We start from the raw sequence: 129,816 nt of genomic DNA on the forward strand, positions 1-129,816 counted from the left end.
GTTATATATTGTGATTATTAAAAGAAAAAGAATGAAAGTTGGCGGTTGAATAAAGAAATGAAAGAATTGGTTATGGTTATGGAAAGGGAGGAAAGTTAGGTGAAAAAAAGAACTTAAACGTATAAGAGTGGGCATCGGGAAGAGACATAATTGGACAAGGATGGTTTTAATGGGACAAAACACACGGCATAAAACCAAGTACTTTGTGTTGAGCTTCTCTATTTGTGCATAAAAGCAAACATGCATACAATAAATTACTGTATTGTTGTTGCGAAGAAATCTTGGGGATGGTGGAGAAAAAGTAAAGTTGGTGGCCATGGATAACTGTTTTTAACTGAAAAAGTGCAAACACTGCCCCTCGATTCACGAGGGTTAAGTCGATAAATACAATACAGCAATATTTCCCTTTTATAAATAATTAATACTTTTGTCCATATTATCTGCACAAATATGCTAGCAATTGAAGTACAGATATTTTGGCTTCTGTCTGTGATTCTCATCTCATATATCATTTCTACTGCCAGAGGTTGTTATCTTTGTGCACTCCAAAACAAACCTCACCCTGCCGTGCTGTGCACCTCTGCCCTCTCTCTCCATATGTCTATGCCATTTATATTACATTTTGGGACCATGTCATAGGGATCAACATGGGTTTTATCCGGCGGATAATAGTAAATTCGTCGTCGTTCCGTTGAAATTTAATATATTAATTATTTATATCTAATTTTTTAATTAATTTTTTATATTTAAAGAAAAAGTGTGTTATTTTCTTTTACTTATAATAAATAAAAAAAATAGTGTAACTACAATTATAAATAAATTTATTATCATATATTGGTTTATTTTAATATTTATCATATATTAGACAATTTTTAATTTCTGTTTTGAGAATTCAACCTATGGTGACTAGGAGTCATTATCACGACATTTGATGGTTAGAAAAATAGAATCCAAAATAAGAAGAAGGCTCTGGTAATTTGAATAATGGCCAATTATCACAACTTTTACAGGATAAAGTCAAAAACAATCTCCACATGTGACGGAAAGAAGTAGTGAATATGTTTTCTTAGTATCTTCTGATTTCAATTCTAAAATGAACGCGTCAAAATTTGTTGAATGTAATTTAAAATGTGTCTGTGGAGAAAAAAATAAAAAAATAAAAAGAAGATATTTGGTGGGGGTGTGGAAGGTTAATATTGTAAAGGTGCATTGCATAGTAAAGAAACAAACAACTGAAACAAGTTATGAGCAAACTGCGCAGCTGGGCTGGGCAGGCCTGAGTTGATGCAACCAACGGCTTTATGCCGCAAAAGGACAAACTCCACTTTAAAATTAAATGATTGAATAAATTCATTATTTTTGTACATAAAACTCACCATATAATATATTGCATTGCATCATAACTTTTGCATTTCCAATGTTCAAAACCCCCGCACCCCAAAACAAACGCGCGTATAATTCATGCTCGCCAATTATTCAAATAACTTGCATTTATGCTTTGATTGGACGAGGATGGGGAAGGAATTGAATGAAAAAGGAAGAGATATGCAAGAAATAGAATCTTAGTAACGATTGATTCATAAATTAGAATTAGATGAAAAAATTTAGTAGATTAAAATTGTATTTTATAAAATTAAATATTTAAGTAGTTATTATACAAAATTGTTATATATAATATAGAATATATGTATGTATAAATCTATTCGATATATAACTATAACTTTAGTGTTGATTTTGTGTAAGATTCAACAATATATATTGTATCTCATCATTACTAGTGCAAAATATATATTTCCTAACGCACTTTCTATGTTGAATGTCATCAACTACATAAAAAGTGATACAATGACATATTGCTAAATATGTCTAAATATTTTATGACGGGTGTTGACTTACCTGTCATAGAATGTTCTTTCTATGATGGGTAAGTCAATATTCGTCATAAAATGTATTGATTAATCTTTGACTTCAACCACTTTATGACAGACGTTGACTTACCTGTCATAGAAAATTCACATTTTATGACGAGTAAATTATCACTCACCATAAAATGTCTTGTTATTAGGTCATTGAGAGAATGTGAACTCATTCTCCCTCTTTATTGTTCTTCTTTTTCTTCTTTTTTTTTTATCTCAAGTAACAAAACTGCTACTGTTTCTAGCGACTCTCCATGCACACTATCCACGGTTTCCAACGACAATCGTGCTTAGAACATTTTGACGAGCAATTCTCCTTCAATTCCTCGTCACATGTGGTACTAAGTGCAAAGGTTTTTCCTCCTTCTTCCATGGTTTTTAGGATTTGTGGTGTTTTAGAATAATGGATTTGAGCTTAACCTAACCCTACAAAATCGGCTTATAAGGTGAGGGTTGTTTTTTACTTATATACTATTTAATCGCCTAATCTTTAGTCGATATGAGACTTGGTTTTTTCCAATATGGTGGATAATGTGGGTTTGCTAAGCACTCTATTTTTCTAGGTTCTTTAGTTCGACGAGGTTTTTTAGTTCATTCTCCCTTCCCCGTCGTGTCCGCTCTAGCAAGGTTTGTTCTCTTCTCTCGACCTTCCAATTTTGTGCACTAGTGTTGTTTAATTGAAAACTATATGTTGCAAAGTGTTGTTAAGATGTTGTTTGATTGTGAACTCTGTTTGATTGAGAACTCTATGCATATTGTGGTACTTGGGTGTGGGTTTGAGGTTTCGGAGTTTATTTAGTTTAGTTTGTAGTTTGGCTAGCTAGTTTGTTTGGGTATGATATGTGTGCTAATTTAGCTTTATTATGTGTGTTAATTTGACTCTATTGTGGAGATTTGTTTGGGATTATTGCGTGGTAGTGGTGGAATTTTTTTAGTGCTTATAATAAAGTTGTTTTGGTGATTAATGTGGATGTTTTGTTGCAAGGTAATAAGTTGTTTTGGAACTCATTTGAGAGGTTCTTTAGTAGCTATATATAATGGACTTTTATATTGCTCTTTTAAAGTATGTTTAAGTAATTTAACAAAATTTAGAAATGTTGTGTACGCTCATAATGTACATAGTTAAATAAAAACATAACATAATTTGGGTTTACTTAGCATAGAAATTTTATTTTAGTTATTGATAAATTTGAGTGAACATTAGCTTCTTGTTTAAGATTGAGTACAATGATGTATGATCATTATACTGAATCTTGAATTGTCCACTTGGACAATTTGGATAAATATATATATATATATATATATATATATATATATATATATATATATAGGGGAGGGATCCTTTTACTCTAGGAGTAAGTCTACTTAGGCTTACTCCATTCAATAACTCATGTTCTACATCAAATTTCAACAATTCAACCATTCAATTTAAAATTCTTACTACATAGATCAAATCTGCAGATTTGTAGAAAATCTAAAAATTATTTGATACTTCGTTTTATTAATTTGAATCAATGTATAAAATGATTTTATGATTATCCGTCAATTTGAATTAACGAAATGAAGTATCAAATGATTTTCAAATTTTCTAAAAATTTGCAGATTTGATCTATGCATTAAGAACTTTAAATTGAACGGTTGGATCGTTGAAATTTGATGTAGAACATGAGTTATTGAATGATGTAAGTCTAGGTTTAGGGTTTAGGGTTTAAGTCTGAATTTAAATTTGATAAGATTTTGGTTGAATGCATTTCTTGTTTTTCTTTGGGTGCATACTTCATTGTGGTGAATATGATGTCACCACTTTTATTTTGTGTACTTAGAGACTAATATGAAATGTTGATAAAACTTTGTCATGTGTTGACCCTTCATAGAATGTGCAGACATTCTATGTCATCGGAATCTATATTGCTCCCCAAGTCGACATATAATGTCCAAAACAATCATCATTGAATGTCCTTGGCACACTAGTACGTAGTTTATACCTACACTTTATAATACTATATCAATATATATTATATTTATAGTGTGAGTAAAAATAATTTTTGGTGACAAACATTATGTCACTATAGAATGTATAACTACATGACAATTTTTTCATAGTGAGTAATTATCATTTCACTCTTGTCTCTTTTTTTACTTATAGTAGCACAATCAGTTATGTTAGTTGACCTAACCGATTATGTTACATTGTATTGCAACCATATTTTACAATGACTACATAATCGACAATGATAATTGCATAATTAAATATGTATGTGGCTTTGCTACACACATCACAAGCTTTAGTAAAGACATTTTTGTCATAAAAAAACTTAAGCATATGAATCCGGTTGAATTCCTACTCTTTTGGAATTTGAATCCTCCCCAATTTCTTTTGTCTCTATTTAATTTCTTTTATTTTCTAAAATTTTGAGAAAATAAATAAAATAAAGACAATACATATTTTAGGAAAAGTGACATTCATGCTCCCAAAATTTTAATAATGAAAGAAATTAAGAGAAAGAAAAATAGAGAGATCTTTACTTGCTATTTTGGAGGTATAAAATTGGATGTGAGACCCATACGTGAATTTCCATAATTTCCCTTAAATCCAAACTCTTAATCTCATATTTTTTTTAAATCAATTAACTTCCTCTTCATACTAATTTCCACTTTCCAAACACGATGATAAGGTTCATTATTAAATAATTCATTATAAATCTTAAATAAAAATTATAAATTCAAGGTATTTATTTATTATAAATTTTATACATTAAAAAAGAAGTATTATGAATTTACTTGTACAAAATAATTATTTTTCTCTACTTGAACAATTTAAAATATATTTCCTCTATTTTTCTTTAAGTGTCACATTTTTAATTTTTTTTATCTATCATTTTCAAATTTCAAGGTAATATTATTATTTTTCTTTCAATTATACCCTTGGATTATTTAATTATTTTATAAAAACTTGTACCATTCTAACTAATAGTCAACAACCCACTCTAATATCCTTTAATTTTGATGTACATTTTAGTGGAAGGTGAATAACTAATAGTATTTGGAGAGAGAAAGAAATTGATGGTACTCATGGTAGTACATAAGGAGAATTTTCAAGAAACAAATCATTTAAAAAGGTTCAAATATAAAAATGCATTAACAAAGTCCCTTAAAATTAGGAAAACTAATAACTTCTTGATAATCCTAATTTAAGCTAAAATGACATTTAATTAAAAATAGACGGAATCGTAAATTTTTTAATTATTAACTTTAACATCCAAATTTTCATTTCATTTTTTTTTAAAAAGAGATGAAAAAAAGTTATGCACTACACTCTCATCCAATCACAAATTATTATTATTTATAATAATTTGTAAAATCTTACAATAATTTCCATAAAAATTATACTAATAATAATTTTAGATAAATATAGAAAAATTTATACTAATATTACCTTTAAATCCTTTTAAAATATTAAAGATGATAATACTCCATCAAACTTAAATTAATTGTTGATGATGTGGAAAAGTGTAGAAAAAAAAATGAAATACTCTTTTAACATATCTTAATTTCTTTTAAATGTAGTAGACTAATTTAAAGCTACATGAAAAAGTATAGAAAGAAAAATAAAGTACTCTTCAACATATCTTAATTTCCTTTAAATATAGTAGACTAATTTAAAGGCATCAACGTACACACATAAATAAATGAAATATTGATGATTATATTAGATTTTTAATAATGTATAATTTTTTTATAAATTATATTAAAATAAAAGTTGTTCATTGTTAGCTTATACTTAAATATATACATGTCACTTTAATTATTTTAAAAGGTAGTTATAGGTTGTTTGGAAAAACTAATTGAAACCTAACTAGAAAAACTAGTATCAAAAGCTAGGGGAAAAAAGTACTCTTTTTTTCTTTTTTTTTTTTACTTTAAAGTTATTGACTAAAAGCCAATGGTGCTATAAATACTTATTCAAATTAATTATTAACTATTGAACTAGTTCATAAGTGTAAACTTAAAAAAATTGCTTACAAGGTATTTTAAATGTTTTTTTTTTCTCAACAATACATTTTTAGGTAATTAACTTTAGTTTTTTTGTTGTTAATTTTTATCTTTTGTTGTTTTTTTGTAAAGATAAAATATTTAATAATAACTAAAACAGTATAAATGGTGTAATAATTAAAATAAATAATATAATATTAATAAGATGGGATAAAATAGATAAAATTAAAGAAGCGAATTATAAATGTGAAGATGAGAATTTATTTTAAATTAATAAACTATAAAATAAAATTAAAAAATATTAAAGAAAATGACACAAGTAAAAAAATATTAAATTATAAAATTATAAATGTAATGATCCACCATAACCGTTATACTTCATGACATTTTCAACTATAGCGAAACTATTAACATACTCAAGATTTTATATTTGTAATACCTAGATATGCACACTATATATAATATGTATATAAATATAAGTATAACTAACAACAACTCTTCAAATATATATCATATATGTATATTCATTCAGTAAAACATAGTATAAACCTTAAGTATCAGTCAAGCACAATTATATACAACTACCAAATGAGGGTAGCTCAAAACATCCAAAAGTATTACCATCCACCTGATGGCCTCCATTACTCACCGTTGTCGACCTATCCTTACTCTGGTCCTATACCAAGTATGATCATCATAGTCCATCCACGTGGAAAAGATGTAAGGGCAAGCTAGATTTCAAAAAGAAAGCAAGTATAGGAATAAAACATCTATACTCAACACCAAACCAAGCAAACACATCATAGGATTCACATCCAACAAAAATTACCATGTTTGAAAGCTAAAACACCCAAACAATCAAACATTCACCACAACCATGTTACACAACAACATGCTCATCCAATGAATATGAACAACAACAACTTGCACCATGTCACATGCATACTCAACAACTAATGCATTCTTACACATTTACCTACAGAAATATCCTAATACACTTGAGTAGTCTAAGTATTTTGATCCAACAACATCAATTTGATCACTGACCAACAACTAAAATGGGATACCAACCCTCTCTCTAATTTCACGGGTGTTTCCATTTACACTGAGAGAGTCTAGTTCCACCATTAATTAAGATTAGTATAGTCAGGTATAGCGTACCTCAACCTTGACATGTATTATCAAGTAACTTATGGAGTTAGCCCACTAATTATCTTCAAGGGAACACATAACCTTTCCGGTAATCAATTAAAGATTGTAGTCTTCGACTTCATACTTTACTCCATATTGATTAAGGACCTAGAGGAGACTCAACAAAATGCACTCCAAGAGTTTCATATCTACTTAAGGAGGGTTTTCAACAATTAGCCTCCCAAAGCGTCATAACAAGATTTCCTATATAGGATCTTCTCTACTTTCTAAACAATATCCTCTTTTTTAGTCCTAAGTCAATCAATATGCTTTAATATATATGCAACATTCTCAACATCAACACCTCAACATACATCATCTATATAAACTACCCTAGGTCAATGCATATAAAGATCAAGTCACACCATCATACATAGCATACCAATGCCAATCAACTCTTTCAAAATAGCATACCAATGCTCAACAACTTATTAAAAAATAGCATGACAATGCCTATTCAACACTCCAACCATGCAATTTATAGTATATTGGTCATACATAGCATATTAATGCTCAATAATTCATCCTACGTCATACATATGCAATAGATTGGAGCATTTTTATTCATGTTCACCATCCAACATTTAATTATTAATAAGTAATTCATTATCATATATTATCCTAGATCAATGTATCATCAACATGCAAGTTATTAAATTAAAACTTTTTTCTTCAATATTCAACATCTAGCTTATACAACAAAGAAGGAACTCACGCTTTGAGCATCCAAGATCTTGCTCTGAGTGACACAATTTCGTTATAAGCACCAAGAAACTCACTTGGAGCAAGCCCAAATAGAGAGCACCCTTAGAGCCTCAATTTGGTCACTTCAAGTGACATTATCCTGGCCTTGAGTGATCAAATTCGCTCAAAGCGCTCTATAATTCACTATAAGAGAGTGAACCCGGGTACCACCCCTGATTCTCCATACTTCCTCGATTTGAGCAAGTAAGTCCTAGCTTTGAGCCTCAAGAATTATCTCTAAGCAATCATAATTCGCTTATCGTGGGCCAAGTCAAAGACTTTCCCTAAAATGGCCGCACCTGCTTACTTTGAGCGACCCCTATGGACGCTTTGAGTGAGCAAACCCATAAACCTACATATTAAAAGCTCAAGAACAACAACCTAACAACCATCTTAACCATTGCAAATCTGATCAACCCACACCACAATACATGCATGCAACTCCATAATTCATACATATACATTCTCATAAATTAATTATGCACCATAATCCTAACATGCAACAACAAATACAATTCAGATCATCAAATCATTTCAACCACCCCAAGAACAACCAAAACCCATCGCTCTATCATGCAATTACAAAAATTACCAACCATACACTCATACATAATCAAAGCCAACAACATGCAATTCAATCATTTTATTCACAATCAATCATAACTTTCCTTATCTCAACTCTGAGCTGATTAAGAAAAGAGAAAAGGAAGAAGAAAAGAAGTGACTCTAGGTTCTCTACACCCTCACCATTGATCTAGAGTTCCTCAACACTTGAAGCAGTGATCAACACCCAACAACACCACTCTAAGACTCTTGATGAGAACCTAAGAGAAAGAAGGAAAATTTCAATCAATTGGAGGTCTTCAACTCCCCCTTGCCTTCAAGCCAACTGCTTAGCTTAAACTAATTACGAGAACAGAATTCAAGATATAATATTACATTAAACTCATGATATTTTTTTTATAGAAATCACGAATATTCTTTACTAAAAAAAAATCTTACTCGAGTCATATAAAATTATTATGGGTAATAATACATTCTTTCTAAATTTTAATGCAATTACATTATAGGAACTCATGTTATGTTTGAAGTGATATCTAAAAGAATTATAAATTATTAAAATAAATTTTAATTAAATAAATACACAAGTTATATAGTCAAATAAATTATGAATTTGTTAAAATGAAGTATATTCATAATCATGTTTCTTTTTCAAAAACTACTTATGTATTTTTTAAATTCTAATTATTTCCGATCATCTAAAATATTTAAATAAAATCTTTTTAAAATATTATTTTCATAAAATAAATTTTAAAAAAACAAAAGTCCTCTTATTTTTATAATGAACACTTCTCTCATTGTATGTGTCATGTATGAGTTTTACACAGGAAAACTTTTATATGTACTGAAAAATATTTTCGACTCATCCCTGAACCAATCAATGATTTACATTTGTCAATAATTTTAAAATTTTGAAAATTTAATCGTTCAAAGGATATTTCAGTTGATAATTTTCGGAGGATGCATCATTTTTCTTTCACAATTATGGGTGTCAAAGTGTGATCTAGATCATGTGCAAGTTGAACTTGTGTTTGGTCTTCTTCTTTTTTTTTTTTTTTTTTGTCAAATAATGTTCTGATTAGACCTTCTTTTCTGACCTTTGTACATTGAAAGAAATATCTCTTGATGACAACTTACAGAGTATATTATTGCTAAAAATACATTGCATTGGTTACATCTGATTTGAGAGATGTGGACTTCTTTATATCTATTACCAATTGCTAAGGCATGCGCAACCGCATGCTATTATTCCATCGTGAAAATCGAACTTCAATAACTTTTTCCAAATTGACCCTTCAAATAAGTGCGCATTTTCTAGATCGATCAACAACATATCTAAACAAGAAATATTGCCATCCTGTTATCATCATTTCATAACAAAGTTGATGAAAATCTTTCTAAAGCCCAACAACTGTTTTTCCTTGAGAATTTGCCACTACCTATTGAATTTGAATCCTTATATTTTATAAAGGTCAAAAAAGGTTGTCCCATATGAAAGTTGTTGAAGCCAAATATAGAATGACAAGTGGCTGCATATCCATAGCATGGCCACTAATAAACGTAAAAAATATCATTAAGTTGACGGAAGTAATTTTTATTCAATGACCATGATCACAAATAGGAGATATGAAATATCACGGGCAGAGATTTTGCTACCAAATCATATGTGTATATCCCTTCATTCGCTCTTAATTATAGTCTCTTTAACTCTTTTTTTTTTCTTCTTTTTTTTTCTCTTTTACAAATATATCTTATCATTTTATTACAAACTAATCTCTCTCACAATATCACGAATTTTCTTTCAAAACACAACAAAAATTTTGTACACAAAATTTCTAATTAAATAAATGGTTTTTACTGTGTGTGAATGCAAGATATCTGACCTGTGTTAAGCCATTGGCCTCATTAATTAGTGTGGTACCAACTAAATCCTTTTCATAACTTTTGAAGTTTCTCCTATTTGCGTAATGCGGAAATAGCTAGGAGAAAAATACATAACTCGTGTATCGATGCCAATTATTGTCAATTATTTTCATGGCTTTTGGTTATAGCTAGTCTATCATTGAATTCAATTATTTGTTTTGTCTAATAGTTCCAAAACTTGTTGTCAGTGTTCTCTCTTTTTGTATTTTTAATCTAAAGATTGATGCATGCTTTGTAGTGGTCTATTAACAATCATTTTGGTTGTATATTCGTCATTGTCCTTGCATATTTTGTTAGATGCTCTCAGTTACCCCATGCCATATCCTCAGTTTAGTTCTGGAACTTCTGGACACATGCAGTTATACCATTGGTGTTTGAGAGTAACACGGATATTATTTTTTTTGGGGGGGTTGGGGGATGAAGAAGGGATTGTCACCATTAATTCATTTGAAGGTTAGTTTTTATCTCCTCAGTTTTCTAATAAAGAAAGATATAGCATCAAATTCAATATCCTCCGTTCTGAAATATATGAATTCATTTATTTTGACAAGTAATATTGTCATTTCGCTTTTTAAGTGATGTCTGACAATTGCCTGCCTATGAAATGTACATGTGCATGTTTATATGCATGCGTTGTCACTTGGGTTAATAGCTCATAGATATTCAAAATTTTCTCTCTTCAACATCGTATGTACAAATTTAGCCACATGTAATGTAAGTCCAATAAGGTCACTCTCCGGAATAATTAATTTCCCTCCGGAGATACAGATCTCTTCATTCAGTTTACCGTGTATTTAAAACAAAACAAAATGATTAATCCATGCTATGGGATTAATTTCAATGCATATATTTTTATTTTTGGTGTTTGATTAGAGGAAAATGTGAAGGAATAGAGAAAAGGAATGATTTTATTTTATTTTATCGCATTTAGTATAGAATTTTATATGTGATTTTTTTAATTTATTTATAAAGCTAGGGAATGTTTAGTTGGAGAAATTATATTTTTAAATTTTATATAACTTTAAAAATAGTCGATAAACTTGCTAGGTTGGTAGCTATGATTTGGAGATCTGTTGTCAAAGAGGAAGTCAACTTAATAGTCCCCTCGTTAATCTTCTCCGCAGCAAGTGCAGAGGATGGACCCAGCCCCCGCGAGATAGATCAATCTTACTTTTTGGAGCATTTTCAATGGTATTCATTTAAGTTTCTACCTTAGGGTTTTAAGTGGGTTTAATTTAAATCAAATTTAAATATAAAAATAGAATTAAAAAATGATTTTGTAAAAACCACCGTGACAATAATACATAGAGAAAATAAAGTATAATAAAAATGAAAATTTATCTTTATAAATATTGCAAATAATTGATCATAAATGAAGTGAAAATAGTCCAATTTAATAAAAGAGATTGAATAAAAATGAAGAGTTTTTTTGTAATACATAAAATAAATATCACTAATATAGTTAATATTAACTCCAATAACTTGAAAGGAAACTCTATTAAGAGTAAGTCTACCTAGACTTACTCTGTTCAATAACTCATGTTCTACATCAAATTTCAACGACTCAACCGTTCAATTTAGAGTTCTTAATACATAGATCAAATCTACAAATTTTTAGAAAATATGAAAAATCATTTGATACTTCGTTTCATTAATTCGAATCAATCTATAAAATGATTTTATGATTATCCGTCAATCAGAATTAATGAAATGAAGTATCAAATGCTTTACAAATTTTTTAAAAATTTACAGATTTGATCTATGCATTAAGAACTCTAAATTGAACGGTTGGATCGTTGAAATTTGATGTAGAATATAAGTTATTGAACGAAGTAAGTCTATGTAGACTTACCCTTAAAGTAAAAGGATCCCTCCTCTTACTTTAAGAGTAAGTTTTGATAAACTTACTCATTTAAATAATTCATGTTATATATCAAATTTCAACGATCCAATTGTTAAATTAAAAAAAATTAATGTATAGATCAAATCTACAAATTTTTAAAACATTTGAAAACCTTATGATATTCAATCCATCAATTTAAATTAATGAAAAAATATTAAAAAGTTCATACTTAATACGTTCAATCCTCAATGTGAGGGAATGTATCAGAGATTTCACATCGACTACTAGTGATAAGATATGATTAAAACAAAGTTATATAAGTAATGATAAACTTCAGTTTACTAGTATTAATTTCGTAAGATTGAATATTAGATTTCAAATCACTTAATAGCTTCATCACCGTATTTTCCTTCTTCTCATACTTCTTATATAAGAAGGTAGGAAGGAGGTGTATGTGAGAAAGGGATGAGTGTTTAAAAAATAAAATTGAACTTTAGAGATAAGAGAGTAAGAAGAGGGTGCATGTGAAAGGGAAGCGAGTGTTTGAAAAAAAATATTGAACTTTGAAGGTAAGAGGATTCATAAAGTTGAGAAATTAAAAATTAAAAACAAATATTTTTGAGAAAAAATATAATGAAAATGTGTTGTTAATGTAGAGGTGTATATAAAAGTTATCGAGGAAAAAAATTATAAGCTGGTGAGACAAACGTTGTTACGAAGCATATATATATATATATATAAGTTATTCTCCGTACCAGTAATTTGGATTTGTCAAATAAAGCCTCCACATATAAATTCACTCTTATGTCATAAATTAAAGGCTAAAATCCTATTTTAGTCTTTTATAATTTTTTTTTGTTTCAATTTAGTCCCTCATTAATTTTTTGTCTCAATTTGGTCCTAAACTAATTAATTGATTTCAATTTAGTCCTAAATTTTCAATGTGGGACTTTTCGTCCAAATTGCTTTAACGATGTTAACTTTTGGCCACGCCACGTAGATGCATACGTGGCATCCACTGGATGAGAATTTTTTTTAAAACACCTGGACCCAGAATGGCCCGTTCTGAAACCGGAACGGGCCGTTATGGGTGCAAAAATATTTTTTTTTATATTTTATTTTATTATGTTTATCTTATTAATTTTTATCATTTTATTCCTTTAATCTTAAATAAGTTGCAAAAAATTATAAAGTGATATTCCTTTTATCTTATTAATTATTATATTTTTTAATAAAATTAATTAAGAATATTGGTTTAATTGCATTTTTTATCCCTCAAATATTACAATTGTGCAGTTTTGTGATCTCCAAGATTTTAATTGCATAATTTTAGTCCTTAAAGAATTGCAATTACGCGATTTTGGTCCTTCAATTTTTAATTGAACAATTTTAGTCCCTCAAATATCATAAATGATTTTTGTTTCTCCCATTAAAAATTAATAATTTTAATATATATATATATATATATATATAATGTTTTAAAATTAAATAATTATTTATCTATTCAAATTAACATATATTATAATTTTCGATATTATATCAATAATATTATTAATATATTTATAGATAAACTAATAATTTGATAAATATAACTTGTTATATATTAATATACTTTTACAAAAATATAAGTATATTAATTAGAAATATATATCTGATCTTATATATTTATATTTTTGTAAAAGTATATTAATATATATTAAGTTATATTTATCAAATTATTAGTTTATTTATAAAAAAGGTAAAAATATTATTGATATTAATTTATCAGTAATATTAAAATACTAATAATATATAAATTTTATTTATTTAGTAATAGTAAATATATATCATTTGATACATTAAAAAAAATAATATACGTTAATTTAAATAAACAAACAATTATATAGTTTTAAAACATTATATATATATATATATATATATTAAAATTTTAAAATTATTAAATTTTTAATGAGAAAGACTAAAATTCCACAATTATGATATTTGAGAGATTAAAATTATTCAATTAAAAATTGTAAGACTAAAATTACACAATTATAATCTTTTAAGGACTGAAATTACTCAATTAAAACCTTAGAGATCAAAATTTCATAATTATAATATCAAAAACACAATTAAGTAAAGAATATTTTATTCACAGTTCTGGAACGGGCCGTTCTGATTTCAGAACGGCCCGTTCTGCTTCACTGGTGGTGTTTTAATTTTACAACCAGAACGACCCGTTCCGGTTTCAGAACGGGCCGTTCCGGGTCCAGGTGTATTAAAAAGAATTTTCTCATCCACGTGGATGCCACGTATGCATTTACGTGGCATCCGCGTGGCCAAAAGTTAACTTCGTTTAAATAATTTGGACGGAAGTCCCACATTGAAACTAATTAATTAATTTGGGACTAAATTGAAACCAATTAATTAATTTGGGACCAATTTGAGACCAAAAATTAATGAAGGACTAAATTGAAACAAAAAAATATTATAAGGAACCAAAATAGGGTTTTAGCCTAAATTAAAATACACAATTTGGAGGGCGAGACTCATATGTACCCCACTCTCTAAATTAGATATTTCGAATATTCTTTCGTTTATTTTCTTTGAATGAACATTTCGTATACTACCTCACTACTGTAGCAAAAAAATGATTTCTCTCAACCATCTTAAATCGCATTCCTTTATTTTTATTTGTATACTTGGTCTTCTTCGTAATTGTCAATATATCATTTTCATTAAATTTTAATATTTTAAAATTTTCAATAATTAAAATAACTTTATATTAAAATTTAAATTATTTATTATAATTCTAAAATGTAATTCATATAAAAACATATTGTGTATTATGAATTTTAATTATTATAACTTAATTTATATATATTAAAAACTTAGAAGATAAATTTTTAAATTTTGTCAACAGAAGAAGTGATAAATATAAGAGGGATCATTAAATGTCGACAAAAGTTTTGAGTTTAATAAATTTCTGTAAGTCAACTTTGATTAATAAGTTATTTGTAAAAAATTGTTAAAACTGATGACATATGTTGACCTCAAAATAGATTTTCTAAAGCTTTACATTTTAATTATCCTTTATCATGGTACTTATGTCTAACTGGCAATGTTAATAATTGTTGGATAATTAATAATGATTGAGAGAGAATTTGCAATAATTAACTTGTAGTGATGAAATGAAATCAATTGACAGAATGAGGAAAATCACAGAGAGGGGTTTCCTATTTTGTCCAATCTGGCTTAGAAACATAAATTGATGATGGAATGAGGCAGCGTAAAGTATCCTCTAAGCCGTTGAGTTCTGTTATAAATTTGTAGGACCCATGAGGGGCACATGGCCCCAAGATGTCTTGGGTCTATTAGGACAAAATTAGGGAAGGGTGCCTTTGCGTGGGTACCCCATTGTTGGGTCAACTAGAGCATATTTCCCCACCTAATGCACAGAAGGATACCCTAAGCTAGACAGCGTTGTTCCCATGTGCACAAATTTAAGAGCAACATTCCAAAACGACAACCTCCTTTGTGCTCATATCATCATCTTTTGGACAAGGTATCAACAATACCACATTCTATCCTTACCATTTTCATGGAACCTCAACCAAAATACATATTACTTCTCATCACATTTTTTCTTCTTTCTACCTTAATTAAAATTTGTTTTTGAACTCAAGAGACATATACATCTGCTTATAGTGTTATTTGTTATATGAATTGAAATTTATTTCTTTTCATGAATACAGTCCACACAATATTTTAAAATTGATAATAAAAAATTAATATGCTCATAAGATGTAATTAACGTTGACCATATAAATATTATTTTAAGAATGACTAAAATGATTTGAGAATTGAAACTTATATATACTTAATTACTCTAGAATCTCATACATACATACTACATAGCAAATAACCTCTTAACATGTTTTTTGATTATTAGACTGCTTTGTGCAATTTTAGTTGAAGAATCTTGTTTGTTGTTTCTATCTTGGAAACCCTCCGCGTACTTGACGATATTATATGGATTTTTATTGATTTGAGTCAATAATAGATTATTTTTCATTCATTCGTGATTCATGTGCATACATTCCCGTGATGATTTGTTGTGCATCTAGCTCATGTGTACATAATTTGAAATTAGCCTTTCTTGGGAAGTCATTGGAATAGACATAATACATGTGGAAAATAGGAACATAGAAGGACCTTTTGACTTTTATTTGAACCCAAGACAAATCATAGCGCACAAGGGTAAACTTGTATATACAATTATTATTACTTTTTAATGAAAATTATTAACTCACGCGCATTGTATTCTAATTATGGCTATAGGGTTCGACACACCCACATTTGTCACTTTCTCTTCCCCTACTAACTACTTCCCTATTTTATGGAGTCCAAAAAGAAAATTTTACATTCACGCAGATTTTATAAACAATTTGTAGATTGTGTTGTACACAAGGTGACATATCTGTAACTAAATTCCCTTTTTCTCTGTGACAGTTTACGTAAACGATGCAGCTGCTACTTATGTTGCTTGATTGGGGGAAAAAACCATCCAGTCATACCTGATTGTTCAAAAAATGGGACCCTTCTATTTTTAAGTGCAACCATTGCCAATGATTCAGAGTATGTTGTTTGAAATAACACAAACGGTATTTTTTTATTTTTCAAAGAAAATAAAAGTAAAAAACAAAGAAAGACTTGTTTTGGATTAAACGAGCAGTGATCAATTTCAGTTACTTGCATAAGTGATTATCGAAAAACTTCTAGTCATACTCGGTTTAATTAATGATATAATGATCTTCATTTAAAAACAAAATCCCTTAATTATCTAAAATGCTAATTCTCTTGCACTATTTTGACATTACGCTGTGGTTCCAAGGAAAGTAGTTCTGAAAAGTAAAGAAAAGAATGAGAATGAGCTTAATGTTTTGTATGGAAACTGGATGGATTCATTCAACCTTGACGGCAAATAATGCGTGGTCATGGTCGTCGAAAATAGGGGACAAAGTGATGGTTGTTTCCATAAAAAAATAAAAAAATAAAATAAAATAAGTCAAGAGCTTTAATAAGACATATGATTAGATGGTGACTTGGAGGAGTTTGAAAGGGATGGGTTTTGGAGGAATTATTTTTCCAATTTTGAGTAAATCCTTGTCACCGATGGAAATAAAATAAAATTATGATATAGTACGTAGTGCCATTTAAAAAAATCTTTTTTTATAAAAAATATAATTTATAAATTAGAGAATATAAATTTAATTTCCGTTTATTTTTTTTTTTAAATTCGTTTGAAATATTCCATTAGACTATGTTTGGATTTCTCTTTTAAAAACGGCTATATTTAGATTGTCGATGGAAAATGAAATAAAATAAATCTAAATATAATAAATGAAATAATTGACATGAATGGAATAAAAATGTCATTTCATTATTTAAATATTTCATAATGAAATTGAATAAATATTTTATTTCATTGAATGGGGAAAAATGGAAAGAGATGTTGTGAATTATGACTTTTTAATTCTCGTATCATTTAATTTTTTTATTTAAAAAAGTGCATTCCAAATTAAGGAAAGAACGGAGAAATTGGAGTTAAGTAATGAAATGAAATAAATCATGGTCGATCTTCTTTCATTATGATCTATTTATAACTTTAATAACCAACACAATGAAACAATTTTCCATCCACGCTATCTCTTTCCATTTCATCTTTTACCGCTGAAATAAATATATATAGACTTAATATTTGTTAATGAGAAATATACAAGTGTAAGTAGAAATTGAGAGTGCATAATCTATAGTTCATTAATTAAAAATAAAGTAAAAAATGTATTTTTAATAAACTCTTAAATTAAAAATAAATGTCATAATTTAATCTATTTCAATGTAAAAAAAATGATGATTTTTTCTCCTTTTTGTGATTTATTTAGGCAGACAATTTATGTTTACACCCTTTTTAGTACGTGATGAATTTAGAATGAAGAAAAAAATCTGAAAAAAATTCACAGTTGACTGTAACAATATTTTAAAATTTAATTAATGTTGTAATATTTTAAGATGTAGCACAATTCATATCCTAGGAAAAAAGGTGTAATTTTCAAAAAGGGAATCCTAACAAATACTCAAGTGATCAACAAGTCAAAAGTATATTCTTATAATGATTTTTTTTCTCCTTTTTGTGATTTATTTAGGCAGACAATTTATGTTTACACCCTTTAGTACGTGATGAATTTAGAATGAAGAAAAAAATCTAAAAAAAATTCACAGTTGACTGTAACAATATTTTAAAATTTAATTAATGTTGAAATATTTTAAGATGTAGCACAATTCATATCCTAGGAAAAAAAGTGTAATTTTCAAAAAGGGAATGCTAACAAATACTGTCAAAAGTATATTCTTTTAATGGAAAATGTAATATCTAACATTACTAATTAGTCCTTACTACGTTTCTAATGAAATATATATATTTATCAATCATTTAATCAATACAGAAAAGAGATCCTTTTTAATTAGTGAAAAAAAAAGTTTAAAATTCGCAAGTATGATCTGATCATTACTTTTTAACATTTATTTTATAATAATATATATTATATTAATAAAATTTATTAAAGAATTAGATTCTCGTCCAATAATAATGTCAGTGGAGAGATCTATTTTTTTAACGAATATCTTAAAACTACTCGACAACTTATATAGAAATTAAATGACTGTAATATAATTTACATATTTCCTGAAGAGGAAGGGAGGGGATAATTTAACTTTAAAATAATCATCATAAATTTACTTGGTAAATTAAGTTTCACGTGGGTAAACTACATGTTGTGGAATGGCACAGAAGTGTATTACAATTATGTTACTCTCAAGTTGCCATGTTTATTATACTAACACTGAAAATAACAATAATGGTTTGATTGTATTTGCATGGATGAGCTTAAATGGAACAAAATTATTAATTTATTAATTAATGTATAGGCCAAGTGATTTCTAATTTTCTATTATTAAGGGTGTTTCTAGATTGTGATCCACTTGTGAACTCAATCAATTACGTTTTAACATATTAAGTTGGATCATGAGTTCATTTTAGATAACCTGTAAATGGATTGAGTGTCGGGTTAATGAGTTCCAAACCTAATTAATTCAATTCAATCTAACCGCATGTATTTATGCTAGTTGGGACATGTATTTTCTTGTCATAATATTGGATTTGGATAGTTAGTTGGATTTTAATTTAGACATGCATTGGAGCATTTGTTAGTATAACTAATTTCTGGTTGTGCTTGGGTTGAAGTGGTATATGTGTGAGTCATTCTAAACCTTTTGCATAGTATAGAATGTTATTTTGATTGTGACCAATATCTTTTATTTGAATATCTTAATTTTGATTGAGCCAATACTTCATTTTAGGAATATATATTATTATTTTAATCGATTGTCTAACTATCTAATTTAAATTGATCTGAATAAGTTGAATTATATTATTTAACAATAGAGAACGAGGTGGGATGAGTAAGTGTTTTTTCATATCCGTCTTTGCCTCATTCTCATATCTTATACTCATCCTTATCTCCATATTTCAGAGGTATAAAATTTGTGTTCCCATTCTCATACTTGTTGGATATCAAATATATTAATATTTATTTTTGTACCCATCTAAAAATTAATTAAATCTATTTTGGCAAAAAAAAATAAAAAATTAGAATTTGAACAAAAAAATAGTAATTATAAAATTGCATTAAATTTAAAAATTAAGTAAATTCTAAAAAAATTAAATATTTATAAATTTAAAGCAGATATAAATATGAGACGATATGTGTATATATACTCATTCCTATCCTCATACCTAATCTAATAAATCCGATAATACTCGTACTCGTATTCGTACTAGGTCAAATTAAGTATTTTCTGTCAAAATCAGGGCAAACATTACTCACAAATAAGAATTTACTTGTCATTCTTACTTAATAATGTACAACAAGTTCAACCTAATTATGTTTGATTAAGTTAGATGCTAAATTAGGTTAAATTTGATCCAACTCCAGTCATTTACATTCTTATCTATTGTATTTAGAGCTAACTAGGATAATATTTACATGACAAATGTTAATGTTTACATAACTAAAAAATTTATAATAAATAAATATTTTGAATATATAAATTATATTATTATTAAAATTTATAATATATAATTATTTAATTATTTATATTATATTTTATATTTATAATAAATAATTTAAATCATGTTATAAAGTTATATAAAAATTTAATTTTAAAGATAAAAATAAAAGAGAGTAAATTAAAACAAATATATTAAAAAGATCAAACATATAGATAAAAATAAAAGAAAAATAATTTGAGACGCTTGAAATGAAAAAAAAAATGCCAAATATGTTAGTATTATGTGTAAGATAAAAATCCGGGAAGAAAGAAAATATGAATTAATGTATATTTTAAGTTATTTTATAGGAGTAGATTTTTAATTGATTTTAATTTCTCATTGAATGAAATTTTGAAATTTTGAAATTTATGCTGCACACTGAAAAAGATTAACTCAAAAGCAAATATATTATAAAAAGTAAATTGTACTCTCATTCTCTCATAAATATATAAGTAATTATATTTTCTTTCTTTTTTATATTAAAAATTATGCCCAGATAAAAAATAACAAAAAATACATTTACCTATTCTTATTGATTCTAATGTATGACACTTGAATTATTAGGGTTGGATAGTAATAAAAAGATTGAAGTAGTATATATATGATTTTATATTCAAATTTTATTGTCGTCATTAGTTTACGTGATTTCTAACTTTCCTGTTTAAGTTTTGTTAGCATTCATTAAAAAATATTTTTACCAAAACATTATTTGCACTAAGTCACTAACACCCTTCAAAATTATATATATGTTACAAAATCTTCCCTTGATGAATCTCAGTACACATCTCTCCCTTTAACAAATGCAAATAGAAGATGTTCCAAATGGAAAACTTCTCAAAATTAATGAGAAACAAAATTTATTAATAATAATCATTAGATTATAGATTAAAAAATTTAGATATATTTTTAATTTCTAAAATTTAGGATAAATTTATTTTTAGTGACTTAAAAATAAAAATTAATTTTTTTAATCTCTAAAATTTTAAAAATTATTATTTTAAAACATTAGGGCCACTAGTAGAATAACTCACAATTAGGGGTGGATATACAGGTCATGGTCTACGGACAAATTCATTAAGTCTGTAACCTATTTAAATACGAACTTTTTTTTTTAAATCCGTCAAACCATATTGAATTTTTGGTTTGGCTCATAAATTTGCAAACTTTGCGGGCATAATTTGCGAAGTGCAAGGGCTAGTTCACTTAACAATAATATTTTTTGTTTGACTTAAATATTTTTTTTTTAAATTTAAGACAATTTTTTTTATATATATCTCGAATTTAAAATTATTTTACCTTAAATTTGAGGGATTAAAAATATATTTAAATTTTTTTGTTTTATTTTTTTAAGACAGTAAGATTTTGATATTTAGTTGGTATATTTAGACTTTTAAATATTCAAGAGATGAAGGTTTTCATGTTTGGTTGTTGTATTTGAATTTTTAAATTTTTATGTTTTTGTTACAATGTTTAAATATCGACATGTTAAGTCTTTTATTTTTTTATTTAAATGTTTGATTTTATTTCAAAGTATTTATATTTGTTCACACACACTTTTATATATATATATATATATATATATATATATATATTATGTTTTTATATCGAGAAACAATAAGCAAAAAAAAACTCCATCAATTTGAGATATATATACTACTTCCATCAATTTGACATATACTACTTTAAAATTTTTCATATTCATTGGGTTCATGGGATGACTTGGTTATCTACGAGAATTGTGGGTCAAACATCAACCTAAACATTTTACATTTTATTTCACAAATTGAACTTATTTGACACATTAAAAATGTGGATTTTGTGGGTTGGGTTGGGATCGGTTTATATACTCACCTTTACTAACAGTGATAATTTAAGACAATTATATATTATCAATTGAATTTAATGTGATATTTTTACTAAGTGAATTTTATGTGATGAATTCAATAATAAGTGAGTTTTATTTACATTTTCACTAATGACATTTGAGTAAAGAGACTAAGATAAGTTTTTTTCTTCAAATTCTAAGAACTAAATATTAATTTAAAATTTGAAAGACTAAAAATAAATTTACCTCATATATATTTAAGGGACTAAAAATATATTTAAGCTTATAAAATATTATTGGTTGAAATTAAAACTCAAATATACACACTTGTTATGAAATTATTACTATTGTTGCTTCAATGACTATCATCATCATCCCCATCATCAGTGTCACATTCACCATCATCTCTGTTGTTACCATTGTCACTATCGTTACTACTATCATTGTTGTCATTGTCACGTGATGATGATAACAGTGATAATAAAAGTGGTGGTAGTAGTAGTAATAATAATAATAAAGGTGATGTTACCATCCTTATTGTTACTACTATAACTAACGTCGTTGTCTCAATTATCATCATCACCACCTACCATAACCTTCACCATTTATATCATCTTTGTCATTACCATGAGATAATAATAATAATGATGATGATGATGATAGTAGTGGTCATGATGACAATGATAATGATACCACCAAAATTATTACTCACAATTACTATTATAACAACCATTATTTTCATTATTGTTGTTATCGTTGATATTGTCATTATCATCTTTATTATTATCATGTGTGGAACCTATGCCATATGCTAAATTTTTCAATTTATTATATAAGTATTTTTTAAATTATATTAATGGTACATGATATCTATTGAGTTTACCAATAATTAATCTTTGTCGAACATTTTGATTTATTATTTTTAATAAAATATCTTATATATGTTTTTCTTATGACGAGAATTAAACACAATACGTAAAAGAATAAGCGTGTGTTTGCTTTCGATTTTAGACGTGAAAATTCACGTTTACAGGAAGCAAAAAATTCAACCTTCCACGTAAATTTAATTTTAAACGTGGAGAGAAAAAGAAAAATCATGTTCATAAGTCAAAACCAAACAAGCACTAAATAGAAGTAGATAAAAGGATGGATATGTGAAAACTAAAATCGAAAAGACAAGGGTAACATCGTCTTGTTAATTTTAAAATAAGGTTCACATTGGTTGACCCTTAGAATTGGAGTGGCGGCCCCTACGCCGTTGGCCTTGGTTAACAATTCTCTCTCTCTTTCTCTCTCTCTGTCCATGTCCTTGTAGTATTAAAAAGCCAAGGCACTAACAACCAACATAACAAAGCAGATAAGAACCCAAACCCTCCTCTGCACCACTCTCTCTGTCTTCTGTTGCCAACTAAGACAACATGGACGACATCTTCTCCTCCCTCAAGCTCCTTTCCCTCTCCTTCATGCTCCTTCTCTTCCTCCTCAAGCTCACTGTCTTGCTCTGGTGGCGTCCCAGAAAAATTCAAGGCCATTTCTCCAAGCAAGGCATCCGAGGCCCCCCCCTATCGTTTCTTCATTGGAAACGTCAAGGAACTAGTCTCCATGATGCTCAAAGCCTCTTCCCAACCCATGCCTTTCTCTCACAACATTCTCCCCAGAGTCCTCTCCTTCTACCATCACTGGAAGAAAATTTATGGTAGGTCCAAAATACATTCTATTCTGCTCTCCTCTCCTCCACCCTCCACCAAATGCATTTCTTATTAATTATAACCCCTTAATTTCCCTTATACTATTATTATTTATTATCATCACAATTCGTCCTTCTCCTCATCATTAAAGTTGGCGCTCTTCACTGCCATCATCATGATGTTTCTTTTGCAACTTCCATCACAATTTCAGACTTTTCAAGCCTCCTTCCGGAGTTAGTCTGTTTCTTTTTCCAACTTTTCAGGCTTTTCTCTTTTTCTCACTTACTCCTTAGCACCTTGCTCTTTGATGCATGATGTTGAAGTTCCAAGTTTGGACGCTAGCTAGCTAGCTAGCTCCACCTGGCCTTAGATATTATATGCTTTCTCTATTTCCTTCTTTTCCCTTATTTCTTCAATCCTTCCTTGCCTCAAAATCCAACAAGCCTTTACTTTGATGTGTGATACAAACATTGTCCATATTCTTAACCTCATTTTACTATTAAAAAATACTACTACATACTGATTAAGTACCCTGGATGAAAGCATAATTTTTGTGATGTGTAAGTGCACTTTGTTGGCATTGTGGAGTTGTCATCTCTTTTCCACTGTCCTCTTTGTTTTGTTTTTGTATGGGAGGAATTGAAGTGTGACAATGTTGTTGTATGTGTTTGGTAACCGTTTTAAAATTGACTTGTCTTCTTCCCACCTCCTGTTATCTCTCTCAATGTCTCTGTGCTGTAGGGTCTACTCTACACTATCCATGCTCCCTCTGAAACTAATGGCTGTCATGTTTCCTGCTCCTTCCTCTTTTTGCAAACTTCACATTTACTACTTGCGGGAGTCTGCTACTTCCATCTTTGTGCTAAAAAGGCCTCATTTATATTTTTTTATAACTGTAGCAATACAATTAATCTTAATATTAGTGAAAAATGAATGAATTAATTAATGTGTTCATTGGATGGATGGCCATGGCAGGTGCAACATTCCTAGTTTGGTTTGGACCCACAGTTCGTCTGACCGTCTCTGATCCAGACCTCATCCGGGAAATCTTCACATCCAAGTCAGAATTTTACGAGAAAAACGAAGCTCCACCCCTGGTGAAGCAGCTAGAAGGTGATGGGCTCCTTAGCCTGAAAGGAGAAAAATGGGCTCACCACCGAAAAATCATCTCTCCCACTTTTCACATGGAAAATCTCAAAGTAATTAACTCCAACCCAGGCCCATTCTGATTGATTAAAAAGATAATATTTTTAGTGTTTGAGAAAAGCAATGTGATAAACAAGATTTGGTGTGTATGTTTTTAATTAGTTACTGATACCGGTAATGGCAAGAAGCGTGGTTGAGATGTTGGAAAAGTGGTCGGCAATGGGTGAGAAGGGTGAGGTGGAAATCGAAGTTTCGGAGTGGTTTCAAACCCTAACCGAAGACGTGATTACGAGGACAGCGTTTGGAAGCAGCTACGAAGATGGGAAAGCCATTTTCCGTCTGCAAGGCGAACAAATGGACTTAGCCGCGGATGCTTTTCAAAAAGTATTCATTCCAGGTTACAGGTAATTAATTAATTAATTAATACTATTTCAAGTGTTAGTAGTAAGTGGTAGTCGTAGCGGTGACATGAATGAATTGGTTAAATTTGTGAATAGATTCTTTCCGACATGGAGGAATATAAAATCTTGGAAATTGGACAAGGAAATAAAGAAATCGCTGGTGAAGCTGATCGAACGACGGAGAGAGAATTGGAGGAATGGAGAGGAAAAGGGTAGAAAGGATTTGTTGGGGCTAATGATTGAAGCCTCGAACATGAATTCGTCGAATGTCACAGTGGATGACATGGTGGAAGAGTGCAAGAGCTTTTTCTTTGCAGGCAAACAGACCACATCCAACCTGCTGACGTGGACCAGCATTCTCCTTGCTATGCACCCACAGTGGCAGGTAGAGGCACGTGAGGAGGTTCTGAATATGTGTGGAGCACGTGACCTCCCCACCAAAGACCATGTTGCAAAGCTAAGGACGGTAAGCGCAAAAATTAAAATTAAATCTTCCCTTAATTTGTCTCTTCTTAGTTCTTAATCGCTTACTAAATACTAAATACTAAATACTAAATAGTAATGGGTGCAGCTGAACATGATTGTAAACGAGTCCCTGAGGCTGTACCCGCCGACGATCGCCACAATCAGACGGGCCAAAACGGACGTGGAGTTGGGGGGGTACAAGATACCACGTGGGACGGAGCTGCTGATTCCAATCGTGGCCGTCCATCACGATCAAGCGATATGGGGGAACGATGCGAACGAATTCAATCCTGGGCGTTTCTCCTCGGGGGTGGCCCGCGCGGCGAAGCATCCATTGGCCTTCATACCGTTCGGTCTGGGTGTGCGCACATGCATCGGACAAAACCTCGCAGTGCTCCAAACCAAACTGGCCCTCGCAATCATACTGCAGCGTTTTAGTTTCAGGTTGGCCCCTAGTTATCAGCACGCACCAACGGTCCTGATGCTACTCTATCCTCAGTACGGCGCACCAATCATTTTCCAACACTTGTCACCACCGGATCCTCATCATCACTATATATCTTCCTTTTCCTATAATTTATAATTTATTTTTACTTACTCACTCTACCATTACCATTACCATTACCATTACCATGTGACCCTTCCTCACAATGTAATTGTAATCTACCTACTTCTACTTGGAGTTATAGGACTTAGATGCCTAACACAATTCGCTACATACCTGCTCCTTCACTTCTCTATCTTTCTGTATATTATTTTCCTTCATTTTTTTACACACATTTTTTATTTTCTAATGCATTTTTGGCCCTTTCGATTGTCTTTTGCCACTCTAACCATTTCTTTCTTCTCATTATTTCATCCTCTTCATTCTCCATACTTTTTCCTCTCTCTCCAAACAGTTCCAAATAAAATCTCTAGACCTATGCTAAATATTCAAAACTATCATGTCATAGATAAAATTCAAATTAATCATTTCTATTTCAATTTATCAACCTTTACATTATAGAATTCTTCGTCAAAAGTACAGAGTTGTGTACCCCGTGAAGGACCCCTTGGGAGAGGTCACGGGTAACCAAAACAAGAAGGAAAAATTAAAATAAAAAAAAAACTTGTTAATTGACGTGCACACTTAGTTTTTCATTGCGAGGGTTTTATTTCAATTTTATTTTCCCTTCTTATCTCTAATTTTTCACCTCATATTCAAGTTATATATTTAAATAACCAACTTTACTCCAAAATAGATAACTAAAATGCACTAGGCTCATCCAAGAAGAATGAAAAAAATCATTAGCTGTTTCCAAAAGCAGCGCAATCATGAGACACACTACAAACTTTTTTTTCTTCTTTTTATAGAAAATGTAAATATTTTTCATGGAAACAATTTTGCTCAAATCAAATATTATTGGTGTATATATATTGAGAACTCAAATTTGATATTATTATTTAAGTTAAAATAATTTAATATCAATTTATTTGGTGGTAATCATGTTTTTTCTAACAAGACAAATGAACTCATCATTAAATAATTTCTGCCTTTTAATAAATTTTTTTGAGACTAATAAATAAGCATAGTTCGATTATTTAATTTAAATATAAAAAAATGGACACTAGATAACATCGAACAATATTTTTTTATCTTTCCACATACTTTTAGTTGTTTATACACATGTATAAAAAATATATACAACAAATCTAAAAGATACAACTTTCTGTCTTCCCAATTTTATGTTCAACAAATGTTTTCCAATCAATTATGAAGCAATATAATGTGTAAAAGTTATCAAGAAAATACCATGGATATATATAACTAATCTTTTAGCAACTCCCATTTGAGATTGCGGGTAATTTATATATCATTACATTTAATTTTAAGAAATTAGAAAAGTTTTGGAGAGTTAAAGATCCCCTGTCGCCTTAACTCCACCATGAACATGATATATATAACTGCAATCTATATTGGCCTAATTCAGTGAAAGAAACAATTTGATGAAAGGTAGTAGTAGTATATATAATTGGTGATTATTGCTTTCAAATAATACAGTACTTGTGTCCGATAATACACAACAAAGATGATTAATTGATTTAGCACATGATTTGAAAAGATAATTTATTTTAGATTACACATTTTATGAAAATCATTTTGTTTTTATTTTTGGCATAGATTAAGGTAAAGAAACTCATAACAGGCAACAAGAAGGTATGGTGATATATAGAAGCTAAAAAAAGGAACATTGGAAACCGAATTTGTTAAAGTACTAGCTGCCACTGACATCAAGACCCATAAATCTTTATCACTAGTTGACCCCAAAGAAGAAGTATCGATCGGTTAAGATTTTATTCATAATTTCAGCCTCCATGATGAAGAATCATGAATGTCCTCTGCATGCACTTTTGCAATCTCCATAGATGTAGTTTTCCGAGTTCTAGAACAAACTCATGAGTACTTAGTTAGGCACTGAACTCTACTGTTCATCACTTTCCAAGAAAGACATGTCATAATATCCCTTTCTTATTGCATGGTAGTAGTAGCAAATTTAACCTTTCTTGATTCTAGAGTAAATGGTATACAGGTAAGATTCCGAAATCCCATGGATGTTGGGTTTCTAAAGTTCCTTCTCATCCCATTAATTGTTTATTCAGTTTACACTATAGTGATTTGTGCAACCCCCGTTTTCCAGCATCACGTAATTTAATTTGGTACATGTTGTTTGCAATGTGTTGGCAAACCACATTTTGAAAAGAAATGATCCAAATTATTAGATAGATTTAAATGATGGACAAGTATAATAATAATAAAATATAAAAATAAAAATAAAAGTTATATAGCATGACACATAATGAACGATTAGGATAAGGACGTATTTGGACATTCTGACTTATTTTTTGTTTGCTTTTAAAATGATATTTAAGGCCTTGCTCCTTGTATTTATTATATAGGGCCATGCAGATGAGTAAGATTTGTGTTACCTGAAGGATTTAAAGTAAGAAGTAGTACTTTTGAGACCTGAAATGTTGTTTTGAAGCAAAGGGGAGCATAATCCAGCATGCAGCACATTGTTTAATGGTTTTCTTTTATGGGATTTGTGGCATTTGAGTTGTAATTTAGTAAGAAGTAAGATTTAGAGGAACACCTTGTGTAGTGCTTTTTGGGATCTTCTCATCCCCTTCCGTGGAGTGGGGGAGAGAATTCTAATTTATGAGTATTTGCTGGTCCCCAAGATGCATGTGGTTAGAGGAGATCTTCTTGTCCTCTAATTCGAGTTTTCTTTTTAGCTTTTATTAAAGGAAACAAAGCATGCCATGCAGCATGTGGCCCCATCGCATAATTACCTTGTATGTCCTTAATTTTCAATTGCAAATATTTACACCTACACTCCTTGCGACCCATTCATTCCTCTTATGTTAATCTTGAAAATCGTGTGAATATAATTAGCACAGTACAATTAATGTAATGGCATATATTATTCTATTATCACTACTACCGTAGTGGCTCTTGTTATATTGTTTTAATATATCTATATCATGATCATGATTCTAGTAGTATATATATATGTATATGTTACTGTGTTGCTGTTGATGATAATCAATCCATGTACTACGCTTTTGCTGTGAATCATGGGAATCGCAGATTACGCCTTGAGCATACCAAACACATAAAACAAGAACCTAATGTTTCACGTACTAACATTATTTTATCCAGAATTTGTTCTAATATCACTCTCATTAATAGTCCTAGTAATCCGCGAAGTAATTTTATTGGTTTTATATTGCTGGAGGCTTCTGTTCGTTTGTGCTTTGTCTGAGCATTCTTCCGCGTTAACATCTAAGCAGTGTCCCCCTATGGTTAGCTAAATGACAAAATCTACATTCCAATTAAATTTTATCTCTGCATGGCTTCTAATTTATGTTTCTACTTTTACTTTCTAGTAGGAGTACTTTATATGTATCGAAATTTGCACTTAAATCAATGCTAGCTTGTCTTCAGCTTCAGCACCCTTAAAAAATAAAATTAAAAACTCCATAATTATTCATGAGTGTTTATTTGTTCTTAATAATATATGGTACCAGGTGGCCCTCAATAATAGAATTATTTATTTTAGTAAATGGACAGCTCATATTATTTTAGCAAACCTAACCTCCTGTTTCATAACTATTTTGCTTCTCTGCCAAAAATTAGAGAATATTTTTAAAATCCCAAGTAAATGCTCAAGATCTATGGGCAGTGGTAAGCACAGTATTTTTGCAATTATAAGAAAATTTGTACTAAATTAATCCTGAATGTCCCCTAATTAGGCACTAATGCCAAAGCAATTGAGCTGGCTAATGTCTGCCCTTGTTTAATTACACCTTGTCGGTCTGTCATGTCAATTAGCAATGGTCTTCTTTAACATGATTGCCAAATTTTTATGGCTCATGACCATGCCACCTCTTAGGATCAATATCTCACTGCATCAGTTTTGCAGAGAGATTCCCATCTCATAAATTACCAACTTTACATGCTACTACCAAAGAAATGGGTTTCAAAAATCAAATTACATCACACAGTGACCTACGAGAGTGAGGTTCAACTGTTGAAGTAAACATCAAAAGGAACAAATAAATAACGATCGCCATCGATAATAGCATTTTACTCTTATAAGGTTAAGAAGAAATAACACTTTTTTTTATTAAACCAATAAAATAAAAAAAGCTGTGTTCAATTTCATTAAATTTATTGGGTATGGATCGAATTTATTCTTTTTTTAATCTATATTTTTTTCTTTATTTATTTCACTTCTTTAAGATGTGAATTTGAACTTAACTCTATAAAACTTAAAATAAAAACTTATGACTTTTTTTTTTAAATGAACCTAATATAAATTTGATACCATGCAAAATATGCCATTAAGTTTAACTTAAATTTATAAAATCAACTATTAAATTGAAAATTGTTTCTTATATTATTATTATTTGGATAGATGCCTTTTTGAAGAAATAGAATGATCAGAAACTAAAAATGTAACAGGTTGGCAACTACACAAAGATATAAATATATAAGGGTAAAATAGTATATATATATAGTGAGAAGGTGATGTTTGAAATGAGGGTGTATATTAGGAGATAGGAGGAAATATTGAAAAGACCTGTCCCATATTATTTATCGCAATTAACTTGGGTGTTCACTAAATACATATTCATGTGATGTACAGATGTTGAAGGTGAGAGTGACCCCAAAACTTGTAGGCTTCATTCTGTTTCTGTGATAAGGAGAGAGAGAGGCAGCATCACATGGGAATACCAATGATGAAGGAAGCAAATGAGACAATGGTAGAGGATTTGGTGGAGCCGCATTAATGCACAACTCATTTGTAGGTTTCCTATCCGTCAACTCTTTCTATAAGCCTCTTAGAACAAATGTGGAACTCATTCTCTTTTTCTTTTTCTTTTACCCTCAAAATATCCACAACTCAATTATATCGCACATTTAATAGACAATATTAAATACCCTTTTACTGCCTGTAAAATGAAATTCTTAAAATGGCCCTGCCTATGCACTGCCACTTTCACAATTCACATTAAACTTTGTTGGCCATACTGCTGACAACCCCACTTGTCATGTCCTCTAGTCGTCTTTTAAAACAATTTTTCACATTTCAAATATAATACTAATAATCAAGTAAAATGTGCACAATTGACAATACTATATAGTGTAAATCAATTAATTCAAAATTGTTTTTAGCATAATTAATGATACTCCCTATAAGAAAATAATAATAATTTAACATGGATTAAAAATATAGTTAAATATGTTTAATTTTCACAATTCATATAAAATATATGATATTTATAATAATATTTTTATAATAACTATTATAGATAGTATCATCATTTATTGTCTTAGTATTTTTGGTTTAAAAACAATAAATTAAGTTGATAAAGTTAAACTAATTATATTTGAGTTAAAAATTTAAGATTTTTTTTATTTATATAACATTTCAGAGAGAGTATCAAATTTTAACATTTAAATAAAATGTAAAGCAATTAAATTAAATAGTTATTACCTAACTTCAACAATATTGTTTTTAAAGAGGAAACTTGTGATTTTAATAATAATAAATTATAATGATATTTTTATCAGCATATTTTTAAAGACTCATATAAAGATCATAATTTTTTTTAGAAAAAGAAAAGAAAGAAATACTACTTTACTAAAGATATTACGCTCTTTTATATATATATATATATATATATATATATATATATATATATATATATATATATATATATATATATAATTTTAGGCTATTTTGAACTTAAAATTAATAACTAATCTTTCATATAACTAAAATTTATTTAAAAAACTGATTTCTCCCTATAGATTCTTTTATATATATACATACACGAGATTCAAATTCAAATCCCTCACAAATTAATCATGTGTGTACTTATTTTTTCATAATGTTATTAGTGATATTTTTTAATTTATATAAATTATAATGATGGTATATATCATGATTTAAATTTAAAATTATATTATATTATCTTAACTATTATAGTTAGTCTTAATTCAGGAAGAAGAACTGGTAAGAGACATAAAACCATCCATTCTGGTTTTATATTTGTTCGGATAAAATGCTTAGCTAATTCTATGCGTTGAACCAAAAAACTCTTTCTTCTTCCAACTTTTCGATTTTCCCATTCGTTTTCATTGTCCGTGGATCCCTCTTCCCCTAATTCTTTCCATTCTATCAATGAAGAATCAATAAGAATTCTCAAATCTAGATCGGCTAATTGTTCTCGGATAGCACCAGCTCAATCATAATGATTTTATTGGTGACGTAAAATATTAGTTATTTAATCAATAAAATTTAATAATAATAATTTATTATTCGTCATCTTAATTAAAGCAAGATTAATATAAATAATTACATTATGAAAAATGAATGGAAAATATTGCATGAAATAATTCACAATTCTTATTTCAAAGGTTTTGTTAATAATGTAGTTATCCGTTTTTCACAATTAGATTATGAATATCAAAAATAAAAATATGATTATATTAATAAAATTTATTTTTAAGTACTTAAAATCACAAATTTTCATTTTTTTTCAAAAACATGATTAGAAATTATTATCTTACCGTGGAATTACATCAATCCATATAGAGATGATAACAATAATGATAACAGAGATGACAATGATAATAGTGACATAGATAATTAATATTAAAATTTTCAAATTCTCATATGTGATAATGGTGGTGAGTGTAGGAAGAAATTAATGAAATGTGATCATGCTTTGTAAATTGAGAAACATGTTAAAAAGTGATAGAATTTTGGAGATATATATAAATATTTAAAGAATAATTAAAATCTAAATCATTTAATTTGATATTTTCGAAATAAGTCTCTCTCACTAAATATATCCCCTATTTATGTGTGTGAGACCGAGAAAATCAATAGTCAATAATTCAATACATGCATAATTTATTTTTCATGTACGTGTAATATTAATTGATATTTTTTTCATGAATAACTAAAATTATGTAAAAAGAAACATATATTTATTTGTCACCACAATACCATAATTCTAATCAAACACTTAGTTGATGAAAAAATCAATAGTTAATAATTCTATACATTCATAATTTATTCTGATTTTACATATAATATTTAGTTGTTATTTTTTATGAACAACTAAAATTATTTATTTTATTTTCTAAAATGATTTTTTCAAATTTAAGATAAAAATTACTATGAAACACGCAATACATTATGATTCAGTAGTTTTTTTAGGATTCATTATACTTTTAAGGTTTAATTATATTTTTATTTTCTATGATGTATTTTTATTTGAATTTACTCTCTCAACTTTTTAATTATTAAAATAAAATCATTTAATTTTTTTTCCATTACTAGCATCAAGTCTCTTTATTAAATTTTCTTTTCTTAATTAAAATTCTGAATCTCTTTTTTGTTTTTAAAATCTTGGGAACTAAATCCATTAAACCATGTTAATCCCTCTTCCTTTCAAAACTTAAGAATCAAAGTATTATGTTTTATACAATTTTCAACATCTTTGCCATTTTAATTTTACATAAAAAAATTCAAATTTAATCCAACTTAAAAAAATTTGCATTTTTTAAAGCATTTTTAACTTAAATTTATTATAAACATTTAATGATATTGATTAAAAATAAAAAGTATATATATAATTTTATGTAAAATAAAAATATAAAGAAAAAATGGCATGATTATATTAATTAAACAAATTAAGAATCTAAATGCAAGTAGTATAAGATTATTTAAAACTTATTTCATAAAAGAAAAGGTGTACATCAAGTTACTCCAAGAATAACTCTTGATTGAGTTATTACACTCAATAACTTACAGTAACATTGAATTTTAATGATAGAATCATTAAATTAAATGTTCTTATTAGACTCCATTCTTATATAGGGAATAGACCAAAATGTGTAAATCTATTGTGCCTTACTTAATCTTTATTATGAAAATCCACTTCAACAAATAGAGAGAGAACCTAAGAGAGAAAATTGGTGTGCAATTTGCATACTCACCAAACAGTAATTTTTTAATTGCATCCAAATTAAGATTAATTCATCATTGAATTGAACTAATTTTTAAACAAAAAGTTTACTAGAAGTGATTATTTGTCTTCAACATTTGGATCATCTAGAAGGTCTAGAGTGAGAAAAAAATGACCAGTATCACCAACTTTGTTTTAGAGGTGTTTCATCTCATTTCATTATTGTTTTATTTGTTTGGCTAATTATGTGCACTATTTATACACTTGTGAGAACTTTTTTTGTACTATTTATTGATCACAATGAAACTATTTTTTAAGTTTAGACGACTTACAAATTTTACCATTTATTATAGAGTTTTTCACATTAAAAATTTATATTTGCATTTATGATTTTTATTTTTCTCTTTTTCTGTTTGTGTTTGTGTTTCTCACTGATTCTTTCAAGTTGGGAGAGATTATTTTTGTTTCTTATTACTATATTATTAAGTTGTTACTACGTTGTGTTGGATTTTCTCTCATCACTTGACAGACCTATATAAATGAGTGATTCATAAATTTTCAATGTCGAACTTTAAAATTTGAATTAAAGTTATTTAAATAATTAAATTTAATCTGAAAGTTGGAAACTGTTTATGCAATTAAACAAGTAATAGATAATAGACGAATCATAGTCTATTAATAATTCCGTGCAGCTTACTTGAATTAGACCATGCCGGTAATGGTTGAAGGAGCTTCTCAATTTGGGGACAATCATTTTCTAATAATTCTGGTAATCTGGTTATGTTCCGAGTTATTATTGTTGTACCATGAAATTTGATAAGTGGGTCACTTTCTAGCAAGACTTTCCGAGCCAAAAGCCCAATTATCAAATCAAGTCTCAAGTCCCGTTAGCACCCACCAAAGCTAACCAACAAATACAATCACATCCTGATTTTATGCAAAGGTTCGGTTTTAGTCATTTAACCAAACATTTATACCATTCTCATCGAAGCTTCTTTTTTAATCCCCGTATTCTAGGCCAAACATTGTCGTGTCTATTATGATTGATAATCGGCTAAAGTTCATGTCAAATGTTAAATCACTTGTGTAAGTACAATTGAAATTATGAAACATTGACATCACTGACAATCAAAAAGTTACAGAAACCACATTGACATCACTGACAATCAAGAATCAAAAATGTTACTGAAGAACTTTGCTTTTCCCTTTTCTTTATTTATGATAAAACAGTAATAAAGTTTAAATTTGAAGTCTCGTGCAAATTATTTAAACTTCTCACAATAGACTGAATTTAATTAGTATTTTAGTTATTTAAATAGTTTTTCTCATATGTGAGTGTCAATGTGATTTCATTTTTCTGGAGGAACAATTGAACTTTCATTATATCTGCATCACTTCAAATTTTATATCAATGTTCAAAAAGTTCTGAATAAAAATTGCTGATTTGAATAGGAAACTTAATTTTCTATAAACAAGGTACTCGATTCAAAATTTTGTCAATGAAAAATTGATATTAGGAAAAAGAAAAGCTTTATTTTTCATAAATAAATCTATCCCACTCAACTTAAAATTAATAGTTTCCAAATACTGAGGGATTTAGACTTGAATTAATCAAAACCCAATGCTGCAAATTACTTGAAATAATTAATATAGAACCATTTATGAGTATAGAAAATCTAAAATGAATATTTTTTAATAATCGTAAAATATTTTTCATAAAATTCAATTAAATTAAGTTCATTCTGCCGGCAATAAATTATTTTTCATGTTCATTTAGAGATGGCTACTTGGTTACATTTAATACCCAAAACGATTATGGGGTTTAAATCAAACATTTAAGGTTTTGAAAATAATTTTGGAGATTTGAAATTAATTTTAACATGCGACTGTAATATTGGTGGAAATTAGCCCGGCAAAAATCAGTAAATACTTTTTTTACGGAAAAATCAGCGAATATTTCACATTAAAAACATGCTAACCTAAAAAAAATACTAAATGAATTGTATAGGTACACAAAAAAAATGAACTCTATAATACATTATTCATTTTGGTAGTGTCTCTTTAAAATCGATTAGAATATAGATTGAATAAAAAATTTAGGGTAGAAGCACGTGGAACGAGAAACAGGTCAAGCAACTATTCAAATGGACGAGTAAATATTAAAAAAAAAAAATCAAATAAAAGTATCACTATCTAAGTATGGCCTTGAAATATGAAGTTATTTGTTTGATCAATATTTAAAAGTTAAAAGAAAAGGACAATTTTGTCGTCTTGGAACAGATTTATTTTTGGGTCCAAGTGACAACCTAATTAATGTGAGGTCCAAGAGTTTGGGTCTGAAGGTCCACCAGGGGTCCAGGGCCACTTGGCATGGCTGAAACCCACTATTGCTTCTTCGTTGGATATTTAATATAATTTGCTGGAACACGGTTACGGTTGGCTCGCTTCTCTCCAGAAACTTAGAAGGAAGACCATCAAAACAGTAATAATTGAAAATACACATACAATAGAACAAGGTTTTGATGAGATGATTATTATAGATGTATTGAAATAGCATTCCATGCCCTCGATTCGGTGATGGTCTACAGATTTTATTTTAAAAAATGTTGGACTTTGCCAAATACAAATTGTCCAAGTATTGGGAAGAATCTAAAATATTGTTTAATGGACGTTTCTTCTTAGGCGAGCAGGATTAGTAAAAATATAAAAACAGGAGAATGTGTAAAGAAAAAATATGAATGATAGAAAACTGGAAATAGAAAGAATAAATTTCTGTATTATCATCTAATTACAAATATATATGATAAATTTATTGACTTTTATAATAATTATTTAAAATTATATATAAAATATTTTTTAATTAATTAACCTATGAACTTTTACATTGATAATACATGTTCATTACACTCTAATAAAAAATCAAAATAACTTAAACAGATGTTTTGATTTTTTATTTTAAAAACTAAAGACAGATTTTAGTCTTGAAAAAACAATTGTCAAAAAATGCCCTTTTAAAAAAAGAGTTTTCGCAACAGGAAAAAAATATGCAAATTTTGTTTTTCTTCCATGCAGCATATAACTATGCCGGAACAGGTTACAAAATTTTTTTATCCCTAAGAATTACTAGCAGTTAACAGTATTTTGAGTTTAGAAAACTGACAGTTTACCTCAGTCAAAGGCCTATGAACTACGAAGAATCTCCATCAAAAGGTATACCAAGATATCACCCCCCCCCCCCCCCCTCCCCAAAATTATTTTACCTGTGTTTGCATTATGAAATGCTATTAGTTAAAGATAGACGACACACGCACACTAATGCTAGAAAAGCTACTGTAGTCGAGCATAAAAGTCGACAAAGACCTTGATAGTCCAACTTTTGGTTCAGCCAGACTAAACTGCCATTTATACACACAATCTTTCACACATTGAACCAGATAACCAAGATTTTGACAAAATAAGACGAGTGAAATCAAACAGATTAATCAGAGGTTTGAAGGTTGTAATGTCAAACTAAACAAGTACTAACAAGAGGGGGAAAAAAGGAAAAAAGAAAAAAAAAGTCAAGCAAGCTATTCAGCTTTTCAAAACCAGGGTTTTGACAAGCGAGGAACAGGCTTCAAACGAGCACCGGATTCCACATTGGTAAAACATCAGATTGAAGCCAAAAAATGTTTCACAGTGAACACGCGGATATCTTTTCCCAACTGAAAGATATCAGGCCAGCCAAAACTGAAATCCAAGGTCTCGTAGGAAATCTGGGATATAGAGCTCTAGAGACTGTGATGTAGAGGACACCGATAACAGTTGAAATAAGGATAAATTAGATTCTCAATTAGAAAAGAAGTATAACATGCCGATAAAGAGCATAAAATATATTTACTTATATATGGATCATAGCTCGGAATTGGGGAATATATGCATAAAACATTCCTTGAATAATCATACCTTGTGTCATTCCGGCTTTAATGTGGCCATGTTCATCCAAGAGCCATTTGGACCTTGTGCTAATTGATCATTGCTGAGCATTGATGCACTAGCCACAAAGCAATGATAACTTTCACGTGTAAGCTTACAACCATAAAAGGAAAAACATGTTCACTTAACTTGTAAAGTTGTACATGCATAAGTACTGGAACATCATTGTTCAAAGCAGCCATAGCAGGTACTAGATGAACTGAAAGAATAATCTAACTGATAAATAAATATCAAATTGCAAACTAGCATGAAGTTTTGCTATTAGTTTGGATTTAAGCGAAAACTTTCCATAGGTAGGTAATCCACATCAGAAATTAAAGCCTTTTCTGGCTGCAATGTCTACTGCGGTTGTGCTGATTGGTCCTGGGGTTTTCTGTTAAAATTTTATGTCTGAGAAACTGATGCTTCTTTAAACATTGTAACAGCTTAATTATGTTACTATTAGTTAATATGTGTGATCATCAACTGTTCTACCCTCTAGTTATAATTACATTAACATCCAAAGTTGTACAGTCAACATTTTAACCATTATCTGGGCTTTGACATGTAAACATCCTCTGTATTTGTGCATGCACATGAAGAAAATAGCAGTGATCATTTCATTTATAACAAATTGATAGTGATCCATGCATCAGCATGCAAAAGATATCACAATTGAATAAGCTAAGGTGAAAGTTATCCATTACACATTCACATATCAGGTCACCCCATGGTAGCCACAAGACTCTTAGCAGGAATCCCTCCGTAAAACAGATATCTGAGGCTCAAAGGTGGCCTGAAATGGAAGAATGCGAGAACTCCACAAGCCTACGGAAGTGTTGGCTTATCAAGAGCCACACTAGAAAAGCCATCCCTTGTCTAGAGCAAGAGAAAATCTGTAGACATCTGGAAGCAACACCCTATGTGCCTCCTTCTCAGCCCTGGAAAATGCAGGGGAAGCATTACTAGTATCTGCAAATGACTTTGTTTATACTTCCAAATTATGGACAACAGAGACAAGTATTACAAAAGGTATGTCTCCTATATGACATTGGTTGTATGGTTATATGTACCAAATTTAGAAAGCAAACAAAAGCTTCTTTGTTGGTTCTAATTAAAGAGCTGTTGTTGAATGAATGCAAAACAATCTTTTAAACTCAGCACAAAATATCAAGAAATTATGCAAACATAAGTCCCATAAAGCATGTTAGTCATTGAGCCTTGATATAAACCAGCATTTTAGTATGCCACTTAATTTCAAATCTCAGAAGTCAGATCATGTCTTCCAAGTGTCTTCAAAAATCTAGAATGTAACTAAAGTTCCAGAAAGATCCTAGTGTATTATATCTACCAGAACAAGTCCAACGGGAATTAAGAGGATATATCATAGATGAACAGATTAACAATAGATCAGAAATGATCACTTATTCATGAAGTTTTAGCATATACATTCACATCAAACTATATCACTAAGTCATAAAACATAAATGAAGGACTGAAACATTTCATCTTTCTTCTTACAGTTGAATGAGCCTGAGATCAAACTTGCTATGAAACTATCCTAGGGAAAAAGTATTAAATTGAAGAGAGAAAAAATTCCTGTCATCTGAAAGGAATGCTGTTTTCAGAAGAAATCAAGTTTCTTAACTCCATTAAGTGTTCGTCGTTTGATATGTGGAGTGAAAGACGGAGGTTTGTCATTAATGCTTCCTGTTCCCAACTTAAGGGTCCTGATGCATGCAATGCCTCAATTGTACTACGATAGGCATGCAACTCTAACCTATGAATCTCTGCTGCCAATTCCTCTTGTGTAGGAGGGGAACAATTCCCTTCCTCGCAACCCCTTTGGCAGACAGACTCGGCATCACTAAATGAACTGTCTACATCTTCAAAAGGACCTGCAGATACAGGAAATTGCAATTTATAGGAATTCCTGCTAGTGATACTACAACTACCAACAGAGCATGTAATACTATCAGCATGATTTGATTCTAAGTTTTCTCCAAATGGACAACCCACAGTGCCAGTTTGTTTCCTCCTCTCTATGTCCATCATATTAGAAATCCCAGTTTTTCTGTTGCTTACAGAACCAGGTACACATTCTTCAGCGAGCACATCTCTTGGAAAACCGACACCCTGTACCTGTTTGAGTGGTGTGAGAGTATTTCTAACTCTTGCTCTGTGACATCTGCCATCATTCTCAAGTGCTCTAAACTTTGGGGGAGGTTCAGCATATGCTTCAACTTGAGAATAGGTTCCACGTTTCATTGTTTTAAAAGAAACAATTTGGGATTCCAGAATGCTCGGATTTTTCTTTTCAGGATGATAGTAAGTGGAACCTGACAGTTTGGCCTTTGTAGCTGTCTTCTGAAGTTGGGCACTAGAACGTTTTCTATTCTCACAGCTGGCAGAACCCTGGAGATGGAGAAGAATAAATAACTATTCAACCATAAAACAGCATAGGATCCGGAAGAAAAAAAATAGTACAAAGAAAAACTCATGGAAGCTAATTAATAAAAAATATAAAAGAAGGAAAATTGAACAAAATATGAGAGTAAGAAAATGGCAATATTGAAAGTAAGAAAAACAACCTAAGCAGACCCCCAATTTTTTTAATTTTGATTAGTTAGTTTTAGCAAACAGGATATGCTGCATAAATGGTATTTCAAAAGCTCAATCAAAAGTTAAAACCAACTCAACAGATGATGTGTAACAATATTGACATCAGTACAGCCAATGGCACTTGGCAATTGCTAAGGAAGATGAAGAAGAAAAGATTCAAAGGCAAAATAAAGTTACCTTTCCAACTATAATCCACTTGTCATCTTGCCAAGACTGTCTCACCCGAACGTCAAATTTGCTCACTTGAAATTCCAAAGAAGATCCAAGCAGCCTGACCAAAATGTAGTTTTTCCCCAAAACCTTCAAAATGGTAGCCATCTTCCATGAGAAGTTCTGGAAGACCTCTAAAACATCACCTGGGCTCCAATTCTCTGTGAGCTCAAGTGCAGGCGGACATGGCCTTATGTCTTTCCTGGACACCCGCTCCACAATTGCCTCACCAGCATCAGCTTCATATCCATCATATTTCACAGTATAGTGGTGGCCATTACCACAAATGATCTCTGCACATAGCCATGAGCCACAAGGCACCTCAACTTTGCTCAACACTTCCACCTTATTCCCTTTCTTAAACCTCATAATTGCTCTAAAATTTCAACCCCGAACACCTGTTCAATAACAAAAATCAAAATAAGAAACAGGACAAAAATCAAAATAACATAGCTGTCAGCTGCTCAGAATCGGAAAATAATAGGAAAAAGATTGAACGCAACCCATTATCAACATGTAGAAGCCACGGAATGGATGGTGATAGCAATCAATAAACAGACATATAGCATATAAACAAAAGAGAAGCCGGATAACAGGTTATAGAAATAACAAAAAAATAATTATTCCGAAACTCTTGCATTGAATTAATTTAGATCTTGACTTTAAAACCCAGAAAAACGACTAGTTTTGAGGCAATCATAAAGTGGAAAATTTTGATAAGACAAAAAAAAAAAAAAGCAGAGGCCAAACAAAACTAAACACAGAGCTCGTTGCAAGTTTATGTTCAAATAGACAACGATACATAACAGTAAAATTTAAAACAAAAACGCAACGACACACACGCGGAGAGAGAAACAGAGCAATCAGTCATGAGAAAGTCCAATGATCAGAAGTAGAACAAATGCCGTTACACCGATTTGAATGCTAAAGCCGATCGAGTGTGCTTTACGCCAGTGATTTGCTGAGTTTCAAGGTTCTTTCTTTTTGTTATTCTGGTTCCTCTTTTTTCCGCTAATTTTTATTTATTTTGGTGAAGAAAATTATAAGAAAAATAAAAAAATAAAAACCTCATTAATACTAAATCAGGTAATAGCAGAAGCGGAGAGGAGAATTCTGATTCTGTTTCCTTTCCTCCTGCGTTTCCTCAGCAACAAAAACAAGAGCAAAAGAAACAACAACAACAACAAATCGTACAGAAATTGGAAATTGAAAGCTCATTGAGAAAATTAAAAAAAAAATCCATTAATGATGAATGATGAAGAGAGAAAGTGAATTAGTAGATGAAACGGGAGGAGGAAATTGTGAAAAGGGAAGAGAAGAAAATTCACTGACCTTGTTCCGATTCAGAAGACGATCTTTTCGTCTCTGTGATTTTCACTCTCTCCTTGTTATTGTGATTGCGGTTGTTGTAGAATTTTTCCCTTTTGTTTTTATTTGTAAAATTATCATATTCATTGTGTGTTGCCTATAAATTAAATGGATTTAATTTAATTTATTTTTAAATAAGGAAGCTTAATGTACGAAGCTCAATTTTCATTGCCAAGCTGCCAAACTGCCCAAGAATAGCTTGTTGGGTTGGGAATTAACTGTTACATCTTATTCTAACACATTCCTTCTCTCATGCCTCATACCTCATACCTCATACCTCATGCATCCTTTCTCTCTTCCTCAATTTCTTTTTTTATTTCCATCAATTTTTATCCCCTTTTTCAATTTTCAATTTATCAATGCACATTTTTCAGCCATAAAACACTATATACACTTCACCATACCCATCTTATTTCACTCTTACTTCTCTATCTTTTTTATCTTCCAAATAATTATCTTTAACTATATTTCTTAAAGATAATTTTTCTATACTCTTTTACTTTTATTTTTTAAACCATTTTTTTATCTCTTTCAATAAATTATTTTATTTTTAAATTACAATGTAATTAATATATTTAAAATACTTATTTGTTATAAATTATAGTTATATAAAATAAAATAAAAATATCCTATGTGTTATATAGACAGAAATACTAACTATAGTTTGATCAAAGTGTAAACAGATTATAATCATTGTTATTTTTTCCATTTAGAAAAGAATTCAACATTTGTCGTAAAAGAAATGCTTAGACGAGAAATTAGACGGCACTAACTTCTATGCCAAAATCTTCATTCACGTTTAATAAAAATAAATATAACATTTTTTGTTAGCCAGAAAAAAAAAAAAAAATCCTATCATGAAAGTTTCACTCCTTCAAGACAAATTTATTGTTCACGCATAATCCTTTGTTTATAATTTTACTATTATGGGAACCGTGCTTTTGCACGGGTTATCACTTTTTTAATAGTATTAATCATAATTTTGTAGAGATATTACTTTTTTTTTATAATGACTGATAAGTTTTTTTTTAATCGAGTGGAACTAGTTAGTATGTGAAGAAATTGTGTTATCTTTTTATTAACTCAAAAAGTAAAAATAAAATGTAAAAACATATGCAATAAATCGAAGTTTGTATAAGTACTAAAATATAAATATTTAATATATTTTTTCTCAAAATAAATCAAATGGACTAATGAATAAATCATAAAAAAAATTATGTTAACAATGTAACAGTTGAATTAGTTTCTACTTAAATAAAAAAAAAAAGTTAGAAAAACTATGACTCGTCTTTATTATAAGTTATGAAAAATGACTCCGTGAAGGCCACATTTAAATTTTTTTCCTTTTTTATTGTGTATCAAGATTTTTTACCTTTGTTTGCTTTGACCAAACAGTTTTGAGAATATATAATGCAACACCGAATAGTAATTGACTTTGAGAATTATTAATAGTCGTAATACATGATATAATTTTAGGAAATAACATTCTTATAGGTTTTAAAGGTACATGATCAAGATGAAGACATAAACAATAAAAAAATATAAGTCGATTTTTCCATTTTTTTCAGAGAAATATTTATTTTATGGTGTGTTTGGATGAAGAATTTTACAAATTCAAGAAATTTTAAATTCTTAGTATTTAAATTACTTTGATTTCAATTTGTATCATTCTTAAAATATTTTGTTTGGATAAGTCAATTCAAATTTCTCAAATTTTAAATTGTTGAATTGGATATGATAATTTGATTCTACATGGTAAAATTGATTTTAAAAATATTTATATGTTGAGATTTTTAAATTAAATTTTATAAAAATGAATATTAGCTAATTTTTAAATATTTAATAATTTTAAAAATTAATATTAGATAATATTTAATAATTTTAAAATTTTTTGAATATTCAATAATTAAAAACATGAAGAGATAAGAGATAAGATAAAATATATAAGTGAAATAAGAAGAAAAAAAAATATGAGAAATTTCAAATTCTTACTTTTTTTAGGAGAATTTGAAATTCTACTATTTCAAGGAATTTCACAAATGCTTGAATTTCAATTTCCTTATAAATTTTTCATCCAAACAAGATATTTCACTTCAAAGAATTTAAAATTTTTTAAATAAATGAATTACTCCATTTAAATTCTCCATCCAAACACACTTTTAAGAAAAATGCTTAATCCTTTGAAAGAAGGATTTGACTCTTTCGAAGTGAAGGATACATTTTCAAAAATGAAGTACAATAATAATTGTTAATTAAAAATAAATCTTTATTCAATATTATTTTAGTTAATTATTATTAAATTTTTATCCAAATTCTTTTAATTGTTTTTCTTGGCAATCATTCAAATTTAGTGAGTTGTATATTTGCATACTTAAGTAGATTGTGACAATTTATTAGGAGCAATATGTTGTGCGTTGGATATTGGAATTGAAAATAATAAGTATTACGCTATTGGAGTAGGTGGGGTTAAGATTGGTGAGAATTTTACTATAAAAAAATTATATATATATATATATATATATATATATATGAAATAAAGATATTCTAAAACTAACCATTTAATAGTTATTTCACTTATAACTTATCATATACATTAATGTATTTAATAAGATTTTAATTAAATGGTTAGATTATTAAAATTTAATGTATATAATAAGTTATTGAGAAAAATAACTATACATAAAATTATTTTTAGAATAAATTGATCATTGTCCATATATATATATAAAGAGAGATATTCACTTACTTCAATAGTAAATTTTGGTTGACTTATTATATTCAATAATTTATGTTTTACATCAAAATTTAACATTTCATCGGTTAAATTAAAAAAATAATAATGTATAGATGAAATTTATAAAAAAAATTGAAAAATTATTAGATAATTTATTTCATTAATTCAAATTTATGAATAATCATAAAAAATATTTAATATGGTGATTTGAATATATATAACGAAATATTATAATTTTCAAATTTTTTAAGAATTTGTGAGCTTAATATATACATTAAGAACTTTTAATTTAATGATTTAATTATTGAAAATAAATATAGAAATGAGTTATTGAGTAAAGTAAATTTACTAAGACTTATTTTTTATGTAAGTGAATCCCTCATCATATATATATATATATATGTGTGTGTGTTTCGAAATTATTTTACATGAAAATTTTAAGATAAATTAATAATCCTTTTATTTTTCACATTGATTGTATTCTTGTGATGACTTATCCAATTGGTATTGATTTGATTTTTTTCAACAAATTTGTATTAGGATGCCTTTATGCGTATTTTCTTATTAATAAAAATTATAATAACAATAAAATTTAAATCTAATATATATATATATATATATATATATATATATATATATAATTAGTGTTGTGCTAAAAGCACACTATAATTAACAACTAACTTTTTTTATTAAATTTGTGTTAAGATGATTTTGTGTGTCAAAGTAAATTTTTATTTCTACTAAAGAATAACAGAAAACAAATCATCTTTCTTATCAATCAATGGATATGGGTACTTATAGAAGTATTTTTTATGTTTATTTTAAAATTAATTTTGTATCATTTTATGTCAGTACATCATTTATTATGAATTACAATATTACACAACAATAATAATAATGTATAAATGTTAAAAAAATTATTACGAGTTGTTAATTCAAGTAGTTTGACATTTGTACTCTTTAATTAAGGATTAGAGTTTAATTTTTGTCTTAGACATAGAGTTACAACTTGATGTATCACTTTATTTTTATTAGGAAAGACCTAATGTGAAGAAATTATACCTCCTTATCAAACAAAAATAAAATACAAAAATTTAATGTGATAATTATAAAATGCCCAAAACTAAGATAGTAAAAAATTAAAATTATTGCTTTGTCAAAAAAAAATTGTAATTATATCGGTAGATTTATATCGAATCAAAAGTAAAAAATTTAAAGTTATTCTAATTATATTGATTGATTTCTATTTAATTAAAATTAATAAATATTTATTTATAAACATTCGACACAAACGATTATTTTACATAAAAATATTTTAAAGAATTTTTCTTTAAAGGTAGTCATTTTAGACATTTTTCTTCGATGAGAGGATTTTATTTTTTAGGGTTTTTTATTTCTTATCTAATTTAACTATTATTTATGTATATTTATTTATAAATTAAAATTTAATAATTTTAGTATAAATTATCAATCGTTAAAAATAATTTTGTGTTATAATAAAAATTTATTTATCATAATTTTAAAGTATAGTTTATATATTTAAAAATATAAATATTTACAAATTTAAAATTAAATTTATATATAATATTTATTAGTTGGCACAAGTGTCAACAGCTTGTGAGTTGTGTCCCTTAACTAAAGTGTCCCAAAATCAAATCTTGACCTTAAAGAATATTTATCTTGTATGTACTCACAATCTCCGGTAAAAATTAGTCACTATTTTTTATGATGAATACTTTGTACCAATACCATAGTTACTGAAAAAGAATATAATATTTATTTATATATATTATTATAAATTTTAGTTGTATATAATAAATAGGATAAATTATACTTTTGATTTTTTATCTTACTTTATAGATTTAGTTGGGTCATTTATCTACTAAGATGTTTATTTTGATCATTTATCTTTTATATATTTGGATCGATTTAATATTTTTAATACAATAATTATTTTTTATTTTTCGTCATGATTTTGAATCAATTTTTGAATGATTCAAGAAGTGAAACTTGTAATATTATATTCACATATATAAAAATTATGCAATTTAATTGACATTTGATTTCAAAATAGTTTATAAATATAGTAAAAATCGTGTAAAAATTATATCTTATGAGAATCTAGAAATTAATATGATTTTTTAAAAAAATTGGTTACTTTTTTTTTTTTACTTAATTTTATGCAATTTTTGTTATATTTGCCACATTTTCTAGTTTGAGTTTTAGTTGCATTTAACACTTTTCAAATAAATGAATCAAATGAAACACATTTTAAATCTTAAATCAATCAAAAAATTATTCAAAATTATTTCTCAAAGTTGAAAATAATTAATGTTTCAAAAGGACCAAATCAATCCAAATTTAAGAGATAAAAAATAAAAAATAAATCTAAAAAAATCAAAGATCAAAAGTATAATTTAACCTAATAAATATTTAATATGTGTATTGCACAAGTTAAAATACTAATTTATTATAAAATGTAGATAAGTTATACATAACTTGTTTATTATTTTTTTTATAATTAATTACTTTATTTCCATAAAGTTTACATTCCGTAGAAGGTTTTAAACATAATTTAATTTAATATTAACTTTATGTATATGATCATTCATAACTTAATTTAATATTAATGTTATGTGTGTGATTTAGCCAAAATTTCATTTAATATTAATGGCATTTCTTTTATGCATTATTCAAACCAATTTTTATTTGAATTTAAAATTTGAAATTGAGTAAAATTGATAAATATCAATTTAAAAATTTAGATTATTTACTTATAATTTAATAATTATTACTTTATTTATATGATTATTTTTATAATTAAATTGTCATATATGAATTATTATAATAAGTCGTTTATTCGAGTGGTGTTAAATTTGGTCTTTTAAGTAAGATTTTAGGTTCAAGCTCACTATATAAAATAAAAAATAAAAAAATAAAAACATGGTTGAGAGGAGAGATTTTAGCAAAGGTGACCTGTTAGATTTTTTGACGGAGATTAATCATCAACAAAGTCAGTAGATACTTTATATTGATAACATGATTGTCCAAAAAAATCTAATTTGAAATTAATTTAATTGAAATCAAAATATTATTAATTTATAGGTTTTTTCTATTAATCAAATTGATATAAAATGATTTTAAAAGGAAATATTCATTTGTGAGAAATAGTAAGATGATGCACAAGATAAAATGAGATTAAAGAGAATATACACAAGATATAAAAACCTTATTATAGTGGTATCTTGATCTTAAGTCTATCTTACTAAAAACACATGTCCTAACCAGTCAATCCATAAGGTCATTTATCATAGGCACAAGGTATCTATTCTTGATTGTCACTTTATTAACTGGTCGATAATCCACAAAAAGCCTAATGCTCCCATCATTTTTTTTAACTAGTAAAATATGCACTCTCCAATGTGATACATTCAGTCTAATGAATTGTTTTTCTAGTTTCCTCTAACTATTTCTTAAGTTCAACTAACTCCCTAGGGGACATCCTGTAGGATGCTACAGATATAGGGGCTATATCAAACATTAAGTGTATAGGAAACCCAATTTTCCTTTCAGGTGGTAAGCTAGATATGTTTGTTGGAAACACTTTAGGAAAAAACTCTTACCAAGGGGATCTCACCTAACACTCTTCTCTCTCTCTCTCTCTCTCTCTCTCTCTCTCTCTCTCTCTCTCTCTCTCTCTCTCTCTCTCTCTCTCTCTCTCTCTCTCTCTCTCTCTCTCTCTCTCTCTCTCTCTCTCTCTCTCTCTCTCTCTCTCAAGTTTCAGACAACACAAGTAACATGTATAACTTATCATTTTCTTTTAAACACAAGTTAATTTGATTGAAAAAATAAAACCCGAACTCTTACTCTCACAAAAAGAAATTGATCAGTCAAAGCAATTTAACAAGACATGATTGGAAGATAATCAACCCATCCTAAAAATTACATCTAGTTGACTAAGAGGCAAACAAATTAAATCAACAAGAATTTCATCAAGAACTTGCAAGGATATTATAAACATGCAATAGGAACATAAACAAGACTACGAATTAGAGTCACATGGTTAGATGATAAATTAAAAGAAGACAAACAATTGATTTTTGTCAAATAAACAGATAACACAAAGGAATAAGTAGCACAAAAATAAAAAAAAAATATAACTAAAAGGTTCAACACCACACAAACAAAGATTTTCTAGCAATTTCTAATTGATTAGCAAGAAAGGTCATCCATTGTTACTCGAACCTACGTTAGCAACACAAGTGATACCACCTACAACTACTACTTCTTACGTAAGTAAGAAGTATCAAAACAAACAAGAAAATAAAAGAACCAAGGAAAGCAATCATACTACACCATCAACCAAATACAAATTAGAGTACACACAAAGAGTACATGTAGGCATATACATAACACAAATTGATTTGAATCAATTAGGCTCTAATAGTACTAAATTTGACATCATATTTAGCCCATATACTAGCATAATATATAATTCAATATTTTCCAAAGAATTTATCCAAATAAATTTATTGAATAAAATTAAACCTCTTAGGTAGAAGTGTCGCATTACAAATCAATATCCATCAATAGTAAACTAAATTTGAAGCAATTACAAAAGAAAAGTTTCATATTGAAACAAATTCAACTAACAGAGTCTAAGTCTAATATAAAATAATCAACAAAAAAAACTAAACTCATAAATACTACCTCGATATGACAACCTATTAGAGCACTCTCAACATAAGGTCTAAACCTCATTCGAAGTACATCATTATCATAATTAAGCTCACATGCAAACCAACACAAATACAAAAACAAAAGAAAAGAGGAGCGAGAACACATCTCACTTCGATTATTGATTTAAGTTATGGTTGGATAGTCACAACCATTATAACACTCTACACTAGGAATAGATATACCAGTGGCGCATTAGGATAACTATGTTGACCAAGTTTCACCCCATGCACACAATGGGTTGGATTGGGTCTCCTAAACCTAATTATTCATAAGGTCATGAATCCTTAAGTTTTTACATAAGGGGACATTCCCTAACAACATATTTCGTATTGTATCCTTAACAAAAACATATTATTATGCACATAATGCATGTCACACAAGACTTGATACATATTCATATCAAGCATATTCATCATCACATAGTCAATTTTAAAGTCACAACAATGACATCCCGGCTAGGTAATTGGTTCCAACAACACTAAGAGATGTTACTATCGTTCCTTGGACCATACAAGGGAGATGGAAGCAATATCTCCAATTATGCTTACATATGCAATTTTTTTCATCTTATATTTTTTGAGAGGGTAATATTTGTGCTAATAAATTTGTGATTTATGGGATTGAACATAGGACTAACTTTGTTTGGCAGGATCTTCTTCTTAAATTTGTTAGGGAAGATTTTTATCGTAATTGTAGTGGTTTGCTAATGTTTAAATTTTGTTGATGTGTTATGATATTGGTCTAATCCCCTTGTGAATTTCTTTATTGCCATTTTAATCTTATTTAGGCTGTACTGCAGATGATTGATAGGTTTTAAGGTATCAACATCATTAGAATCTCTTAATTCTATAATGATGCTTAACACTCTTAACTTATAATAAAAAAATAAAATAAAATTCTTATCATAGAATCACTTTCTCGTCACATAATCTGTAATATACTTTATGAGTTAATCACCTATATACTGCCAGTGTAAAGTTTTTTTACACTGACAATCAATCATATCTTTCAACAGTGTCATGTTAGATGCTTATTTAATGAAATAAAAATAAAATAAAATAATTTAAAAGATATGATTGGTTACCAGTGTAAAAAAATTTATACTGACAATGTATGAATGATTAACTCATACTTTATATAAGTTTATAGTTTGCAGTTTTTGTTGCTCTAATAGTAATATCTATTAGACTAATTTACAATATTTATATTTTGTAATTAAGTAAAAAGTATTAAACTAATTTTTAGCATTTTCTTTGTTTTTTAATTAAGGTGCGCACTTTACTCGTATAAGTTAAAAAAAAAGTACTAATAAAGTTTTTTTATATAAAAATAATGGTAAAAAAAATAAAAATATTAACATTACTTCTCAACTAAATTACTTTAAATATAATTTAAAAAAAATAATCAACATAGCATAATAAAAATATAAATTGAATTATTAAATTGCATGTTATATTAATAATTGAAAGAAGTTGAACCGAACCAAATCAAATGGCAACATATGGATTTAATTGGGTTGAAATTTAGTGATACACTTAAATTGAAATGCATATTAATTTTATATTTGATTTAAATGATTTTTTTTTCCTTTCAAAAAATGGAACCAAACGCCATTACAAATACACAATGTGTCTAGTGATAGAGAAACATGAGCTGGTACACATGAACAAAAAAATTGTTGTTGAATGAAGAGAGCCTTGAATGAAAAGGTTCTTAATTAGTGCAAATATTATGGGGCACTGTTACATTCATACCATGGATTTCTCCTCCTGTCTAGTCCCCACCATCCACAAGCCAAAAACACTTCTCTGCCGCACGTTTTGTTGCTATTCATTCTCTGGTTATTCTGTCCAGACATTTGAGGTCGGTATGTAATATAGTACCTACAAAATCCCAATCCCCTTATCCCACCTAAGATTCTCTCCCTAACAGAGCTCCATGGATCAAACTTTGTCAACATTACGGACACCATAGTGAGGAAAACTATATTTCTACAAAATTCACAAGAGTAAATTTTAATTATTAAATCTTACATGAATTATTAATATTAAAATATAAAACATTATGTAAAATTTTAAATAATATTTTAGTTTTTAGATAATTTTTAATCTCGAGTATTTATATAATATATATAATAGTATAGTTAAAGTTTACGTTATTTGACATTCACATCAAATAAATTTTTTGTTATTCATACGAGAAGAATAGAGGCGCACTTCGTGTCCTTTTATTTAAAATAAGATAAAAAAAATGATTACTTAAAGGACGAAAAGTTTATAAATTGAAGAAATAAAAAATAAATAAGAGACAATAAAAAAGTAATTTAGAGATAATTATAAAAGTAATTTAGTTAAAAAATTGTGTACATTATAAATAAATATTTTTAGAAAAAGAAGTACTTTACGTCCTTTTATTTAAAAAGAAAATAAATAATAAAGATAATGAACAGTTACTCAAAAGTTAAGAAAATTAAAAACTGAACACCACATTGAAATAGAAAAAAAATCAAAAATATAAATATATTTTAAATCTCTATAAAATGAATTTTAATTTTGATCTTTATAATTTTTTTCTTTATTTTTTATCTTTCTAAAATTTTTAGATATTATTTTTTTTCTTGATTTTGATCTTTATAATTTTTTTCTTTATTTTTTTATCTTTCTACAAATTTTAAATATTATTTTTTGTTTCTTGTAAATGAGTAAATTTTGATTTTGATCCATATAAAATATTTTTATTTTTATTTTCGTCCTTCTAAAATCTAAAAACACTATTTTTAGCCTCTTAAGAAGATTTTAATATAGACAAATAACATTTATTTTAAGGATATGTAAATTTTTTTAGAGGTATTACATACTAATATGGTATCAGTAACAATTATGAATAATACTTGAGAAAATCTCCTAACCTTTTAATAAATAAATAAATAGTTAAAAATGATTATGTAATATAGTGAAGGTATCAAATGGATTGAGTTGGTTTGGCTTAGCCTGACCTACATGGATTAAATGTTATTTTAGGTTAGACTAATCTAACTTATATTTTTTTTGCTATTATTTTTTTGCCCAACTTGATCCATGTCAACGCATTAAATCAAATTGACATAATTAAAAAATACATTTTAAAAAATTAAATATATATTTTTACAATGAAAAAAAATATATATATGCACAACACCCTCATATGAAAATATTCACCTTTACATAATAACAAAGCATTTTGCAATTTAAGTTTTTCTCTTAAAATCTTGACCATGTTATCATTGGAAGAGACATTATCTAATGCAAGGGAAAATATTTTTTCATCTATCTCCCGCTTCTTAAGAGTTCCAAGTAATTTTCTTCATAATTCTAACCCAGTAGTTACAAAATTAAAGCAACTTACTACTTAGCCTTCAATTTAAATCAACATAATGAGTAGTCACAATCATATAGTATTGAGTAGTTATAAATATTTTTACATCAAAAGTCAAAAATATTCAACTCGGAATAATAGTTAACACATTCTTAAACTTTTCATGTTTAGTTAAAATACTTTATTGTAATCAATTGTTGAAGCATTTCTATAATTGATTTAAATTCAATATTTAACACTTTATTCATTGTCCAAACCCCTTAAAATTCAATATAACTATATGGAACATCATGCATGATAATACACTTAACAAGTGTATCTCTATAAATCTTAGGATCAAATTTCCACTGCTTCATTAAGCTAACTTTGTTATCTAATATGACCTCATTATCTTGGTATATCCAACACATTTAATAATACGACATCTTAAATGATTAGTACTTGAAATAGCTTTACATGTATACAATTTTTTACAAACATTGTGTTTGCAAATACAAAAGAGTGTAAGACTATTAATGTTATAGTACTATAATATTTTGTTCTATTAATGAATAACATATTAGAAATTAATGTTAATTTAGATTATTTCAATTATTAGCTTGATAGGTTAGCCTATAAGTTTGTAGGCCTGACCTGAGTCAATTTGGTTTGTCGGGCTTAGTAAGCTACACCAATATGACCTAATTCTATTTATGTCATCATTTTTAAGGTTCAACATATTCTTATTTGCAGTTTGGACCCAAATTCACAATTCTAAGTAACAAGGACTAAAAATAATAATTCTACATTTAATAGAGATGAAAAATAAAGAAAAAAATTTACAGGGACCAAAATCAAAATTTACTCATTTTTTTTTTATAAAAACAAAATATATTTAAGTCAAAAAATTAATTTAAAGAGTTATAAGAATAAAATAATCAAAAATTTATCTACACTAAAATATATATTCTCTTTATTAATAACTGCCAAGGTACTTCATAACTGCCAAGGCAGTGTCTAAATATATTTTATTTAAATAAATAGTTAAATATAAAAAATTACAATTTCAAGGAGCTCCATTGTGTTGTTACCTTTAACTAATGCACGTATTGCAATATTTACCAAAAAAAAATAAAAAATTAGCGAACTCAGTTAAAATTTGTGTTACATGTTAAAGGTGCTTTTATTTAAAGGAGAGTTTCAAATATTAAAAAAAAGTGTAAAAAAAAGAATAAAATAAATTACTTAAAATAAATATGAATAAATTAGTTAAAAAATGTAAATGTGTCTTAAGAGAGTGAAAATTAAAAAAAAAAATGGTATTTCTTATATATATATATATATATATATTTGAATTTTATTGTTCTGGCCGAAAATCAATAACTACTTTTTTGAGTACTAAAATTTATTTAAAAAATATGAGATGAAAATTAAAGCTACTGAAATTCCTCTGCAACTCCAAACAATGGGTTGTGATCTGATATATAAGAAAAAGAAAAGAATATATCAAATAGAAATTGACCACATATAATTAGTTATATAATGTATAATTATATGCGATAAAGAGTTAAATATACTTATAGTTTTTGTAAAATGAATAAAATGAATTTGTGAAGAGTTATTTTTAAAATAAGGGAATTGTGAATAATTGATTATATATGAATGTATTGGAACCTAAGACCTTAGCTTACTTAAACAATTAAATTAGTTTGCTCCATGCTTATTATGTTGCGGTTGGCCTGTATCACAATCAACCACCCAACTTGTAAAACAAGAAAACCAAGCCCGTTAGTTGTTGCTTCTCTTGTACCAACGCATTTCTTCCTTCCCAATCCAATTTTGGGTTTATATATGAAATACTACTTTTAATATCTACCATATGTTGCTTTTTCTTTTCTATTAAAAGTGAAGTGCACGTCAAATATATGTATAATTAAATAAATTATAAATGGAATAAGCACCTTTTTGTCTCATTGAATTGGAATTGAGAGATTCAGGATTTGACACTAGCTTACTTTTTTTAAATTATAATTTCATTTTTAAACCCAACTTTACATAATTAAAATATAATTCGTTTATATATATATATATATATTATTAATTTAGACTCTTAAAATTATTATTTCAAACACCAAAAACAATAATTATTATAAGTTTTGTTAGAAATAACATGAATTATGATCGGATGATCCTTAACTAGTGGGAGTAGTTTTTTTTTTTTTCCTTTCTAATTTAGGTGTGAAATCTTGTAATATAATGTGTTTGATAAAGATATTTAAAGGACTTATATATTACTTTAATTAGTTTATAAATTAATTTGATCATAATAAATTTGGTTAGTACGATAATTTATTTTAAAAATTTATAATTTATTTTTATAAGTTAATTATAGTAATTTATAGTTTATAAACTCTTAATTTTTTTTATTAATTTACTTAAAATATTTTTTTTTACCTTTTTAATCTATAAATTATTTTGATTTCATGTTATTTAGTCACTCTTTTTATCCTTTTAAATTTACCTTGGAAAAGGAAAAGAAAAATAAAGTGAAATGATTGTTGAGTCGCGAGTGTAGGTTTTGGGAGGCAATTTATGAAGTAGGCAATGATTAGATGGGCAAAGGTCAAAATGATAGGAGGTAGAGAAGCTTTGATAAAGTAGGCATCTCGTCATCTCAAAGAAATGACAATGTTTTCACTCACAGATAGTATTGTGTTCTAGTGTACGGGGTAGGATTGTTAAAGGAGTGATTCTATGATATTGAAAAAGGACTAAGCTTAAGGAATTCTCCCCCATTATTCGAATATGAATTTTTAATATTACTGCTAAATCAATTTTCAACCATATTCTTCAATATCGAAAAGATAAGTGTAACATCGTATTTGAATTTCATAAGAAAAAGCCAAAGGCATTAAGGATGATAGTGGTTAAAGTTAACATCATAGCACAAATCATCGATTGAAATGAAATGAGTAGCTCTCTAAATATCAAAAATACACAAATTCTAAAGGACTAGACAAAGAAGATTTATTAAAAGCCAACTATGACTTTTACTCGCAAAAAATGGGTACATTTATTATGTGAGCCTCAAATAGAAATGTTGATGAACTTGAAAGCAAGATACAGGACACAAGAAGAGGGGTGACCATGTTTATTGTCCCAAAGTTGGAAGGACATTTATGAGTAATTAAGTATAATGAATTTGTTTAGAAACAAATTAAAAGTGTTTTTGAAAAAAAAATATATGAAGAAAGTTCTTTATTTTAAGTATAGAAGTTTTTTTTTTTAAAATATACTTTTAAACTAATATCAAAATAGATTTAATATGCATAAAGAGAGTAGATTATTTTGAAGTTTGTAAACATTTCTTTCATTTAGTCCTCAACACTAAGACATACTGTGCTCAAGATATTCATATAAGAAATAAAAAAAAATCAATGGAAACTTAGATTTAATAATTGAGATGTAAAATTAGTATTTTAATTTGTGTATTGTATAAGTTTAATATTAAATGAAAAATTTATAATTATAATTAATTATTAAAATATGTTAAAATATTTGTATCATATAACTAAATTAAAAAAAAAATTATCAAACAACCTAGATAAAATTATTAATTATGTTTGAGAAACAACATTAAATATACTATAAATCCTTAAATACAATTAAATATAATGCTGTGTGAATAATATTATTAAAGAGAATAATTAACGTTTTGACTTTAAAATAAATAATCAAAGTGAAAACTTAAGAATATATTTTTTATTTAATTGAAATATTTTATAATTTAATTTTAAATTAATGATTAATATATTATTTTTAATTTTGTTTAAAAATAAATTTATAAAAAAATATGAAAAAAAGCAAACATACATATTTGAATAAAACTCAAAAGCAAAAAGAAAATGAATGCTAAAATTACCCATTTAACCAAGCTAGCAGGTTATTATTGCAGTCTGGATCCAAGTAAATTCTTTAATCTTACGTTTCAGCCATGTAGAATAAAACTACAGTATATTTAAATATTATATTTTCAACAAATCATGGCATTAAATCCATTTTACCCATAACGGTTACTTGTTATCGTGATTAAATGAACATTACTTTTACAATGTAAAATTTGAGTGTGTATATAGAAAGAAAAGGTGATTTGGCATTTGAGAAGATTGCTTTGGTTAGTGTGATATAATATAATCCAATAAATAATTGGAGGTGGAGCTGAAACACTGGATAACTATGTCTAATTCGGACAAAAGAAACCGTCGTCACCAATAATTTGTTCTCTGCCTTGGCCTTCTCTGCGTGGCTCAATTTTCTATACCTAAAAATTCTCGACCCTCTATCCGGTTTCCATCGCAAAGGAGAACAAATTATCATCAAGGGGAGAATGTGCTTTCTCTTTCTTCCACATATTTTTTATTTTTTTTTAATGGGTTCCACACCAAAAAATTGAAAGGAAAATGAGGGAGAAAGAGTGAAACTGAATTGGAAAAAAATAAAAAAAATATATCTTAAATTAATTTATATTATGGTTTTTGTTTTAATTTATTTTAAGTGGTAAAATATGTTTTTTAATTCATGTTATGTCTTGACTACTATTTTTTATATTATTGAGAACATATTTTAAATTTTTTATTTTATTCCTTTTTTTTTTTTGCATTTATGTCATTTGATAATATTATATTTTTTTCCTACTCAATCAAATAAGAGAAATTTTTTTTTCTACTTTCTTTTATACTAAACAACTAAAAGTTCTCTTTGTTGCATTCAACTTTCATTCCTCTTTTTTTTTTTTTTTTTTTTTTTTTTTTTTTTTTTCTAAAACCAAACAAAATCTTAAAGACATTGGATTGCGACAGAAGAGAGAATGATAAAAGAGAGAAATACAGCGAGTAAAAATGCATAAAAAGTAAAATAAAAATATATTTGTTTTAAAAGAAGTAGAAAAACATAATTTAAAATTATTTTTTAAAGTTAAATGATTGCCTAACACTTTTATTTACTTGATTAAATTAAAATTTACTCAATAAAACATACCTTTTTCAATAAAAATAGTTTCACAATCAACTACAAATTAACTTTAGTCAATTATTTTCATTATTTGTATTCTTTAATCGGTTAAAAAAGTTGTTCAAGGATGAATAAAATATTATAATACCAAAGACAGTATAACATCTGTATTTTTTAATTAATGATCAAAATTTAATTTTCAGTTTGGACATAAATTAAAACTCGCAATTAAGGATTGATCTGGTGAAAAAGAATATAATTTTTAAAAAATATAAAACATTGCAATCAATTAAATGCTTCTAACCAACATTTTTCTTCTTTTGTCTTTTTACCCGACTAAGCAAACAACTGAAAATTCTAAAATCACGTCTTTCTCTTTCCTCTTTCACCATTTCCTTTGTTAAATCACCGGAGGTAAATGTTTATAATTGTCATATTATCATTCAATTATACGTTAAAAAAACGTGTTTTTTTTTTTTACGAGCAAAGCATCATTTATAAAATTTGGAATGCATCTTTCATTTGATTGCTAAGAAATCTTTTCTTTTATTGTAAAAAGAAAAAAAATATTGCCAAACAATTACTTTGTAAAAAGAAAAAAAAAATTATTTTCTCTCTTTTTGAGTATTAAACAGCACGAAGCCTGGGGGAAGGTCCATCTTAGTGTGAGGGTGGTGGGCCAAAAGCCCAAAGCAATGTTTTAGTTTACAATCGAAATGCATGGTGGACTCTTAACGAAACGCGCATGTTAGTATGTTGCATTAAGGGTTTGGTCCACTGATCAACTTGAACAAGTCCATTTAACTCAACTCATCAATGATTAGTTAGTTTACGTTTGTAGATTAGGTTAGATCTAAAATTAGTCACTTGATTTGCGAGTTCGACATTCTTAATAGGCATAAAACCTAACCTAGCGCATTCAGGTTTCCAACACATCACTAAAAACAAAACATACATGACAGCACTGAAGTATTGTTTTATGGATATATTTTTTTATTTGCCAATAAAAATCCAAGTGTTTGGTGTTTAATAAAATATAACACATTTAATAATCATTAATGAGTAGTATTATACTTTTTTAACTATATAATTAGTAAGAAGTCTTAATCAGTTTTGTTGATAATTAATTTTTATAAAAAAAAACCTGATTAGTTAATATAGTCTCTTCTTCCAATCATTGTTCTGTAAATATTGATTGTAGATATTGTATTTCAATTCAAGACCAATCTAATCACTCTAATTCCATAATTTTTTTTTTCTGAAAATGTTTTGTTATGAGAAATATAATAAAACTATAATTAGGGTGCATTTGGTATTGCTAGTCATACGTATCAAATGATTATGGGTGCTAATCCAAGCCGCGCGTCCGATATAAAAATTATTTTATGTATTGGAAATCATAAATTTTTCAAACCATGATTTTTGTGAATAATTAAAATTTATTTAATTAGTTATAAATATTTTTAAAAATATTTATAAATTTTATTTGAAAATCAAATTTATTTATCATATTAAATAAATAAACAAAGTAATTTTATATTTTAATGATAATATTTTTTTAACTTGAAACTGTTAGATTTTCACTTTTCTATAATAAAAATATGGTGGGAAATCTATCTAAAAATATTCCTAAGAAGTAATATTTTTTAAGAATATTAGTTTTAAATAACTAATCAAATACCAAAAAAAAATTAACATTTTTAACATTATATTATTAGGAAGGTCAAAATTTTTCGTATATCAACTTAAATGTAAGGCAAAATATCGAGACAAGGCCAAAAATAAACAAATTATTTTTCTCACAAGAATTGAAGAAAGTTGCGGCATCTTATCATTAGCCTCTTTTTTCCATTTTAAATTAATTGTACCTTTTATCCCTAAGTTTTTATAATTTTACAATTTTTGTATCCATTATTTTAAATTCCATCTTTTAATTTATAAAATGTCAGAAATTTCACCTTCTCGTAGAAAGTTATCACAATAAGATAATTTTTAACAATTTTTATTAAACCAACTCAGTTAAGAGAATTTTGTAATGGGTTTTCCCTTTAAACGGTCACAATCTTCTATGTGGACACAAAATTTGAAGAAAAAAAAATCATGAAATTATAGAACTTTGGGAGAAAAAGTGTATTAAACTACAATTTATTATTCTTTTTTTAATAGCAAGTTTTTACAAAAGACAACAATTTATTGGATTTAATTGAGAACTGAGATTCATTCAATAGGTCGAGATCTATTTTTTTTTCCTTTCATATATATGATCTAAAAATTAAACTAAATATAACATACAAAGTGATATGTGAATTGTGCCACAGAATATTTATTAGATAAGTTAATAATACTGTGTTTGTACAATTACAGCAACAAAGTTATCATATACAAATTTATACTTATTTCTTAAAATTTTCGTTAAGTGGACCCTAGTTAGTTGATGGTAATATATATAAATCATATAATCCTGATGAAAATAAATGAAGAATTCCTTACTTTAGCATAATATACATGGCATGCATACAAGACCATGACAACAAATTTTTGTGAATGAAAATCATGAGAATTAAGAAATAAGAGGTAGAATAGAAGTGGTTCATAACTTTTTCCTGTGTTTTTGCCCCTTCAGTAGATGTCAGTGATGAGAGAAAATCCAAAGAATTAAAGCACAAAAGAGGAGCACAAGAGGAATGAGATGAATGGCTTTGTGTGCAAATGGCTTAGCATGGAGTGTGAATTCCTTCTTGGTAACATCGGATAGAGAGTGATGATGTATTGGCAAGGCATGTGAATCTCCCATTTTAAGAGATGGGAAGGCCAAAGCTATGGCTGAAATGTCTACCAACGACTCACCGGATGCTCTTGAGACACTGGAAGACCTATGCATTTTTCAGAGGGAATTATACATAAATCCAATTCAACTGTTGTTTTATATAGCAACCTTTGCTTTCAGAAGTGAAAATGTTTTGTTTCAATCGAGGTTGTGATTCACTTGCTGCTTAGCTGTGGTTACAATTTACAAATGAAACTTGGCCTAAAAGCAGCTTCTAGAGTAATTAAAGGGATGGCATGTGCATGTGCATGTGCATGAAACTTGAAAGGACCATACCCCCTTCTCAGCTCAGCCAATTTTTAACGCTATATCATGATGATGCATTGTAATCAGTTAACGTAAGGGTGTTAGTATCATATTTTTCAAAAAAGTTAAGGAAAATTGTTATACAGATAAAAAAAACAGAGGAGGTGTTTGTGCAATTTCACAGTACCTGAAGGAGTATAGGTGTAATTTACTTGACCATTTTTTCTTCTTATTGTTTATCTCTGGACATCTCTTTATTTTGTTTCTTTATTCTTTAAATCCGAAATTCCAAATTGAAGCTTTGGACCTAAAAGTTTGGCCTTTTTCTTTCTAAACTATTGGGCTAACGTCGACCCAATAGCTTGAATCTTTTTGTTTACTTCTTTAAACTAAGTTAGGCCAGCCCATTTTGATAAAATAATAATGACGAAGAAAAATAATAAAATTGAATGTTTTTTCCCCTTCTCCTGTTGCGTAGTACATTCGAATCAAAAAGCACCAACCAAGTCCCTGCAAACTTCACCCACTATCGCTAATTAATGCAGCAAAATGATCCTAATTATTGCAGTTGCTTCTAGGATAAGACCTATTTTCAAATAATCTCACGCAACTTTGAGCAATTTGAATTTAAGCTAATAAACATTATTTCATTAAATAAAGGGGGGTTTGGGAGTGGGGAGAAGAAAAGATCAAAGAAAGGGAAATCTGAGAATTTAATCCTTTTATTTTCTGGTTACATATGCGGCTTTTTGACCTCAGTAAATTAAAAAAAATTAAAAATACATGAAATAAATTAAAAAAAAATTTAATTACTGAAATAGGTAGTTTTGGACAAGTCAGCACACACGTGGCACTGAAAACGCCTGGGGGTGGGCGTTTTTTAGAAAAAGCCTCCCCCCGGCGCATTCTATTGCTGATGTGGCACGGGCAGATTTGAACTGAAAACGCCTCCCCCCAGGCGTTTTGTTGACGTGTCAGATTTGAACTGAAAACGCCTTCCCCCAGGCGCCTTCTATTTTTAGAAAGGACCTCCCCCCAGGCGCTTTCTATATATGGCAAATTTGAAAAGAAAGAATCTGTGGGGTAGGCGTTTTCAAAGCCACCTCTCCCTGAGAAACGTACTTAATTAAATTTTCTTTAAAATAAATATTTATATTTAATAAGACTTTTCTAAAATATATTTTTCAATGATAGTGTTTTAGAAAATTTCTTTTCAAAAATAATACTTTATCTTTTTCTTTTTTATTTCAAAATTAAATTTCAATATTTTATTAAAAAAATTGTTAACAGTTAAAAACATACCTTGTATAAAAATACAATTATTTATTACAAATTAAAATATTTTATTTGTTTAAAAACATTTATTTATTATAAATTTTAATTATAATATAATTTATATAATACAAAATATTTATTTACTGATATTTTAGTTATATAAAATGAAGATTTATCTTATACACATCACGTATGAGAATAGTTGTAAAAAACACATTCAAAGTAGTTGTAAAAAAAAATGTTAAAATACAAGTTAACTTTTTTAGTAACTATGTTGTTAATACAAAATAATTGAGTCTTTTCTCTCAGTAATATATTTTTTTTACACAAAACCTGAATTCTAAATTTAGAGAATTGAGTCATACACCACTCAGACTAGACTTATTAAATGTTAAAAATTATTTTGAGTCTATTATAGAAAGATGTGATTTTAATTAATTTAAAAGTTACATACCGAGTTTGGAATTTAATGCGCATAAATTTTATTTGAATTTATTTCACTAAATGAATTAGTACTTAAAACAATGGTGAATTATTATTTTTTAATTTTTTGTTTTTAAATAATATTTTCTCAAAATTAGGACATATTTTCTTACTTTTAAAAATAAAGATTTACTCCTTTTATTTTCTATTATAAGTAAAAAAAAATGTCTTGAATATAAGCAAATCACAACTACTTGTATCTCTTTAAAAAAATTTAAAATATCATTTTTTTGCTTTTCAATTTTCTGATACTCATATTCTCTATTGGTTTGTCTCATATTATGTCCTCACCCTTCTTATCTAAAAATTAGTTTTCAAAAATTCATCCTTATATATAAAATAAAATCGGTTATTTTGTATGAAAATATTTTTAGAGATTTTATTTTAATAATATTTTTTTTTTAGAAATTTCTATAATTTTTTATCTAATATTTTAATCTGTGCAATATATATGCTAAATATTTGTTATATATAGTTAAAATTTTATAAGAAATTATATATAAATAAATACTGTTAGAAAAGAATGGCACAATCCAAGAGGGGGGTGAATTGGATTCTATGACCTTTTAAAAATTATCAGAGTATTTAGGATCTTTATTTCACTTTTAAACTTTTCTAAGACTGAATTTTCAAATGAAACTTTTCTAAAGACTTGTTATGAAAATATGAATGCAATATGCTCACTTGATTACAACATAATGAGGTTCAACAATAATGCTCTAATTCAGATTTAAACTGTCAAAATTCACATACACTTGTTAATCAAGTTTTATCTTCTTTAAAGTTCAACCAAGAAATTACACAATATAAAAGATAAGGTAGAAGAAGATTGCACAAGTCTTTTATACTGGTTCAGTCACTCCACATGTGACCTACATCCAGTCCTTAATCAACACCTGATTAAGATTTGTTTCACTATCTTAAGCAAGAAGGTTTACAAGCACACACACATGCATATACTTCAACACAAAAGATAACCACTTTCTTGACCCCAAGAAAGCACCCCTTGTAGAACCCACTACAAGAAACCTTACCACTTGAGAAACCCTTCTCAAGATTTTTTACAAAGATTTACAAAGAATAAAGGAACGAATTCACCTGGAATTCTTGAACAAATCTTTATCTTCCCCTTTCAAGAATATGATGATGATTATCTTCTCACAAGCTTTTCACAAACGTTTTCACTCTTGGATTTCACAAAGAAAACTCTCCAAGATGTCACAAAGACTCCACAAAACGTTTTTCACAAATTGATTATCAGTTCTAACTCTTGTCTGAAGTTTCTCAAAGTTCCAACTATTTATAAAAGTTTCAGACGCAGATAATCGATTATTTTAAAGAATAATCGATTATTTTGTTTTTCAGGTTTTCTGGAAACCAATCAAGAACAATATAATCGATTATTTTGCTGGATAATCGATTATTCCAGAAAGTTGTTCTTGGAATAATCGATTATTTTGGCAAATAATCGATTATTGCAGCAAGGCATCCCATTTTGCCTATTGCTGGAATAATCGATTATATTTAACAATAATCGATTATTTTGAGTTAGTACTTAAAACTTCATTTTAAGTCTCAAAATAACTTTTCAATGTTTTAACTCATCATCATATACTCTCTACTTAGTTTAGATATAGATTTGATTATGCACAAAGCATACTAAGCACTCACAATATAAAATCTCATTCAAAACAACTTAATTTTTAAACTCTATTACATTGCTCCATTACATAGCATTTTCTTGACTTTTCTTTGACTTTGTTTTTGTGCTTCCAAATTGTAAGTTGTTGTTGTACATTTGTGTTGTGATCATCAAAACTTTTTTAGGCTTCAAGCTCTCCTAAGCTCAACAAATACTATATTTGATAATATAAATTATATTTAAAATTAGTATACATAAATATTTTTAAATATATAAATTATATTTTAATTTATGATAAATCATTTTATTATAACACTATTTATTGATAATTTAATTTAAAATATTAATATTTAATTAATAAATAATTATATTTTCATTTTATTTATCATATTTATTTTTAAGTTAAATTTTATTTTTTAATCAAAGTCAAAATAATTAAAAATAATATTGTTCTACAATATAAATTATTTATCTCAAATCTAAAATATACTTTATACATTTAAAAATATCTATTTATATAAATTTTAATTATAAATTATATATTCAAATATAATATTTATTTATATGTATAATTTATTATAAAATTTAAATATAATAAACATTTACTCTTTGCGATATGTAAACTAAAATATTAGTTATTTTATGAAATGATTTTAAAAATAAAAAAACAACTTAATCAAACATAATGTTTCTCAGGGAGAGGTGGCTTTGAAAACGTCTACCCGACAGATTCTTTCTTTTCAAATTTGCCATATATAGAAAGCGCCTAGGGGAAGGCTCTTTCTGAAAATAGAAGGCGCCTGGGGGGGAGGCGTTTTCAGTTCAAATTTGACACGTCAACAAAACGCCTGGGGGGAGGCGTTTTCAGTTCAAATCTGCCCGTGCCACATCAGCAATAGAAGGCGCCTGGGGGAGGCTTTTTCTAAAAAACGCCCACGCCCAGGCGTTTTCAGTGCCACGTATATGCTGACTTGTCCAAAACTACCTATTTCAGTAATTAATTTTTTTTTTAATTTATTTCATGTATTTTTAATTTTTTTTTTAATTTACTGAGGTCAAAAAGCCTACATATGCCTCCTGCAATGACAATTTAATTGCTTTTCAGAATGTTTCCGTTTCTCACAAAATGCGCAGACACACATGTATACACAGAATAACATCATCTCAGCCGAATGATTCAAGCTATAACCGTGGTCAAATTTTAATCAGCGTAGAAATTTTAAGCAGGAAAGAGAATATATTTTATAGTATTAAACATACAATTTTATTTTTTTGAAATATAAATATATACTAAATTATTTTTTATGAGATTTTATATTTTAAAAATATTAAATAATTTTCTTATTTTTAATATTTTTAAAAATATATCTTTCTATATAAATAACTAAATACTCATTGAACCATTTATATTTCATATTAATTTTTTTTCTTCTTAAATATAACATAAGTTTAGGACAATCATTATTTCTTATTTCTTTTATTAACTTAACTATAATTAATATTCTTTTTGTTTCATAATAAGTATCATCCTATATTGTTTTATGTAAATAAAAAATGAAGAAATCTTGCAATTAATCTTTTTTTATTATCAACAATGAACTATTGTCTCTTCTAACTAAATCATGTTTGGAGCCTTCTTTTAAATTTGAATTCATTCCTTTTTCAATAGTCATCAATTTTTCATCTTTTTCATCTTTTAAATCTTTTAAATCTTGATCAAGACCTTAATGATATCATAAATTTGTCTTATAATTAAATAACAAGATCTTAAATATTTTTGTTCTTTAATCTCTATCATAGACTTAATATTATTATTGGAGAAACTCTTATGCACACAACAAAATTACTTACATCTCTAAAAATCTCAAATGAAATGTACATTATATTTATATATTTTTTATATTAAAATATTGTACAAAATTCAAATAATACCATCATCCTAATTTTTAAAAAGAAAATAAATTTCTAAAATAAATTAAAAAATATATAAACCTATATAATATTCTAAAGATTTTACCAGTTATAAATTCTTATAATAAGTCCTCTTGAATTCTCACATTTTGAAATTTGAATCGTTCTCCTAATAATTTTTTTTATCTATACTTTTTATAGATGAAGAACAACAACAAAAAAAGTAAAACGAAATCTATAATACCTAATTAATTTTATGAATTTTTGGTATCTCATTGAGTTGGACCAATTAATAAATTACAGGTAAAAAATAAATTTAAATATATTGATAACAATACTTGAACTTGGACTTATATTATTTTGCATTAATTATAGTCCTTTAAGATTTAGATACGAAATCGAAAAAGAAAATATTTTCAAACTCTTCTACGTTCATGCTTTGTAAATCTAAGAATGAAATACACACAACGAATAAACAAAGACAATCGATACTCATTTGAGCTTAAAACCATCAAAGAAAATAAGTTTTAACATATATATATATATATATATATATATATATATATATATATATAGAGGAGAGATTCATTTACTTTATGAGTAAGTTTATTTAAACTTATTTCGTTTAATAACTCATATTTTATATCAAATCTCAATGATCCAATCGTTGAATTTAAAGTTCTTAATGCATAGATCAAATCTGTAAATTTTTTAAAAATTTAAAAATTATTTGATATTTTGTTTCATTAATCCAAATTGACGGATGATATATTTTTATGATTATCAGTTAATTTCAATTAATAAAACGAAATATCAAATAATTTTTAAATTTTTTTAAAAATTTAAAAATTTGATCTATGTATTAAAAATTTTAAATTCAACAGTTGGATCGTTGAGTGTTGATATAAAATATGAGTTATTAAATAAAATAAATTGAAGTAGACTTATTCCAAAAGTAAACAGATTCCTCATATATATATATATATATATATATATATATATGAGGAGGGTTCAAACGATACCGGTGTAACTTTTACTAAGTGTTACACCGCTCAATAACTTTATATTAAATATGAATTTTGTAAATCCAACCGTTAGATTGAAAGTTCATATCTCTTAGATCATATATGTCAAATTTTGTTAAAATTGAACAACAACTTGAAGGTAATCAAAGTGTTCATATTTTAGTATATTTTGAAATGTATATATTACGTCAATTTTGTTTTATGAGAATGAAGTATCAAATCATCTTAGATTAATATAAAATTTGATATATATGATCTAAGAGATATGAACTTTCAATCTAACGATTGGATTTACAAAATTCACATTTAATATAAAGTTATTGAGCGGTGTAACACTTAGTTAAAGTTACACCGGTGTCGTTTGAACCCTCCTCATATATATATATATATATTCACATAAATTTTATGATCAAATTTAACATAGTGATATTCACATAAGTTTTAGGATCAAATCGGGCATAACAACTTATTGCTAAGGGACAAGAAATCAAAATTCTGATTCTATTAGAGTTCCATTTAATTATAAACCAAATTTTACTAGGCTGTATTTAGGTAGCCAAGCAATCACTTAAAAAAACGTACTACAGTAATTTTTAATTTTTCTGTGTCATTAAATTGGCATGGCATAAATAACCGCACTTGAGAATTGAGATAGAAAGGTTCCTCTCTCCTCCATGATCCATCATTATAATTGTTGAAGCCATAAATTTCGTGGAAGAGAAAGGAACAACGAGACAAAAAAGCTTTGTCATTTAATTCCTACAGGCCTTAGTGCCCAACGGCATTGTGAGGGAACCCAATTGTTGACCAAATAAAAGCAAGTTATTCTCAATACGGATTCCCCTTTGTCACAACTATACAAGTCTATATTTTGGAGAACTCATATATTGACCAAATCAAATCCCCCCGCGCCTTTCATGCAGCCATTCTTTGCTCTCAAAAATACAATCTGCCCTCAAACTCACACTTATGTACTATCTTGGTTACTTCCACTCAACATAAATAAATAAATGTTAAAAGTAGTCATTAAATTTTGTTGGAGACCAATGTAATTTTTTTTCTTCCAAATAATCTATTTTTATACTTAAGATCAAAATTCAAACTTTAAATATTTTATTAAGAGACAAGTCATTACCACTTAGTATCAATTAGGGATGGATAAAAAAAACTAACCTGAACTTTAATTATTTGATGCAGTTGAAATTATAATTTAGTTCAAATTTTTAAAATTTTTATAGTACAGTGGTAATCTTTTAAGCTGTTTTGAAAAGAAAAAAAAAGTCCCCATCACCGAAATTAATAATTAATAATTACTAAACACTTAATCGCTTCCGTATATTCTCATTCACAAACAAAACTAATTAAGCTCCTCAACTTGTCCGATCATCATCACCAAGCTGGAAGCATAAATTAAAGTGACCCTTTTGCCTTTGGCTTACTCTTTCACCTTAAAACCAAAAAAGAAGGCAAAAAATGAAGTTGTGATGGAGGACAGAAAGGCTAACACAATCGCTGTTATATCAGTGATTGCAGTGATCATAGTGATCATCGTTGCACGCGTCTCCCTAAAGCTCTCAAGGGCCTTCTTCCTCATATGCGGCGCTTCCATTGCTGTGATCCTCGCTGTCTTCTCGTGCGCGTTCATAAGACACCGTTACAACCGCAGGAGGAGGTTGTTGGAGTCACAGTTGAAGACAGAAGGGAGAGAGCTCCGAATAGAGTACAGTTTCTTAAGAAAGGTCGCTGGTGTTCCAACCAAGTACCGCTACAAGGAGCTTGAAGAAGCAACGGATGGTTTCCAAGCACTCTTGGGAAAAGGGTCTTCAGCTTCGGTCTTCAAAGGCATTCTCAGCGACGGAACTTCTGTTGCAGTGAAAAGAATCGACGGTGAGGAGCGTGGGGAGAAGGAGTTCAGATCAGAAGTTGCAGCCATTGCAAGCGTGCACCATGTCAACCTCGTACGCTTGTTTGGTTATTGTAACTCCCACACAGCGCCTAGGTACCTTGTTTATGAGTACATCCCAAACGGGTCTTTGGATTGTTGGATCTTTCCCTTGAGGGAAAATAATAGCCATGCACGGAAAGGTGGGTGTTTGCCGTGGAATTTAAGGTACAAGGTTGCTATTGATGTTGCCAAAGGGTTGTCTTATCTTCACCATGATTGTAGGAGGAGGGTTTTGCACCTCGATGTGAAGCCCGAGAATATACTCTTGGATGAGGATTATAAAGCTCTTGTTTCGGATTTTGGCCTCTCGACTCTTGTTGGCAAGGATGTGAGTCAGGTTATGACAACCATGAGAGGAACAAGAGGGTACTTGGCTCCTGAGTGGCTCTTGGAAAGAGGGGTATCGGAAAAAACTGATATTTACAGCTATGGGATGGTTTTGTTGGAGATAATTGGAGGGAGGAGGAATGTGTCGAGGGTGGAGGATCCGAGGGACAAGAGCAAGAAAAAGTGGGAGTTTTTTCCCAAGATTGTGAATGAGAAAGTGAGGGAGGGGAAGTTGATGGAGATTGTGGATCGTAGGTTGGTGGAGGGAAGGGGTGTTGATGAGAGTGAGGTGAGTAGATTGGTGCATGTTGCATTGTGGTGCATACAAGAGAAGCCAAGGTTGAGGCCTAGCATGGCACAAGTGGTTGATATGCTTGAGGGGCGTGTGAGGGTGGATGAGCCACCTGGCTCAAGAATGATTCTTGTTGATTTGCTTGCTGTTGATGAAGACCCTGCAGATCATAGGAATCTGGCTAGGTTGTTGACCTCTGTGTCCAGCAATGTGGATTGTACATCTACTTACTCCTTGGGAACAGCCACTGTTTTATCTGGTAGATAATTACCAAGATACTTTTGTTTGGGACAAACTATTAGAGGTTAAAAGTCCAAACTCAGTTGAATCTGCTTGAGGGTGTTTCCTTGATAGTTTTGCTTCTCATTACTTACTTTCTTCAATTGTATAAATTGGGACATAGTTCTGAGATTTTCACTGAGGAAATTATATATATATATATATACATATTTTATCCTCTTTTTTCTTTTCTCATGACTACATGTTTTCTGAGTCCTTTTGCAAACATTGTCTGCTATGTGGAATGCCATGTTCATAACTCAATCCTGGCATTGTTATTCTGTATATGATTTGGAGATTCCTTTGACTAAATCTTTGCTGGCGCTCTCTTAAATTAAAAAATGATTGTTGGACACCTCAACAACCTATTAGACACCTATGAGAAAAATAAAGAAGAAAAGGTAACACAAGTGAAATAGTACAGTAAAAAAAAAAAAAAAAAAAGAGGGTATGGATAATGATATGTTAGACATCGTCAAACTTTCATGAAAATAAAGTGAATAGAAGAATTCCAATTGTTGTTCATTCCTAATAAATAACTGTTCATTTGGACAGTCAAAAGATAACTTTTGTATTTAAGTTTGTAGGGAATAACATTAATCTAGTTTTTTAGCAATCAGTAATATTGATTTTGGTTCAGTTCTCCATAGACAGAGTCTCTGGTTCGAATTCAGTGCATGAAAAAAAAATTTGGCTGAGAAAACTAGTGCTATTCTGCTATGAATATTCTTGGTTCGAAATTCGAATACAGGAATACAGAAGAAGCTGATTCCCTGACAAAATAATTTACATATTATGTTTGAAGATTTGTAAATTATATATGAAATTTACATATCATTTCACTATTGTTCTAGCTATAGTTCAGTAACTACCGCGTTTCCAATAATTTTTTTAGTCAAGATTTTTAAGTAGTCAACTTATTTGATAGTTGATGACATACGACGGGATAATATGCATGGTAAAAAAAAAGAGTCTACATTAATAGTACAGATTAAATCCTTTAACATCTGACTCGTTCATGATAAAGACAAATATTAATACTCTTTGATGCTTTATTTTTAACAACTTTTTATATTATTAAGTGAAAACTCATGTTTCCGTTCAAAAAAGAAGAGTGAAATCTCATGTTGACTTTATTAATAAAGGATGAGCATAACTTATTAAGTAGAATTAATATGAAACTTTACATTAATATAAATCTTCACCTAATAATAACGAATATATTTAAAAGAGTTAATCACCCATATACTGATAATGTAAAATTTTTTTACACTGGCAACCAATCAAATCTTTTAAATTATTTTATTTTATTTTTATTTTATTAAATAAACAACTAACATGACACTATTAAAAAATATGATTAATTGTCAATATAAATTTTTTTTACACTGACAATATATAGGTGATTAACTCTATTTAAAAAGAAAAGATCAATATCATTCCTTTAATAATAGATAAATTAAAAAAAAAATCAGGAGAAAAACATCATAAAATATTTCTTGTGATATCAATGACACCATTCTTGTGAAAAAATTATTCATACAAAAAGATAGAGAGAATATAATTTCTAGGGTAATTTCCCACTAAAAGATGTATAGGAAAAATCAATTCTTTAATTTATATATCTGGCCAATTCTAAGAGATCCCAAACTATTCTTAATGAAAATTTGAATTTTCAAAAGCTCCGCAATTATTATTCACCAAAACAAAAGACTAGTGAAGTTTCGGCCTAGCAGGCTTACAGGAGTCGACCTTTTCACACCTCAAACTATGCTATCAAGTTTCTTTGGAAGGATCGTTGAATAATTTGTCACGACCATGGAAAAGAAAATTTCAGTTTGGATTGGAGTTACGATATAAAAACAACTAGTGTGTCATATTGCATATAATTTAAAAATATTAAAATAGTGAACAAATTTCCTCTATTAAAAATATAAACCAACATTATAAACTTCCATATGATTTCCTTTGCCTGCAAATTAATTTATTTAAATATATATATATATATATATATATATATATATATATATATATATATTAATGATTGATATTATAACCTACTTAATTTAGAGGAAATCTTTTACAAACTGATTAATCACAATAAGTATTTCTATCACATTTGATCATGTATTCTTTATAAAAATTCACAAGGGATATTTTAAACAAATTCTATCTCATATCTAACTTATTGTAATCTTGGGTTTTGACATTCACGTCATTTTTTTTTAAATTTAAAAATAGAAATAATGAAATTCTTACAAATTATGTGCTAAGAAATGATTTATAAGAAAGAAACGCTGCTACAAATATTTGCAACAAAAATTAGGTAATATATATATATATATATACCAAGGTTTTAAATTATAATTCGCAACACCTATTGCAGTCACAATATTGTTGTTTCGGTGTTTCTTGCAATTGCAATGACTCATAATTGTAAGATGTTTTAAATTATTAATAATTCTACTACACAACTGTAATATAATCACAACACAATCGCAATAGATCTACAATATCATTTTATTATATTTTTTTTTGTCAAAAATCATAGATTCAAATTTTAATCTTCTAATCTAATAAGTTTGATCACATGGAATGAGAGGGAGGGAAATAATTAATGATGGTTGATTGGAATGTTGAAAAATTGCCAGTAAATGATGCATTTTAGGTAAAGAAGAAAGAAATTTAGAACGAAAAATAAAGAAAAAGGGATTTGATTGATTTTTATGATTAGAAAAATTATTTGTTTATGTTCGATACAAATATATAATAATTTCACGCTACAATAGTTGCAATCCATATCGTAGCAACCACAATTTAGAATAATAGTGTGTGTGTGAGCACATGTATAAAAGGTATAAAGTAAAAAAATATATTTTTAAAATTTAAATTTATAGGTATGAAAAATACTATTAGTAAAAAATATATTTAAAATTAGAACGGAGAACTTTACAGAGAAAATAACACACTATTTTTTTTCTTCCAAAATATGAAATTTGAAATTTGTGGATGTGTGAAAATGTATCTAATAATATAATTTTTATGATATAGTGAAAAAAAAACTCAATTTATACAACCATAACTGATAAGTACTATGATTTCATTAAGTTTATGACCTAGTTTGAAGCATTTATATCAATTTTCCTTGCTTTAGACTTTGTTTTTAACTCAAAACATATCTAAATTGTTAGGTGATCACATTTTGTTTTTGAATCATGTTTTTAGGTAACTTACAAGTATTTGGTTGTTGTTTTGTAGTTTAGGAGAAAGCTAGGAAAGAAGGAAGGAAGTCAAGCACAAAGTGGTGAATTTGAAGTTGAAGGAATTTTTGGTTAAGTTCTCAAGCTAAGCCCCAGATCCACGCTTAGCCTCAGCATGGCAGAGAATCCCTGGAACAAAATTTTGATCCCCACGCTGAGCGTGGAACTGAGGCTTAGCGTGGATTGTGCTTACATGTCATTATTCACATAAGACAAAAGTTTTTATGACCTAAAAGTGAGATTTTCGAGGAGAGAAAAAAGGAGGATCATTCTTGGACTTTGTGTGGCGACTGGAGAGCTCTGGAACCTTCAAGATCAAGCTTCTTCCTTTCTTCATCATTTGTAGAGTTCTACATGTCTATGTGTAGCTAAACTCACCCTTGTTGGGGTTTGATGTAACTAAACCCATTCTCATGTGTAAACTCTAAGCTATCAATCTAAGTTGTTATTCAGTTTTATTGCTCTTTTTCTGTGCATAATGCTTGTTATGGCTTGATCACCCTTAACTTGAACTTAAGGTTTTTAAGAGATTGAGAAATGATTTTAAACCTTTGACTTGAAATAGAGCAGCTAATGGTGCTTATTGCTAGAGATAGAGTAAATGTCATTGGTCTTTCTTAAGCTCTTGTTTTTAAAGCTGGTTTCTTGGTTAAACTATGCAAGAGATTGATAGTTTAAGCTAGTAACTTAGATGCCAACTTGTAATAGATTATGGTTGGTTACTTTTGAGAGTGATTGATAAATTCTGAATAATAACTATTGTGAACTTAGTGATAAGCATGAGAGGAAGGTTTAGTGAAGTCAAACCCCAACAACTTATTAATATTGCATTAGAATCAAGTTTTGCATTCTAAGTGTTTACCAAAATTCTAAAAAGAATTGTTATTGCTTGTTTACATTATTTACTGCAACAAATCAAACTCTTATTGCTTTTCGGTAGCTTAGTTAGTATAACAAGTGAAATTGTAAAGTGTTGCGCAAGTCCCTTAAGAGACGATACTCATACTTTCATCGAACTACTTATACTATTTGGTACACTTGCCAAACGAGATAACAAGTTTCTCATAACCATCTACGAGAGTGAGAGAAGAAAATTTAGATCATGCAATCACTAATTACTTTAGGAAGTTAGGTGGTTTAAAAAGCCACCTAACTTTTTTCTTCCTTCTAGAATAAGTTAGGTGTTTTTTTTTAAATACTTACATAGGTTATATATTTATCTCTTAACAATTCACGATAGAATCTAATAATTAATATTTGTCTTACTCCTTTTGATGAGACATCTAGTATGTCGCATGCTTAGTTGCTTAGAGAATGGAATCTACATTGATATTTTTCTTAAAGTGTCCCAGTAAACATTGCAAAAAAGATCCCATCTAGATAAGGAATTAATGCTGGTGGTGCCATATTTGATCATATACTCCACCTATTTACGTGCACAAGTCAAAACTCATGGATCACACGCATCATCAGTTCATCATCTAGTTTCATTAGTAATTACTATAAAAACACGATCAATACACAATATAGTGTTCAATCAGTAAAAAAAAAATGCTACATTAGTTTTGTGTGAAAATAAGGATTACAAATGATATTAAACTAACTATAGTACAAATATGATATCCTAAATATAAAAATGACACGATTAAATATATCCATAAACTATACTTGTACCGGAAGGTCCCTATCGGTCACGTTGACCAACACGTGCCGTTCTGTCAGACACCTACGCCATGATGTCGGAAACATCGGTCCAGCCAACGTCCGGGACGAATGTTACTAACGGCTCGGCATAAGACCGAGCCGGAGAGTCCCCCGTAGGGCAGGATAGCTAGACAACTGTTGATCAACCCGATTAATAATAGCGCCCCATCCTTTACCTATCGGATCGGCGAAATACCGTACCGATAGGTGAAGAGCGGTTATTAATCATGATTAGCAGGTAAGCGCATGGTTAAGTTAGTAAGTAAGTAATTAACATCGTATTACCTAATTTAGTAAACACCTGAAAAAGCCCACAATGCTCAGGCCCACGTCAGGCACTATAAATAGGTCACATATAACGAGGTATGTCACTGTTCATTTTTACCCTAGATATTCGTGCATATACTGACTTGAGCGTTGGAGTACCCTTTGCAGGTACCTCCCCCATCCCTTGGAGATATCGTTGGAGCTCTTATTCGGTCCCCTTTCACCCAGAAGAAAAGGAGTGTGCCCTTAGACAGGTACATTTTGGCGCCCACCGTGGGGCCGAACCGAGAGCTATTCCGAGATTATTATTGAAAGAATGGTGAAGACGAGAAAGAATAACGTTGAAGAACACCAGTCCGAGGACGAGCATCAGTCAGGAGCCGAGAGGACAGAAGAGACAAACTTGAACAGTATGATGCGACAGATGAAAGAGGAGATGGCCGCTATGAAGCAACAGCGGGAGAGAGATGCGGCCGAAATGGCTGCGCTACGGGCGGAAAATGCCACCCTCAAAAACCAATACCGCGATCCTACATGGAAGCCCTCCGAGACAACCCACACTCAAGGGTCGTTCCATTCGCATGGCCAGCACACCTCGGTCCCTTATACTTCTGTTGCCCCTGCCGCCCACGCCTCGGCCAGCCGACCAATACAGCCCATGCCGGCAGGATCACACCGACATCCCTTTACACCCAATATCATGCAGTCCGCCCTCCTTGACAACTGGAAGTCCTTGTCTCTCGACAAGTACGACGGAACCACCGATCCAGATGAACATGTTGACGTGTTCTTGACTCAGGTCACATTAAGCACCACTGATGACGCCGCCCTGTGCCGAATTTTCCTGACGTCGCTAAAAGGACGAGCGTTGAGCTGGTTTACTCGGCTCCCGGCCAATTCGATCGACTCATTCGGCACCTTAGCCTCTCAGTTTACCATCCAGTTCGCTACAAGCCGACCACACCAGTTAACTTCTCTATCACTAGTCACCATCCGCCAGGAGAAAAAGGAGTCTCTCCGGGCGTTCATGAGCCGATTGAACAAGGCGGCATTAGAGATCAGGGACCTCAACCCAGCCGTCGCCTTACACCATCTAACCACCGCGTTGAAGCCGGGTCCCTTTGCCAACAGTATTTGTAAAAAGCCACCGGCAAACATGGATGACCTTCGGCGCATGGCCGACAAGTATATGCAGATGGAAGAACTAGCCGAGTTTCGCAACCAGGCCAGAGCAGAAGTGGTGAGCAAGACAGAAAAGCCAATAGAAAACAATTTTCGCGGTCGTCCAAAGGAACTCGTACCCCGCGAGCGGCCACCCCGTGGTCCGAAGTATACACAGTACACACCACTGAACACCAGCCGGTCAGCAGTACTAGAACAAGCATTGGCTTCAGAAGTGCTGACTATCCCGAAGAGAGCATCGACCCCTCCCCGAGCCGACACAACCAAATCCTGCAGATTTCACCGTAATCGTGGGCATTCAACTGACGAATGTTCAGCCTTGAAAGACAAAATTGAAGATTTGATCAAGCAAGGACAGTTGCAAGGTTTTGTGAACCGTCCCGACCGGCCCCGACACGGCGAACAATCACAGAGACGTGACCATTCTGAACACCGCAGAGCAGAAACGCGCTCGTATAGAGAGCGCAGTCGGTCGCGGGATAGGCATGAAGAACAGCAAGCAACACAGCCACGGCGAGTTATTAACACCATTGCCGGCGGTTTTGCTGGCGGGGGCTCATCTTCGTCGGCACAACGAAGACACCTGCGAGCTGTCCGACATGTGCATGCCGTGGAAACAAATCGTTGCCATCTGCCAACCATTACCTTCACCGAGGCCGACTTCAAGGGAATCGACCCAGATCAGGACGATCCGATGGTAATCAGCGTTGAAATTCACAATTGCATCGTCCGTAAGACATTGGTTGACCAAGGAAGTTCAGCGGACATACTATATTGGAATACGTTCAAGCAGTTGGGAATTCCAGAGTCCGAACTGGTCCCTTACGATGAACCTTTGGTGGGATTCTCTGGTGAACGAGTCAAAACAAAAGGATATATCAAGTTATCAACACGATTTGGGTTCGAAGGGGCGGAATACCGAGACATCTCGGTTAAATACGTGGTTGTTCATGCAAGCACCTCCTATAACATTCTGCTCGGTCGGCCATCCCTGAATCGGCTCGGAGCAATTGTGTCTACTCCTCATTTAGCTATGAAGTTTCCGGCACAGTCAGGACGGGTTATCACGGTACACGCCGATCAAAAAACTGCACGCGAATGCTACTTTGCCAGCTTGCGGCTACCGAAAGCGCAAGACGAAACGATCAAAGAGCCACAGAAAGTCCACTCGGTAACCCAACAGTCCTCAATAGACCTCGACCCCCGAATCGGGCATGACGAAAGGGTCGAGCCTATTGAAGAAAGGCAACCACTCCAAGTTGGAACCCTTGATACCCAACTGACTTATTTGGGAACTGTTCTGTCAGAACAGGAGAAAGCAGCCATCGGACAGGTAATACTTGATAACCGAGATCTATTTGCATGGCACCCCTCCGATATGCCGGGTATCGATCCAGAGTTTTTGTGCCATAAGCTCTCAATTAGTAGGGAGGCAAGGCCGATCGCCCAGCGGCGTCGGAAGACTGGAGAGGAGAAGAAGGCGGCAATCGATGCTGAGGTAGCCAAATTGTTAGAAGCACAGTTTATACGGGAGATCCACTACACGACGTGGTTGGCTAATGTGGTCATGGTCCGAAAGCCGAACGGGAAATGGCGTATGTGTACCGATTACACAAACTTGAATAAAGCTTGCCCGAAAGACGCCTACCCGTTGCCCAATATTGATCGTCTCGTAGATGGGGCGTCTGGCCACCGTTTCCTATCCTTCTTAGACGCGTATTCGGGGTATAACCAAATTCGCATGCACCCTCACGATGAAGACAAAACAACATTCATCACCGAGACAGCCAACTATTGCTACCGTGTAATGCCGTTCGGTCTGAAGAACGCCGGAGCCACATACCAGCGTCTGATGAATAAAATTTTCCAGAGTCAGATTGGTCAGTGCCTCGAAGTGTATGTTGATGACATGGTCGTCAAATCTGATGAAGTTTCTGCCCATGTACGCCACCTGACCGAGGTATTCCAAGCGCTCAGACAACACCAAATGAGGCTGAACCCCGAAAAATGTGTTCGGTGTATCAGGTGGAAAATTCTTGGGATTCATGTTGTCTAGCCGGGGCATCGAGGCAAACCCAGACAAATGCCAAGCCATACTGGAGATGAAGAGTCCCACCACTCTCAAAGATGTACAAAAGTTGGCAGGGCGGCTAACTTCGCTTTCACGGTTCCTTCCCCGGCTTGCCGAGATATCTCAACCTATCCTCGCCCTGCTGAAGAAAGCAAAGCAATTTACATGGACTCATGAATGTGAAGAAGCGTTCCAACAGTTTAAGCATCGCCTAAGTTCACCTCCCATACTGTCCAAACCTACTGCCGGCTCCGATATGGTCATTTACCTTGCCGTGTCGGGACATTCAGTCAGTGCCGTTTTAATACAGGAACAGAGGGATCAAAGGCCGATATATTTCACCAGTCGAACACTGCAAGAAGCCGAGAAGCGTTACCAGTTAATTGAAAAGGTAGCTCTAGCGCTCGTCTACACGGCTCGCAGGCTCAGGCAATACTTCCAGAGTCATAGGGTGGTTGTCCGAACCGACTGCCCGATTGCGAAAGTTCTTCGTAAACCGGAAATCGCTGGCAGGATGATGGCCTGGTCGGTCGAACTCTCAGAGTTTGACATATCGTTCGAGCCGAGAGGACCCATCAAATCACAGCATTTGGCCGACTTCGTCAATGAGCTTACCCCAGCAGGTAGTTTTCACGACGAGCCGTGGACAATGCATGTCGACGGCTCATCCAGTGCGCAGGGAAGCGGAGCGGGAATAATTCTAGCCAGCCCTTCGGGCATCACGGTCGAACAGTCACTCCGGTTCGGTTTTCGGGCATCTAATAACCAAGCCGAGTACGAAGCACTCCTGGCCGGTATGAGACTAGCAGCCGAGATGGGTGTGACAAGGGTCGTATGCTGTACCGATTCAAAGATCGTGGCCGAACAGGTCAACGACAATTTTCAAATTAAGGATGCTAATTTGTTGCAGTATTACCACCTCTTCCAGAAGCTCAAAGAGGAGTTCACTGACGTGCAAATCCGACACGTTCCCAGGAGCACCAATGAACGAGCCGATCAGTTGGCTCGGCTTGCTAGTAGTCGAAAACCAGGACAGCTGAGAACAACCATTCACCTGGAAATCCCTGCCCCAAGTGTGACGATCGAGTGCATGGCGGCCGATATTGACACACCGAACTGGATGACTCCTATTCGGAACTACATCCTCCAACAAGAGTTGCCCACCGATCCGAAGGAGGCAAAAAAGCTTCGCACTCAGGCCGCTCGGTAATCCATAGTGGCTAACGACCTCTACAAGCGAGGATTCTCCACTCCGTTGCTCAAGTGCATTGATAACTCGCAGGCGGATTATGTGATGCGGGAAGTTCATGAAGGTATCTGTGGGTCCCATTCCGGAGGCCGTACCCTAGCTGCAAAAGTGTCACGAGCCGGTTATTATTGGCCAACTCTAAAAGGGGATTGCGCTGAGTTCGTCAAACGTTGCATACAATGTCAGCGACATGGAAACCTCATCCATGCCTCCGCCACCGAGTTGCACAGCATCAGCTCTCCATGGCCGTTTGCCTTATGGGGCATTGACGTACTTGGCCCGTTCCCCGTGGCAAAGGGACAGGTTAAGTTCCTCCTCGTGGCGGTAGATTACTTCACAAAGTGGATTGAGGCCGAGCCGCTCGCCTGCATCTCCGCTGCTAACGTCCAAAAATTTGTATGGAAGAACATCATCACCCGTTTTGGCATCCCATATGCCATCATCTCCGATAACGGCTTACAATTTACAGACAAAAAGTTCAACTCATTCCTCGAAAACCTTGGCATTCGGCACAGATTTACATCGGTGGAGCACCCTCAGTCAAACGGCCAAGCCGAAGCAGCCAACAAGGTTATCCTGACTGAATTAAAAAGAAGACTCGGCTCGGCAAAAGGAGTGTGGGCCGATGAATTGCCAGAGGTTCTCTGGGCGTACCGGTGTACACCACAATCCACTAATAGAGAAACACCCTTCCGCCTCACATACGGCACTGATGCGATGATTCCGGTTGAGGTTGGAGAACCATCTTTCCGGCGACAAAGCTTTCAGGAGGAATCTAACGACGACGCACTCCGAGCCGAACTCGATGTCCTCGAGGAAGTGCGGAACAAGGCACAGGTGGTGGCCGAGGCATGCAAACAGCGAATGACTCGGCGCTTTAATTCCAATCTAAAGCCAAGAACTTTTCACGAGGGCGACCTTGTGTGGCATGCAACGGGGGCAGCCAGGCGAAACTCTTCTGAAGGAAAGCTCTCTGCCAATTGGGATGGACCATTCCGGATACGACATGCACTCCACAATGGGGCCTACAAGCTAGAAGAGCTGTCCGGCAAGGTTATTCCAAGAACATGGAATTCTACCCACCTAAAGACATACTACAGTTAAATTCGAATTTGTAATACTCGAACTATGTAATTGTATCGCGGTGCACTCTTTTCCTTGACTGATCTTTTTCCCTCTTGTAAAAATGTGAAAAGAGGTTTTTGATTAGCAAGGTTTTTAACGAGGCACCTTCTTATCAATGAAAATACATCTCCCTCTTAATTATCTCCACTTATTTCTTCAAGTCTTCCCTCCCGAGAAGTCTCTCGGCCAAGGATGTGGCTTAAATCTAATTACAAGTCTTCCCTCCCGAGAAGTCTCTCGGCCAAGGACGTGGCTTAAATAAATAATTACAAGTCTTCCCTCCCGAGAAGTCTCTCGGCCAAGGATGTGGCTTAAATCTAATTACAAGTCTTCCCTCCCGAGAAGTCTCTCGGCCAAGGATGTGGCTTAAATCTAATTACAAGTCTTCCCTCCCGAGAAGTCTCTCGGCCAAGGACGTGGCTTAAATAATTACAAGTCTTCCCTCCCGAGAAGTCTCTCGGCCAAGGACGTGGCTTAAATAAATAATTATAAGTCTTCCCTCCCGAGAAGTCTCTCGGCCAAGGACGTGGCTTAAATAAATAATTATAAGTCTTCCCTCCCGAGAAGTCTCTCGGCCAAGGACGTGGCTTAAATAAATAATTATAAGTCTTCCCTCCCGAGAAGTCTCTCGGCCAAGGACGTGGCTTAAATAAATAATTACGTCTTCCTTCGCGAGAAGTCTTTCGGTTACGAATTTAACAGAATTACCCAAAAATTGCGAGAATTTAAATTTCATTCAAAAGGCCCTAATAGGCCTAGAAGTACATGCAAGGGGGGGGGGGGGGCGCTATCGGCCCAGCATTACAAAATAAAAATTTCAAGACACGACCTCAGGCTCTCCCTGGTTCGCATCATCCTCGGCAGCGGGCTCCTCGTAAGCCGTCTCCTCCTCATTCGGCCTGGCGGGCCGCTCTGGGGCCTCAGCATCGGCCTCTTGATCTGGCGGAATCGAGCTTAAGTCCACCAACTTCCCCTGAAAGAAGTCCTTCGTCATATCCAGTTGAAAGTCAGGGGGGAAGTCACCAAAGTAGCTAGCTTGCCGAGCAGCTTGGGCAAAGCCAGCCTCATGCTGGGACAGGAGCTTGTCGCGAGCCTTCTCCCTGAAGGAACCAAAATATATTTTCTCGGCCTCCAGTTCCTTTTGAAGCAGGGTAGCCTTCTCAGTTTCATTTTTCAAAGACGTCTCCAAGCGCTGGACCTTTAAGGTGAGATCGTCAACCGCACGCCCTCGGCGGTCAACCTCGGCCTGGAACTTGCCGTTAGACGTCTGAGCATCGGTCAACGCCGTCAGCGTCTCTCGCAGCGACTTCTCCTGCTCAGCTAGTTGACGGCGAAGTCCATCAGCCTCCCCATTCGGTTCCATGACGATGCTTTGAGCCAAAGCCACAGCCCGAACTTGGAACTCACAGAAGAAGTTCCACTTCTGCGCCGAACTCATCCGGCCCAGAACTGCCTGCCCAGCCTCAGAAGTCAAGTCTTGGCTTAGGAAATCCTGCGCGTTCACATTACTGGCCAAGAAGTTTGGTCCAACCAAGCTCTCCGGGGCATTGGGATTGGCTAGCCGCTGCTGCTTGGCTTGGCGGCTCTCCTCCACAGCCCTCCCATCAGGCTTTCTTTTTTCGGGCTGCCGAGAGGAACCCTTGCCCCCTTTTTTGGGATTGGTGGGTTGCCCCGCTCCGCCCTGTCGTGGAGCCGGTTGATTCCCACCTGCACGCGTCTCGGTCGGAGTCTTGTTTCCTGTGACCCCTGCCACTCGGCTCCCGATCAGATTGCGGATATTCAAGTCATGGTCAAAGTTCGCCATAATACCTGCACATCATTAGTCAAAATCAATGGTAACGCAGGAATTTAAACAAACAAGAGTTACTATACCGATTAGTTCCTCGGTGACGTTGGCCGATTCGAATAATCGGACCAGGGGACGACACGGTAATGGCCGTGGCAATTTCTCCAAAATATCCAAGCTCTTCCTTTCCTCCGGCGACATTCGGGATTTCGATACCGTATCGTACTTTCTCGGCCTTCGGGTCCAATACAGGGGAAAGACCGAGTTCCCCTCATCGTCAAAAAAGTATTTACTCCCCGTCTCGGGTCGAATCATCACCTTTATAAAACTCACTTTAAATTTTTTGTAAGAAGTGGTGAATGGCTGAAGCAAGCAATCACTGTGTCGAATCAATGACAACCACTTCGCCTTCTTCGTCGGCCGAGAGGAGTAGTAATATAAAAATAAATGTGGAGTAGGTTGGAGGCCAAGAGCTAAGCACAACCGTCTAAACCCTTGCATTGCTGCCCAGGTGTTAGGATGGACCTGAGACGGCGCCACATTTAGAAGACGAAGTATACCCGAAAAATAATTATCAAAGGGGAGGGATATCTTCAAATCCCGAAACATATAGTCATACACATAAAAGAACGGGTATTTGGATGACCCCTGGTCTAGATAAACAAAATCCGGATTAGGAACCCCATCACCTCGGCATGGCTGGAAAAAGATAGCAGACGGCTCCTCGTCTTCGGGAAAATTTAAAAATTTCATTGCCGATACGAAGTTAACAAGTGATTTCTTGGTCGTATACCGGGAGTACACACTACCAACTTCCCCGTGTACCCATGAAAATCCAGGCGTCGATACGGGAGGAAAGCTTCTTGATGAACCCCCACCCCCACTTGGACGGTCATCAGAACCTATAGCCGAGGCGGAGCCACTTCCACTAACGCTCTGGGCCCGCTCAGATCCAGAAAAGGACTCGGTGCAATCTCCATTAGAGGCCGAAGCTGAGGCATCGTCCCGGACCGGAGATATTCTCCGCCTTGATTCCCCTTCGTCACCGGAGGAGTCGACATGAACAATATTTAAATCTGCCATTACGTACCTGAATGCTAAACTTCAGATCTTCCTTCGACGAACACTCGAACGCTGATTTACTAATTCGGATCCAGAGATAATGAGTGTGCACGTATGTGGAGCCCCCTCTTCATGCCTATTTATAGACCCCGCAGGTTGCACATTCAAACGTCGCAGCCTTAGGAAACCGTTGGATCCATTTAATCCAACGATCCTCAATACGCAACCCCTCGTATGCTCCACCTAAGCCCAACTGACACAACCTTTGGCGTTCCACACTTAATGCGAACCCTAGCACGCGCTATTCCACGCACAATGATGGCAACCCTTGACATCCCATCAGCAGTTGTAACCCCTCACGCGTAATTAATGTCTGTCAGTTATGCACCAGAGAAATTAATGCTTGTCAGCTACGCATCAGAGAGGCACTTTAATCATAACCCCTCACATTCCTGAATCTTTCATCGTATCCCAATCGGAACAATTAACCCTTTGCGTCGCTTCCCTCCTCAAGGCTGGGGGGCTTGTGTACCGGAAGGTCCCTATCGGTCACGTTGACCAACACGTGCCGTTCTGTCAGACACCTACGTCATGATGTCGGAAACATCGGTCCAGCCAACGTCCGGGACGAATGTTACTAACGGCTCGGCATAAGACCGAGCCGGAGAGTCCCCCGTAGGGCAGGATAGCTAGACAACTGTTGATCAACCCGATTAATAATAGCGCCCCATCCTTTACCTATCGGATCGGCGAAATACCGTACCGATAGGTGAAGAGCGGTTATTAATCATGATTAGCAGGTAAGCGCATGGTTAAGTTAGTAAGTAAGTAATTAACATCGTATTACCTAATTTAGTAAACACCTGAAAAAGCCCACAATGCTCAGGCCCACGTCAGGCACTATAAATAGGTCACATATAACGAGGTATGTCACTGTTCATTTTTACCCTAGATATTCGTGCATATACTGACTTGAGCGTTGGAGTACCCTTTGCAGGTACCTCCCCCATCCCTTGGAGATATCGTTGGAGCTCTTATTCGGTCCCCTTTCACCCAGAAGAAAAGGAGTGTGCCCTTAGACAGGTACAATACTATACGTAAATACCATTTTGAAACTACACACCCAACTATTTGTAAGCTGCAACCATCTTTCACAGGGAAACCACAAGAGCAAAAGTGGGTCTTTGAAAATATGGAAGGGCATATTATTAACTATCCTTATAACAGAAATTTTTAAAATGAATAGAACTTTTCGGATCTAATCATGCTTACATCGGTCATTTCTTTTTTTTTTTTACTACTGTAACTGTGCAGGATATCAGCTTGGTTAGAACAACATTAAACATTCGTAAGCCTCAAACATGGATGTCTCGTGTCATTTACAATTTTACATGACAATATAACAAAGACTTGTGAGTCCCAAACCTCATCCCACTTTCCACCCCTCAAAAGAAAATAAAAATACACACAAACAAAAAAGCCCCATTCAAAAGACTTTACACACTACAGAAGAATGGCTTCTTCATTTTCAATGAATGAAACAAATTAAATGAAGAAAGCCACAGAAGAATGAGAAAAAAGAATCACTGCAAATCAAATGGATAAACATTCAAAGCGAAGACAACCTGTGTTATTTCTCACCTCAAAGAAACTATATTTATTTTACTTGAGTCTCTTTAACGAAAGTAACATCCTCAGTTCCAGTGGATGATGAAAGAAGGTGCTTTTCTTGCTCATCATCTATTTCTGTTGACTCACGGGGAGTGGCAGGTGAAAGAGATTCAATAAAGTCATCATCTGCAAACAGTCCCCAAAAAAAGACACAAAAAAAAAAGGTTGCATATATTACCAAGATGGAAACTCAGTATGCACATTAAGAATACATGTTGATTGGGAAGAAAAAAGAATAAGAGATATACACACCCGAGCATTCATGGTACTCAGGTAGCTGTTTAACACTTGTAACTTGAAGACTTTCAGGAAGTAGACAGCTACACAAAGCACCTGCAATTTTGGCCAAAAGGTTGAAGTTAGAATTATGCTTATTGTATTTTTAAGAAAAATTAATATATTGGATTATATCTGTCACCCAAAATGATGTTAACCTCACCTGATGACATTACAAATGGTGTTAACCAACCAAAGACAACCGATGTTTGATATTTTCATAGAAATTAGTTTTCTTTGCCAAGCATAACTCTAAGTAAGTTGACAGTATGGACTTTAAAGTTTAAACATTGAAGAAAACATGAAATCATTGTCGGATTCTATTTTCTACAACTGACTTGAACTCAATTCAAATGTTATGTAATTAAATTACATACTATACTTCACCAAAAAATAAAAAAAATTACATACTATAAAATTTCTATTTCTGTGATATATATTAGAGCTTATGACTTAATATTTTAAGAGACAGTCTTTTCTCTATCTATTTCAACATTCAAGTATGCTTTCAGAAAAGTTTGAGTCCTATAATGGCCCTAAACTTTATAACTGACGGATTGGGTAGACAGAAGCTTGATATTAGAAGTCTCTCACCAAAGAGATGAAAACAGAGGAGAAAGCAACTACCATCTAGTTCATAATAAGAATTCAGAAGATAAATATTGAAGTAAACATATATATCAAGGTTTAAGAAATAAGCATAAAAACGAATTTCCATGTAATGTTTTACCTAGCTTAGCAAGCCTATTCACCCAACCCGGGATTTTTTTCCCAATCAATCTATAGGAGACATCATCTGTAAAATGATTGCAGTTTTTAGTGATAAGGTGGTAGGTATCCCCATGATACTTGGAAGCCATGTCTTCAATAAATGTTCGGAACTCAGAAGGATTCATATTGGTTTGACCCAAAGTGATGGAACATCTATATATGAATCCAGGGCAATTCCTTGGCTCCACTTCAAAAACTCCACTTGCTGGGAAGTCATGCGCTCCAAATCCATACTCCTTACCATGCACTGTTTCATAATACAAGAAACAATGAAAGAAAGACGAAAAGTCTCACCAGATTAGCATTACGAACACGAATTAAAACAATAGAGAACACATCAGCATAAATCACAAAAGACATTTTCTTGGAGTGATGGCATCTTCAGTACAATTCTGACAAAACAATAGTTGTTTCCAAACAATAATACAAAAAGGCACGTTCAAATATGCTAATTTTCTTTTTATTTATTTATATTGAATACAAGTTCTCAATCAACCAGGAAAACCATTTTTAGACATGAAATTGAAATCTCGCTCACACACAATATATAACAAATCCTAAAAGGATGGATTTGAAGAACCTAAGATGTCAAGTATGATGATTTTGATGGTAAAAAGGAGTTGTGTATTGCAACTGAAGATATATGTATGTTAGCTTTGCACTTGACAGTGAGATTGTAGCTCTTATAGTAATGTAATACGCGTAAACAACCTTCGGCTACCCATGCCATGTATTATTGTATTATTAAAAATTAGGGATGAATGAAATGATTTCATCGCATTAACACTGAATAATCATAAAACATATATACAGGAATTATTAATCTTTACACCTTCAGTAGTCTTTACACCTTGAAAGAAATTAGTCTTTGACCATTAGTTGGAGGATATTATAGTACAAACCAAAAAAACACTTTGGAATACATGGAGTAGCCTTGTTTAAGTCTTTAGACAGTAGACACAATAAAGTGGATTGAAAGCCAAACATAAAGAAGATTGCAAAATATAAATGTCAAACCAGAGAACAAGGTGTTTGACACTTGGGAAATCTTTTAAGAGGACTGTGAAAAGAGCTGTTGGAAGGCCGTTAAAATGGGATTCTCATCATTAAAATAGCTCCAAATGACTAAGGCTTTATGAATATACAAAATCCACCACCCCCAAGCATGAGATCAAAGAAATTGATCTGCATTCAATAAATTTTTTAGTTTTAAAACTTGTTATCATCACTCCAGCCGAAAAACCTTTGGGCTATTGTACAGTAAATACAAGTGATAGTGTTGTGTGTTCATTATTCAAAGTCATGTTTGTGTATCATTGGTCTTTCTCATTCTACATATAAAACTGGGTTATTTATTATTGTGACTGTTGCAGTGTGAAATGCTTGGCAAGCTTGAACCTAGGATTCCATTTTTTGCCTAAAGATAAGAACTTCCCTTGGGTTCTTGTAGCAAAACCAAAGGTTGTGTTTGTTTCAAAGTATCAAAAAGGTTTCACCAAAAAGTGAAATTGGAAACTTCGCATTCTCATGTTTGGTACAAGTTGTTTCCAAGGATATAAAATGTTAATATTTCTCTTGGTTCTCATTTCCATGATGAAATGAAAGGCGAGTATCTCAGGCCCCGTTTACCCCTGTTTTCATAGAATAGAAGTTATTTTCTACAATAACTACTTATCCTCACTCAATTCTTCCATGTTTCTTCTTTTACTTTTATTTTTCAATTTTTTAATAAATTTTAAATTAATTAAATACTAATCAAGCATGTTCATAGGAATAACAATTTTGGTCATAACATTCCTAAGAATACCATATTATACCTTAAAACACATGCTGTAGAAGATATTTTCGGTTTGGACTTGAATCAGTCATCTTTTTACCTTCAAACTATTCTGCGGCCTTAGTTTGCATTCATTGAATTGACAAGTTAGTTTTTCCCTCTTTATGAAGTTTGCCCTCAAATTCACAGTCCGATAAGTTACTAGCTAGGAAGTTGTTGTGCCTTGGCAAGTATTAAGTTTTGGAATCAGACATTTATTCAGTAATCAAGGTTATCCTTATCTGTCCCCCTTCATAGAGAAAAGTTGGGCAGTAGCACCAAAATAACACATTTAGTTTAACCGTGCTCCATGTAATTTATTATTATTATTTAGTTAGTTAGTTTACATTCATTGAATTGACAAGTTAATTTTTGCCTCTATGAAGTTCGCTCACCAATTCACAAGTCAACTGAGTTACTAGCTAGTAAGTTTTGGAATCAGACATTAATTCTCTATTCCCTTCTTCATAGAGAAAAGTTTGTCACTAACATTGAAAGAAAACATTAAAAAGCATAAGTATTGGGAGGTTCTTACAGCAACATACAGAAATAAATAAAACTCTAGACATCAGATCTAGCGCACAGTAATGTAAAGCAAGGAAAAAGAGAGACCTTCAATGCCAGAGTGAAAGATGCCACATCCAAACCAGTAGAGGTAGTTATTAATAGGGGTGAGATCGTAAACATTCAAGACGACAAGTGAGTTGATTTTGCTGTGTTGGTCGTTGCATTGTGAAGTGGAATCGTTGTCCACTCCCATAGTGACGTACTGTACAAATTATGGGGCAAATAGGGCAACCTTACAGATGAAATTACCAAAAGAGGAAAGCAGTTATAAAAGGAAAGAGAAATTCCATGGACATGGGGAAGATAAGACCCTCACAGAAGACAGATCCATCTTCTATTGAGGTCCATGTCCATGCCACACAGACACACAGACAATAACCTTAACAAAACATTAGACTTATAGTTGATCAGAAGCGGTTACTTTTGACTCAAGACGCCACACCTTTCACTTCACTTCCACCTCCCCACTTGCCAATTTTTTATTCCCTGCTACTTTTGCTGTTCACACTTAGTTACACAATCACCTCCTATCTTTTTATTTTAGGATTCACTTGCTATTTCTTTTTCTCTTAATTATCAGTTATATTGATTATATCTTTTCTAAAATTCTCATATTTAAATTAACAATTTATTTAGATAAAAAATAATAAATATTTGAAATTAATTAGATAAAGATTCTCTTCTTTATTAAGATTGAAGCAGATAAATAGACATGTATATTTATCTTTCTAACATTAAATAATTAAGTAGAAAATGATCAAGTAGAGAGAGAAGATTAATTTTAGAAAAGTACTTTAAATTAATGACAAATTTAATATTTTTAAATAAATTACTCAATTTTCTTAAATATAACACATAACTTATTATACTATCCGTCGTAAAACTTTTAGAACTACTTTTTTTTTTTACTTTCTAATGCATAAAATGTAAAAAATAAAAAAAATAAAAAGTTGTAACTTTAAAGTTAACGTGAGTTACATTAAATTGAAATTTTATCAAACACATGCTGCAAATAAGCCTTAATACCCAAAAATTTTCTTTTCTATTATTTTTTTATTCATAAAAATTACGTATCAATAACAAAATTCAAACTTAAAATAACAACTTTATGAGATCAACAGCCCAAAACAAATCAAAATAAATTTGAATCTGGTAAAGGCAATACTATATAATAGAGCTCAAGCAACAAATATGCGACTATGAGCATATCACAGTTGTTTAAAGAAACTAAGTGGGACTTATAATTGTGGGCTCTCTTAGTTTAGAGAGAAATGTAATGAAGAAATAATTATTATTAGTAGTAGTATTAGTATTGTATTTTTTTCCATCAATAATAAAAATAAGATCTAACAATATATAAAAAAAATATTAAATAAATCTAAATTATGGATATAACATGTTCTTACCGGAAATCTGCTGTAGAGATGATCCTCCGAGTAAGATTGGTGAGCCTCCTTCACTGGTACGCTTGATGCTCCAAGATGGAGGTGGTACCTAGAGCTGTCAAAACGAGCCAGCCCGGCCCATGTGGGCCGGCCCACTTTGGCCCACCTTAAAAACGGGCCAACCCAACCCGGCCCACTTTTTATTTTGTCAGAATTTTTATGGCCCGGCTCGGCCCACCACGGGTTGGTGGGTCAAACGGGCCAGCTCACCAACCCACCAAAAAATTAAAAAAAAAATACAAACAAAATTTAAAATTTCAAAAGCACGGGCCACGCATCATCATTTGTTAATTAGAAACCGAAGCAAACATGCTTTTAGTTGAGGAATATACAGCTTCACCACGTAATAAAATCATTTTGCAAAATAATAACCAATCCTGAGGTAAGACACTATTCTTAAACATAACCAATCCTGCACAAGAGGGTTTCAGTCCTATAATTACACGGAAGCACGAAGGTAACGACAATTGAACCAACAAGAGAAGTATTTTATAATACAACCTGGCTAGAATAAATCCTAAATTATTTGGGACTGGGAGTAGGCCTGTGAATCCAGCGCCAACAAACAACACCATAGATTTCAATTCTAATTTTTCCTAGAAAGACATATATACCCAATCACATTTGTAGTTATCAATATCATATCATAATAACCTCTACTACCCAGTGCCCATATCTCAAAATATCCCTCTTTATTTCAGAATCACACCATACGTACATAACTAACAATCACTTAAGCCACCTACTTAATCGCGGTTTCTCAAATCTTAATTGATAGAAAAGAATGGCACAATCCAAGAGGGGGGTGAATTGGATTCAATGACCCTTTAAAAAATTTATCAGAGTATTTTGGATCTTAATTTCAATCAAAACTTTTCTATGACAGAATTTCCAAATGAAGCTCTTCTAAAGACTTGTTACAAAAATATGAATGCAATATGCTCACTTGATTACAACATAATGAGGTTCAACAATAATGTTCAATTACAGATTTAAACCATCAAGATTCACATACACTTGTTAATCAAGTTTTATCTTCTTTAATATTCAATTAAGCAATTACTCAAAGTAAGAGATAAGGTAGAAGAAGATTGCACAAGTCTTTTATACTGGTTCAGCCACTCCACATGTGACCTACATCCAGTCCTTAATCAATACCTGATTAAGATTTGTTCCACTATCTTTAATCAAGAAGGTTTACAAGCAAACACACATGCATATACTTCTATACTAAAGATAACCACTTTCTTGACCCCAAGAAAGCACCCCTTGTAGAACCCACTACAAGAAACCTTATTACTTGAGAAACCCTTCTCAAGATTTTCCACAAAGATTCACAAAGAATAAAAGGAACGAATTCACCTGGAATTCTTGAACAAATCTTTATCTTCCCCTTTCAAGAATATGATGATGATGATCTTCTATCAACGCTTTTCACAAACGTTTTCACTCTTGGATTTCACAAAGAAAACTCTCCAAGATGTCACAAAGACTCACAAAAACGTTTTTCACAAATTGTTTATTAGTTCTAACTCATGTCTGAAGTTTCTCAAAGTTCAAACTATTTATAAAAGTTTCAGACACAGATAATCGATTATTTTAAAGAATAATCGATTATTTTGTTCTTCAGATTTTCTGGAAATCAACCAAGAACATTATAATCGATTATTTAGCTGGATAATCGATTATTCCAGAGAGTTGTTCCTGGGATAATCGATTATTTCGGCAAATAATCGATTATTACAGCAAGGCATTCCACTTAGCCTATTTGCTGAAATAATCGATTATATTTAACAATAATCGATTATTTTGAGTTAGTTCTTAAAACTTCATTTTAAGACTCAAAATAATTTTCCAATGTTTTTAACTCATCATCATATACTCTCTACTTGGTTTAGATAAGATTTGATTATGCACAAAGCATACTAAGCACACAAAATATAGAAACACATTCACAACAATTTATATCCTAAGTTCTATTACATAGCTCCAACTCATAGCATTTTCTTGACTTTTCTTTGACTTTGTTTTTGTGCTCCAAGTTGTTGTTCTCATGTTGTGATCATCAAAACTCTTTAAGCTCTCCTAAGCTCAACATTAATCACACTGCCTCAAATGAGAGGAGAGGAATCTAACCTAAACCCCAAATTACAAAGTGAGAAAAAAAAATGAAACACCAAATTTAGCAACAGAGTCAGAGTCAGTGTAGAGGGGCACCTTCGTTAAGTTGAAGCCACCTGCAAAGGGACACCTTCGTGAACCGAAACCTTCGTCAAGATGAAGCAGAGCCTTCGTGAAGCCGAAGCTGAAGCAGTGAAGTGCGGCGTGGCGTGGTCCCGTTTCCTTGCTTGAATAGGGTTTTCAATTTTGACTGGTTTTGTTTTACACTTTATGCTCTCTGTTCGGACCGTTCCTATTTGGGTTGGCTGTTGGTGTTGCAATAAAAAAAAAGTGGGCTGGTGGGCTGCCCGGCCCACCACGGGTTTAGCCCAAGTGGGCCGGGTAAAAGTGGGCCGGGTTTAAATTTACCCACTTACCATAAAATTGTTATTTATTTTGGCCCGGCCCGCCCCGTTTTCAAGGTGGGCCGGGTTGGCCCACGGGCCACGGCCCATTTTGACAGCTCTAGTGGTACCTGCAAAAGAGACTCCGATGCTAAAGTTAGTGTTTGTGGGAGTATGAGTCTCGTATAAGTAATGCACGTACCTTTGTGTGTATTAGGATTTTGTTGGACCTTGGACCCGAGATCAGTTATGATCTGATTAGGATGACGAGCTGACGTCACACAGCGCGTGTCCGAGGTCATCCTGCGCTGTGGTGCCGAGCTCGGAGCTCGGCTTCGCAGTACGGATAGTACACTAGCCCTCCCAGCTCCGAAGACCGTAGGTCGAGGAGTTAAGACCGAGCTCGTCAGGGGGCAGTGACCTTTCGCGTATGCTTGCCTGTCAAGATTCCATGTGTTGCAACTGTCGCCTCGTTCTCGATAACGTGCAGGCGGCGTGGTAACAAGATTGTATTTTTATCTGTTTGATGACGTTGCCTCTTTGGGCCGATGTGGTATTCCGATGTCCATGTTTCATGGCCGAGCTGAGGAACTCGGCAATGATGAGTTTACTGCTTGGTCAGGCTGGTAAACCTTTGATTGAGTCAATAGATTGGTGAGGGACAAGTCGGCAACTTGGCTGGCCAGTACACTTGCCCCCCAAGCACCGAGTGATGTAAGAGCGAAGGGGCTTCTGAGGAGCTCCTAAATTTGTTGTTTGAAGGTTTGAGCTCGACCTTGGTTAGGAAAATGTGATCTCAAGGTTTGGACTCGACCTTGGCATATCAAGGTTCGAACTCGACCTTGGTTAAGAAAATGTGATCTCAAGGTTCGGACTCGACCTTAGCATATCAAGGTTCGAACTCGACCTTGGTTAAGAAAATATGATCTCAAGGTTCGGACTCGACCTTGGCATATCAAGGTTTGAACTCGACCTTGGTTAAGAAAATGTGATCTCAAGGTTCGGACTCGACCTTGGCACATCAAGGTTCGAACTCGACCTTGGTTAAGAAAATGTGATCTCAAGGTTCGGACTCGACCTTAGCATATCAAGGTTCGAACTCGACCTTGGTTAAGAAAATGTGATCTCAAGGTTCGGACTCGACCTTAGCATATCAAGGTTCGAACTCGACCTTGGTTAAGAAAATGTAGTCTCAAGGTTCAGAATCGACCTTGGCATAACAAGGTTCGAACTCGACCTTGGTTAAGAAAATATGATCTCAAGGTTCGGACTCGACCTTGGCATATTAAGGTTCGAACTCGACCTTGGTTAAGAAAGTATGATCTCAAGGTTCGGACTCGACCTTGGCATATCAAGGTTCGAACTCGACCTTGGTTAAGAAAATATGATCTCAAGGTTCAGACTCGACCTTGGCATATCAAGGTTCGAACTCGACCTTGGTTAAGAAAATATGATCTCAAGGTTCGGACTCGACCTTGGCATATCAAGGTTCGAACTCGACCTTGGTTAAGAAAATGTAGTCCCAAGGTTCGGGCTCGACCTTGGCATAACAAGGTTCGAATTCGACCTTGGTTAAGAAAATATGATCTCAAGGTTCGGACTCGACCTTGGCATATCAAGGTTCGAACTCGACCTTGGTTAAGAAAATGTAGTCTCAAGGTTCAGACTCGACCTTGGCAAGTCGTCATGGTTAATGTGCCAATACCGAAAATGTATGGGAATGGAGTTGCTTTGTTGATTTATTTCTAAGGTGTGCCTCGTTAAAACCTTCCTTGGCCAAAAACCCTTTTCTTTAGTGGGAAAAAAGGCTGAGGAGGAAAAAAGAGTACATCACTTGAATTTACAAGTTAAGAGAAATAAAATTTGAGGTGGGTGGAATTTGAAGTTCCAAATTTTCCTTTGGAGGGGTCTGTTCTTGCTTCTCCCCGTAATCGCCAAACACGATCGCCAACTTTAAATGTTCGTGGCCTGACCTTGGTCTTGCTTTCCTTGTGGTTTGTCGCGAATTGCCTTGCGGAACTCGGCATGCTCCTCCATCTGGATGTACCCAGCAGCGCGAGCTCGGAGCTCGTCCATGTCGGGAGGAGGTCGTCGGCAAAGGCTATCGACGAAAGGTCCTGGCTTCAACGCCATGAGCATGGAGTGCAGTGCGACCTTGGGATTCAGATTTCGGATCTTTACCGAGATGGCGGCGAATCGTTCCATGAACGTCCGGAGTGGCTCGTCGTCACTCTGTCTGAGACTGGTCAGGGCAGCTGATGTTATGTGATGAGGTCGGCTCGTCGCATATTGTGCTGTGAACCGTCTGACCAGGGTGCCGAAGCTGTCAATTGACTCGGCAGGTAGTTGAGTGTACCAGTTGAGCGCGACCCCTTTGAGCGAAGTCAGAAAAACCCTACATAATATAACATCATTGTTAGTGTAGAGGTTTACCTGTGTCGTATGTAGGTCGATGTGCTCGTCAGGGTCCGTCGTGCCATCATAGCGATCGAGGTGGAGAGGCTTCCAACCCTGAGGGAGTGGTGTCTCCATGATGCCATCCACAAAGGGATGACGACGGAAGGTTGCTTGACCCCCTGTGACATGAGTTGGGGCTTTGTTGACTTCATGGACCGACTTGTTCGTCGGAACATGAGACTGGTGCGCGACAGGTCGTGGAGTCGGTGCCCTAGTCGCAGTTCGGGGCTGAGAGACCGAGTGCCCTTCTTCCTCGTGCAGGTTGCTCGCCTCAGGAGGATGATCAGAGGGGCACCAAGGGAGCTGGGCGCGAATCCGCTCGTTTTCAGCACGTAGCGCCGCTAGATTAGCTTCATTGGCGGTCTGCATCGCCGCTAGGTCGGTTTCGTGCTGGGCACGCATGTTTTGTAGGTCGGCGGCATGTTGCTACCGCATCTGTTCGACCTGATCGATTAGTCTCCTCAACGCTGCTTCGTTATCCATGGTGGTTGAGTGGTTTGCGTCGTCTGTTGTGCGTCTACTATGGCTTCTGGTGAAAACCATAAGCGTGGCCGATAAAAGCTGTCTTGATCGGCCCCACGGTGGGCGCCAAATGTTCTTACCGGAAATCTACTGTAGAGATGATCCTCTGAGTAAGATTGGTGAGCCTCCTTCGCTGGTACGCTTGATGCTCCAAGATGAGGGTAGTATCTGCAAAAGAGACTCCGATGCTAAAATTAATGTTTGTGGGAGTATGAGTCTCGTATAAGTAATGCACGTACCTTTGTATGTATTAGGGTTTTGTTGGGCCTTGGGCCCGAGATCAGTTATGATCTGATTAGGATGACGAGTTGACGTCACACAGCGCGTGTCCGAGGTCGTCCTGCGCTGTGGTGCCGAGCTCGGAGCTCGGCTTCGCAGTACGGATAATACATAACACATTAATTTTAAGATTATATATAATTAAATTATAACATTAAAAAATATAGAAATAAAATAATTATATATTTTATAGTATATGTAAAATAAAAAAAAATAGAAATATAATTTAATATTATGAAAATATTACTTATTAAGTTATAATTTCATTACTAAAATATAATTATTAAAAATATAAACTTATATATATATATATATATATATATATATATATATATATATATATCCACTTACTTTAAGAGTGAGATTTGGTAAACTTACATCACTCAATAAATCATGTTCTAAATCAAATTTTCACAATATAACTGTTAAATTAAAAATTATTTATGTATAGATTAAGTATGCAAATTCTTTTTAAAATTTGGAAATCATATGATACTTTGTTATATAGATTCAAGTCAATGTATAATGTACTTTTATGATTATCCATAAATTCGAATTAATAAAGTGAAGTATTCAATAGTTTTCAATTTTTTTAAAAATTTATAAACTTGATTTATGCATTAAATTTTTTTTATTTAATGGTTGAATCGATAAAATTTAAGGAATAATATGAATTATTAAGTGTAATAAATTTACCTAAACCTACTTCACTTAATAACTCATGTTCTACATCAAATTTTAATAATCAAACTATTAAATTAAATTTTTTTAATTTATGGATCAAGTCTACAAATTTTTTAAAAAAATTAAAAATTATTTGATACTTCATTTCATTAATTTAAATTGACAAATAATCATAAAAATATTTTATACGTCAATTTGAATTTATATAACAAAGTATCAAATAACTTTCAAATTTTTTAAAATTTGCATATTTGATCTATGTATCAAGAATTTTTAATTCAATAGTTCAATCGTTGAAATTTGATATAAAATATGAGTTATTGAGTAAAGTAAATCTAAGTAGACTTATTCTTAAGATAAGTGTGACACCCTCTACCTCACATGACATAAGATATAAATAATAAATTAAATTAAATAATATGATCTTCATAAATAAACTCAACGTGTTCAAGTAGAAAGTATCACATTTTTAACTTAACAAAATGACATAATCAATGAAATCGTAAGGAATAAAGTTGGTGTTTTCCAAAATAATTCAATAGAATAATATCCTAATTTAATCATAGTTATGCCCTGATGTCACATATCTTATCAAAGCAAAACTTAACACTGAAGTTTAAGTCTCATCACCAATATCTTTAACCTCATGTTAATGATTATATGCATAATAATCAAGGAAAACATAAAACAAAAGGAGTGAGAAACATCTCACTCTAATCCATAGTGTAGGAATGCAAACTAGATAACCAAATACAAACAAAAAATACAAGATATAACATACACAAGTAAACATTATAACCATAGTCATTTGGTCATAGCATAATAAACAATAATAGTTACATTATAATGCATTATGCACTTGACACAGGCTATGTGATATCATGCATGTAGCACCAATAAAATATCACATATCACATTTGTGCATTATCGCTAGCAATACACATATAATAGTAAAGGAATACATGTCGAGTCACACCCTCTACACACTCTCACTAGAAGGATACACTACTAGCATCTGATTGGAATAGCTAAGCCAAGCAATATACACCTCATGCTCACGAGGGCAAAATTGAAACTTCCAAACTGAGCTATCTCCAAGGTTGGTTCCCAAACTTTTTCACAAGGGACTTTCCCTAGCGATATATTCCATATCGTACCCCATAAAAAAATCTTTTATGCACATGATGCATATCAAATAGATTCAATGCTATAACATACACATTATCTCACTTCACGCATCACATAATTCTCATATCATCTCATATATCTTATGTACATTCTCAAATACATCAACTAATCACTAGAGAAAAAAAAGTAGTATCAAAATCACAAAGATAAAACAACCACTTAACAATCACTGAATGAGCTAAGCTCCCTAGAGCCTTTTGTTGAGAAAATAACATCTAGTTGGGCCACCAACATCTAACTGAGCCACCAACGTGTAGTTGAGCGAAAAATATCTAGTTGAGCGAAAAATATCTAGTTGAGCAAGCTGAGGCTTCTTGTTGAGTGACCAATCTCCCTAAAGCTTCTCATTGAGCGACTTTGCATGTCTAGTTGAGCGAGAGTGTGACCTTCCTTTGTGAAAATCAAGTCTCCCTAGCGACTGCAAGTTACCCACATCCATTTTCATGCATATATATTCGATAAAATTACTATATAACATGCAACTAATATTTCAAATCACTTAATTTTCACATATCAATCAATAGTTTCACAAATTATCACAATAAGTTTCCTTAAGGTTTCCCAAAAAAATGCATATGAGCTTTAAATCATACAATTACAACCCAAAACATATAATTGATCATACATTCTAACAATTAATGCCATTAATTACGAGTAACCAAAATAGAAAGTATAATAGAAACATTAGAGGAAACCCTTCATACATAGGCATACATCATATACAAGATTAGAGTCAATCTTACTACCCAACATACAATCCCACACCCAGAATGAGGTTTCTCATTCTTTCCTTACCTTGATAAGTAGAAGAAGATGGATGCCCAACTCTGAGATGATTTTCTTCTTACTTCTATTTTTTGAGCTCTAAAACACATAGGTAAAATGAAACACAAAAAAGAATTTAATTAAAAAATGCTCTTTTAAAACCTTAACCTCCCGTTAACATTTTTTCATTTAAAACACTTAATCACATATATAAATCATTTCCCTCTTAATCAAATATTATAATAAACATTTTAATAAAACACCTTATATTATATTTTAAAATATATCAAATAATTAACTTAATATTAAATAACTCTTATTAATAAAAATGAAAATATAAAATTATCAATAAAATATTTATATTATATTTTATAAAAAAATGGAGTGTTATAATAAGTAAATATTTTCCCCCTCTCTATATATATACTAAATTAGATTAAAACAATTTAAAATATAATTCAAACTCATAACACTAGTTGGAATTTATTTGTGATAGGTATGTATGATTGAAATCAAAATCATTTGATTTTATTATACTACTCACAACATATTTAAGAAAGCATTTGCATCATTACAAATGTGAAAATTTTCACTTTCTAAGAAAAAAAAAAGTTTATAACTTTTAAATGAACGTAAACTTAAAAAACATCTAACATCTATCCAAACATGCATTAACTGTTTCTTCCCTAGGTTTCGGAAGCACGTGAAAGCATTATCATGTAATTATGAATCAATTTTTAAATTCTATACATTCTCTTTTCTTTTTATTTGTTCTTTTTCATCTTTTGTCATGAACTCCCCGCCCCCACCTTCCGCTATGATTACATGACATAATAATTGTGATTGGGATTTGGGACCGTCAGCAACCAAAATTTAAAAGAAAATTGTCGAAGTTACTAACTGAATATTCATATAGAGTAGTAAAATTATATTTAACATCCATTAAAATTTCTTGATATTGCATATAATTTTTTTTATATCTATATGAATATGAATTATAATAAAATTATATCACATATAATTTAATAAAATATGAATTATAATAATGATAATAAAATTTAAATTTAAAATCTTATATATTCTATCGAATTCATCATTATTAATCCCATTTGAGTGATTTTAGATGTAATTTCTTTTTTAACATTTATAATATTTTTTATAAAGAAACATACTGTAATATTTTTTTAAATAATTAAAAAGTTAATATAATGTTTAAAAGATATCAATGTCATATTTTCAAGCAATTAAAATAAATTAAAGATAGAAAAATAAATTTCTTTATAATTAAAGAACTAGATTAGCAATATTTTAATTGTTGAAAGATTTATGTAACTGTCTAAACAAAACGAAACGCACGCTATTTTACACCATCAATAAGCTAATTAAATCAATGTAGAAAAACTTTAAACAACAAAAATAATACTAATAGTAAGACATTCATAATTTCCACAAATTTCTAATTATTAATTACATGAAAAAATGCTCATATAAAAATGTATAAAATATGAAAAATAAAATTTTACTGGGAAGTTTATTTCTAATTAAATATCGTATATTAATATTTAAATAATATGAGTAATGATTTCAATAAAATAAAAAATTATATAATAATTTTACATATAGGGAGAGAGAAAAGGATCAATTAAATTATTCTAATAGTAATTTTAGAAAATAGTCATTCTTTATTCACACTCTTTATTTCTTTTAATCTAACCATTTTATTTATTTATTTCTTTTTGAAAGAAAATAAAAGATGTGAAAGAAAAAATAACTCCTTTAAATTTATTATTAGAGTAGCTTGATACTTCGATCAATATTTAAGAACAATGAACTCTTTATTTTCTTAATAACCACTCTTTGAGTCAATTTCTATCTCATTTGTCTTTTTAAGTAAATAATCACTTTATTTTCTAAAATTTAAAGATGTCACAATTGCAACTAAGAAAACATTAAACAAGTTCATAAGAAACTCTTAAATTTAATTATTTATTATCACTTTAATTTATAAAAATATTTTAATATTATTGTTTAAGCTGCACTATTTTTAAAATTTTGGATTTATTTGATTATCGTTTATACTTTTAGATTCTTACTTTTTTAGTTTAAAAATCTAATATAATAATAATTTATAATTTAAAGGACTAAAGTGATTTTTTTCGTTGAATTTATTTGTATGATTATGTATCAAATATCAAGCAAAAATTATATCAAGAGATCTAACTCAATTAGTTGAAGGCTGTTATGAATTATTGCAATCTCTTAGTATCGAATTTGATTCTTATTGATAAAAAATAAATAAAAAAATATTTTTGTATATTAATAAATATGTGCTCTAATAGTATATTTATCGTAGAATAATACTTGGAGGAGGAGCTTTATCACCTATAGTAATTTTCAAATAAAAAATACTCATGCTATAAAAAAAATACATAACACGTTATATTTTTTAAACCAAGAGTAAGTTTAATTAAATTTACTCTGGTTTAAAAACTGAAGTGCAGTGCAGATAATTTCTATGGTTCAGTTCAGAAATCTTATCAAGATTGTGGCTTTCCTTATTTAGTTAAATGCAAATAGTTTGGACTGGCTAATTGCCATGCTAAGTCAACCTGACATATAAGGCTTCAAGCTTACTCTGCACTTCTTTGAGCATCAATTAGAAAGCGTCTAATGCAGAGAGAAGTGGGCAATAAATTGACGAAGTTGAGAGTCTACAAGAAACTGCTCTGAATTAATGAAGGAAATGATGAGAATCCTGCATGCATGAGAATTATAAAATTAATCTATTTTAGAAAATCACAATGTGACTCAAAGGCGCTATCTGTAGACTAATCAAAGAGTATGTATATAAATGAGGAAGAAAAATATAGAAAGGCAGAAAACAGAAAAGTCATCGAATCAATGGACTCGTTTATTTCTCATTTTACTATCTGATTTTGATTCCTCTTTTGGATTCTCAATCACTTCTTCCTCGTCAAACACTTGCATACAATGTTAGGTCAGCAAACGTTGCGGCTCCGCATTAAATTTTTTGTAGGAAAAAAGATTCATGGACACTCAGAAGATAAGTGATTCAAATTTTTATAAATGTTCATATTAATAAAAATAAATAAATAAAAATTTCAATGATTAATTCAGTGATGAATATATGTTGAAGTATTAAATTGAGTGCCTTTTTCTTTATTAAAAAAATTATTATTTTGTTTATCTTTGCAAGATGAATTTCTTTTAAAAAAAACTACAGATGAAAAAAAAAACTTTTTAACATTTTTCTCTTCATCTCAAATATTAAAAATCCTCTTAATTTCTACTTTAGACAAATAAAAATCAGTTGAGGTGTAGTGTACACGAATTGTATAAATAAGCACAGATACCTTCTTTCTTCATTGGCCTCCCCCACCACTGCACCAGCCAACTAAGTCCATAAGTGTTGCGTATAACAAATCAAGAGACAAGTGACCAAGGAATTTCCTATATTCAGATGCACCATCAGTGATGTTCATTTGAAGCTTTTGCTCCTCCGCAAAACTGTCCTCCATAACCAACCACCAAGATATACAACCTTCACTATCTTCTGGATCAACACTTGCAACCAGACCAAGTGTTTCACCCTGCTCCAGCTCAAAAGATAAGCATAAAAAGTCCCGATTTGCTTTTATCCCAACCATCAGAGCTTCCTCATAGAGCCAGTTAATAATTTGGCTCGCAACCTGCATAATTTCAATAGCAGTAATAAGCATGATTTATTATTTACACGAATACAAGTCATTGCAATGACATCAATTTTTTTTTTTCCTATCTTTACCTGCTGCAAAATAATCACAGGAAGATCAGCCAAATTGCAGTCATATTTGTTTATTGAGTGGCTTTCCTCAGACTTTCCCTTGAACAGGCCGGCAACATTTGGAGAACCTTCTGCTTTAACATTGATGCAATCATCGTTTACCACCACCTTAGTCCAAAACTGACGCTTGACAGCATTTTTCTCATAATAGTCTGATGTTTTGGTTTGGGAACCACGAAGAATAGATTGAGGAACCTCCATGTAGAGTGTCCAGGATGAAGCTCGAGAATTCCACGTCGGATTAGAAATTAGCTGTAGATATGGGACCTTGCATACCTGCAGATATCAAAGAATTAACTAAATCTCCATGTTACGACCAGCTAAAGTCAAATTTGAAAAGAGTAATACCACGTTTTCTAGCTCTGCAAGAACTTTAGTTGAAAAGATCCTGTGAGCCAAAGACATAAAAAAATGACCAAGAAGACTGGAGCCATCCTTTGCCTGTATGCCAGATAAACGATTTCCAGAGGAAATTGGTTTTTCGCTACCTCTTCCAAATATATGTTCATGAAAAATCTGTTGAATGTAAATCTCATAGCAGATAGAATTAGAAAACTGCCCTTTCTTCTTAGGGGTGTTCTGTTTGGCTTCAAGCTTCATTCCATCAGATGATTCCAGAAGTAAATTGGCATTTTCTACATTATTGGTGAGTTCACCTTTAACTGTAGGATGATCTTGATCATTGGACACGAGTGATAAGTACACAGAGGTTCCTTGATCTAAGCTCAATTGTAAATAATTTTCCCGTATTCCAGTCACACTGACACCTGTAAATGTGTTAAATGCTTCACGATTCACCAGATCAAACACCTGGAAGCATAAGAGTACCAAAGCAACAAAACACCATCAGAAATGTTCAAAATATTAATATTGCACAAACTAGTCACAGCAAACCAACAACAATAATGAAAGAACAAATCTACCTGTTCGCTGAAAATTGCTTTATGTACTTCACGCAGAAGTGAGTGTGTTTTCGTAACACACTCTTCATCACTTGAGGACTCTTCGCCAGTTTTTCCCAAATTATGCTCACCTGAAAACTGAGATTTGTTTTCATTGGATTTCCTCTGTATATCATCTGATTGTGCACCAACAAAACCAAATTGGAGAGAATGGCATAAGTCAGGAGACACATTTATTGCCAGCATTCCAGCTGCATCATGATTGACTCTAACAGTAGACATAGACAATGAGCGAATAATAGCTGGTTGGTCATAAGAGTTATCAAAGAGATCAAAGGTGAAGCCTTCGTTCCCTGGAATAATAGCTGCTTGGCGTTGCCGTTTAACCTTCCAATTTTGCTGCAACCTGTCCACTTATAAGGTTATATGATAGGTAGTGATGTAAGCTAGTAAACCAGCATTCTCCTAAAGTGAATTTCTTTAAATTATTTATGAAATGAACGCAGGTGTGTGTTTACTTGAGAGCCAACTTTGAAGGCAACAAAACATGGTGATTTGCAATCTAAACATGGTCTCAAATTCTTGCCAGCAGCAGCCGAAATATATGAATATTAAAGTAAGATGTTAAGAATGGAAATTCACCTGATAAGGGCACCATAAAACCTAGCTTCCCGAGCAACCTGTTGTTCAAAAGCCCTGGCAGATTGCTTGAAATATTTCCCAACGTTCTGCACAGATTAGAAACGTTTGTTCAAAGATTTCATTACATATCCCAGTGAAGGCTAAACCAATTGTTCTTGTCATTGATAAGTTGTTAGAGATTCAAGTTGCTACAAGTTTTGAGTTGCATTCTTTTTATTTAAACAAATAAACTTACTACATTGTAAAAAAGGGAGCTGATCTTGACTTGCTATTATGAACATAAATAATACTTCAAATAAACATCAGTGCAATTTTTTTTACAGAAAAAGAATATAGAAGAATACTTACACGGTAACATTGCAGCTTGGTGGCTGCAGATACGGCCAGGTCAGACAAAGCTTCATTTGGTAATAGTTTTGGTCTTGTCATGCTAGCCACCGTTACTGCATCATTTGCTTCCACCTAAGTACAAAAATGTGAACAAAATATCATATATGTATTGTCAGCCTGCACATAACTAAAACAGTTACACTAGCAACTGCACCAAAAAATTAAAAACATCGATGCCATCCAGAATGCAAAGAACTTGGTTATACAGGAAAGATTCCATTACAATCAAATATGGCATGATGCCTCATGATGAACTGATGATAGATGATAGATGGTTGCTGGTTCTCTGGCATTGTAAGCTGACATTCATGGAAGTTTCTCAACACTTTACTCCATTCCTTGTTGAATGAAACTAACACGATTTCCTTTAAGCCACATACAAGCATTTTCTTGATTTCTTCTAAAAAAATGTTCCAAAGGAAGCCTTTACATGAGATTTTTCTCCAGAGTCAAAAACCAAATAGCCTCAAGCAATACTCTTGTGTTGTTGCAAACATATATTCAGATAGGAAATTAAACTTCTCACAATGGTTCCTAAAATATAGACAAAATCAAAAAACATTGATTCAATGCCAAAGGTAACATGCACTACTCACAGTGTTGATGAGATCCATGATGACAGAAAGCTCCTGATGAGCCAACTGCAAATTTTCTACCATGCTCTGCCATTGCCATGGCGTTGAGCTCTCCTTTGAGGTCTTTTGCTTTTTCTTCTTCTCCTCATCCTTCTCAACAGCCCAAGCAAAATCAATTCGCCTGATTAGGGAGAGCCGCTTCTCATCATAATCCACATCTCTGCAATAACACAAAACCACATACAAATGCACAAATGAAGTGAGAAGTCATGGGAAACAAGTGCAAACAGAAATCGGGGTTTAATGTTCTTGTTCCTATCAATACTTTTGCAATGACACCGCATTAGGAAATGATTACCAAAAAAAAAGGTTGAGAAACAAGAGAAGAAAGAAACATACGGTGGGAATCGTTCAAATCCATTTTCTTCAATGGAATCCAGACGCTTGATTGGTAGCTTGTCGAGGGAAATTTGCAATTGCATGCCCTCGTCCATTTCCTCAGAAAATATTTTTCCCAGAAAATTCCACAAGATCCTATCACTGTCTGCACTGTGGGGTGAAAGTGTGGAAAAAAGGGTCAAAAATTCCTTAAGGTCCAAGCCTAACTAAACATGAATAATAAATTTCTCTTCAGTTTACACTTTACATAGAAGACTTTAGCCAAGAAGACAATTGACTCCTTGTTGGTGTAATAGAGTTAGTTTAATCAAACAAAGTAAACCACAAGATGAGCACAATAGTGCGTGTTTATAAAACAGTGGTTAGTCTAAGCATTTAAATTCCAACACAACTAGAGCTGCTTGGATAAGGTGATATTCTGCTACTATAATGTGACAAAGAGCTATCACCTCTCTCCAGTCCTTTGGCATTCTGAATTTTCAATATTTTAAAAATATACTAATGTCTCCACCACCTAGCATCAACATGAAAAATTAAGAAAAACTGAATTGCACATCAATAGAAGTTTTGGTTAAACTGATGTCACACATCACATCAGTGCTAAAAGTAGATCAGTACCAAGACAATCCAAGCGTAAAGTGACAGAGCCTAAAAGACATTTAGCATGCCATGCATAACCATTTTACAAAAACAAATTTCATTTCCAATACGTGATGTAAATCTTATAAGAAGAAATAGTTCCTGTTAATGGAAGCTATTGAAGAAATCTTATAGGAAAAATATATTAAGTTGAGCACACAAGACCTTCAAAACATATGCGCTAAATGTTAATGGAAGCTATTGAAGTATTGATTGAAAACTACTAAATGATTTCATGGCTATCCTTCCGATTATTGTAATATTTTATGTTGTTATACCTGTAGAAGATGGCATTTTCCAAAAAGGTTAATTGTAGGAGCAATAATTAATATTTAACTTATTCAATTGAGACAAGATGATACCATCAAAACCTTAAATACTTATAAAAACATCTTCAATATAGTCATATATAGCTTTTCCCCTTCCTCTTTATTTCTCTTTTATCCATTATGCAATCTGTAAAATAAGCAATTTGGCATGTTGCTGGAATATTGTAATACATCAGCACCACAATTTAGATTATTCCAATTTTTCCATTGACTGTATACTGAACAACCTTTCATGGAAAATGAGTAACTAAATTCAATGCATTTATCCAGTTGTTAGGACTCCATCCATGCCCTCAAGAGAAGAATAAACCAGGTGTGCAGATGAATGTGTTGGAGGAAAAATACCAAATGGTGATATTATCAGTATAGAACATACCATCAAGCTATTCTTGGCTATCTAATGTGCATGGATAGCTTAGCCACAAAATCAAACCAAAACCATTTATATTTATAGATAATTTCAAAACCAATCCGCCACTTTTTTTAAACTGGTTTGGTTTTGACCAAACCAAGAGATTTAAAACCGGTTTTTGTTCAAAATCAGTTTTGACGAAATTGGTTTTAAAATCAGTCTAAGTTAAATCCAGATAAAAATGCAGGTTTTGAGCCAACTCTAGTTAACAACAAAGTTTTATCTAGCCAGAAACCCAGTTTTTCAGCCAAAGCCTTCTATAAATCCAGTGTAAAAACCCTTTTTTCTTTTACAAAATCAGTTGAGAGAAATAGACAATAAAGAGATGTCAACTTTACAACAAAAGCAAGCAGCTAATGCAACGTCATCATAAATAAAACCCAATCATGAGGAATTTAGAAGCCCAAGTCGGATTTCATGCCAAATGGGATCAATAACATTATCAAAAAGCAGAATCATCATAATTATGTTGCATCAAGTCAACTACACAACCAAAAAAGTACTGTAACTTATTCACTGTAATCCACACAAGAAAATACCAGTCATTAAATTGATCCAATAATATGTAGAAAATTTAGTTGAACCATTTAGTCCACAATTTTGTCATTTTCAGCAATCCCCAAATATTTGGAAGTAACTTCAATTGTTTCATAGCTATCATTTTGAAAGATAATTGTCTAGTTTAGCTTTTAATCTTTATCATTCTAACTGGACCCCCCACTGACTCTATGGAGTCTCCATTTAAAAGTTGAAGCATGTTACACTAAAATATTGAATGATGACTGAGACATTTGAAGCCTTAAATAATCTTCTAGCCTAATTATAGAAATTTCAGCAGTAAGCTAACTAAGAGCAAGACATGAAGCAAATCACGCTTCTCTGTCGTTGGTCTCTTTTTTGTCCTCTAACCAAAAATGAACATTAGAGAGATAAAATAATAATAATAATAATAATAATAATAACAACAACATTAAAAAGAGAAGGTATTATTTTAACATTATTGCCCTCGTATGTAAAAAAAAAAATATTAACTCTCAAAATAAAAGATAAAAAGAGGTGTAAACATGACTGCATAGAATCACCAAATAAACTAGGCTGTCTTTTCAGAAACAGAGCTACACTTCTCAAGTGCAAACATTTGTTCACCGCTTAATGACTTTCAAGAATCCAAAAAGTAAAACCTCAAAAACACACTAATGGTAAAGATGGGTTCTTTTGTTCAATCAACGGGAAGCAAGCATGAACATGAACATCCTAGCTAGAGAATAATTGAATAAAAGGGGACATAAGCCTGACTCAAAAGAATTTTTTATATTGTTCCATCACTGTCAATTTTTTATTTTTTTAAGATAGAATTAATATTTAAAATTCATCATAGTTGTACTCAAATCTAGTAATTATATGTCTCCTTTAGTGTCTTTCTCTCTCTTGAAGTTTCTCCTGGAAATTTTCTCTATTTTTGAGAACTCTCGTCCTATACTCTTAGAGGCAGAATGTTACAAACCTCTACAGCTTCTACTAGAGTTACATGGTGACAAATATGCATAGAAACTGAACTCCAATTAACTTAATAACATGTTTGGATACAAGCCTATAAGGACTTTTAATTTCAAGAGCTTTTGTAGTAAAAATTACTCTTTGTTTTCAGTAGATAAGCTTTCAGAAGTCCTTATAGATTGCATCCAAATAGGCTCTAAGTCATGTTATACAGTTTATAAACTTCAATATATCCAGGGTTCAGACATCACTACATCCTAACACACATGATTCATATAATGAATGGGAAATTCAAACTTAATTAGATCCTGTCTACAAATACAAGACTAAATCTTTGAGAGAAACAAGAAAAAACTCCTTGACACCTATAACTCTCATGACCACAATGCATAATAATTCAAGCACAGAACCAACATCCCATAAGCAACACTGGATCCCATCCTAATGAGTTCAGTTCAATCTAACAAACAACACATCACATACAACATTCAAGAGACGAAAGAACACCTATAACATTCAAGAGACCAAAGAACACCTATAACATTCAAGAGATAAAAATTTAAATGTTTTTAATGCGCACCTCTTCTCTCAATATTTGATCCAAGTGCACCTACAACATTCAAGAGACAAATAGCAAGACAATTAATCACCTATTAGTTCATAAAAATATTTAATTTAAAGAACAGAATTCAATATACTAATTTAATATCTATACATAAAAATATTTATAAAAAGCAGAAAAAAATACTGTACATTCAGTTGAGATCATAGTTTTAAATTATGGCTGTGGTTTCGTTGCGAATCGCAATCCTTGCAGGAAATGTGGCAAATGTGGCCGCAATTGCGGTCATGGTAAGTCAAACAAACCTTTACATTGCGGCCGCAATTGCTGTTGAGGACCGTAATTTAAAACAATTTTGAGATTAATCCGAATTGCATTAGTAAATAACATTACCACCCTCTAATCCAACTAAAAATTATCAATTGGAACAAAATTCGTTGAGTTAAAGGTTATCATTATCTAGACTATACAAGATATCCTCTAACACCTTGTTTAGCTATTAACTCAGCAAGAAGAATGTCAACAACGGAACACTCCATAAAACTAGAAATCCATTTGCGAATCACATCATGTATGACCCCTCCATAACCAACTCTATTGTTTATTAAATCTAACCTACCATCCTTACTTAGCTTAAAAAAACATTACTAGGTTTCTGCAAATTTATGAGGCCTAATTCTTTAGCCCCAAACAGAGAAGGAGAAATCGGGAGCGTAAGTTCATAAAGAGAATGAATGAAGCAATTATATAATAGGAAGAAGAAACTCAATTTTGATGATTATGAGGCACTAAACAAACCCATGTACCTACTTTTCCAGAACCGGGCAGCTGAGCAGGGCGGGAGGTGGTGGCACTGTCTGTGTTGTTGGGGAGTGCAGTGGAACAGCCCTGTTCGCGCGGTGGTTATGGGCGGCGGTTCGGGGACGGGACGCGTCGGCGGCGCGAGAACGGAGGTTGCCGGTGCTAGTGGGTGGCGTCGGTGAAAATAGATTTGGGAGGAGAGAAAGAGAAGTTTGCGCACTATATGAGTTCAGAAACACAAGAGAAGAAGATTAAGTGTTTTTTTTTTTAATAGAATACAAAATTGCCCCTTTTTTAATTCTAATATATAATTACATAAATAATTATATATATATATATATATATATATATATATATATATATATATATATACTATTTTGGTGATTGTTAGATTGTTACAATTTTATCTTTGAAAAGACATGATGATAGGTTAAGAAAGATAAATGTTTATAAATGACTTTTAATCTCTATTCTTAAATGATTTGAAGTTTTTTGACATACCAAAACAGTGTTATAAAATATTTACTACTTACAAGTGATTAAGCAAGCATATTTTTAAAGGAAGTAGTAGGACTCATTTAAGGGTTAGTTTTTCTTTTATAAAATGTAAATCATTTACTTACTATAAAAGAGGAATAATGCGACATTGTTAGGAAAATTTTGAAGAATTATGAAAGTTGTGAGGAGTGGTTCGTACCTCTCAAAATATTTAGAATGTATCATTCTCTTGAGAGAAATACTCCTTATAATTAAGTAAAAATTTACTTTTCATTTTTGTTATTTCTATCTTGACTTACTTAATTTGAAGAGTGGTAATTTTTCACTAAATGATATAAGATTGCCTATAATTATGATCAATATGTATGTAAAAAATGACATAGCAATTTTAGCAATATAACTATGTAAAAAAAATTAAGACTAAATACGAGTTTTAAACCAAAGTGTCATCCAAAATGCAAAGAAGATTGTTCAACAAATCATATATCATAATTTACATAAATTTCTTTACCTAAGAGAAATAAGATCTTATTTGTATCATAATTCACATCGAATTTCATTTTGATACGATATTAAATATCTTAATTAAGTCTTTATGTTTGTATGAAAAGAAAATTGTTTTCTTTCTCTATGAAGAGAGAGAAGGTTAGTGAAAACTGATAAACAAACATTTATGATAGTTTTCACTTTTGTATAGATAATTTGAAAGTATTTTTATTCTTTATATATCTATTTCACTGCTTCAAATAAAGGCTTCTTGTTTCACATATTTGTCTTTGCATAGAAGACAATATATTTCATGAAGTAGTTATGAACAAGATGTATTAGTGTTGGATTATATTCGTTTTTACTCGGATACCAAATCTTTGTCAAAGACAAAAGGTTTTCCCATAAAGCTCTGGACGTTTTTAACAACTCATTTGGACTATTATGATAAAAACAAGTATCAGACACACCTTGTTGTAAAGACATGTATTGAATGTCTCTTAAAACATTGGTGCTTTGATCATAAGTTTATTTAAATATGAATATCTTTGAGTCTTCCCTTATGATTTAAACCAAATCACTTTTATTCACTCGAAATTATTTTGTTAAAGCATGTTACTTAGGCTTTCTATAAAATTTAATTATATTTATTATTATCAAAACAATTGAGGGGTAAGATGACTCATATGTCATGATTTTGGTTCCAACAGTAATTGGTCAAATAAGATCTATAGACAACAAAATATTAGAACAATAAAAGCCTACATTTTCTGTGAAATAAAACGGGTGGACGCCATCAGAAGTTGACAGAAAATTAAAGATCTGATACGAATCCTCATCTTTCCCATGAGTGAAATCTCCCTGACATCATAATATCTAGAAATTAATTGAGTAGTTGCAACTGAATGAAAGTGATTGTAGTTGAACCTATACAGTAATCCTCAAGAAGGTAGAGTGCTTCAAGCTGGGTTTGGTTGATGTGAATGCCAAGGACCCATGCAAAATTAAGAAGAATAATGATCAGAACGTGTGTATCACAAGAAAGGAAGTAGGAAACTGTGTGCCTCCACAACTGTGCATAAATAAAATTGTTTCCTATACCGATAATGAAAATTCATGGTAATTGTGTTGACAGGAATTTTAGGATAGAAAAATGTAAGGAAAATTGGTTACAATTTATACTTATTATTACTGTTATTACACGTGCTGTCTTTATCTGATTCATGGGAGAATCAATACAAAGACGATGACACAGGACCATAACTCATTTGTGTCGAAGACCACTTATGCAAATATACATGCCGCTGGTGCTGGATCAAGGGCAGATATAACATATATGCGAACAAGGGATTGAAAGCAAAATGATTCTTCTGGGTAAGTGTTTCCATGAATTGGCTAAAACTGTCGATAATTAAGTTCAGCGACACAGGAGGATAAGGCGTCTTTAACTTGCATGTTATTGGAGTCCATATGAAGGGCATCTTCATATAACCTTTTAGCCTGCTGCAGTAACTTCACCTTTTCTTTACTACTTCCTGGCCTTAAGCGAGATCGTTGCTGCAATGCTACACCCCATCTGAACAAAGCTGCAATTCAACATGTTAGAATCCATGTTAAAGCCAAGAAGACTTCCGAAATGCTCTAACAAAAAAAGGATAAATGAAAGGAAAAAACTGGTGACATCCATAGAACAGTTTGATACCTGGGACAAACATTTTCTAAGCAAAAAATTTCAATGCCATCAAACATAGCTAGCAACTTATGTGAAGTTGGTGTAAAATTGTGTGCGTATCTCAGGCTATAATACATGTGTATGTTCTTAATGCAGTTCTTCGTACAGAGACATCTTAGAATTATTTTGAGATAGATACAAGCTTTATGAGCTTAAATTCTAACAGTTCATAGAAGGCAATATACTTTATACAGAATCTGTCAGCATAATATTCTCTAGTTGTAGTTGCACCGGTATGCTGTATGTGAAAATCATAAATGAAAAATTTAGGAATATAGACACAATACCATCTGGCGCATAAACATTGCCTTTTATTAGCATTGCATCGAACTTGTCAATTGCAGCAAGGAATACTCTTTCAGCTTCAAAAGCAGCACCCTGTGATATTTGAAGATACATTAAACTTTGATGCAGAAATAGAATGTACAACAAAGGTAAGTATTAGCAAACTAGAAGAAGAATTCATGTCAAGGAAAACATTCAAGGCACAAAAGATCAAATTAAACAAATTACTAATCTATAGAATCAATTTAGCTGCTAACTAAATTTAATACGTTATTGTGGCTACACTGCCTACACATAAATGGAAGAAAGCAGTATTCTAACAAACTGATTGAAGAACTGAAAAAGGTAATTTAATGATGTCAAGAATAATGCATACCGGACCAATATCTGCTATCAATTGGCCTCGGAATGAAAGAGCAAGGCCCCAATTATACAGAGCTCTCATATCATTTGCATCAATTGACAATGCCAGCCTATACTTTCTGCCTGCCTTCACAAGTAGCTCTTCACACTCTTCACAGACATCAATAAGAAAGGGTGCAACTTCTTCCTTACTAGTGATTTTATTCCTCAGTCCCTTCAATATTCTATTGTGTTTTCCAGATGAAGGTTGGATGCTCCCAGAAAGAAGAGTTCTCAATTCCCGACTAAGCTTCAACTTTAATTCTCCATGAAGAAGGTAAGTGTTTCCTAACTGGCCTACAGCCAACAAACTCATGGGCTTCAAGTCGACAGCTTTGGATAGTAAGTTTGCGGACCTATATAACATGATTTCGGCTTGCTCTTCACCCTGCCTACCTTTTATAAACTCTTTTGCATGTTTAAGAAGGTCTGTTGCTTCAGCAAGATACCTATCAAACATCATATCATCTGAAAATTTTGCAGATGGAGGGGCATTGAAATCATTCTCATTTGCAGACAAATCATCTGAATGATTGCGATGATCATCGTAATTCACCGTATCATCTTTATACTGAGGCCTGTCAGATCCACCCTCCCTCTTGTCATGAGAAGACCTGAAAGTCTCTTGACCTCGATTAAGCAGCTGCTCCTGCAAAAAAGAAGACTCACTTCCCATGTGTTTTGTTCTGACTTTAAAGGTTTCAGAATCAACATGGGATTCCCACATGTCTGTTATGCTGCTGGAATCCATCTTCAAAGAGAAGCTGCGATTATTTGTGAACCTCAATCCTTTGTTCCGGTAACTATACTCTTTACTGTCAAAGAATTTATTAGCACTTCTATGAATGTCCCCTAAGCCAATATTTTCTCCCTCGGGAGTAGTTCTTATTCTTTCACCTTTTCCCATATCCAAAACAGAGTTCGTAGATGAGTCTTGAGAAGGATCCAAATCCAGCTTCCGATTTCCCTTGTGATCATCAGACAAATTCAAAGCCCTGTCTTCAACTGGTGGCACAGTACCATTTCCTCGAGTTTGATCCAATGTCCTATCCATTACCTCTGGCTTAACATTTTCTCTTACTTTGGTGGAATTGGAGCTAAACAAATTTTCCCCAAACAAACTGCTTAAAGACTGTAGCATCTGGTAGCCACCTTCTCCAACTTGTTTCTTTCTTCTACCACTCTTATGGTTCTCAACCAAAACACCACCAGAGTTTTCCTCATTATCAATTAAAGCCCTAACAACATTCCTAGCATTCTTAGCCGAAAATTTAATCTTGTCCGTGACTTCAAGATAACCATAAAAATCATCCACTCGAATCTTATTATTGCTGATAGCACTTTGCACATCACTCTTCAAGTTATTGACCACAAGATCAAGCTCGTCAAAAAACTCCATCAAACTCCTCAATTTCTCCGAAGAAAGCTTCGAATTCTCCTCCTTTTCCCTCCTCTTACTCGCACTCGCACTCGCCCTCACCTCACCGAACGTTCCGCTTCGGAAAAACCCTACCGCGAAACCAACGGCGAAAACCAACGCGGAAGCAGGGAGAACCACAATAGAAGAAACCTTAACCCTAGAAATCGCCATCGCACAAACGAGGCCGAAAAGGAACACGAAAACGTTCTTCCTATCATCGATCCCGACAGAAACGAGAAAATTGCGCAACGCGTCGAACTCACCAGGCGCGTCTGAATTGCCGAGATCTTCCCAACCTCCGTAGACGTTGGAGGAAGAAGCACACGAAGCTCTCAGGGAAGAAAACGAGAAGCTGAGGGGGTTGGAACCGCGTGTCCATTTCACGCTCGAACTGTGATGAGAATTGCGAGCAACTGAAGGGGCGCGAAAGAGAACAAGCGAGCCCTGAGAGTTGAGAAGATTAATGGGATTCTTCGCAATGACGAATTTCATTTCATCGAAGAAGATGCGTTCTTCTTCAATGTACTTTCACCGCTGAAGCGTACTTGCAACCAACTCTGCCGCCGCAACAACACAGGATGATGTGGAAACTCAAAATAACCAAAACGACACGTCGTACACGTGTTTATGAAAAGTGAAACGCAAGTCGTTTTGTCGATACTGTACTCAACTACTTATTATGTGACGGCTTGTGTTATGGTGCGGATGAGGTGTTTGATAAATTGGGTTTGAGAAGAGGAAGAAGCATAGATATTGGAAGGCATGAATAATCTAAGGCCATTGGTTAGGATGGCTGCAGTTATCGTTGGTGGAGTAGCTACTATGAACTTGGCTTCTACTGCTACCATCAAAGCCCTTCGGTTTGCATCCGAGAAGAAACGGGTAAAGATTATCTAAACTTCATAGTTCATACCTTTGTCCTATTTTATTTGGAAATTCATGTAATGGGACAAGTTGTTTGTAGGAAAAAGTTGGGTTGCCGTGTAGGGCTTGTAGAGGGAAGGGGTTTTATATATGCAAACTGTGCAATGGGAACGCCACCATAGCTTGGTCTCCAATGTTTGACCCTATTGCAATTAACCCCTGCGTTTGTCCCACTTGCGAAGGAAACAGGTTAGGTTTCGCTTCTCCCTGCTTCATGTTCATGCTATGCCTGGTTTGATGCGGGGTTAGAAAATGTAACACAAGGAAGATAATTTGATTATTGGGGTTGTCTTCTAGTTGAATTGCAAGGAAATTATTCTTTTGTTTGAAATTTACTTTCTTCGAGTTAACATCAAGCACCGGGACTTTTGGGGTTAATCCAGTTTTCTAATGCTTACTCTTGGTTTTGCAGGGTTCAACGCTGTCTGAATTGTCTGGGAAAAGGCTATGAATGACCTATTAAGAGATAGATAGTGCTGCATTTATTTTGTTCTTTAGAATATGATGATTGTGCTAGCGACTTGTTCAATTGTATTTTACTGCATCTGAGAGCTTGCACATCTTCGCCATTTGCTCTTCCGATTGAATTGCCTTCCTAGTAATAGAATAAGAGCTAAGCAATATTTATGTAATAAATCTCCGCTTGCAAAAATCAGTGGAGAAAGATGTCATCTTTTTTTAATGTGGTTAGTGCTGCAATGCAATGACATCATGTCAATCACCTGTAGCAAATGAGGCGGTGCTGCTGATGAACTTTAAACTTACTTTGCCTATTAAAGTGGCTAAGTTTCATTATAAGCTTAAAAATATAACTTGGTGAATTATTTATTATCTTCTTCATGTTCTGTGTATGTTGTAACTTGCATTAGGTGGTTTTGGTCATGTTTATAAGGTGCTTAGTATGCTTATTTTCCCGCTGACCCTGTTGCTTTTTGCTTACTTTAGTCCATTAGCACATATTGAAAGGTAATATGTGTGGACAGCAGTAACTGGGAAATCACATTTGTCAGGTTAAATTCTGTAAGAAAATGAAGTATCTAATATTTAGATATTTGGACAGCATCACAGCAATAATTGAGAAATCACATTTTGTCTGCAACGGGAATGTTATTTGGACAAGAAATTGCAGTCAATGATAGGCCTTGATGTTCAGGTTAAAGATTCGATAGGTTTAAAACTGAAGAGTAGTGCAAATAATTTTATGCTTCAGTTCAAAAATCTTATCAAGATTGTGGATTTCCTTATTTAGTTAAATGCAGATAGTTTGTACCGGCTAATTGCCATGCTAAGTCAACCTGACATATAAGGCTACAAGCTTACTCTGCACTTCTTTGAGCATCAATTGTAAAGCGTATAATGCAGAGAGAAGTGGGCAATAGTTTGACGAAGTTGAGAGTCTACAAGAAACTGCTCTGAATTAATAAATGAAATGATGAGAATCTTGCATGCATGAGAATTATAAAATTAGTCTATTTTAAAAAATCATAATGTGACTCAAAGGCGCTATCTGTAGACTAATCAAAGAGTATGTACATCAATGATGAAGAAAAATATAGAAAGGCAGAAAACAGAAAAGTCCTCAAATCAATGGTTCGTTAGTTTCTCATTTTACTATCTGATTCTGATTCCACTTTTGGGCTCTCAGTCACTCCTTGATCGTCAAACGCTTGCATCCCATGTTAGGTCTGTAAACGTTGCGACTCCGCATTCAACTTTTTGTAGGATAAAAGATTCCTGAACAGAACACTCAGGAGATAAGTGATTCAAATTTTTATAAATGTTCATATTAGTAAAAATAAATAATTAAAAATCTCAATGATTAATTCAATGATGCATATTTGTTAAGTATTACATTGAATGCCTTTTTCTTTATTAAAAAAACATTATTTTGTTTATTATCTATATATTATATATTTAAAGATGAATTTTAATTTTATTCTATATTTTGTATAGTTGCATTTTAGAATCATTTATAAACTTTACAAGAATAAAGTAGATCCTCACCAAGTTTCAATATGAGGAAAAAAAAAAAAAAAAAAGACACGCTCAATCTTAACAAATTATGATGTGTTTGATTAAAATAATATTTAAGTATATTATCTATAACTGTATATGAAAGGAATATCTCCCTTTCTGTCCACTTTTATAAAGAATTTTATACTACTGTATTATATTCTAACATTTTCCTACCAATGTATCTCTTGAGAAAAAAAAAATAGTATATACAAAAATAATAATTATCCATTCAATCAATAATAATTATCTACTTATTTTATTTTATTTTTTAATGGAGGCACAAAATCTCTTCTACCATACTAATTATTAATATATTAGTTCTCATCGCTATTTTATCTTACAAGTGAGATGTTGTTCATCGCCTACTTAGGGATGTCAATTATGGCATGACCAGTCCAGTCCAATAAGGAAAGTTACAGGTTGATAATTTATTGGGCCGACCCACAACGGGTTAGTTATAAATTGACATATTATTGGCTTACCCATCCCTATGCAAGCTAAAAACAGAAAAATTCTAAATATATCTATATATTTTTTTGGTTATTTATACAATTAAAGTCTACAAATATTAGTTTCAATTGTCAATAAGAAAACAAATACTAATTGTTACTTATTAAAATAGATTATGTTTTAGCATTGTAATGGAGAAGTTTTTACATAAGTTACTAATGCATATTAATTTTTAATTGTGAGGTTTGAAATAATTTGTGTAAAAAAAATGAATTTATCCTGTGCCCTTTTAAGAGCATTAAACTGAAAGTGAGACATAAAACATGAAATTAAAATAGAGATGTGTTTGGACCCCATGAGCAGAAGCTGCCATGCCCATTATGATATGTCCCAGACAACAACAAATCAAGATCGCATAAGATTGCCACTGCTGTTTTCCCGGTATATGCATCCGTACGTGTCCTTCCACATTTGCTCCACTTTTCACTGAAATTTATGCTTCCCCAATATTATATCATTTTACGTTTTTTTAATGCTTAATTTTGGCAATTTTACTTCTGCTTCTTCTCTAGATTCCGGTACATATGATTCATTACATTGCACCACGCTTTGTTCAGTGAATATTAATGCAGCAAATTATTAAAGGAGTGGAACTCTGAGTGAGAGATGTTAAAGTCGGTTGTTTCTGCCTCCTCTTCATTTGCAGTTATCCTATCACCATCACTTGTCGTTAAATTTTCCACATTCTGCCAATTCATTATCAAGTATCAACATTACTGAGAGTGGCCAAATTTCAATGTAGAACTCAACAACAAACCACACTATATCTTACAGCATTAATTGTGGCTTCCTCCTAAATCTCTAAAAAAAAATAGTATAAAATTCAAGTCATCTTTACACTTTTCTAAGCCTTTTCTTTTTTCCTTTTATGGCATCCATAACTTGGTTCCATATATAATTCAATTCAATAATTTGGTAGTAGTCCACAAGTCGATCTAATATGGTTACGTAATTAGAATTTAAACTCGATACCACCAACAAAGGAAAATCAACCATATCAATTATGTATTAGTTAGTCTACACGCGCTTAATGATGATTTGATTCAATATAACATCTATTTAATTTTTTTCTATTTGATTGTTCTCTTGTATTTAACAAAGTTACATTATTAGAATTTAAACTTGAGATGACCGATCAAGTGAAATAAGTCCTATCATTTTTATATCAATTCATCCACACACTTGATGATAATTCAATTAAATACAAATAACACATATTTAATTTAATTTTTCTTTTTGATTTGACTGTTTTCTTGTATTTAACAAAGTTACATGATTAGAATTTAAATTTGAAATCACCAATCAAGTTAAACAAACTTGTCCATTTCTGTATCGGTGATCTAAGTGTTTGATGATAATTTAATTAAATAGAAATGACATGTATGTAGCTTTTCTTTTTGTGATTTGACTGTTTTTGCCTTTTTTTCCTTCCCACCCAAATTTTCCTTTTAGCATGCAAACAAGTAGACATCATAAAGGTAGGTGATTGGAGGGTAGTTGATGGCGCTTTTGAAGGTCTGGGGAGAAGAATGTTATGGAGCAAGTGATGGAGCTTCGAGTCTTCCTATATATTTGTCACTCTGCGTGACTGCAATTGATGCTGGGTCTGCTACCAGAATTGTAACCAAAAGTGCAAGCGACAAGATCTTGCAGATAAAAAGCAGAAAAATGGAAAACAAAAAACAACAATTTATTTATGTACTTCTGGATACACACACTAGAATGATTAGAATTATTGCCTTACATGAACAGCAAGAAGCAAGAATTCAAAGGGTATTATGTAGAATCACGTAGAAGTGACACATGCCATCAAACGGGAAACAAGATCTGGTTTCACATACATATCTCAGCATAAATCCAACTCGGTTCAAATCAACCCATATCCTCACATTTTGGCATGATTTAACTGTGCTTGAATTTATTTTATTGTTTCTTATGATCCGTGCATATATATGATTATTAATTTAATCTGGAAAAAGAAAATGACCATTTACGGGTCCACAAGATCAACATAATGAAATGGGATACGTGACAGCTAGTAGTCTACTTTGAGAAAAAGATGGGGTATAAGTCATGAGTCTTTGTTGACTGATGTATAAAGTTTGAAAAGTGGGGAATATAATGTTGCATTCGTGCCTTTACAATGAAGTGGGAGTTAGCAAGAGATAATTAATTACAATGCAATGCAAACACGAGGGTTGATATATAAATGATAAGATGGATCATATTATAGTTTCACTTGAAGATAAATTAACTTGCATTATTCACAGCAACGTGTGTGATTATTGTCATGCATCATGAAATTCAAAATGAAACTCAAGGCTAGAGCATGCATTTAAAGAATGATGATTAACATTACATGATTGAGTTGTACCTGTAGCGCACCACTTTTGGCAAAGTATATCGAGAAATTTGGTATTTTGTGAGGTGGGCGCGTGTATGGACCAAAGTAAGTGGCCAACCCACAAAGGTAATTGCTTCTTCACATGCATCGCAAGGATACCATAAATTAAGTCCCCTACGCTGTACCGTATGTATAATAATTACACCCATTCATATTCATATACATAAGGACACCTAAGCTATAATAATACAGTAATAATATTATTATTAATGTTACTTTCCACCCTCCAGTTTCAAATTGGGGTGGTGAATTCAATTTGGGGGCACGGGTTCTTCGTGCATCCTCATTCCTCGTTGTGATTTCTTTGCACTTTGCAGGGAGTAAAGGGTGGCAATTTAATGCTCTGTTTCGGTCAATGAATTTTGGTTTTGGTGTGTCGTTTTCTTTAATACTAACAAACATGACATTACTAACTAATATGAAACTTCAGCTAATCACTAATCAGGTGATCAGACAAAAAGAACCATCCATGGCAGAGTTTACGATGTCGTCTGCATGCTGCTTCTGCTTTCTGCTTTGTTAATCGAAAAGAAAATTAAAATATTCTTGATTTGCGGTTGCACAAGCTTTAACACAAAGAATGGGTGCTTTTGACCATCCACTTTTAAGAGTTTTTTTTTTTCTTCTATTATAATTAATTATTAAACGGTGAAAAAAAAAACTTTTTTAAAAGAAAATTAAGAAGAAAAATTTTCTCTTATTCTTCTCTTCATCACAAGCTATGCTTATACTAATTTGGCCCCCCGAAAATGACGACATTTAAGGTTGAGGTTTGAATAGAAATTGACGAGTGAGGAAGAACAACGACCCAGGATAATTGATATTGTAATTTTATTTGTTAAACTAACGTTTGATCGAGTAAACTTTTTTTTTTCTTCGCTTTAAAAATAGTCAGATCAAACATAATTAAAAGAAACTTTTAAAAATAATAGCAATTCTTTTCTAATCAACAAAAGTCTAAAAAAAACATGGTTTTTATGAATGCTAATTATTAAAGTAGCTTTTACTTTCTTTTTTTTAAAAAGAGAAATACAAAAAAAAAAAAAAAAACTGAACAAAATTACCTTAAGATGATATTGTCAATGATTAAATCATATACTTGGCGAATTAATACATACTCATTTAACGCCGTGCTTCATGCTGTCTTCTCATGCATTATTTGGTCCCGCTTTCATGAATCTAAAATTTGGTTTTCAACATGAAAATTGTTTCAAATGCAGTGCATAACATGTTTCAATGTTTCATGTCTGGCACTATATATTGTCCATTTTGTCTAAGTATTCATCCAACTATTCCATGCTACAAACATTTCTAGCATTAATTTGATTCATTTTTGTGTAACTATTTTTTAGCATGTTTTACAAACCACATTTTTCTTTAAAGGATAAGCGTATTTACTTCTTAAACATAAAAAATAAAAGGTTTGTAATAATATAATTCTTATGATTAATTGAAAAACAAATTTTTTTATAACTAAAGTACTAGATTAGCAATATTTTAATTGTTGAAAGATTTATATAACTGTATAAACAAAACCAAATGCATGCTATTTTACACAATCAATAAGCTAATTAAATCAATGTAGAAAAAAGTTAAACAATATAGTAAGACATTCATAATTTCCACAAATTTCTAATTATTAATTACATGAGTAAATGTTTATATAAAAGTGTATAAAATACGAAAATAAAATTTTACAGGGAAGTTTATTTCTAATTAAATCTCATTCATAAGCATATTAATATTTAAATAATATGAGTAATCATTTCAATAAAATTAAAAAATTATATAATAATTTTACATATAGAAAGAGAGAAAGGGATCGATTAAATTATTCTAATAGTAATTTTAGAAAAAGTCACTCTCTGTTCACAATCTTTATTTCTTTTAATTTAACTGTTTTATTTATTTATTTATTTTATTTTTGAAAGAAAATAAAAGATGTGAAGGAAAAAATAACCCTTTTAAATTTATTATTAGAGTAGCTTGATAATACTATCAATATTTAAGAACATTTAACTCTTTATTCTCTCAATAACTACTTTCTTTGAGTCAATTTCTATCTCATTTTTTTTCTTAAGTAAATAGTCACTTCATTTTCTAAAATTAAAAGATGTCGCAATAATATTTTCAACTAAGAAAATATGAAACAAGTTCATAGGATATTCTTAAATTTAATTATTTATTGTCATTTTAATTCATGAATATATTTTAATATTATTGTTTAAGCTGAATTTTTTTTTTTTTTGGATTAATATGATTATCGTTTATACTTTTAGATGCTTATGTTTTTAGCTTTAAAAAATAATATAATAATGATTTCTAATTTAAAGGACTAAAGTGATTTTTTTTGTCGAATTTATTTGTGTGATTATATGTTAAATATCTAAAAAAAAATTATATCAAGGGATCTAACTCAATTAGTTGAGGGCTATACATGAATTATTGTAATCTCTTTATATCAAATTTGATTCTTATTAATAAAAAAATAATACTTTCTGTATATTAATAAATATATGCTCTAATAATATATTTATTACAAAATAATATTTGGAGGAGGAGCTTTATCACCTATAGTAATTTTATTCGGGTTGAACAAAATTACTTCATATAGAAAATACTCGTACTATAAAAAAAATATATAACACACTATATTTTTTAAAGCAAGAGTTATTCAATTTTATTTTTTTAAATCTATGTTACCTAATACTAATTAGTACGAGAAAGAGACACTTTATGTCTCTCTAACTATATTTATTTTGAAGGGTTTTGGAAAAGTAAAGTTATAAAAAAAAAAAAATATTAATATTTAATTTAAAAGTAAGTAAACATATATATACTAACAAGGTTTGACATGATTGGTAGATAATATTGTTCCTAAAACATGTGGTTAGAAATTCAATCTCTAATCGGTGTATATAAAAAAAAATATTTATTATAAGAGATCAGTCTCTTAAAAATAAAATGATTCTTAATGATTATTTTATTAAGAAAATATAATTTATATTAAATAAATAATCTCTCAAAAATCATATATGTTGTATCCAAACAAACTTTATATACCTCATATATGTTCCATGAATTTAATTAATTGACAAGTATTATTTGGGTGAATATGTTTTGACGATTAATTTTAGAAGCAAAACTATGCGGAGATAAGAGAAAATTATGGAACATCTATAATAATAATAATAATAATAAAAAGCAATGAACTATTAAAATGTTACACGACAATAGATTTTTTTTTCTTTTACGAAAAAAAACTTGTATATATTGTTAGACAGCTGTGGCGGCCAGCACCGAAAACACTTTCGGTGATTTTTGATTTTTAAATCAAAAGCGGGTCCCACATGATAATAAAATAATATTAAAAGTTTAGGAGAAATTACGAAAATGCCATTGGGACTTTCCTATAAATAGGGAAGCTGAAAACCATAATTTTCATCCCAAATCTTCTTCTCTTCTCTCTTCCTCTCTTATACACCTTGTGATCTGTTCTCGGTAGTAGTAGTCTCCTAATTCAAAGGAGTAAGTTATAGAGAGAGAAGTGTTGTAATTTCCTCCCTTTCAGTAAATAATATTTTTACTGTGGTTATTTTCTCCCTTGTCTCTTTTTTACTCATCTCTTATTTTAGCTGTGAGTAACTATTAAGCCTACTCTGGACCTAACAGTGGTATCAAAGCCACTAGGTTGTTTATTATTCCGCTGTGGTGTACATTGGTATAGTATCGGAGAAAATTCTTAGTATGCTCTGTGGCTGCAGTATTGTCTGATCAGTCACATCAGAAAAGAATTATTCTTGTTACTGGATTTTATCACTGTTCCAGTAGGAGGTACTATTCTAGTGGAAGTTACTTAAGTCGGTTTAATAGAAGAAATTATGGCAGCAAAGTTTGAGATAGAGAAGTTCAACGGGAACAATTTTTCCCTGTGGAAATTGAAGATAAGAGCAATTTTGAGAAAAGACAACTGTCTTAAAGCAATTGAAGGCAGGCCATCAGATATTACTGATGAAAAGTGGAGAGAAATGGATGACAATGCTGTTGCCAATTTGCACTTAGCAATGGCTGATTCAGTTTTGTCGAGCATAGCAGAGAAGACAACTGCAAAGGAGATTTGGGACACGCTCGTAAAATTATACGAGGTCAAGTCACTTCACACCAGAATATTCTTAAAGAGGAAACTCTACACTCTTCGAATGAGTGAGTCCACAGCAGTGACGGACCACATCAACAATCTGAATACGCTATTTGCTCAGCTTTCAACAGCTGATTTCAACATAGTGGAAAATGAACGTGCGGAGCTTCTTCTTCAGAGTTTACCAGATTCATATGATCAACTCATCATCAACATAACAAACAATAATGTTGTTGGTCGTCTATCCTTTGAGGATGTTGCCGGAGCTATTCTTGAAGAAGAGTCCAGGCGAAAGAATAAGGAAGACAGACTGGAAAGTTCAAAGCAAGCAGAAGCTTTGACGATGATGAGAGGAAGATCAATGGAACGTGGCTCCAGTGGGAGTCAAAATCATGGTAGATCTAAATCTCGAGGAAGGAAGAACCTCAAATGCTATAATTGTGGCATGAGAGGGCACATGAAGAAAGATTGTTGGCACAAGAAGAGTGGAGGAGGGAAGAATTCTGAAGCGTCAACCTCTCAAGGTTGTGTTGCTAGTACCCAAGAAGATGGAGAAATCTTGTACAGTGAAGCAATAAGTTCCAGAGGCGAAAAACAACTCCATGAATGTTGGATATTGGATTCAGGTGCAACCTGGCACATGACTCCAAATAGAGATTGGTTTTGCACTTATGAATCAATCTCAGGAGGATCCGTATTTATGGGAAATGATCATGCTTTGGAAATTGCTGGAGTTGGTACTATCAAATTAAAAATGTATGATGGTACTGTTCGTACAATTCAAGGGGTACGACATGTGAAGGGCTTGAAAAAGAATCTATTGTCCATTGGGCAACTAGATGATCTCAAGTGCAAGATCCACGTTGAAGGTGGAATCTTGAAGGTAGTTAAAGGCAATTTGGTGGTGATGAAAGCTGAGAAGATCACATCAAATCTATACTTGCTCTTGGGAGAAACGTTGCAAGAAGCAGATGCATCAGTTGCAGCAATAAGTCAAGAAGAGGCAACGATGATGTGGCATCGTAGACTAGGACATATGTCAGAGCGAGGCCTGAAAATTCTTGCGGAACGTAATCTCTTGTCAGGGCTTAAAATGGTAACCTTACCATTTTGTGAGCACTGTGTGACAAGCAAGCAACATAGATTACAATTTGCCAAAGTAACTACAAGGAGCAAACACATACTTGACTTGATCCATTCTGATGTCTGGGAATCACCAGAAATTTCCATGGGAGGAGCAAAATATTTTGTATCATTCATTGATGATTATTCCCGGAGATTGTGGGTGTACCCAATCAAAAAGAAGTCAGATGTGTTCCCAGTATTCAAGGAATTTAAAGCACAAGTAGAACTTGATACTGGAAAAAGGATTAAGTGCTTAAGGACAGATAATGGAGGAGAATATACAGATGGTGATTTTCTGGCATTCTGCAAGCAAGAGGGTATTAAAAGGCAATTTACAGTTGCTCATACACCTCAGCAGAATGGGGTAGCAGAGCGGATGAATCGAACTCTTCTAGAAAGGACAAGAGCTATGTTGAGAACTGCAGGATTAGCCAAGTCTTTCTGGGCAGAAGCAGTCAAAACTGCTTGTTATTTGATCAATCGCTCACCATCAACAGCAATTGGTTTAAAGACACCAATGGAGATGTGGAGTGGAAAACCATCTAATTATTCTTCATTACATGTGTTTGGATGTCCTGTGTACGTGATGTACAACTCCCAAGAAAGAACAAAGCTGGACCCAAAATCCAGGAAATGTATATTCTTGGGTTATGCTGACAATGTTAAGGGGTATCGCTTGTGGGATCCCACTGCCCGCAAGGTTGTTGTCAGCAGGGATGTAGTCTTTGCAGAAACTGAACTGCAAAAGGAGCAGGAGAATGACAGCACTATCAAAGACACTAGTATAGTGGAGATAGGAGGAAAGTCTAAAAAGGATGACACCTCTGAAGCAGAACAAGAGCATGAGGAACAAGAACCAGATGAAGCCAATGATGAAGAAGTTCAACAAATAAGACGTGAGAGAAGGAGACCATCTTGGCATTCAGACTATGTTATGGCAAGTCATGATGCGTACTGTCTCTTAACTGAAGAAGGAGAACCATCAACCTTTCAAGAGGCGTTGAGGAGTTCTGATGTTTCTCAGTGGATGGCAGCAATGCATGAAGAAATAGAGGCCTTACATAGAAATAAAACATGGGAACTTGTTGATCTTCCAAAAGATCGAAAAGCCATTGGTTGCAAATGGATCTATAAGATCAAACGTGATGGCAATGATCAAGTGGAGAGATATCGTGCAAGATTGGTGGTTAAGGGATATGCTCAGAAAGCGGGCATTGATTTTAACGAGATATTCTCGCCAGTTGTCCGATTAACCACAATCAGAGTTGTTCTGGCTATGTGTGCTGCATTTAATTTACATCTTGAGCAACTTGATGTAAAGACTGCTTTTCTTCATGGGGAACTCCAAGAAGAAATATATATGCTCCAACCAGAAGGCTTTAAAGAACAAGGAAAAGAAAACTTGGTTTGTAGGTTGACCAAATCTCTGTACGGTTTAAAGCAGGCGCCAAGGTGTTGGTATAAGAGATTTGATTCCTTCATTATTAGCCTTGGTTACAACAGACTGAGTTCAGACCATTGTACGTACTACAATAGGTTTGATGACAATGATTTCATCATCTTGCTGTTGTATGTGGATGACATGTTGGTGGTAGGCCCCAACAAAGATCAGATCCAAGAATTAAAGGCACAATTGGCTAGGGAGTTTGATATGAAGGACTTGGGACCAGCAAACAAGATTTTAGGGATGCAAATTCACCGAGACAGAAAAAACAGGAGGATTTGGCTTTCTCAGAAGAATTATTTATTGAAAGTCTTGCGGCGCTTCAACATGCAAGACTGTAAGCCAATTTCGACCCCACTTCCTGTCAATTACAAATTATCCTCAAATATGAGTCCTAGCAACGAAGCAGAGAGGATGGAAATGTCTCGAGTGCCGTATGCATCAGCGGTGGGAAGCCTTATGTATGCCATGATTTGTACGAGACCAGACATTGCACAAGCAGTGGGAGCGGTCAGTAGGTTTATGGCAGATCCTGGTAGAGAGCACTGGAGTATTGTAAAGAGGATCCTTAGATACATCAAAGGAACCTCAGATGTTGCATTATGTTTTGAAGGATCGGAGTTTGTTGTCAGAGGCTATGTTGATTCAGATTTTGCAGGAGATCTGGATAAACGAAAATCTACTACTGGTTATGTGTTTACACTTGCTGGAGGAGCAGTGAGCTGGTTGTCTAAGTTACAGACTGTTGTAGCTCTATCTACTACAGAAGCTGAATACATGGCAGCTACGCAAGCATGCAAGGAAGCAATTTGGATTCAAAGGTTATTGGAAGAACTCGGGCACAAGCAGGAGAAAATTACTGTGTATTGTGACAGTCAGAGTGCCTTGCACATTGCAAGGAATCCAGCCTTTCATTCCAGGACAAAGCACATAGGAATTCAATATCACTTTGTTCGTGAAGTAGTAGAAGAAGGAAAAGTGGATATGCAGAAGATCCATACAAAAGACAACATAGCAGACGTAATGACAAAGCCTGTCAACACTGACAAGTTTACATGGTGTCGATCCTTATTTGGCCTATTGGAAACATAAGCAACATGAAGTATCAATAAAGAAGAAATGGTGTGAAGATATGATTAACTTAATCATAATCTTCAAGTGGGAGAAATGTTAGACAGCTGTGGCGGCCAGCACCGAAAACACTTTCGGTGATTTTTGATTTTTAAATCAAAAGCGGGTCCCACATGATAATAAAATAATATTAAAAGTTTAGGAGAAATTACGAAAATGCCATTGGGACTTTCCTATAAATAGGGAAGCTGAAAACCATAATTTTCATCCCAAATCTTCTTCTCTTCTCTCTTCCTCTCTTATACACCTTGTGATCTGTTCTCGGTAGTAGTAGTCTCCTAATTCAAAGGAGTAAGTTATAGAGAGAGAAGTGTTGTAATTTCCTCCCTTTCAGTAAATAATATTTTTACTGTGGTTATTTTCTCCCTTGTCTCTTTTTTACTCATCTCTTATTTTAGCTGTGAGTAACTATTAAGCCTACTCTGGACCTAACATATATTTATGTGAAAATGAACATTTATCCATATCCAGTGCCCTATACTCTTCACACTCTTCCTTCAAACTTAACTTGGGAGACTCAAGTGAGGCTAATTAAGATAAATATTACTAATTTGTACTCGTATGGCCCAAATGAACACAATATATTTTTCATAAATATATAAAGATAAAACTTATGGAACATAATAATAGATCGAGTTTATGAGTTCCTTTTGGAAATAAGTTTTGAGAGAACAAAAGCTACATACAGTGGGTTGGTGAGTAAAATGGCCTGGTGAGTGAGGTAACATGGCTCGACATAAACAACAGCAAAAGCTTAGTTTGCTACACCCTTTTGGTCGTCTCATTTGATACAATCCCAACGTGAGGACGATCCACAAAATACCTTGATGCCCTCTTCCCACCACTCCTTCTCACCCACAATCTTTAATTTGAACGAAGAAAAAATAAATCCAATGACCTACAAAATACTAGCTCGCATAAAATCTTAAGATTCATCCAATCCTAAACATAGCCTATCACAAAGAATATTAATATTTTAGGAATCTTCACTATTCTTCTTTTGACATTTTTTTCTTCCTATTCCTAGGATCAACATCTTGCCGCCCTGTAGCCTCTCATTCAGT

The 129,816-nt window shown here is 31.8% G+C and overlaps 9 protein-coding genes across 19 annotated transcripts; 5 read left to right on the top strand and 4 right to left on the bottom strand.

Annotated features, from left to right (window-relative positions):
- The first annotated feature begins 23,393 nt into the window (after positions 1–23,393).
- On the top strand, positions 23,394–26,698 carry BAS1 (Cytochrome P450 superfamily protein). Its single transcript, XM_020376033.3, is given in 6 exon segments — positions 23,394–23,701; positions 23,703–23,841; positions 24,809–25,032; positions 25,142–25,383; positions 25,477–25,846; positions 25,952–26,698. Coding segments are annotated over 6 exon segments (1,590 nt in total). The 5' UTR covers positions 23,394–23,563; the 3' UTR covers positions 26,429–26,698.
- An 11,137-nt stretch (positions 26,699–37,835) lies between these two features.
- On the bottom strand, positions 37,836–42,814 carry LOC109812122 (Plant Tudor-like RNA-binding protein). 7 transcript variants are annotated; one of them, XM_020376003.3, is made up of 6 exons: positions 42,490–42,814; positions 41,125–41,555; positions 40,106–40,740; positions 39,033–39,266; positions 38,317–38,404; positions 37,836–38,148 (listed from the first exon to the last, which is right to left on the bottom strand). In XM_020376003.3, the coding sequence occupies exons 2-4, from the start codon at positions 41,524–41,526 to the stop codon at positions 39,185–39,187; spliced, it is 1,119 nt and encodes a 372-aa protein (XP_020231592.1). In that variant the 5' UTR covers positions 41,527–41,555; positions 42,490–42,814; the 3' UTR covers positions 37,836–38,148; positions 38,317–38,404; positions 39,033–39,184. The 7 variants fall into 7 exon arrangements, with proteins under 7 accessions (XP_020231592.1, XP_029129972.1, XP_082931734.1 ...); XM_029274139.2 differs by having other exon boundaries at positions 38,317–38,439; XM_083075608.1 differs by having other exon boundaries at positions 38,317–39,266; positions 40,106–40,223; positions 40,345–40,740; positions 42,490–42,810.
- A 26,192-nt stretch (positions 42,815–69,006) lies between these two features.
- LOC109812137 (Protein kinase superfamily protein) lies at positions 69,007–70,858 on the top strand. The gene has a single exon (XM_020376029.3). The coding sequence runs from the start codon at positions 69,236–69,238 to the stop codon at positions 70,580–70,582; it is 1,347 nt and encodes a 448-aa protein (XP_020231618.1). The 5' UTR covers positions 69,007–69,235; the 3' UTR covers positions 70,583–70,858.
- A 5,283-nt stretch (positions 70,859–76,141) lies between these two features.
- Positions 76,142–79,063, top strand: LOC145958133 (uncharacterized). Its single transcript, XM_083074613.1, has one exon. The coding sequence runs from the start codon at positions 76,142–76,144 to the stop codon at positions 79,061–79,063; it is 2,922 nt and encodes a 973-aa protein (XP_082930739.1).
- Positions 79,064–79,109: 46 nt separating this feature from the next.
- LOC145958134 (uncharacterized) lies at positions 79,110–80,288 on the top strand. Its single transcript, XM_083074614.1, has one exon. The coding sequence runs from the start codon at positions 79,110–79,112 to the stop codon at positions 80,286–80,288; it is 1,179 nt and encodes a 392-aa protein (XP_082930740.1).
- Positions 80,289–85,623: 5,335 nt separating this feature from the next.
- Positions 85,624–89,897, bottom strand: LOC109812139 (deSI-like protein At4g17486). Its single transcript, XM_029274144.2, has 4 exons — positions 89,447–89,897; positions 86,978–87,265; positions 86,224–86,304; positions 85,624–86,097 (listed from the first exon to the last, which is right to left on the bottom strand). The coding sequence occupies exons 1-4, from the start codon at positions 89,592–89,594 to the stop codon at positions 85,958–85,960; spliced, it is 657 nt and encodes a 218-aa protein (XP_029129977.1). The 5' UTR covers positions 89,595–89,897; the 3' UTR covers positions 85,624–85,957.
- Positions 89,898–101,662: 11,765 nt separating this feature from the next.
- LOC109812118 (RNA polymerase II transcription mediator) lies at positions 101,663–110,484 on the bottom strand. Of its 5 annotated transcripts, none has more exons than XM_020375996.3 (11): positions 110,247–110,484; positions 109,455–109,484; positions 105,998–106,142; positions 105,620–105,818; positions 104,982–105,095; positions 104,634–104,719; positions 104,013–104,397; positions 103,438–103,899; positions 103,051–103,365; positions 102,620–102,955; positions 101,663–102,000 (listed from the first exon to the last, which is right to left on the bottom strand). In XM_020375996.3, exons 3-10 carry the CDS (start codon positions 106,090–106,092, stop codon positions 102,629–102,631), a joined length of 1,983 nt encoding a protein of 660 aa, XP_020231585.1. In that variant the 5' UTR covers positions 106,093–106,142; positions 109,455–109,484; positions 110,247–110,484; the 3' UTR covers positions 101,663–102,000; positions 102,620–102,628. The 5 variants fall into 5 exon arrangements, with proteins under 5 accessions (XP_020231585.1, XP_082931736.1, XP_020231583.1 ...); XM_083075610.1 differs by having other exon boundaries at positions 103,441–103,899; positions 105,998–106,147; XM_020375994.3 differs by having other exon boundaries at positions 105,998–106,147.
- Positions 110,485–112,294: 1,810 nt separating this feature from the next.
- On the bottom strand, positions 112,295–115,552 carry LOC109812107 (uncharacterized). The gene is made up of 3 exons (XM_020375983.3): positions 113,615–115,552; positions 113,241–113,331; positions 112,295–112,807 (listed from the first exon to the last, which is right to left on the bottom strand). Exons 1-3 carry the CDS (start codon positions 115,550–115,552, stop codon positions 112,617–112,619), a joined length of 2,220 nt encoding a protein of 739 aa, XP_020231572.1. The 3' UTR covers positions 112,295–112,616.
- Positions 115,553–115,800: 248 nt separating this feature from the next.
- On the top strand, positions 115,801–116,815 carry LOC109812108 (plastid transcriptionally active protein). The gene is made up of 3 exons (XM_020375984.3): positions 115,801–115,942; positions 116,025–116,173; positions 116,397–116,815. The coding sequence occupies exons 1-3, from the start codon at positions 115,823–115,825 to the stop codon at positions 116,437–116,439; spliced, it is 312 nt and encodes a 103-aa protein (XP_020231573.1). The 5' UTR covers positions 115,801–115,822; the 3' UTR covers positions 116,440–116,815.
- The last annotated feature ends 13,001 nt before the right edge of the window (positions 116,816–129,816 follow it).

This window comes from Cajanus cajan, chromosome 5 (genome assembly GCF_000230855.2).
Source record: "Cajanus cajan strain Asha chromosome 5, NIPB_CcT2T_4, whole genome shotgun sequence".
In the NCBI taxonomy this organism is placed as follows: Eukaryota; Viridiplantae; Streptophyta; class Magnoliopsida; order Fabales; family Fabaceae; genus Cajanus; species Cajanus cajan.

Bases quoted from the DNA above. Each gene is read 5' to 3' on its own strand.
- LOC109812122 (XM_020376000.3), bottom strand. From the start codon at position 41,526: ATGAGGTTTAAGAAAGGGAATAAGGTGGAAGTGTTGAGCAAAGTTGAG. The intron at 40,741-41,124 runs GTAACTTTATTT...CTCCATCTCCAG, and splicing joins AGTGGATTATAGTTGGAAAG to GGTTCTGCCAGCTGTGAGAA.
- LOC109812137 (XM_020376029.3), top strand. From the start codon at position 69,236: ATGGAGGACAGAAAGGCTAACACAATCGCTGTTATATCAGTGATTGCA.
- LOC145958133 (XM_083074613.1), top strand. From the start codon at position 76,142: ATGGTGAAGACGAGAAAGAATAACGTTGAAGAACACCAGTCCGAGGAC.
- LOC145958134 (XM_083074614.1), top strand. From the start codon at position 79,110: ATGAAGAGTCCCACCACTCTCAAAGATGTACAAAAGTTGGCAGGGCGG.
- LOC109812139 (XM_029274144.2), bottom strand. From the start codon at position 89,594: ATGGGAGTGGACAACGATTCCACTTCACAATGCAACGACCAACACAGC. The intron at 86,305-86,977 runs GTAAAACATTAC...CCAAAATTGCAG, and splicing joins GAATAGGCTTGCTAAGCTAG to GTGCTTTGTGTAGCTGTCTA. The intron at 86,098-86,223 runs GTGTGTATATCT...GACTGTTTGCAG, and splicing joins TGAGTACCATGAATGCTCGG to ATGATGACTTTATTGAATCT.
- LOC109812118 (XM_020375996.3), bottom strand. From the start codon at position 106,092: ATGGACGAGGGCATGCAATTGCAAATTTCCCTCGACAAGCTACCAATC. The intron at 104,720-104,981 runs GTAAGTATTCTT...TAATCTGTGCAG, and splicing joins CCAAGCTGCAATGTTACCGT to AACGTTGGGAAATATTTCAA. The intron at 103,366-103,437 runs GTATTACTCTTT...TGATATCTGCAG, and splicing joins TTGCAGAGCTAGAAAACGTG to GTATGCAAGGTCCCATATCT.
- LOC109812107 (XM_020375983.3), bottom strand. From the start codon at position 115,552: ATGAAATTCGTCATTGCGAAGAATCCCATTAATCTTCTCAACTCTCAG. The intron at 113,332-113,614 runs GTATGCATTATT...CAAATATCACAG, and splicing joins TGATAGCAGATATTGGTCCG to GGTGCTGCTTTTGAAGCTGA. The intron at 112,808-113,240 runs GTATTGTGTCTA...GTTGAATTGCAG, and splicing joins CAATGTTTATGCGCCAGATG to CTTTGTTCAGATGGGGTGTA.
- LOC109812108 (XM_020375984.3), top strand. From the start codon at position 115,823: ATGAATAATCTAAGGCCATTGGTTAGGATGGCTGCAGTTATCGTTGGT. The intron at 115,943-116,024 runs GTAAAGATTATC...AGTTGTTTGTAG, and splicing joins TTGCATCCGAGAAGAAACGG to GAAAAAGTTGGGTTGCCGTG. The intron at 116,174-116,396 runs GTTAGGTTTCGC...TTGGTTTTGCAG, and splicing joins CCCACTTGCGAAGGAAACAG to GGTTCAACGCTGTCTGAATT.